Source organism: Solanum verrucosum, unplaced genomic scaffold (assembly GCF_900185275.1).
Source record: "Solanum verrucosum unplaced genomic scaffold, falcon-dt-bn FXZP01000032.1, whole genome shotgun sequence".
In the NCBI taxonomy this organism is placed as follows: Eukaryota; Viridiplantae; Streptophyta; class Magnoliopsida; order Solanales; family Solanaceae; genus Solanum; species Solanum verrucosum.
The window spans coordinates 469265-590123 of NW_026020569.1; the positions used below are offsets into that span (position 1 = coordinate 469265).

Sequence of the window (120859 nt, forward strand, 5' to 3'; positions counted from 1 at the left end):
TCTACTAACCATTTGTTTCATATGTAAATAAAATTTATAATCACATCATTACTTTTTAAAATTTATTATTCTCACCAATATAAAATTTATTATCACTTTAAATTTGATGAATATAAATGATAAATTAGAAATTCATTTGGTGAATATAAATGAGAACGAAGGGAGAAATACTTTTTTGATTTTTCATAATTAAAAAAAACGTCTTAATCTTATGACTAAGCATAATATTGATAAAAGACAATTTTCATTGGCGGTGCCACACTTTCTTAATCTTAGTATTTGCAAAACGTTCGTTCACATGACTGAAGGATATCAAGTCCAATTGATTGAGGACCTGGGAAAATTTGATCAATTAGTTATTAATATTTAGTCAAGTGGACTAGTTATAATTTTTTTGATTAAATTTTATTAGAAGTGTTTTTGACTCAAACTTGTGGTAACTTTTTAAAATTTCGTTATTCAATAATATTTAATTATTGATTTTTCTTGTAAATAGTTAGAAGTTAGTGATGTTTGTTAATTTTTATCTTAGTGCATTTAACTTCTAAGTTAATATTTACTCACTAATGTATGCTTTTTTTCTACTTTATAGGTTATTTGTAAGAGTAGTTGAGAGATATGAGCATATCAAGTACAATTTATGTTCAATTTTTTAAATTAAATTAAAGTTAGATGAAACAATTACTTAAGTGGATAACAAATAACTTTGTAATAATTTATTATACGATTATAATTTTTTGTTTATTTGATAAGATTGAATAAACAATTGGGGCTATTTTAATAGTTTTACAACTTATGGAATTTTTATGTTTATGAGAAAATATACAACACAAAAATTTCATATCGCATGTCCAAACAAACCTTCAATTTCATCTCATGATTCCATATCATGATACCATATTGCATGGCCAAACGGGCCCTTAGATTATATATAAATATATTTGAGATTATATTTGTTGCTTACTTATAACAAAGGTAAATTTAAGAGAAAAAATTGGAGCACGTGAACTTGTGATCTCTTCGTAAAATAAAGTATTTTATGTATAGATTTTTTTTAAAAGTGGTGTAATATTATTTATTGACACTTATAGTACTACTAAGTACACTGGTTGAAGATTTAGATATGTACCTAAAGAAACTAGTGTTCAATTTCCCTTGAATACAGTTTTTTTTTTTTTTTTTAATGATTATTCTAAAAATCTTGGATTCGTCACGGACACCATAAAAGAAATCACTTAGTTTTTATTTTGTACCAACCAGACCCTAATTAAGTCCAACATGAACATACATTGTCTTTAATTTAGAGCATCACCAGAAAATGAAAACCTGTGGTTCTAGTTATATTATTATGAATTACTCTAAAAATGAAAATAAAGAGAGAAGGAAAGAAAACTGAAACTTCTATTTTATCTTATTGTCCATTTTTATATGAACTGATTCGGATTGGGCATCTCCCAATGTGCAGGGTAGGCAGAAGATAGTTAAAAAGTGTTCTTCTATACATTAAATTAAAATATAAAAATACTTATGATTTAGTCGAGCAAGTGAAGCAACTATTTTCAAATGAATCTGACAGACATCCCTTGTGATTCCATGAATAATTGAGTTGTTTATTGATATTCTGTAAATTGTGTATTACAAAAACCAACATGCCTAGTATTATTATGCTACCAATTACATATTTTTAATTTGGTTTCCCAGGCACTAAATTAAGTTAGATTCCCCTGTATCTCCTTGATTTTTCAAAAATATGTACTTCTCAAGAAACTCTCATCAGCATAATTCTAGTTGAAATGGTCAAACAAAGATTAAACTAAACAAAAATCTAGTGTTTCACTGTTACAGTCACAGAAGTAAATAGACAGTTGCTGAAATTAACAGTGTGGAAAAGTTGAGAACTAATTTTTTCACCAAATTCAATCTAAATGTTAGAATCAGACAAATTAGAAGAACTTACGCTTAATTTTCTTGTATAACATAGGCTTAATTTTCTTGTCGCCATCAATGTTAATCAATTGTCTGTATACTTATAAATATATACATGTCCATGAGTTTTAAAATTAAGATGTTAGAAAATTAGTTTCCCAACTGCTAGTCTACTACTAAGTGAGCTTTGTCATGCTCCTGTATGAGTGAAAAAATGTACTGTGAAACACTATTTCAAGTTATTCACAGGATAAAAGTTACTTATATATAAACGGATACTACTGTCAAAAAGAAATTCTTCTAACTTATTTAAGAGACCTGATTGTGTAGATATTTTTTCCATATCAGTGCATATATGATGTGAAGAGGAGATGCGCGGTTACACAAATCATGAGGAGTGGTGAGAGGTTGGCTATAATGGGTGTTAGGATAGAGGTAACTAGGTAAAAAAAAGGTTTGGAGATCGAAAATTAAGATAGAAGATTAGTATGTAATCAAAGTGGTATAGTACCTTTAAGAGGGATCAGAGTAGTATTACTACTATTTAGTATGTCAGTAATTTTTACTTCGTTTTATTACTACCTATTTGCTTCATTGCTTATGTCTATCTTACCTTCTTGATAGCGGTATTTTTTTTCAACTGCTTTGTTATTGTTATTTTGTTATCATATTATTATGTTTCGATAATTATTCTTCTAATTCTAGGGTGGTCTATTGAAAACAACCTTTTTACCTCAAAAAGGTAGAGTAAGATTTGAGCAAATCTTACCCTCCATAGACACGGATTAAACCGAGTATGTTGGTGTTGGTGTTAGTGCTTATCATAGCAGTGGCTCTTTTTAAGTTTCCATGCAGAAGGCTGTCCGTAAAGCAATATATGTGACAAAAGTCATTTATGATTACAGAGTAGAGTACAATCGATTTTTGAAAATAGAGGAACAGTTAGGGTTCTTTTGATGTGCCCATATTGTACTCATTTAGATTCAAAACTAAAAAACGAATCAGATATTCTTGTTTTCACTTCATTTTCTTTATCAGTTGCTGTTTATGAATCATGATGTGAATATCTCACGAGCCCTCTGGCATAGAGTCATTGTTAATAAACTTGACATCAACATTTGAGAGAAAAAGTTAAGGCTTTTTTGTGGGGCTGAGAAGAGGGGCAGGCCGTGATTAGAGAAAGGTGTTAGAATCCCCATAAAGAAAAAAGACATTAAAAAAAGGGAACTTTCCAAGAGGATTTGGACAAGGGAGTCAATGCCAATGATATAAGGGTGCAAAAGGCATCTCTTTCTCCCAAAAAAAGAGATATGATGTTATTTAGTACTTATAATATGTGGTTCCTATAATTTATAAATAAAAAAAAGTAATTGTCCTTTATAATGGGCTTTTCAGCCCATTTATCTGCTCATTCCAGGCCCAACAACGCTTACATCTATTTACCTTCTAGCATTTGTGTTCTACAGTGTAAAATTTCCCTTATATGAGGGGGGGAAGATTCCAATTAAGGAAAGTGGTGCCATAAAATACTCTCTTATTTTAATTTGTTTATTTTATTTTATTTTTTAATAAAGAATTTTGGCTTCTTCGATAATTTTCAATTTTTTTAAAATATAAAATTTGACTCATAAGTTTATATTTTATAAAAAAAAGACCTCCTATTTTGAAATTTGCAAAAGAAAACCAACAACTTGTGGTTGGCATGAAGGGATTGTCTATCATTTAAAAATATTATATTAAAAAATAGCTAGTTATTACGGTTGATTATTGTTGATTAGTGAATCTTTGTAAAATTATGTGTACTTGAAAGTTTCTAATTGCATGTATTTATTTATAAAATGAACATAAATTTGTGATTTATTAATGCGGCTCCTTAAAATATCTCGATTGCTTATTTGTGAATTATGATTTACTCAATTGGTAAAGATTGTATGAGAATTGAGGACAATTTGATAGTTTTTATGATTTGTGAGGCTTTCATATTACGAGGAAAAATAGAACTTAATGAAACCAAATTGCCTCTCCAAACAAATCTTCAAATTAGTTTGATTTCAAATCATGTCAAAACCAACCTAACAGATTAGAAAAAGGTGTGACAAGTAGATATAATGGGGTACCAAGAAAGGTTGAGATAGGCTGAAAAATATTGAGATATAGTGATTAGACAAAATATGATGCAACTCAAGAATAATAGGAGGTTACATATTAGGGTTGAAGGTTAGTAGGTATGGGGTGTTGTCTTACTTTTTGAAGGGGTTAGTCATAATTCTTATACTGTATTTCTTTTGATTCCGTTATCATATGTTGTTTATTTTATTAACGTTATTACACTATTTTATGGTTGTTAGTGTTTTCTTATTACTTTCTTTGTTTTATTCATTATTCTTTTTTATATCTATTTTTTGATATTTTGTACTCGATATCTTAAGAGTCTTTCAAAAACGACCTTTCTACCTCCACAAAGTAGGGGTATGTGTACGTTGTTGTTGGATGATAAGAAAAAGACTCGAGGAGTATATTAACAGAATAACAATTTCCAAGATTTTCAAAGATCATATTAGGGTGGTAAGTATCTTTCCATTCTTAATTAAAAAAATAGGTTCTAATTTTGAACAAGACCAAAATTTTCAGGCTCGAATTCACGTATTACTTTTGATAAAAAGTGTTTTACTCACAAGTGAGATTTTTCTGCTCAAATCCAAATTAATTGACCCCAATGGTTTTAATGATCCTTTTTATCTATTACCATTTATAGCAATACATAAAAATACTATGACAAATTTGCTATGTGTTAAAAGGGAATTATGCATGCAATATAAATGTATTATAAGATTTAAAGATATTTTATATTTGTTTGGTAAGAAATTGACACATTATATTGTGTGATAAATGTATTATCCATGAATAAAATTTGAATTATATGTGTTTTAGAATTTTTTTTCTCTATAATATATATTAAAACTATATTATAAATATTTTATAAGTGTTCAGTGATTTTTTTACTGCTATAGATAGTAAATATTTTCTAAAATTTCTCTAAGCCCATAGCGGTCCATCAAACGGCCCATCTAAAATTTCATGATTTTGGAATCCCTATTTTAACCTTCTTCGAAATTAGTCCATCTCCTCGGTGTACTTTACTGCACAACTACCAATCAATCGTTCAACAATCTCGATGTACGCATTCTCATTGTTAAATAATAAAATATCATAAAGGCCCCTAACTTAACCCATTTATTCCAAATCTAGACCCACTTCACGTTACGGAATTCTCATGCCTTAAATCTCCTTCACCTACACCCGAAAACAAACTCCATTAATATTCTACTTAGGTCTTTTCTTCTTCCGTTATTATTATTTTTTTTTATATCAAATTTTCTCATCATCTTGCCCCCTCTTTTCTTTCATCCCTAATTTACCCACTTCGATTTTATAATATTTTTGGACCCTTATACGTGCCCATTCAACCATTATTTCTAAGCTTAAAAATCTGGTCACCACGCATTTATTATATCTTTCCTTTTTTCCCTAACACTCCAACAATATAACTTAGTCAAAAAATAAAAAAATAAAATTGTTATACCCCTCTCTCCAAATCTGCACCCACTGGAAAAATATTCTTAGAATTTCTTGATCTCTGCTGTAAAGGTACATTTTCTATCATCTCTTTTATGCCTCTAATTTAGCTTAGACAATATTAGTCTTGATATATATATATATATATATATATGTCACATATTTTTTTTAAAATTTATATGTGTGTTGCCATGTCTGTCTACCTAGGTCTCTTCATACCCAAATACGACAACCAACATGCACCAGTAAACCCTTGCACGAAAGCAACAAAACCCACTTCCCTTTTGATTTTATTTTATTTCATTAAAGATTTCTAGGGCGATACATACATTTGGGGTAGGTCAATTGAATTTGGTACTTTTTTTTTTGATTTGGACCCACCTTTGGTTCCTAGGATTGTCGTGGTACATTCTTGATCTGTGTTACAATTTCAATTTTGATATAGTTAGGGTTTTAATTCTATTGATGTTAATTGATAATTAAGATAATGTAGGTTTATGTTTAATTGTGTTTGATTTGGTAATTTATAATTTCATATACATGGGTGTGAAGCGGTGTCTTTGATTATTCGTAACGGTTTCATACCAGTATCGCATGACTTGTTTAAAGATAATTATTTGTAACAGTTATTTGATGTAACTTCCTAGCTTAATGTACATAATTGACATGGAATTCTGCTCGTGTATCGGTAGATGTCATTGGTTACAGTTGAAATTGGATTGAAACTTTAGCAGTCAATTAAAGGTGGACTGCGAAGCGAATGCTGAGATAGACAGCTGAGGTTTTTCGGTTCAAACAGTTGAATTATTAGTTTCCAGAGAGGGATTTCTATATGGATTAGGACTTGAATCTGTAGCAATACTTTACCGATTTGACTTGTATAATTGGGCATTGTTTACTTATATATTTTCTGCACATTAATATTTTCTAGTTTTGGTTCAGAAATTCTCTTCTTCTTGGTAGCATCACTATTACTATTGTTGTTTTACCTCATCTAATAACATACTCCATTGTTTGTTAATCTTTGGGGAGGTCATTAGTCTAACTTACTAGAAAGTAAAACAAATACTCCCTCCGTCCATTTTTACCTGTTGTCATACCTCTTAAGGAATGACAATTTTACTATATTACCCTTTGAATATAATAAATCCAATATTTTGAGAAATGACTATAGTTAATAATAACGGTGAATTAGGAACTAAGCGATAAATTATCTTTTGATTATCTAAATTGGACACGTAAAAGTGGGCATGTATTTTTAGTACAGTAGACAAGTAAAAGTGGATAGATGTAGTAATTAAGAAGGAAAGTATGGATTTCTGTGAGATAAGTTATGCTGCATTTTTCCTCTCAAATCTTTGGATAAAAAAGATAATTCTCTCTTTTTCATCCTGATGTGTTCTCGGGATCTGTTTTTTGGAAATAAGCAAGGATAATATTTTAGAACATTTTTTTTACAATTTTATGAATAGTTTTGGATTTAAAATCTGCTCATATTATGTTCCTTTTTGTTACATCCAGTAAACATAAATCAATGTCCTTTTCATGAAGAAAATTATTTATATGCATCTCTGTGTGTTTGTGCATAGTTTCTTCCCTCTTTTAACAATAACTTTTCATTTTCAGTTTGTGGAACACTTATAATAGGCCGAGTGACCTGATTGTCTAAATGAAGTACAATTATAGTACTAATCATTCCTTACAGAGTTTAGAGTATATGCTCAAGTTTCCACTCAAATGCTTTGCAATTTCAAAATTTATTTTTTTCTTAAACGACATTTGATCAGTAGGATAAACATATAAATAACATGATGGGACCAAAATAAGTTGCAGATTTTGAAAGACATTCATCTACAGTACTAAATATTAGAAGCATCATGAGAATGATACACATGTTTGGAGGTGGTAAAATTCTTCATGCAACCTTAAATAAAGTAAATTTTAACACTAGTCACTAGCAAATACACTGGCGAAAGTTACCTTTGTATATATTATTTTTACCAAGATAGGATCCATGGTAAGAAGTCTTGAATAAGAAAGATTCTGTTGGTTTCCTATTTGCCATGGTTTGTTAATAGCAAGCTAAATGTATTTTTAAGAGTTCAATTAAATGGGAGGAGTTAGTCCACATCGGTTTAACTCTGTGTGGCATGTAATTTAAGATTTGAGTCCTGCTGGCTGATATGATTATAGAGATTGTCAGAAAATACTCTGCCTGCTATTTCAAAAGAGTATCATTGCTGCTGTATGCAAGCAGTTGAAAAAGGTGCTTTTTTTGGTTTATCATAACCTTTTGTATTTGGCGCTTGAAAAAGTAACTTCTTTTTATTCTGCTTATTGCTAAGAAAATAAACTGCATGCATGTAGTTTATCTCAGAGGTTTTGTATGTTTGTTTATTCTTAGAATTTTCAGATTACTTGTTTAACCAGGATACTAGTCAGGTTAGCATATAATAGAGAGGTTGAATTCATCGCCAAACTCGTTCAGTCATCGTATGGCAGTGAAGATTTTCTTCTGCAATCATGGAAGTGCTCCCATGTTCCAATATACATTATGTCCCGGAGTCTGATTGCCCTCAACAGGGCTCTGGAACTACTCTTATGTATGGTGGAAAACCAAACCACCTTGAACATGCAGAACAAGTTCAAGCCGGTGATGTGAAAGTCGATGATGTCCTTCTTAATATGAAGGAGTTTCAGGAAGAGAAAGCAGATGGACGTCAATTCTCTGTCGAGGGATTACCAACTGCAGATGTGATTCCTACTAAAGATGCATATTATGATTTTGGGGGAGATGGCCAAATGCTGTCCAGTGATTTCCATGATTCTGGAGATGACAATGTTGTGGAACATGATCATGTTACAAGATCTGATCTAGTGCCAGAGTGCCTGCGACCAGTTGTTGACACTATTGAAAGTGGACTCCCTTATAGTAACCAGGTTGTGGGATCCTCTTCCTGTGAGTCCAAGTGGCTGGATGAAGATGGACCTCTAGCAGTATGGGTCAAGGTATTTATTAGTATTTGGTCATTTTATCTCGGTATATATTTCTATAACCTACATGCTTAACTTTTCCTATTTGGATAAAGATATTTTTGGAGTCCTGTACCCTTTAATTCTTGTGTTTACTTAAATCACCTTTAAAAGTGGATATCAACACAACATGTTCCTGATTGGCGGAGCAAGTGGTTCTCGGTGAGAGGTAGTCAAACTGAAAATGACACATCGTAAGTCTTAGACATAAGTTCATGACATTAAGCCATTGAGCTGCATGGAATGAAATTTTTCTTAAAAAGTATGTTCTGCATATCGATTACCCAAGTTTAGTGAGTGTAGGACATATTTTCTTTCAATTCAACAGATTGAAATGTTGCATCAAGGTTTCTTTTGGATTGGTGTGATCATGATCATACTTGCTACTCCTATTACATACAGATTTTGGCTGATTACACGGATTCTCTTTCATTCCTTTATTCATGTACTGAGAGGGATCTTGCAATTTCTCATTTTGTACATAATAATTGAATCACTGGAATTACTAAGAAAGGACCTTTGACATTGCTTCCTTTTCTTTCGGTAAAGTCAAGCACACCAAGATGGTGTCAAAAGTATGTAGATGTATGTTTCAAGACTCTCAACCACAATATTCCATCAAACTATTCTAAATATCTATACAAAAGGGGATCCTCTATTTAGTACAAGATATAAATGAGAAAAATAGAAGTAAAGAGTTACCTAGTACCTGTTGTTGGTGGGAGGTGGCAGGTATCCCGTGGAATTAGTCGAGGTGAGTGAAAGCTGGCCTGGACACCACGGTCATTAAAAAAAATAAAATATAGAAGTAAAGAGTGATATCAAGGAAGGGATGAGATGAGGCGAAGTCAACTTATAAAACTGATGTTGGACATAATTGGCTGGTAGTCATTTGTCCATCTTTAGTAGCAAATTTGCGTTCCCTTTCCATACTCGAAAATATTGAGGAATAGTTTTAATGTACAATCTGATGCTCTTTGTAAAGTATAATTTTATGGAAGCACATTGCATTTTGCCTTTGTTACCCAACTAATACTAACCCTCCTTGACCCCCCCCCCCCGCCCGACCCCCGCCCGAAAAAAAGAAACAAGATTGCTTACTGATGACTCTTTATTGATTTTGCATATTCTGTAGTGGAGGGGGTTGTGGCAAGCAGGAATTAGATGTGCAAGAGCTGATTGGCCGCTATCGACTCTCAAAGCTAAGCCTACGCATGAGAGGAAAAAATATCTTGTGATATTCTTTCCTCGCACCAGAAATTATTCTTGGGCCGATGTGCTTCTTGTTCGCCCAATTAGTGAATTTCCGCATCCCATTGCATATAAAACCCATAAAGTTGGGGTGAAAACGGTGAAAGACTTGACTCTTGGTCACCGTTTTATCATGCAAAGACTTGCTATCAGCATACTGAATATTATTGATCAATTACATGCCGAGGTTTGCTTTTGAAGCTCATATTACATATAGAGACACACATTCACATTTAATTCATGCTTGTTTTTAACTTTTTTATTATCTTTTTAAAGTTGAGATGCTACTTGACTCATGTAGGCACTAGAAGAGACTGCTCGCAGTGTGATGGTATGGAAGGAATTTGCAATGGAGGTTTCCCGCTGCAAGGGCTATCCTGATCTTGGAAGGATGCTTTTGAAATTTAATGATGTAAAATCTCCTGTCTTTGAAGCTACGCAAAGATGCATACTCTCCCCTCTTTTGTGTTTCCTTTCTCCAGCACTCTCCTTTGATGTGGTTCACGACACTAAAATCTGGTTCCTGAACTGCATTGTTGTTTTTGACACTGCAATTTTCCAGTGCCATTCTTTTGCTTCTTTGTTTTAAAAATGGTAACATATCTTACACGGATTCTTCTTCTTATTGATCTTAAAGTGCCAATTGTTTCTAATCCTCTGTTGTTCTTTAAGCTAAGTAGAACAGCCACTACCCAAAGATTGTTGTGTCCAGGTAGGCCTATGTCGCTGGCAAAACATCTATACTTTGGAATCATCAAACTAGCAAAAATTATGTTGTCAAACTTTAATGTTGACAATTGACTATTGGACGAATGAGTCAACACACGTCCTTAACATGTCTCTAGCATGACTAGAATGGGAGTGCTCTTAGGCTTTAATTCGACTTATCATGAAGATTTTTCCAAATGGATCCCTTGAGTTATTACTTAATACTTTTTGTAAAGATATGACACATGGCCCAAAAGCTAGCTCATGAGGGGAGGATTACCTAAGTCTTTATAAGCAGCCCATTGGTCCATTCCCAACCAATTTGGGACTCTAACCCACTTTAACACTCCTCTTCATGCCTAGACCCTACTAGAGTGTGGACCGGGAGCCCAAATGGGGATGGACCTAGCTATGATACCATGTAAAGATATAACACTTGAGCCTAACTCAACCCCAAAAGCAGCTCATGAGGGGAGGATTTGCCCAAATCCATATAAGTATACCACTAGTCCATTCCCCAATCAATGTGGGACTCTAACCCACTCTAACGCTATCTTTGATAGGTATAGTAATGAATACAACAATGTATATTTGTCGATGCTACTCTGTATATAAGTTTTTCAAGTGGAGGGTAAAATGAGTTCAGTTTACCAAACATCATCTCTAACGAAGAAAAGAAAAGGACAGAAATGTATAGTAAGGTAAAAAACCGAAACAAATAATTGGTATCCGTAATCAAGGTTTGACTTCTCATGGCTTGCACTATACTTATTCTTGCTTGGCCTGGATAATGCTATTCTTGCTTGTGCCTGGATAACACAATCATTTACTTATGCAGATGATACTGCCGTTGTATAAAAAATCATTTTCGATGGAGTCTTGGATTCAGCACTGTCAGAATGCCAACAGTGCTGAGACAATTGAAATGCTGAAGGAGGTAAATCCCTAAATGATGCTCATATATGCATCCATTCTGCTGTATATCTTGGTTGTAAAATTTTTATTGTTTGTTTTGCTGTTCTTTTGTTGTCTTTTTCTTGAGTGAAAATTTATTACTTCTAATAATAATTATGAGTAATTAATTATAATATATGTGTACTTGACTTCTTATGATTGAGTTTCTGTTTCCACACAACTGGAACTTTGGAGTTTTACTGCACCACTGAGGCAGTTATATGGGATGGGTGTTGCTCTTTTAAGAGCTGATTGCTGCCATTGAAAGTGAAGTTTTGCAAGGACTAAAGTATGATTGTTGTTGATGCATAGGAACATGCTTCATTGTCAAGAAGCAGAATCCAACTTCCTGTTGGCACTTTGGGATGTGGGAAGGACGTGTGCGTGTTAGTCCTTGATTATGTCTGCAGTTACTTCACTGATGACAGTTGCTACCTTCTCAATAGCATTTTACCTTATCAGTGAAAACCCATTTGATTGAATAGATGCTGAACTGGTCTTTTGAAATTTCATCATATTAATATCTTGGCGCAGACTAAAGCTTTTATCTTTCTATTCAGGAATTGGCTGATTCTATACTTTGGGATGAGCTGAACTCACTTCCAAATGAAGGATTACATCTTGATCTGAACTCTCAGTGGAAGAATTGCAAATCTGAGGTTATGAAATGGTTTTCAGTTTCACATCCCGTATCTGATAGTGGAGATGTTGAACAGCCGAATAATGATAGCCCATTGAAAATGGAGCTTCAGCAGAGCAGAAAGAGGCCCAAGCTTGAAGTTCGTCGTGCTGAGGCACATGCTTTGCCAGTGGAATTTCAGGTGTCACATCAGGCTGTCCCTGTTGGATTTGATGCTGGTGTTCTTGGTGGCCATGATATCTCCAAAAATGAACTGTTAGAATCTGAACCAACAAAAGATGACATTTCTCTTGGAGAGGTTCCTCCAAGTGGTACTCCTGGTAGTGTGGCAGATAGATGGGAAGAGATTATTGTTCAAGCAGACAGTTCCGACGTCATTCAGATGAAAGATGTGGAACTGACCCCTATAAATGGAGTTGTTTCAAGTAATTCCTTTGATCATGGAAGTAAGAATCGCCAGTGTATGGCTTTTATTGAATCCAAAGGAAGACAATGTGTCAGATGGGCAAATGATGGTGATGTTTATTGTTGTGTGCACTTGGCCGCTCGCTTTGCCAGTAGCTCAATTAAGGTGGATGCATCTCCACTTGTTGATACACCTATGTGTGGAGGGACCACTGTTCTTGGGACTAAATGTAAACATCGCGCCTTATGTGGCTCTCCTTTCTGTAAGAAACACAGGCCCCGAGATGAGAAAGGATTAGGTTCTATTTTGCCTGAGAGTAAACATAAACGAAAGCATGACGACAATGTCCTTAGATTGGATACCTCAAGTTGCAAAGATATTGTTCTCGCTGGAGCATTTGATGCTCCGCTCCAAGTTGATCCTATCTCAGTTCTTCGTGGAGAATCTTGCTATAGGAACAACTTGCTTGAGGTGCCTCGGTATTTGCAGAACAGACCTAGTGGTTCTGAGATGCATTGCATTGGTTTGTGGCCACATGGAAGTGAGCTTTGCGTAGAAAGTCCAAAACGACATTCATTATACTGTGAGAAGCATTTACCAAGCTGGCTTAAACGTGCGAGGAATGGCAGGAGTAGGATAATTTCAAAGGAAGTATTCATAGAACTTTTGAAGGATTGCCAGTCCAGGGATCAAAGACTGTATTTACATCAAGCTTGTGAGCTTTTCTATAGACTTCTCAAAAGTTTACTTTCCTTGAGAAACCCAATTCCAAAAGAAGTGCAATTCCAGTGGGTCATATCTGAAGCTTCTAAAGATCCAATGGTTGGTGAATTCTTAATGAAATTAGTTTGTACTGAAAAAGAGAGGCTGAAAAGTGTTTGGGGCTTTAGCTCTAGTGAAAATGCACAAGCTGCCTCTTACATCGAAGAACCAATTCCATTATTAAGGATTACTGATAATGACCAGGATCATTGTGATGTCATAAAGTGCAAAAATTGCTCAGAGACGTTTCCAGATGAGCAAGTGCTTGGCACGCACTGGATGGACAACCACAAAAAGGAAGCTCAATGGCTGTTCAGGGGTTATGCTTGTGCTATCTGCCTGGATTCTTTTACTAATAAGAAAGTTTTGGAAACTCATGTGCAGGAAAGGCACCATTCACAGTTTGTTGAAAATTGCATGCTTTTCCAGTGTATTCCGTGTACTAGCAATTTTGGGAACTCAGAGGAGTTATGGTCCCATGTGCTCACCGCACATCCTGCCAGTTTTAGATGGTCTCATACTGCTCAAGAGAATCATTTTCCTGCAAGTGAGGTTGCGTCAGAGAAGCCTGATATAGGCTACTCGTTGTCGACACAGAATTTCAATTCAGAGAACCAGTCTGGTTTCCGAAAATTCATCTGCAGATTTTGTGGCCTGAAATTTGACTTGCTACCTGATCTAGGCCGCCATCATCAGGCTGCTCACATGGGTCCTAATCCTGTTGGCTCTCATATCTCCAAGAAGGGCATCCGTTTATATGCTCATAAATTGAAGTCAGGAGGACTTAGCCGTCCGAAATTCAAGAAGGGTCTCAGCTCTGTAGCATATAGGATTAGGAACAGAAATGCTCAGAATATGAAGAGACACATCCTGTCATCAAACTCCATTATTAGTGGAAAATCTACGATTCAACCTAGTGCAACCGAGGCAGCTGGTCTAGGTAGACTGGCAGATCCCCACTGCTTAGATATTGCAAAGATATTGTTTGCTGAGATTAAGAGAACAAAGCCACGGCCAAGTAACTCAGACATCTTATCAATAGCTCGGATTACTTGCTGCAAAGTAAGCCTCCAAGCATCACTTGAAGCAACATATGGAATTTTGCCAGAGCGCATGTATCTCAAAGCAGCAAAATTGTGTAGTGAGCACAATATCCTTGTAAGCTGGCACCAAGATGGTTTCATTTGCCCTAAAGGATGTAGACCTGTTCATGATCCTTTCATAGTATCTTCAGTACTTCCCCATCCTGGTCAAGCGAATAGAACTGGAAGTATTCCACCAAATTCTGCTATTAGTGAGTGGACTATGGATGAATGTCACTATGTCATTGATTCTCAACAGTTCAAGCATGAACCATCCGACAAAACTATTCTCTTGTGTGATGACATAAGCTTTGGACAGGAGTCAGTTCCGATAACTTGTGTGGTAGAAGAAAATCTTTTTGCCTCCCTCCACATTCTTGCTGATGGCTCCAATGGCCAAATTACCACAAGTTCTCTACCTTGGGAGAGCTTTACCTATGCAACAAAATCATTGATTGATCAATCCGTGGATCTTGCAATAGGGGTAACTTGTTTTGACTTCTAGTATTCCTTGCAACTTCCATTTCATCTGGCAAAGCACCGGAACAAATGGTTTTCATAGCCTTTAGTTGTTTTTTTCCCTCAGTCACTGTCTCCCCTCCTCTCTAAATCATCTTTCCCTTTTATGGCAGAGTTCCCAATTGGGGTGTGCTTGTCCAAATTCATCATGCTCTTCTCAAACTTGTGATCATATTTACCTTTTTGATAATGATTACGAGGATGCAAAAGATATTTATGGGAAGCCTATGCGTGGAAGGTTCCCATATGATGAGAGAGGTCGGATTATGTTGGAGGTAAAAATACATTCCTTCGATTTTTCTTTCGTAATTTTGTGATTTGCAGTCCGTAGTTTTTTTGGCTGATAATTATGCACTCTAGGATGCCTTGTGTACTCTTGTCATTAAAAAGATAAGGAATCCCTGTGTACTATCTTCTGCTCAATAATCTGGATTTGTCTGATAACTGTGTTGGCTGAGAGAGCATTACAGTATGATCATCATACATGATGCTTGAAATTTTGTAGGGTTTGTTCTATTTGATTAGCATTTTGCGCCTGATTGTCTAACTTGATTTTCAGGAGGGCTACCTTGTCTATGAATGCAATCAATGGTGCTCGTGCAGTAAATCTTGTCAGAATAGGGTTTTACAGAGTGGAGTGCGTGTGAAGCTAGAAATATACAAAACCGAGACAAGGGTAATGCTTTGATCTGAAATTATTAAGGCGTTAGTTTCTCTAGCTATTTACTATTTTATCTTACAGGGATGGGCAGTCAGGGCAAGAGAAGCAATCCTTTGTGGTACATTTGTGTGTGAATATGTAGGAGAGGTACTTGATGAGCAGGAAGCAAATAAAAGACGCAATAGGTTATAAGTTTATAACACATTCTACTTGGTAGCTAAAATTTCTTTGTTGTATGTCATTGCACCTTATTTATATCTGGATCCACCTATTTGAGTAGGTATGCCACAGAAGGTTGTGGGTACTTCTTGGAGATAGATGCTCACATCAATGATATGAGCAGACTGATTGAAGGGCAGTCTCCATATGTAATCGATGCTACTAACTATGGAAACATTTCCCGTTATATCAACCACAGGTACTGTTACAGCTCTCTTCTTGATTTACTTTAATCGCAATGTGGTTATAATTGCCTCAATTTGCATTATATTGAGACCATCAGCTCCAATAGAAGTGTATAAGTAAAGGCAATGTGGAAATACCACGTCTCAAAGTTCCTTTATAATGCCAAACAAAGCTTATAATGGTCAGTTCATTAACTGAAGATTGACAAACCAACAAATCTATTATTACAATACCAGCATGCAATTCCTGTACTAGGCAAAAATTCAATTGAGTTCTACTCCAACTTGCTATAAAGATAAAAGGTCTTCTTTTACGTAAAAAACACTGTTAAGTAGTCTGCAAGAATACCATCTTTTTGCTCCACCCGTGCATGGCACTCCTTACCCACGGAGCAGCATACTGAAAAAAAGTCACAATCAAGATACGACTGATTTACTATCTTTTTCTGTTCTTTTTTTTTTTACTTGGCCAGTACACTCTAGTGATCAATTTGCTTAACTCAACTGCATACAAAGCATAATTCCTGTTTTCAATTCCACCAAATCTGTTCTAAAATATGTAGGTTATTGACTGATCATTAAGGGCTTCTTCAACTTGTTCTCACTTCTGCCATTCAGTGCTTCTACCTCACCTACCTGGGTGTTGCTGAGAGATTTAAATAGATATAACTATGTGGGATTAAATTGGGGTACACTGTTGTTGTATAACTATGTGAAAGTTTGTCCTGTGTCTTACATCTTTTATTTTTTTGATGATTGTGTAGAGTTTCTACATATGATTTACACCTTGGTTTCCTATAAAGTAGTTTCCCATAAACACTGCTAGAAAGTTCTCGCCGCTTGTTTTTGTCAAGCAAGATAGCTTATTGGGTGGGCCCTTTCTTATAGAATGTAGAGCAATTATGCTGGTGTAGTACTAATTGCATAGGACATAATGAGTACTACAACCATGCTGCCTACATGAAAATCTTAATAGATGAAATATTCCTACTTAGAATGCATATGCAATTAGGATGGCTTCCAGTGGCCTGTAGATTGCTGCTTGTCAATGGAATGATCCTTCACTTAACAAATGTCTTATTTGTAACTCAAGAGGAGTTTAAGTTCTCTTCTGCTGTAAAAGTAGCATACACACAAACACAGAAAATAAAAAAAAACAATATTGATAAGTGAAACAGTAGCTGTTTTTTTTTTTTTTTTGGATTTCCTGCTGCTGATCATGAGTTGATGTGTAATATTATTTCAGATTGCTTTCAGTTAAGTTCTTACGAAAATGTTTTGGTTTCTCTTTTGTTGCAATTTTAGTTGCTCACCAAATCTCGTGAATTACCAAGTTCTCGTGGAAAGCATGGAACATCAGCTTGCACATGTTGGTTTTTATGCAAGGCGAGATGTATGTTCTCTCTCCTCTTTGGTAAATATTGGTCAAGTGACGATGCACAATTGTATCAGTCAGATCATGAAAAAAAAACAGATTGCTGCTTGTTCTTATTTTTTTTTTACTGGATTTTTTTTGGGTAACTTTATTTGATCTCAGCTAGGACTGGTTTATCCCCTGATGTCTGAAGTTTTTGTCTGATACATTATGCCCCCTCCTTCTCTTTGCCTTTCGTGACTCTGACATAGTGTACCCCCTCGACTTCCTTGAGCAGATACTTGCAGGTGAAGAACTGACCTATGATTATAGATACAAACTATTGCCCGGAGAAGGGTCTCCATGCCTGTGTGGCTCCTCCAATTGCAGGGGACGTCTTTACTAAATCCTCTACTTAATATATTGTGCATTCAGAGGTTTATGAATTCAGATCTGTAGAGATTTGGAATCCCGAGGCAGGCCTGGTGTGTTAGCAGGAAGCAAAAAGTTTGTAATTGTCCTTAGTTTATAGTTTGTGTGACCTAGTTTTGTCACACGTCTTCTGGTGATGTAATGAAATTTACCATCACAGATTTGTAGCTTTACCAGTTTGCTTTTTCTTTCTCTATAGTTTCTGGGGTCACTCACTCTTCAATTTCAATCAGAAATGCATGGCCAAATTTCCACTCATAAATGTAGAGACAAGAATTTGAGTCTAGACACTGCTGCTAGTAATATTATTTTTTTTCCCAATAAATTTATTACACTGGGGATCGATTTAAAGGAAGGATAAACAGAATAGTGAGAATTAAACTCGCACCCAACTTATGAAATACTCATACTGATACCACTAGACTATAAACTGTTGTAAGATTAGAACTTCATTTCTGGCTTTGAGAACAAAAAGAACGCGAAGGACAGGCCATAACCTATTGCAACCAAGATTGACTGACCTGCAAGCAAAAAACAGATGCATGACATAGTGGACAAACAGTAATACAAAAAGCTAAAAACATTCAACACACATAAGAGAATCAAACCAAAGGAAGAGGTGTAGAAAAATTACCAAGTTCAACATGGTTTGGAAGTGTTGTATTGTTGGGGTTTTCTTTTTGCAGTAGTAAAGACATGGAGAGAATAACAAGTCCACTTCCAATCTTTTCCCTCACTACTCTCTCCCTCATATCAAATGACCAAATTCCAGATATTCCTTGATGAAACCAAATATCTTCAATGACAACTTTAAGGAATAAGATGGTCCCCATCAAGAGAGTAATTTTGGCTATTTTTGTGAATCCATTGACCATGTTGACAAGGCAAGCCAGTGCATATAGAGGAAACCAGAAATACCAATCTGAAAACCAAAAACAGAAAGAAATGAAATCACTTAGGAATCCCAAAGATAGCTAAATGAAGAAAGGGTAATTAATTACCAGGGTCATTGAATTGGAAAGATGCAGAGAGAGCAAAAAGGAAAGCCATTAATAGTGAAGAACATCTTGATGATGTCATGTGCATCTGAGGTTCTTGAGAAGATGATTCTGCTTTCATGTTGTGTAGAGATTTGACTCTTCCTTTGAAATTGTGCCAGGGGTGAAAGATGATCTAAGCCAACTACTTTCATTGATAAACAAGTACAGACACACTAGTATATTTTATTGTGAAATAATGTTGACCAGGACTTTTGCATCACCTTCACCAAAATTTTCATGGCTATGAGGAGAACTAAACTTGATAAATTTCACGATTACTTGTTAACTCCCATTATCTCAGGTATAGAGTAAATCTATCTATCAACTTAAGGCTTGACTAGAGGGGAAGAAATCACTTTAGGCCTTATTTGTTGGCACTTAATGAAAGTCTAAATGTAAATGGTTAAGTGTATTTGTTTACATTAAGATTTAAGTACTTATTTAGCCTGAGATAAGTTTAGTCATTAAGATCTTGAACAAGTCTTAATATCATTAAAAGGTATTTTTGTGTGGATAATTTTTACCATCACTCTTAGAGTCGTCAAAATGGGCTCAGCCCATGGGGCCGGCCCAACCCTACCCATTATTAGGGTAGGGTTAGGATAAAAATTTTCAAACCCATTTAAAACTAGGGCTTATAAGCCCGACCTATGGGCCAAAACTTTTTATTTAAGAGTAATTTACAAATCTCACTAGTATATAATCTAATTATTTGAATACACGCTATGTTGTAATATTATAAATTTTCGTACCCAGATAGTATCTCGAAATATATGGACTCAAAATTGGGTTAATTTGTTCTAGATACACTTTATCCAAGTAGATTCGCATGTATCTAGGATACATATACAAATCTCGCACCCTCGCCTCCCTCCTATCTTGCTTGTCACTCTCTTATCTCACTCGCATATCCAGTATGCGAGATACATGCTAATTACACTAGATTTTTGTTAGTGTTATTGAAACAACATCATTGTTTGCACTGACAACCATCACCATTGCTAACCACTTGTATTAATCGCTACCACACGTATTACCTTTCCAACATTATAATTATGTTCACTATCACCAACGTCACCACATCCACTATTACTTTCAACCAATACCACCACTGTAGCCAATTCCTATTACAAACAACCTCCACCAGCAACACATCATCAATCACCACACATTCTTCAGTTATCACTATTAGCACTGACAACCAATTTCACCATCACAACCACCACCACTGACAATCACCATCACTGTCAACCACTACTGTCAATCACTACCACATCTACTACTCCATCATTATAATTATATCCATTGACATTGCCATCACCATCTACATCACCATTATCGGTACAATGTGACCAACCCCTATTACCAACCATTTCCACTACCAACACATCATCAACCACCACTTCAATTGATGAAAACAAATAAGGACATATAGCTCTTTATGTACTTCTTGGGCTCTCAACAATTGAGAAAATCAATGAAAAAATAAATGAGCCAAATTTTCAACGGGGTTATAAGGTCTCCAAGAAATGGATACTATTCCCTTCATTTTTTAACCAAACTTTCATTCCGACTAGACTTTCTCTCATCTATATTGCTAAAACTTAAACTTATAACCTACTTTTTTTCGAAAAAAAAGTCCAGCTTTCCTTTTAATTTTTCTGTTTTTTTTTGTAACAACTGTGAAATATTATTACCAGCACTCATCAACAAAACTACAAAATAAAGAGCGCCCAATTCCCTGACCACCTTCAGACTGGTGCCAGGAGGTTAAGCCTCAAACTACAGCATAATTTTTTTTTTCTTTCTGTTAACAGGTAGTATAATTTACATTTTTTCACTACTTCAATTGTCAAAATTTTCTTTAATTCCTTTTTGTTTACTTATTTATCGAATATATAAAATTAGAACAACATATATTTGTTCCAAAAATAAAATAAAATATAAAGAACCTCGAGATTTTTAAATTGGGTGAACAGATACTCAAACGGAAAATATTTTAAAACTGTGTAGGATAATATTGAGGCATATTTAGGCCTTTTCTATTTGTTTCTTTTGTTTTCCATCCGAATTCGCACCGAAAAGGATAAAGTGCTCCCTAACAAAAACGATTTTGTATCCAAGAGAATATGAATCCGAGACCTTTTGATTAAGAATGTCCGGGAAAACAGGAATATATGATCAGATTCTTAAACAAAGTCCCATTCCCATATATTTTACAACGATGAAGGCTGTTTTATATTAGAGGGGCACATATATTATTTTTTAAAATACCACATTAATTCCCACCCCACATGGAGGAGCATATAGGAATTAGAAGAATGATAGGAAATGCCAATATATAATAAAATGGGGTGTGACAAGGAGAGGTAGCTAATTACTATAATGGACTTCTTTTTGTACACTACTTATAACTACTCATGACAAGAACGTGTTTCTTTTCTTCTTATAATTCTAATAATAATAATTACACACATAGTGTCATCATCACTTTGCACATCCTATAATTGCACTTGCAACAATGAGCCTAAAACATTACTTTGGTCCCCATTTCCCCTCTATTCTATCTTCCTATTCTATGGAAACAAAAGTCTATTGTATTAATGTACCTTCTTTTACTTTGATATCAGTAATTGCACCTAAATTCGGGTTGAATAAAGATGTAGACTTGATTTTCTCTTTAATTTACACATAATCAAGATATCCCAAGAAAGTAGGAACGAATCAACTCTCAAAGTAAGGGTCCTAATAACTTCTTCCTTTCAATCCAAATCAATGTAATAGTTTTTATATATATGGTAGAACTAATTAACGAGATCATTTTCCTTAAGGTTAGGCATATTGATATGTTTCTGAATCTCGAGATTAGTTTAATTTTTGGTTAGGAATAATAAACCCTTTTTAAGTAATAGCTAATTCTAGATCAATATCAATAAAAAGCAGGTTCTAGGGCAGGATATCCGAACATTATATACCTACTAATTCGATGTCCACATATTGTGCCAGAATGTTATTTCCTTCTAATCCATGCTATTCTTTGTAGTATGCTTGACAAATGGGAAAGCGTAACCTAATGTCTTATTTAATGAGAGGTACACATTTAAAAAAAAAAAAGTTATTACGATTTATACTATGGCCTTCTAACTATTAAATTGTGTTGAAAGGAAACTTAAATCTAATTGAGAAGCAAATATCAGATCTTGTCGCAAAGTATGGTATTAGCTGTCACATGGAGTAAAAGAAAAGGTCGCATAAATATATCATCATGTTTCAAAGATGTTCATAACATGTGAAATGGATTAGTGCCAGTTAAACACCAATTAGTCACAATCCATTATGATAATAATATAAAGAATTGACATTAAACAGTAAGTGATGTTTAATGTCAATAATTTGTCAACTAGTAATGAGTTTTGTTGGCTAAATCCCAATCATGACAAAAATCATCTTTATGCAAATTATTCTTCACACTTTTGTAGTTAGTGAGCGGAAATGGAAATAGAAAAGATTTGAAAGAGAAATATGTACTATACATATTTTAAATATTGTCAAATGTCAATAATTATATAACCATCTTAAGTTCCTTTTTATTTGATCAAAACTTACTCGATACAAATACTGGAATTATCAAAACCACTAAAGTTATTATCAACAAATTTCCACTAGAAGTGCCAAATTTTGGAAACATGCAAATTTTAATAGTCAAGAATGAAAGATGCCTTTAATAAAAGGAAAAATTAATGGTAAGTCCACTTCTTGGAGTTCCATCCATTAATTTCTTCCTTTATCCCTACGGCAAAGTTGTCGTACCATTTTCATTTTTTATTTCTTAACTTCGATCCCCACACTCATATATAGCAAATAAAAAATCTATATTATTTGCTGTTTTTATCTTTTTATTTTGATTTTTTATATAATGAATAAGATTTAATTTCAATTTTTTTCAAATTTAATTTTCCCTCCAATCTATAGATGAGTACTTTTTATTTTATGCAATAATTAAAAAAATATTATTAGATTGATTTTAAATTTACTATTTTGTCCTTTATTCATACTTCCTTCATTTCAAATTAATTGAATTGTTGAGACATTTTTCATTTTTCAAATTAACTTAATTGTTCAGTTTTCAAGACTACTTTTAGAACGTTCTTCCAATTTTACCTTTCATTAGTTATTATTGAAATTAGTTATTAATAAGGGTAAAAGTGAAAAGTTATGTCTAATTTATGTCTTAATCTTCTTTTTTTAAAGGGTGTGAAATACCTCAACAATTCAATTAATTTGAAATGGAGGGAGTATTAATTAGCCTCTTGAATAAAATTTTCTTATATCTTCAAAATGTGTTTGAATTTTCAAAGATCATATTAATTGTAGAGGTAAAAAAATTGTATCTTAGATTCAATCCGTTATCAAATATTATGAGACTAGTGCCTAACAGATAAATTAAATTAAATTTGGATTATTACATTCTCTTATACCTTTATTTTTGGTGATTCTTTGAGGGTAGTCTTGTCATTCAATGAACTTTGTTTGGTTTGAAAATGATGGTGATTTCCTTATCTTGAATTGATGAATTCTTCTTCTTTTTTGTAAATAATTTAAGGAGAATCAATTCTGCAAAGACCCAGAAAAGCAACAGGAACAATTTTTTTTATTAAATATATTAAAAACCAAATAAAGCAAAAGCAAGATAGGGACTTTGAGAAGACAACCCAAATGCATGCCTTGTTAGAGTTTTTTTTAAGGGAGTATGAGAGAAAAAGATGAAATAAAATTGTGAGACCCACAAAAGCAGATTCAAAACAGAATAAAGAAAGTAAACATCATCAGTGAGACAAAGTGATAAAGTTGCAAAAGACACAGCGCAAAAGCCATAGCTCTCATTTCTTTTTATTTATTATTATTGAAATTCATTTGGACCCCAATTTTTCAATTCCTAAAAAAAAAACATATAGGAGGGAGCTCATCATTCCACTCTGTTAAATCTCTGATTTGGTGGTTCCCTTCATGCTTGACATCAAACCTTACATTCAATCATTTTCAATGGCTCTTCTTGGACTTTTAAATTAAAGATTTGGGGGTTTCAAGAAAATCTCAGATAGCTCTCTCTGTTTGTAGGTGAGTATTTGTTGTTTTCTCCATTTCAAGAATCCCTTTTGTCATGCTATTTAACTTCTTTGGGAGTGGTGAGTTTCAACTCTTCTTTCTTTGTTTCTTGACAACTATACTGTTAAAGGTTTGATCTTTTGTTTTGTTTGCTGGCCTTTTGGAGAAAGAAAGAAAGAAAGAAGTTTTTTTTTTTTTTTTCTCTTTATTGTTAAGTGTTGGGAGTACAATCTATTTAGCTATCCTTTTATCAGAGGGGAAGAAAAATTAGCTCTTTGATGTTTTGTCCTAATTAGGATATGTGATCCAAGAGTTCCTTAGTTCTGTGTTGTCAACCTGATTTCAATTTCATCATCCCTTAAGTAAAAAAAATTCAGAACTTCCCCATGATAACGTATAGCGAATGCCATATATTGAATTAGTTAGTCATTTGAGTCTTTTCAAGAATGGCTGAAATTAGACTGACAAAGGTAGAACAAGGCCAAACCAAAATTAGGAATGTTCCAATTGCTGTGACCCCAGAGGGTTTCTGGTGTTGTCCCTCTCCCAATGTGTTTCAGAAGAGCCTTAAAACACCGAATCCTTTAAGCAAGCCCAAATCTCCTCTTCCTACAACTCAAACCCCGGCTCACAAGAAACAAACTTCAGTAACTGAGAAAAGACCGGTTAGTGCTGCACCTAAGTCGGGTGCTGTTTCTGATGAAAAACGAGGTGTTAGTGCTGATACACCCACTGTTACTGCAGAGAGAACTTCTCGGTCCAAGACTGAAAATGTACCAAGGAAAGTGTCGATTGAGTTTGGTGAACCTGGAACTAGTGATCTTAGGGTGATCTTGCTAGGAACGCAGGGGTTCACTGTGAAGTTGAATGTTCACAAGAATATTCTGGTAGAAAATAGCAGTTTTTTTGCTAATAAAATATCCGTACAGCAGCCAGTTTTTCCTTGCATTGAAATTGATGATTGTGAGGATGTTGAGATATGTGTTGAAACCATCGGCCTCATGTATTGCAAAGAAATGAAGCAGCGGTTGATCAAGCAAAGTGTTTCTCGTGTTTTGCGTATTATCAAGGTAATTTGGAAATCATGGGATGGACTTCCCTTTATATATATCTTTGAAAGTTTCCACTAGAACTACTGCTTATATGTTACTCCTACTTAATGTTTTGTTGATGCAAGTAGTTAACTTAAATCATCAGTTCCCCATAAAGTTCCATTCTTCCATTTTGTAAATGTAATTCAAATATGCTAGGTTGCTGTATATCTGCTGTAGCTCTGTGCTTCCATATGCTTAGAATGATTAATAAATGTATTGAAAGATGCTTAAAGATGAACATAAACTGTTCAAAGCAATTTCTGTGTTCCGTGGCTTGTTTCAGTTCAAACTATAGCTGTCACATATATATTAATGGAAACATCAACTCTAGCTCGCTTATCAGTATATTCCATATACACTGTAGATTTGATTATGTTAGGTAGTAGATGATACTGATACGAGTTTTAGCATGCTGATGATTTTTAGAAGAATCCTTTTCAGTTACCAGCATAATGAAGCCCTAAAGAAAATTGTAATAGTCAGAATATCTGGAGGACAAGTTAAACTTTGATGGATAATTCAATGCTTAAGTTTGTTACATGTGTGAAAAAAATAAATACTGAAAGAAAAACTTTTAGACAAGTTCTCTCTCCCTCTCGCTTTCTTGCACTGTGTGATCATCCTGCAGGTGTGAGAGAGATTTAGACTGCCCCACGCTCTCACAACTCCATCAGATGCATGATACTCTGATCCTGTTTACTGATGCAGGACACCAATTCTTGTTTTGTAAGTGTGACATGGTTGCAGATTACAGCCAGATTCACTTATGAAGTTTATATGAAAACCTTCTCTTTGGGTAAACAGATCAATGTTTTGCAGTTTGACGAAGGGTGAACTATTAAAACCTTTTTCTGTGTGTGTGTGGTGGGGGGGTGGGGGGGGGGGGGTGTCCCTAATGCAAGCATGGGGTTCTTGCTTGTATTTGTGGTTAAAAATTCAGTGATGGTTTTAATAGGAAGGTCCTAAATAGTGTAGAGAACTCTTTTAAGCACCCTCAGAAAGTTTGCACAGAGATGTCCGAGAGTTAAGAAATATGGTTGACTATTCTCAGATGTTTGATTGAGGTGAAGTTGCTGTATGAACTAACATCAGGCAATTTGAACTGGACTCAAATTACTATGATAGGCTATTTGATTATGGATAGGTATATATATCTAGAAATCCAATTATCAACTACAATAGGTTTATCAAAAGCTGGGCTATTAAGTATATATTAGATACAATAGAAGGTCTTAATTAGCGTTAAAAACTCTCTTAAGCTTCCTCATAAAGCTCCCACAGAGATATGACTGAGTTAGCGTATATGGTTGGTTTTTGTGCACTATAGACTAACATACATTTAATTGAGAATTTGTAGTTTTTGCATAAATCACTTCGGATAACTTGAATGTCTTGTTTTTCTGTGATAGACTAATCGATTAGGAGGATGTGTATATATGCTTTGACATTCAATTATAAACTGCAGTAGGGGTCATTTATTCATCCAATGCTGCACTGATCTTAATGTCATAAAAGGAATAATTTCTTTGCCTGTTACTGCATTACTATTAATTTTCTCGTTTTAAATGGAGTTTAATTGAACCAATTCCTTATCCAGTGTTTGTGAACTTCTTTACAACACAATCCTTGAAGCTTCAATATTTTAGTTTCGTGAATATTCCCCTCTGAATTTGTTGGTTGTCAAATTTATTTTGCATGCAAATCATTCTTATATCCTCGTTGATCATGGTAATTGAATATTCCAATGATGTTTTATCTTCGAAATAGTAAACAATTCCTAACTCAGACCCACACTGTAGGTAGCGGAACAACTTGGATTTAAATCATGCACGAAGTCATGTTTAGAGTATTTGGAAGCAGTACCGTGGGTTGGGGAAGAAGAAGAGGAGAAAGTTGTTTCTTCAGTCCTACGGCTGCAGAGTGAGGGAATTGGGGTGACCCCTGTGTTAAAGAGGGTGTCATCTGATATTTCTAAGCCTCACAAGGACACATTCTCGCATATCCTAGAGCTGGTGCTCAAAAGTAATGAAGAGAGAGGCCGCCGGGAAATGAAATCTGTTGTACTGAAGCTTCTCAGGGAAAATAACTGTCTTCCAAGTTCCTCTGGCTCAGTTGACAGTTACAATGAAATAATATATGGCTCATGTAGAAGTTGCCTGGATTCAATATTGATTCTGTTCAAACAAGCAGCCGAACCCGAGTTTAGCAGCAACTCTACTGATTGCAGAGAACTAGTAGTGAAGCAGATATATCTAGAGGCTGATAACCTCTCTTGGATGCTTGAAATTTTAACTGACAGGCAAGCAGCAGATGAATTTGCGGTGATGTGGGCTAGCCAGCAGGAATTGGCTTCTCTGCATACTAAGCTACCTATTGTGTCTCGCCACCACGTCAGCTGCATCACAGCAAAGCTTTTTGTAGGAATAGGAAAAGGGGAGCTTCTGCCATCAAAGGACACACGTAACCTCTTGTTACAGACGTGGTTACAGCCATTGATCAATGACTACAGCTGGTTGCAGCATGGATCCAGGTCGTTTGACCGAAAGGTTGTGGAGGAAGGCATTGGCAGGACAATCCTAACACTACCTCTGGAGGAACAGCAGAGCATTTTGCTTTCTTGGTTAGGCAGTTTCCTCAAGTCTGGTGATAATTGTCCAAATCTTCAGAGAGCATTTGAAGTCTGGTGGCGTCGTACATTTGTCAGACCCTATGCAGAGTCAGGAAATACCCGCCCATTAAACCATGTTACGACTCCAAAGGTAACGGAGCATTAGAAGTTTATACGGTATCATGTAAAAGGAAATTGTTGAAGATCAGTGTTTAGTTGGATTGAAGGAGGCTTCTGTTGTATGCAATGAAGAAAGCTTGGGGGCTCTGTCAAATCAAGGGATAAATTACTCATCTATATAAGTTGTCTAGCTGATTCCTTGTGTAAATTTCGAGTATCATTTGAATTGTCCAATTTGGTGTGTTAGTGATTTGTAAGAGGTATGTAATACAAGTTGGTTGTGTGAAATTATAGTTGGATCAAATTTTCTAACAGGACCATGGCTAATGTAACATATTGTTATAGCTGTAACTCATTTAGAGATGAAACTGTTAAAAGTTTTATGCAACTTCTGGTAACTTTCTTTTATAAACAATGGGGTCTGGTGTAGTAGTGACAGTTAAATAAATGGAAATCTTAAGGGTAGCCTTTCACTGCGTTTTGAAGCAACTGATATATCGATCTGGAATTTCCCAAATTTATGTGAATTTTAAGGATGGGCTGCAAAATTGACTCAAACCTATGCAATCCGTCCAATTCAATCAAGTTTTAATGGGCTTGGATTAGAGTAGTTTTGATGATGGGCTGATTTGGGTCATTGCCCAAGTTAACCTATCAAAAATCAGCAGCCCAAATATGTGTGTGGTGTTGCCCAATCTTAACCCATGAAAAAAATATTTTTGATCTCGATGTCTAACAAACACAAATCTCATAGTGCTAAGAGTTAATTATATCATAACCCTACTCTTTTGTACTTAATATTTTCAGTAATGGGTGATTTTAGAGAATATGATAAAATACATTGTGTATTTAGGTAATTTTTCCAACAAATAACGCATTCGAATCACCATTTTATTATGGTATATTCTTTCTTACAGTAGTACTCATGATGTGTAGGTTAGGAACTGTAAAAATAATGGGTACTCAAAGTTGGACAAGTTCGGTTATGATTTATGTTGCTCAAATTCTTTCAAAATGTTATCATATCTATATCAAAACTTTTTAAAAAGTAAGAGCACTATAAGTTATGACCTATATTAAGTCTATCATTATACATAGGGGTGTTCATGGTTCGGTTTGGATCAGTTATTAGTTAAAACCAAAACCAAATCAATTTAAATCGGTTTTTAAATTTCTAAAACCAAACCAAACCAAACCAAATAAAAAAAATAACCATCGATTTGGTTATCCTTGGTTTGGTTAGGTTTTTTTCATTTTTTTCGGTTTGAAAGTAATAAGTTTGTCGAGGACATAAGCATCTCGATAGACACAAACACTTAATATATGAATAATTCACAAATAAGCTATTACACGACTAAAGTGATTCATCCAATGCACCAAGTTTCAAAAACTAAAAAAACTCATTGTCAATAGCATAAAGTTGGTTCAATATTTTGATCTCAGCATCTTATCAATAGACTTTTCAATAAAATTACACCTTAAAATATAGAGAAAAACAACCAATATTTCATAGTCAAAACTAATCAATTACCATCTTCTTTGGCTTGAGCTTTAAATCATTCAATGTTGCGTTAGAAATTTTTATAAAGAACATAGAAAGTGTGATCTTTAAAATAATGAATATTGAGGGATTTAGACTTAAGGTTTTTAATAGTTGAACTAAAATTTAAGTGTTGGGCTTTAGAAAATAGTAAAATTAAAGACTTAAGTTAATTAAAATTTATCAAAATACTTACATTTTATTTATAAATAATTATTAAATTTATATATATCTTCTCAGTTCGTTTTGGTTATTTTTGCGGTTAATTTTTAGTAAAACCAAAACCAAACCAAATAATATCGGTTTTTCAAAATTTAAAACCAAACCTAACCAAATCAAACCAAATATCGGTTTTTTTAATCGGTTTGGTTCAAATTGCGGTTTGATTTGATTTGATTTTATAACCATAACCATGAACAACCCCAATTACACATATAAATTTAGAATAGGATTTGACCATAACTCATTTATTGATTCATCCAATTTTAATTCGCCCAAATTCAATCCTAATTTAAAGGGACCAGCAGAAGTAGTCAAGTGGATATTGATAAAAAATATAATTAATGCGCACTAGGAGTAAGAGTGAATGTGGTCCTTGCTAATAATTATACCTATTGGTCGATTGAAATCATGAAAGTTCTCATTCATTGATTGCTTTAGTAATGTTGGTTCAGAACTATAGTGGTCCTTATAACATACTCATATAGCTAGCTGCTACAAAATTAAGTAGCTGTGTGAGTCTGTGTCTCTTGTCACAATCAATATGCATGAGTAAGTTTTTTTCAAAACATGAGTGTTTTTACCAGAGAACTCTTGCATGGTGAAAATGATCGATCGATTCATTATCATTTTCTTATAGTCATTCACCTATAGGAATTCCAGGACAATGACATCCTTTTCTCCTATAGCTCGTGTGGCGGATGGACAAATATAATATTAAATCTAGCTAGCATTTTTTATTACCCAATATTGTACTAAAATTTTACTAGTGACTCAGAAATCAAAATTCTAGATCCGCCTTTACTAGCTTGTCCACACATTGTTTGAACGTAGAAGGTGAAATCCAAATATTGCTTATCTGAAACAAGATAGACCAGCTGAACTAACATTTCAGTGACTTGTGTTTAGAGATGATCAAAATGGGCAACCACTCAAAAGGAGGAAGAAATTGAAGTAAGTTTGTGTGTGATTTTGTTAAAACTTAAAAAGGCCAAACAACATCTTGTGTCACATGATCCAAAGTCCCTTGAGCCTAATCTGATTAGTGGGGGGCCATGAATAGGACATGCATCTTTATTGTTTGCTCTTCCATTCAATCAGAATAGGGGGCCACCTTAGCCAAACTTCAAGTCACGTACTGCTATATTGCTAAAAAAAAAAAGTAGCCTTTGCTTTATTTATTTGAAGACAAATTTTTATTTCCCAAACACTATAGATGAAATTTGTACGATTGACATTAGTATTGATTATATTGGTCAACCACAAGCAGTGAGAATAGTAAATTAACAGAGAGAGAAAGACAAAGAAACCATTCGGAGGGGTCACTCCATTAATTCATGACATATATCCTAATTACAGCATACTTGGGCACCATTTGGTTTTCAAAATTAACAAAGAAGTGTGTTATGAGGGATTCTTCGGGTCGAAAAAAACAATATTAATACATCATTATCAAATCGACTACAATCATTTTTTTATTCATAAAGTTATCCATGAGCTAGATCAGATCAGAATCATACTCAATGAATCCATAAGAAGCGATAACATTTATTTATCAGGTCCAGATAAAGTATGCAAATGACATTTTTATATTTTGAAAGTAACTTTTTAATTTCAACGATTCACATAACATTCTTATAAATACCCAGATTCAAAGATATCTTGATACATTACATACATATTTAGCTAGCGTTTGGCCATAGATTTCCAAATATTCTTGGCAAATATTATTTGGGTGAAAATTCACCATGTGTTTGGCCATAGTATTTGGGAAACATATTTAACTTTTTAGAAAAATATGATTTATACCCATTAGTTTTAAAAACTATTAAAACTAACCATAAGTTTGTATTACAAGTCAATTGGATCTTCGTTGCAACAAATAACAAGTAGTGTCCATGACGCGGGAGCAATGTGGTAGTTTGGAGTGAGTGCAACCAGTGGCGAATTTAGGTGCAAAAATAAGGGCACCCGAACCCGTGGTCTCTTCGAAAAAATTAGATATTTTATGTATATATTTTTTAATATTTGTATAATATTATATTCTTGCACCCGTTACTATAAAAAATCTAGTTGGTCCACATGGTTAAATGTTGAGCTTTTGACTTTGAGGACTGAGGATCAATTCCCACTTAATACATTTTTCTTGGTGCACTCATATTCGGATCAATTTCTACTTAATACATTTTTCTTGGTGCACCCATATTCGAAAAATCCTAGATTCGCCTCTGAGTGCAACAAGCATCATTCCATACGTCGTGAAGTAAACAAAGCACATGACTTTGTTACCTTGAGCCGATTGTTCATCATTTTCATCAATAACCATATCATCACTTTCATATTCATTGAATATTTCATCACTACTTTGGTGTTCACGTAAAAAAATATGTAATACAACACAAACAACTACTATAGAGGGTGTTTTTGTAAAAGATAATAGTATGATGTAAAATTTCAATTTTTAAAAGATTCCAAATAATGAGATTTGACCCAAATACTATAAAAAACTTGTATTTGGAATTTGGGATTTGCCAAAAATATTTGCCAAATAATGACAGATTGTATGGACAAACAATATATGCCAAGTTTTTCTCCAAATATTACTTGAAAAATCTATGGCCAAACGGGTCCTTAATTTAGTTAATTCCCTTACTTCTTATCTGCTAAACGTTCTCTTTCCTTTCTTGAATTATGAGTTTAATTAGTAAAATTAAATGATAATGGAGGGAGAGCTAATTAAATTTCAGTGGGGTGTTTTAAAATTTGGAGATGATAATTGATAATGAATGCACGGTGGAGTAGTAAGATCCTTTGGATTTGCTTAAACATCCGTACAATAATTATAGGAGACAAATTTGAAGTAGGTAAATTTAAATCCTTAAAGATTTATGAATGAGAATTAATTATGTGGAAAGAATTCAGATCTGAAGACTGAGGTGAGTTGTGTGTGAAGTACTAGCAGCTAAATAAGAGAGGCTCATAATAAGTCGTATATATCTTCCAACCAAACATGTACAATAAATGTAGCAAGTTAAGTGTAGATGCCAATTGCATTTTATTACTCGAAAATGACATCTCCTCATATAGTCAGTAGATGGGGACACTCTTAGCATAAATAGACAAAATCTACTCCCAAGCATTTTGAGTTTTACTTGCTACTTCATACTAATGAGTCTGACATATCACCTTACCATTCAGAACTTCTCTGCAAATATAAAAATAGAAAGACATCACAAGGAAATGATATTAGGTGAAAGGTGATTGTAACTGTGCATCTAATTGTATGTTTGAATTTTAAGAAAAGAAGTTGGATAAAATAGGTAACATAACCAACTCACCAGAACAACGAGTTTCTACTTGTTTTCCTTACCAACATTATTGCACATATTTTATTTTTCTTTGGTTTTTGCACATTCAATCTGACTCTGTATTGATTATTACGTATGAAATAAAACGATCTACTTTAATATATTACGTACTGTGGCAGTTGGATTGTATTGACGATGTTACTCACAGCAAGAAAATGCCTTCTAATAATAATAGAGATGGAAATTTAATCAGATGGATTGTTGCTTTCTATCACCATACATGGTTTAAATAATAAATAATTGAGGAATAAATCTTTTGCATGAAAAAGTTTTGTAGCTACCTTATGATTGCATTCACATTACACATAATTAGTTCCCTCATTTGTCCCCATTGTAGGTCTGGACATATATAGGGATACTTTGATTGACATATTCCCTAGCTAGCTCTTCCACCCCACAAAGAAACAAAGCCTTAGCTTCTTGGGACTAGGTGCTAAGCTAGTAGGCCTTTAAGTAAAAGAAAATTTAGATAAAATTAAAGGAAGAAACAAAGAGATACTAGTATATAAGAACAAAGCAATGAGACTATTACTATTACTGTGTATGAATAATTTTGTACACTTTTATAAAGATTCCAAACCCAATAAATAAGGTAATTAGAACATATGAAAACACAGTCTCATTTTATTGTCCAAAAGCAGCTTTCATGAGGTACAAGACACTATAAGTACAATGAAACAAAAAGCTGGTGGAAAAAATTAATAATGTACTACTACTACTATACAATTACAGTAAAAATAAATATCTCATAGCGCTTGCTCGCTCAATGCTAACACAAAGCTAATTTATGGAATTTCTTATAACAAAAAGCAAGGCATAAATTATGATGAGCTCAAGCAAATTCAGTTTTAATTAACCAAAGAAATGAGTATTCTCTGGTAAATTTCCTGCATGTCGTAACCCTAAGGTGAGTGACACATCACCAGCAGTGGTCCCAAACCTTATCATGGTGGACCCCATATGATCATGTGTGGTGGTCCCATCGTCACCGGATAAGTTGCCGCGACGGCAAGCGTCGGGATCATGAATGTTGGTCGGAAAAGTAGCTTGGTTTTCCGAGAAGGAATTGATTGCTACAAGTGAAGGGTCACTATCTGTGGCATTGATTTGGGATCTTTTGCTTGAGGTAACAGTTATGGGAGTGGCAGCTGTTCCTGTCTCTGCAGCAGCTAGTGCTGTCGTAGTTGTAGGGGCTGTTGTCGTCGTCATATTAGTAGATGAAGAGTTAGTCAGGCTATTAGGCGTTGGTGTTTGTGCAATTATATTATTGCCACTGTTTTGGCTTTGGCTCTTCTCATCTCCATCTCCATCTCCATCTTCATCTTTGGCTTCTTGTTGATACATATCTTCTACCATGGGTTTCCACAACCGAACCCTAGCATTAATGAACCAATTTGATACCTGAATAATTACCACATTCATATACACAACATTAATTAACTTTCATTTATTAAAACACTTATTTTTGATAATAAGAGATTAACTTTCATGTACTATCCGACTTTAAGAAAATCAGTCTTTTGAATCTTTCTAGTTTTAAATTATAGATACATACAGTAAAATGTATCAAAATATCTTTTAATCTTGTGTGCTTAGACATATCATACGAAAAATAGAATTAAAAAATTGTTTAGAATAGGTAAGAAATATTTTTTTGAATTACTCTGGAAATTCGAAAAATACCATATAAATTGAGACATAGGTTTAATTCTTGTTAAATAGGATTCAATTAAACTAAATACACAACATAGAGTAAGAGTAGATTTTTTTAAAAAAAATATCTGGAGGAGAATGAAATGATAGATGATGTGAAAGGGGGTTAAGAATGGAAATGTAGAAACGTTCAAAAGAGTAAATATATACTACCCCACAAGTGTTAATTATATTTCATCTTTCAGTGAATAAGATCCAATCATGTCAATTAATTGAAAACATGTATGACCAACATTGCATTTTTCAGTTTCTTGAAATAAATTTTTGTCTTAAAGAGGAAGAAAAAACCCATGACATTTCAACCTATGACATATTATTTAATTAATAGGGATTGACAAGTGTGGCAAGGTTCAACATTCACCAGACAAAAGAAGGAATGGATGGAGTATGGACAAACAGAGCTGTAAACTTTAATGGGTCGTGGAAAAATGTATACTTTGCCTCTGCACTTACTATTCCTTAATATTTTCATTCACAAACCTAGAATTTGTCTTTGTAGAAGTAATATAAACAGAAAAAAAATTGTTCATTCTCTGCCCTTAGGGGAAGAAAAAGAAAGTCATGTACCACACAAATTACTTCTTTTGTTTTAAATACGAGTAATTTTTATTAGTAATAAGTAATAAATTCAATATCTATTTAGCTAAATTAACTATACATTTTCTTGAAACTAAAACTAAAATAAAAAAATTACTACACCCTCTATGGTTAAGAAGATTGCATTATATTTCTATTTTTCGAATACTCAATTTGCAACGACTCATATATGTATTTCTCTTCAAACTATAGGAATGAAAAAAAATAAACCTACTTGTTTAATTTCATAGGGGAAAAAAAGTGTAACATATGCATAATGTGAGTAAGAAAGCTTGAAAGAGAAAGAACAGAGGATTCAGAATAGAAATAAAGCGAACCTGATTTCTGGAGAGACCAGTCTGTCTTGCCAACAGATGTTTATCAGCATCACTTGGATACCTGAGAAAAACCAACCACACAAACACAAACCAAAAAAATAAAATCATATTCCTTACCAAAACTGTATAAAGAGATGACTAACTTTCTTTATCACTAGATCTGAATTAACATTATTTTTTCTCTCTGCATGGGCGTGACAATCCAAGAACCAACAGCAGCAATTACAGTACCTCTCTGCCACTATTCACACAAGCAAACCCAAAAAAAAAAAAACTGCATGCACTTATCTTTTTCATAACATATACTTTACTACATAGATTCTATTTTATTTTACCATTTCTTTTGTGCCGTACTCTCTCCGTCCCAATTCATGTGGTTGTTCTCGTTTTCTCTTATAATCAAACTATGTAAATTTTCATCAACATTTTATAAGTACATATTTTCATCATACTGGCATGAAAAAAATGAGAATCTATTAGAAATACTTTTCATATAATTAATTAATATCCAAGTTTTAAAATTTCAAAAAATATTACATTATTCTGATTCAAATTAGTCAAATTGATTCTTAAAAAGAACGAGAGGATGGAAGGAGCAGCTCGCAAGTTGCTTTTATCATCATTATTGTTACTTTGCATAATGCAATGTCAGCATAATGAATAAGTTGGTTTTCTTTTCGTTATTGTTCAAATTCATGCCAATGTCAGCAGTAGTAGGGCATTGGATCCAGGAGAAAAGAGCTTGTACTAGAGGAAAAGAAAAATAAAGTAAAGAACGTAAATTATACTTTATACATCAAAGGACACTGAATTGGAATTCCTTTAAACTCAGAGACACTGCAAGGGAAAGAAAAAAAGAAAAAGGAAAAGCTAAAAAAGAGATGTTGGAAATGTGTCTTAGACTAATAAAAAAAAGTTGATTGATGTGTTTGAAGCTTCATTTTGTCTCTTCATATTTCCATAATAATGGGGCTTTAGACTTTTGTTTATACAGTAAAAAATATAAAAAAGATTCAGATTCCATCGGTATTAGGAGTTAACACTTCTTGAGAAAAAGGTTAGACTTTAGAACAGTCAATGGAAGAATGTACGGGTTTAACTTATATATACACACTAATAGTTTACAAGATCCTCCTATTAACCTACTCCTATAAAAGTGAAGTAGTAACTTGAAGATTAAGAAAAACAATAAGGAAAATTGATTGCTATAACATATAAAATACATTGACAGTGAAAGACTTAACTTAGCCACAATTTACCTGACACTTTTTCTCGAGAATCAATTTAACTCAACTTTGAAGCTAAATTAGATTAAATAAATTTTATATTCAAAAATTAAAATTTAGATATTAAAAAAAATTATTTTGACCTATCAATGATATTTAACTTGTTGTAGCAGATATTTTGTCTCATTTTCCGTTGTTATATTTTAAATAACTACTACTAATATAAAAAAAAAATGTATATATTGCAAAACATAGATAGATATACGTACGGGTGTAGAAAATGCTCAAAAAGCCAAGCTCTTAATATGTTGACAGAACGTTCAGGTAAGCCTCTTTGTGGTCTCCAAGCTTCTTGTTCCATCATTCCCATTTGGTGAAACGCCCTTTGTTGCCTCAAGCTTTGTTCAAGCATCTTAAGCCTCGGAGTTTCTCCTTTAGTCAATCCCGAATTTCCTGCATCTTTCTCTCCTAATAACTCACAACTCTGCTTCAATTGTGCTCCTATTGCATCCTTTAAACACCTGAAATGTCTCGACATTGCCTTCTGTGCAAGTGCTGTGTAGGGAACTGCTGTGCCGAAACCCATCACTAAATCAAACGAATTTACAACCATCTGCATTTGTTCACAGTAATGATTGTACCTCCTATCTACCTGCTTATAACATAATTTACTGTTAGTACCATTGAAATCATTATTGATGTAAAATGAAAATATATGACTATTAATTTAGTGTTTGGCTTTCTATCATTACACTGCCAAGACGTAAATGTTAGTGTATTACTTACTACTCCCTTTGTCCCTAATTATTTGTTCACTTATGAATTGACACACATATTAAGAAAACAATTAATGATATAGTAAATTTACCATTATACTCCTATTAATTATGAAGTGGATGAAAAGTTTTACATTTTTCAAAGTAATTAGTCATTTAATTGAGGATATAATAGGTAAAAAAAATTGTCCTTTCTTGATTTGTCAAAATTGACAACTAATTATGGACAACTATAAAAGGAAAAGTGGACAAGTAATTAGGAACAGAGAGAGCACTTTGTAGTATTTGAATAAGGAAATGTGAGTAAGGATTAAGATTAAGGTCAAACTTTAACCAAACATGATTGACATTAACGGGCTTTGTTTGAATTATTAGTCCCATGGTAGCTTACTTGCTAATATAATTATCATGACAATAATTGGATTACATATCTCCGTCTACTCGTTGGAAATCTAAAACCGTCGAAATACTCTTTATTTAGTATAAAAATACGGATTTCTTAATTAGAATGTAATCAAACACAACAAACAAAATCTATGGAAATGACGAAATCTAATCCCCTAGCCGGCCTTTTCTAGCTGGTCTGGTCCTCGTTTATATAATATTAATTTCACAAAAAATGCCGTAACTTTCTGTAAGATTTTTTTTGTTTGTTTAATTAAGAGATTAAACAAACAACAATGATTGGTCATTGACCCCGTAATAAGATAGAGAGATAAGAGAGAGATTAGGATACATGCCTCATCAAGCATAGATAAAAGTTTGACCTTCCTTCTCTGATGCTCAATTCTATCAGCAGCGGACAAAGTAGGAACATCTTTTGAAGAAGCGTCATTGTTAGCGCCACTAGGGTTCGTATTAGGGTTATTGGCTGCTGCTTTGTTGTTAGTCTTCTTCAATTTACCTCTTCCAACACTGCAGAATTCTTCCAGTAGTTCTTGGGCAGCTTTCGCGTATTTGGAATTCCTCAACACATTGACCACTCCTAATGATGACCCATACCCAACATGGACTTGATGAATGTTTGGGCTTACTCCTGATCCACCCATATTCAAATTCTTGTATCGATACTGCCCGGAAGTACTAGACCCTCCTTGATTGAAGAACATCATTCCTCCAGCTTCTCCGCTCATTTGTAATTCCTCCGCCTTGTGCTGTAACGAAGAAGACAAGGATAGAGATAGACCTTGACTTTCTACGACGCTTACTCCTCCGATTTCATTCTGGGCATTGAGATGATGGGTGGCTGTGGCAGCACTTACTCCTCCATTCCCCCATGTCATGAATTGACCGAAAGATCCTTCGGCCGGATTAGGAAACCCTTGAAGTGTTGAAGTAGTTGATGGGTTTGGTAACAACATGTGAAGCGTAGAAGAAGTTGTATTAGGAGGAGATGGAGAAGGTGACCTTGGTTGTGGATTCATTAGAAAAAGTTGCATGGACTCCGCCGCATTAGGAGTATGATTTTTTGCATATCCCAATTGTTGACTACTTGCACCTCCACCCACTACCATACCTTGTCGGTGGTTCCCGAACCACTCGTTCCCCATGGCCGCAGCATGAATCTGCTGCGGCCGTGGATTTGGCTGTCTAAAATTCGGATTGAATTGAGTTTCTAATAATTCTGCTGCGTTGGTTGCGGTGGTTCCAGGAGGGAAATTAAACATCTCAGATAACATTCCAGCGGTCTCATAAACTGTTGGTAGGCCACTTGTTTCTTCTTCAAACGGTTCGAATCCTTGCACTCGCAATTTATCTCGGCGGATCTGTTGAGCAGCCATGTGTTGCTGGTGCTGCTGCTGTTGTTGCTGGTGCTGTTGTTCAGCTTGTGATCTCTCGAACCCATTAGGGAAACTGAAGAGACTGTGGTGATGATAATCTTGGGACATAGAATTGAGATTTTCTGCGACTTGATGAATTACTGGATATTTGTGATAAGGACGAGATGTAATTGGTTGTGTTGCTATTCCCATGGCAGCGTTGTCTTCTTCTTCATCATCTCTTTTCTTCTCATATATCTACTATAGATCGGGCATGAAATAGTTAAAATCGGTTTATAATCATTAAAATATTTCAAAAAATACATCATGGGATACAATTATTGTCAGGAGATTGAAAAAGATAACAAGTGTGACAAAGAGTAAGAGGTGAGGAAGGGAGAGAAAAAGACTCTTTCTTATTTATTAATTTTTTTATAAAAATAAAAAAGAAAGAGAAGTCATCAGCTTTATTCATGGAGACACAAACCTCATAAGAGTTTTTTGCAGGTCGGAAAAAGGGTTTCTCAGATATCGTTTTCTCTTCGTGGGATTTGAAAGGCAAAGCTGTTGTGAGTGTCTCTCTCTATTTCTCTTCTGTCTGCTGTCGTTTCTCTATCTCTCTTCTTTTATATTTCTCTTTTACAGTACTGAGTGCTCTATGCTGCAATCGCCTTCTGGAAAGATAATCGAACTAAGCTTCCAACAAATATTTTTTAAATAAGAAGATGAACTTTGACATATGTATTCTGGTTTTCTTTGTATTGTGTTTGTCTCTCTCTCTGTGTGAGAGAGACATAATTTTAAGGGAAGAAAATAGAGAAGAGGTCGCTGTTCTCTTTTTTCACTCAACTAATTTTTATATTCCATTAAGTGTGTACCAGTACTAGTTTCCTATTTAATTTCCTTGCTTGACAAATAAACTTTAAAACTAACTCAACCAAAATATAAAATACTACCTGAATTATTTAGTCATTTTTTTAAATTGACTCATATAACCTCCTAGCTAGTATTAGGACAAGATGTTGATGGGATGGGTGACTATAATATATGCTCACCAAACTTTGAGGAATAAATGTAAAGAGAATAGTAAAAAATAATTAAACAAAGTGTAAAAAATATATATTTTACAGTACCGTAAACTGAAGGTTTCTCATAGTTTACTCGTCATTTTTGGAAGTTATCAATCTACCATACCAACTTGATTTAACATAAGAAACTGTACTAACTATTTTTGCAGAAAAGATAAACTTAAATTATGTGCTTTCATCATTTTCTTTTTTTCATTCATTATTTGATATCGAGTCCGACTTACTCATTTGGGAAAAGCGCGAAGGAATTTTCCATATCCAAACTTTCTTTCATTTTGTTTTTGCTAATGATTGCAACATAACGTTCGTGAGGAGATTAATGATTCATTAAGAATTAAACTCTTACAATTTAAGTAAGTGAACTTTAATTTGCTGAAGGTACAATTTTCTCTTAAAAGTTTAAAATTAAGGTAGGCTAAATAGACATTTCAACGTCATTTTATTAAACGTTAATCTATCATTATCACAACTTTTCTCAATTTTCAGGGAACCTACGGTGTAATTGTCATAGAAACCAAATGCTATATTTTGAATTTGAGTTTATAATTAAAAGGATAAGGTGAGCAATGAGTCATCCCAATGACATTTTCTTATTGCAGTAAAAGAATTTAAAAAAAATTATTCATATTTTATTTCAGATTAGATGACAATTATACCCTTATAACATTGCCTGCATGACAGTAGTGGTATACTGGTATTGTTGATAGGGTCATGCCAGTCACTTTCTAGACTACTAGCTATTTAATTGCTTTCTTTTCTTTTTTTTTCCTCCCTATTATAATTTATCTCATCTCCATTAAACTATATATTGAACACCCCAAATTCAAAAAGAGGAGAAAAGATAATTCATTAAAGTTTTTGAACATAATAATAATGTGGAATAATTATTTTCTAATATGCTGATGACAGAAACAAAAAAGATGACTTATAAGTTAATTTATTGCTACTTGTTATAAAAATTTATGACATTACTACTCCGTCCATATAAATTGTCATTTTCCTTCCACACGCCCATTTAAAAATCAATAACTAAATTATTCTCAACTCTTTCAATGAAATTAATATTATTTTAATGAAAAATGAAAAAAAATAACTAAGTCTATAATCTTATTTTTATAAATTGACAAATATTTTGGGATAATAAAACATTTTATTAAATAATGTTACAATTAATATGAAACAAAGAGTAGTTATTACTATGATAAAAGTGGTACTTCAATTAACTTGATATTATGGATTAGACATATAATAATAATAATGGATTGAGAGTATAAGAAAAATAGTATAATTAAATAGGAAGAAAATTAGAGAAACGTTAAAGAATTAAAGGTAACACGTGTTCGAGGGGTTTTGTGTATAAATGGTGTGGAGAGCTGGTGAAAGGCACTGATAACTGACTCATGTTTGGCACTGAGGAAGACTTGTACAACTATCACTATATATATATATATACATACATGTCTATCTATGATTTAGTCACTTTCTTCATTTCTCCCAAAGTTTTTTTAAAATATATTATTGGCTTACTCCTCTCTGGATATTGTATTTTAAACTCTGATTGTAACCTACGCATTATAGTACATGATTTCCCTTTCAAGGGTACGTACCTATACAACATCTACACGTTGCACCTCCCTAATATGCATATATAGGGTGGTAAATGGTATAATATCAAACTCTAACTTGTTCAATTCATCAAATTCGTTTTAAGTTTGGACGAGTTATAATTGGTTCACAATTTATTAGCTCAGTTTTTATTTTATGACTAATTAATGAATGTATTTTATTTATCATCACAAGTTTCTTCCTTTATTGTCTTATACCCAATGCCACATAAATTAAAGTTGGAGAGTAATTAATAAAAATGAACTTTGGGCTATCTCAACAAAAAAATAATATCAAAATGATATACTAGTAACTAGCTAGTAATATTTTATTTTGTACGTCAACTAATTAACATGAGACATTTTAACAGTTCACTTTAAACCTCATATTCTAACATAGTAGATGATGCAAGCAAAATATGTTTACTATTGAATAATGTCTCTTGTCGGAAGGAAGCTACAATCAAATGTTGATAGCATAAAAAATGAAAAACTTAAAAAATGACAAATGTAACAAAATTAATATGTGAAATCAAAGTTAGTCATGTCCTAATATAAATATTGAACATCGAGTTAAAAATCTAAAAAAAAATAAAAATCAGGTAAAACTTAGGAGGATTTATGGTAGAAGACTAACTTTCAGCTGTCTTTGGTGAACTTTAGGGTGATGTCACGTGAATCTCACACTTCACACGCTTCAACTTAATTGACAGGACCACTTCAACTTAACCATTCAAAATCACTTATCTCATCCACACGTGCCACCTTCCAATTAATATATTTTAATGAAACCCAAAAGGCAAAATATTTAAATGAATCATGAAAATAATAATTTAAAATTTTGAAGGAAAAGTTATGAAAAATGTTGTACCAAATTTCAAACATTATCAACTGAGGAGTTTAATTTTACGCTGTTATTTGGATAAGACCAAGTTTTACGGATCTATAAGCACAATTTAGCACCTTAATTAGTCTTGTTTCCATATTTGTAATTGAGTCTACCGGAATTCACGTGTTAAAGTAGAGGACTTTATGGATTTAAGAAGCATCACATATTTGTTATTTTATGTGGGCATGCAAAAAGCTAAAAAGGGTTTATATGTCGGTTGGTTTTATTTAATTAGCTTATTTATGAAAAAATAGCAGGTCGTCTAACAGACCCTTAAATTCAATTTAATACGACCTAAATTGTTTGCAGATGATGGACTAACATGTATAATCAGTTAATTGTCATTTACATGGTCATAAAAGCTTGATAACAAGTTTGCACTGAATCATTCAGATTCTTTAAAAAAAGAAATTGTATCTTTTTTTTTACTTTAATTTCTTACCCACACCCTCAATATTTACTGAAGAGAAAGAGTGTTTATCATTCGAGCAACCTCTCCTGTATTGTGTAAGACGACATTTCTTTATCATTGAAATCCGTTGATACGCTAATCAATTTAAAAAGAGTTCAAGGTTTACGTAAATACACTTTCAAGGTAGATGCACTGTTGATTTTTAGATAAGAAAAGATTAAGTAAATAGAATAGGTAAATATAATCTGATGGTTAGTCTGATTTAGGAAGCTAAAACAATGATGTTTTTCTTTACAATAATTGGCGATAGTGGAGTTTGGAAGCTATAATTATCATTGACAAGCGCTTTGCAACTTCCTTTTCCATCATTAATGATGTTTTAGTGTCCAATTCTTCAGTTGATCCATGGTATCATAGTAACTTAATTCTCAATGTCAAAATATCTTTGTGCTTAAAACTTTATATTTTCTATTTCGATTATATTTACAAAATCGAAAGATGTATAACAAGTGATTGTATAAAGCTAAACAATGGGCAAGGAATGAAAAGAAAGAAGATGAAAGTGAGTTTTTCGTACGAGGAAGCGTCAACTCCATTTCCTATAACTGTCTCTTTGCCTAATGGAGAAATGATAAAAGAGAATGATGCAAAGCAACAGAATCAAAAAAGGACCATCATCACAACTCTCCCACTCAATTACAACCCCCCCAATCCCACTCCACGTCGCAACGCTTCGTTATAATTCCTTTAAAAAAAAATTAAAAAAAATAAATAAATATATATATATATATATATATATATATATATTGTGTAAAAAATGATCCGACCACTTATTTTACCTAAATTCTAAATATGAAGACAAAGGGTTGAAAGTGGGAGGCTTCTTTATTTTTTTTCCTTTTGGCGTCACTGAAATCCTCCTTTACCTTTTAGTGATGCTCTTTCTTTTCATTCCCCCTTTTGAGAATATAATTATACGAAAACTTTATTATTAGTAGCAGTGACCACAATTCCACTGGAGGAAAGCTTCCTTGATAATTTTAAGTGGACTTAGTATTAAAAGTCACCTTCATGATATTGACATTGTGCGTTCAACTTCCCCTTTCTATCTTCAAAACCTAAACAATATTAAAAGCAACAAAATTTTGTAAATCTTTGAATTTATGTCACACTATATCTTCTTTTTTTTTTTAAATTTTCTGTGGCATTGAGTATTTTGATGCCATTCACTGATCGGAGCCTTTTGATAGATCAAAACTTGACCAACTTTTGTTGAGGTAGCATGCCTCATTAAATATACATTGCGGTCCATAATTTTATGACTTTAATGTACTCCTTTTTCTTTTGAGTAGGAGACGTTGTAATCGAAAGATGAATTTTGGACCTGAAAATTGAAATTGGTCGTGGATCCACACTTTTCTTTACTTAACTTTGTTTAAGTGCTTAGATGTGAAATTCATGTAAGCGACCTCTCCAAATTAAAGCGGAGATATATCGGACATCATATGAAAAATTAAATCAGACTCTTTTTTAGATATATGTTATGAAACTTAAGAAGGTTTCATCAAATAGTACCTTTTTAAAAAGTTTGGAATAATCATGATAATTTAGTTTTATTTCCATTTACAAACAAGAACAGAGACTGAAAAATGAAGGGAGATTCTTGAGTGAAAGTGACTGTGAGTTGCATATACCTAGGATGATAAGATCAATATTGTCATGTCACTAGCAATAAAAATGTTTTTGTCGTAGCTCTGAATTTTATCTTGAGTGTGAATGGTACTCTTAAGAAGTCACCTCACTTTCCCCAAAGGTAATTTTAGACCTTTACAAATTCAAGAACCATACAATAATAGTATATGGCACCTAGCAAATAGTAACGATGTCCATTTTTAAAACTGACAATGTGTTATCTGTCAAAGTTGGATTTGAAAATTGTATAATCTAAGTGCTGATTTTCAAATAAAGTGAAAAAATATTCGCAATTTTTGTCCCAGTTGCAAGATTATATTAATCCATAACCACCTAGGTCATAAAGAAGAAATTTATCCCGTAAACTAGTAGGAGTATTTGGAGTTTCTCTGATATTTTGTTCCAGTAATTACAGCTACAAATCGGATATGCCCAATTTGCAAATTGTTTTTTGAGAGTTTGAAATTTGAACTTAGATACACCCTCTATCTGGCACATGACATAAAGAGTCGAGAGAAATGCTGGAAATATCCCTAAACTTGGCGAGAATTTAGGGGTGTATTTCTCTCATGTTACAATATTTGGGGGTGTATTTAAATTCAATTAGTCAAGTAAGTTAAAATTGTGTTTTTAAGGCTGTCAGTAGTTCGAAATGAAACTAATAATTCAAGCTAAGTTTAGGAGTGTTTTCAAAATATATATATATATATATCCTTGAAATTTGAATAGTCACAAAAACAAATAAGCGAATATAAAATAAGATCACATGAAAAACGAAATTCTAATTTTTTAATCTTCTTATTAAGAGAAAGAAAAAGAAGTACAGTACACAAATATGTTAATTAAAGAACATAACCTTTTACCTAATGATGTAAAACAACCTAACTAACAAAATTTTCAATTGGGATCTCTGTTGATTCTATAATATGTATGCTCTTCTAAGCAAACTAGAGAGAGAAACCAATTAAATCTATAAAAGGCATATGATCAGTAATATATTTTACTTAAACTCAAAGGTTATTATGATAACAGCCCCACCAAACATCTATTTAGATAGGTGTTTTTATTTATTCAGCTTCTTCTTCTATTGGTCCAAAAAGTTAGAAATCTATCCCTCTTTTGACAACTTTGTAATATGAGGAAAATCATTACAATTACGTCACACATAAATATATGTTGTTTATTTCGAAGGTGTCATTCATGTCGTATATATATAACCATTACATAAAACCAATCACCTTTGGTAGCCCAACAAGTAGACAAGTATTACATTTTTATATGTTGGTAATAATGTTGGACCAAGTAAAACGTCTAAGAATTACCAATTAAAATAATGCAACTTGGGTACCACTATGTCTTCCTAAGCTTCATTAATTAGCCAGTCGATGAAAAAAAAGAATAAATTAATTAGTGGTCTTCTTTTGTAACTTTCTATCATCAATCTTGAGCAGTAGATTTGTCCTTACAAATGTAGCATTTTGTTTTTTTAGAGGTTGGTGAAGGGGGATGATATTGAAAATTTAAAAGGGACAGAAAAGCAGGAAAGACTGATATCAGTAATAATTGGACAGTTAAAATTAAAAAAAAAAAAAGAAAAAAAAGAAGGGGCATGATACTATAAAAGATAAGTCTGGAATAAAATTACAAGATAACTTATGACAAAAATAATTATCTTGAAATTATAGTTTTTTTTTTTTCCCTCCGTAGAGCTTCCATCCCTTTTGCTCCCTTGGTGACTCAAACTCGCAACCTTCAGGTTGAAAGTGAGGGGTGCTTACCATCCGAGCAACTCCCTCTCGTCTGAAATTATAGTATTACAATCTTGAAATAACTAATTTCGAGATTACTCATTTCTAACCGATTGAACCCTATGAAAAGAGAGAAGAGCTATAAAGGATACGTCTGAAATAAAATTACGAGATAACTTATGACAGAAATAGTTATCTCAAAAATATAGTATTACAATCTTGAAATAACTAATTTCGAGATTACTTATTTCTAACCGATCGAACCCTATGAAAAGAGATAAAAGCTAAAAAGGATACGTCTGAAATAAAATTACGAGTTAACTTATGACAAAAATAGTTATCTCGAAAATATAATATTACAATCTTGAAATAACTAATTTCGAGATTACTTATTTCTAACCTATCGAACCCTATGAAAAGAGACAAGAGGGAGTAGCTAGCTAGGGTCTTTCTCAATATGAGTCACTTTCTCATCTGATGATTACATTTAATAAAGGACAAACATTCTCATGGTATGCCTCCCTCTGTCTTCTCCATTAAATTAATTTTCACCTTTTTAATTCCTTTGCTCCCACCCTAGTCTTACTTTTCATTGCTAGTTACTACTACTATATATATTCACCTCAGAAAATTAATGGGGTAGATAAAATGAAAGATATACACAAGAAAAAGAGGAAAACGATGAAGTAAAAATAGGAGTTATGGACCCCACTATGGAAAAGGACATGAAATTATTGAAAGTAGGAAAAAGCCGAAGGAAAAAAAAGGAAGAGTGGGAGTGACAGATTCACTTCTTTTTTCCATTGCTTTTCTTAACTTTTCCTTTTCAATTTCCAAATTTCACACCATTAATGAACGAGAAAAAATAATTGAAATTCCTTCGCTCTTAATCAAACATCTCAATTCTAATTTTATATATAAAAATATAATACGTTTCTCCATTGATAAAGGCAATGTAATATCATGTTCAAAATTCATCAAATCAGTAAATTTTGGTTATTACTTCTTATCCTAATTACTTTTCCAATTTTGAATTGATATATCTATTAAGAAAAATAATAATTGACATAAATAAGATTATCATTTTATTCCTATTAAAATTTTCAAGATGTTCTATCTTTTTCATCGTAAAAAGCGATAAGTATACAAACGAAAAATTGGATAGGAGAGAAGGAGTATTATATATTAGGAATAGGTATGAGAAAAGATTTGAGAGATGTCGTATTGGGAGCCTATAATACAGGCGGGTATCCAACAACATGTAAATGGTGGTCCTGAAGGGGGTCCACGTGGCCAGGCCGGCAGAGTGGTGGGCCCAGCCACGTGGGAGATGTGGTCCAAGTGGGATATGAGTTGTCAACTATTTGACACGTATACTGTAGAAAACGTGACAGACTGTTGGCTTCGGAAGGTTGAGTATGGAGGTTGCCATATATTAGCGGCCACACACTGAAAACAACACCTAACACCCATTTTTCTTTTTGAAAACCAAATTTTTAACATACAATTTTTCTATTACGTTAGTATAATTCTTCTTCAGACTTCATAATATTATACTAAATTATTATCGTAAATTATCATGATATGATCATCACAAAGATGAAAAGCATGAAACCACACCTAACAATCATGCATATTCTTTTGCAATGAGATATGGCAGCCTCAGAAGAGGAGCTATGAGCTCCACTAGAACCATCATTCTCAAGAAATTTGGTGCATAAGAATAAACGATTTTCATGGGAAAATTTCCTTCACATAGGGGTCGAAAAATTAATCTATAAAAATATGACCTACTCAATTCGTCTAATTAGTTTATCAACTCGGTTCATTTTGATTTGTTTAAAATTATGCTAATCTAAAAATTGAGTTGATTTGAGCTAAATATAAAGTTAAATTTCGCACATAGCCTTTAAAATAAACTTAATTAAGCTCCATAGCTATAATTTACTTATTACAATTCACAACGAGAAGCGAGCAAGAGCGAGAGAGGCGAAAGATATTTGTTGTTTCATACTTTTCTATCGTAGCTCCATATAATATTTGGTATGCATCGTACCTGTCCACCCTTAAATAGAGGAAGCTCTAAATATGAACCTTCTCTTGTATAACCACCGAGAGGCGGAAGACCCGATATTTTGTTGACCGTTGGACCGCCGCAGTGGCGGAATCAGGATTTTTAATAAGGGGATTTAAAATTTTTAGAAGTAAACACATAAACTAGTGGAAGGGGATTCAACATCTATTATACATATCTAAAAATTAATTTTAACCATGCATAAATAGTATTCCCTCCGTTTCAAAAAGAGTGACTTGGTTTGACTTGACACGGAGTTTTAGAAAATAAAGAAGACTTTTGAATCTTGTGGTCCTAAATTTAAGTTATGTCAAATGTACTAAATTGCCCTTCAATCTTATGGCTTTAAACATGCCACGTGGAAAGCTGAAATTAAAATGTTACCAAAAAAGGAAAGAGATCATTCTTTTTGAAACAGACTAAAAAGAAAGTGAGGTCATTCTTTTTTAAACGGAGAGAGTAATATTTTCTGTCGAAGGGGTTCGGATTAACCTCTAAGTATATGCTGCCTCCACCCACTTGGACGAGAATCCATAGGCTTGCAGACGTAGTCCGGCCCAACGAAGGATTGCCGAATTACTGCTGATGGGCTCATGGGCCATATAATAAAGTGCAAGTATACACATCTCGGGCCTTTAATTTATGTCTCTCGTAATAAATAACTTTTTTATTGAGTACAAATTTATATGGACAAATTTCTTAACTACACTCCTTTACTTACCTTAATATCCATTTATCCCTACTTATTTCAAAAATTTCAAAAATCCCTTATTTACCTATGTATCCCGCATGTATCCCGTGCACAACGCTATGTATCCCGCTATGTGGAATGTATCAAACGCTATGTATCCAGTGCACAACGCTATGTATCCCGTGCACAACGCTATGTATCCCGCTATGTGGAATGTATCAAACGCTATGTATCCCGTGCACAACAATATGTATCCCGCTATGTGGAATGTATCAAACCTAATGTATCCCGTGCACAATGTTATGTATCCCGCAAACATCATTTTTAAGGGATTTTATTTAAATAGAAAACTAGAAAGGATAGGATGTTATTTAGTACTTATAATATGTGGTTCCTATAATTTATACAATTTATATTTTGATATTACGAGATTTCAATAATTATATATAAACATGATTTCAGTTTCTAAAGAATTTATGTTACGTTAAGTTAAAGATTAACCAATTTGAAGGATAAACGTGCAATTTTATGGTAAACATGCGATGGAAAATATCACCATCATTACTCTTTCTTAAAAGTAGTTGTCTTCCTTTGGTTTTACCTGCCAAACTTTTCTTCAATAGCTCGTGAAATATAATTGATAACAATCAAACAAAATATTCAACAATAAAAATAGCATAATCCTTGTAGTCCCACAGGTAGAGTATGAAGAGGGTAAGATGTACGCAGAATTTACATACCATAAACAAGTTCTTAAGGTGTGCTCCTAAATGGAAAGAAAAACACTTACGTGGCCAAGGTAAGAGCTAACAAGAAACTCAAATGAATTAAAACAAAGTGGATTCTACTGGACAGGAGCATGACTGGGCCATGGAAAATCCACAAGCATAGATTTCTAACATGGCCTGAATCAACTATGCGGGCTTGATCAACCGGCCCAATAAGCACAAGTGTTTCACAAAATTTCTATGTTATAACTTTCAACTTTTATTTTCTGAGATAACAGAAATTCTAACATACTGTAACTATAATTATCACGTTGTTGCATATGAAACCTTTTCTTGGGTGTTAATAATGTTTTTGTAATGTTTATTGCATAAAACTGCGTTTGTCTCTTGTTTTATTGAGAAAATTTCATAAATAGCTAAGAGATGAAACTCAATAACCCTCCTTAGCTACAATTTACCTAATTACATTTCATAGTTATAAATCCATATGTGCTATGCTAATTTTCGTTGAAATTTATAAATTGTACTAATTGAGTTTGTAATGTTTGCCAATTTGCATAATTTTTCCTTTTATGTACAGGGCCGGCTCTTGCCTATAAAATTTTAGGCATTGGCCTTAGGCCCCCAATTTTTGGGGGCCTCAAATTTTTATAAATAAAAAATTATGTATTTTAACTGCATTCAAATAGAAGAAATTAAGGAAACATTGTTTTGGGTTCTTACATTTTCTTCGTTAACCACTCACATTATTTATCCTTTGTAACTCTTTTTGCACTCTATTTCTTCAAATCTTTGATAGTTAGAGTAATACACTCTCAAAAATATGAATCAATAGTCGAAAAGTGTTGAACAAAGTGCATTACAATTTATTTTTTTTAATTTATTTGTTAATTTTCATATTAAAGTAGGTATACCAAGTTATCAACTTTTTGAATCAAATTCTATGATTCTAACTCTTATCTTTAAAGTTTATCAACTTATTACTTATAAAATTGTGTTAATAGTTCATATAATAATTGTCTCAATAAAAGGATGTTTTTCAATGTTGAATTGATAAAATCTTACTTAAAACTAATAATTAAAAAAAAAGTGTTTGAAAAATCATTTATATAAAAGATATTAAGTAGTAATTTACGTCTAGAAATTTAGAAAAATAAATAGATATAGATAAAATTTATATAGATTTTAGGCCTCTAATAAAAATTTCGCTTTAGGCCACAAATTATGTTGAGCCGCCCCTGTTTATGTATACCTAAAATGTCTATTACGGAGAAGGAATCTACATAGAAAAATAAATTCATAAATAACGTGCATGAATATTTGCATAAAAAACAACCAATATGATTATTTTACCATTTTTAAATGATTAAAGGCCAGATGTACACCAATTTCCAAGTTGTGATGAACGTATGATAAACTTAGTTAGAGAAGATAGTGTTTTAAGAGGGTGGTTATTTAAATTAATTTTCCTTATTATACTATAATTTTCCTTTTACATTTACCAACGTCTCTTTTTTTTTTTTTTTGACTAAATTAGTGCGGAAATCATATCTATAGACATGTAGAATTAATGTGTCTTAATCATCCATTTCATATTATTCAAGCTAAAAAAGTTTTCTTTTTCAAATTGTATATCAAGTATAAAAATTCATCAGCAAGGAGTCACCATCAGCAAAAGCCCCTTATCTAATGCTAACAAAATATGATTGATCATGAATTATATAGTAAACAATAAAGTTTGAAAAATATTTGTGGTTGTTAGGCTCATCAAAATTAATGGTTCTAAAGAAAGTGCATTATTTAGCGTTAGGTATCGATGTGTAGGTAATGAAAAGGACTCCTTTTTTTTTTCTTGTAACATAATGAGTTACGTACGCACATAGTAAGGAACAATTAATTAAGTTATTTAGATCAATATTATAGCAACCCATATGGTTGTGCTTATTTTATTTGGATTCGTTAATTGAGTATCATCTTTGACCTTTAGGAAACTTGATCTACTTTCCTATTACTTTCTTTTTCCTTTTGGCCAACTACTTCCTCTATAGAAGTCGGGCATTTCCACCTATACAATAATATATTAATATATCTTTTGACTCGTTTTTTAGGATATAATTACCTGATAACGTTATATAATCAAATAATTTCATATTAATAAATAAGTTCGAGATTTAGAATATTTTTTTCTCTCTCAACTCTTTTTTCACTATATTACGCTCACTTTTATCATGCATCGTACAATATAACATTTTTCTTTCACATATTTTTAATATATAATATTTCTCATACCACAACTCATGAAAGAAATTTCTCTCTTTATATATAGGTATAGGAATCTTTCCATAGAGTGAATTAGAGAGTAGAGTGAGATAATGAGATATACCACCACTTTTCTTGTCAATTTATGTCCACTTATAACATGAAAAGATATATTGAATTTTAATATTAAAATGCACATAAACTCCAACGTGATAAACCACTATTTTTTATAGTTATGACAGGATATGAGGAATGCGATATATCCCTTTGCCCTTAAATAGATATTCTAAATTCAAATTTTGAAAATGAAGAAATTTATAATGGTGAGTATTCTCTCTTTAATAAATTATTAAAGTGTGAATGTGCATTAGTCTAGCATGTAAATATCGAATGTCACATAGTTTTTTTTTATAAAAAAACACTAAGCGCACAATGGTCAATGGGCAAGGCGCATCCTATTTGGGGGCTAAAATTCATTTCCTTGCTATGATAATAGATACCTAAAATTTTGACTAATAATAATGGATAATTTCTGCTAAATTTTTTTAATTGAAACATAAATTTATTATATAATCATTCAAGTCTCTATCTAGATTAACAAGATTAAATCATGACAGTACAGGTTTACAAGTGTCTATTTAAGATACAATTACAGTTTTTCACATAGAGGTAATGCGTTGATATTAAAGGAGCAAGAAAAATTTAGTTGATTAATTAATTTCAGTGCAAATTTTGTACTTATGTTGAGATAACCCGTTGAAAAGCCAACCCTTTAATATAGGTTTGAAATTTCAACGTCACTATGTTTTCGCTCAACAAATTTGAGATAATTGACAAAAAGTAATGGCGCCATGGCCCTGGCCCTAGCCCTACAAAAAAAGGGCCTAAATCGTGGGGTTTCAAAGCGGAGGTTAGCTGCAACCCCTGCTAATGGTACCAGCAGTTGCCCAGAAATCCCGTGATTTAATTGTGACACACCTAATTGCATGAGTTTATTCAATATTAAATTGCGGAGGTTATTGACCATCACAATAAGTAATTAAAACCCCCAGAATTTGAGCTTTTTTTGTAGTGTAGCCTCGAAGTGAGTGGCCGCTTGCCCGAAAGGATTAAAGAGTCTGTTTGATCAAACGATTTAAATTAGTTTATTTGAAAATATTTTTTATATTTAAAATAGAGAGAGAGAAAAAAAGAAAATGAGAGTATATATTATGTGGTGTACAACATGATTATCTTTGAAAAAACAAAGGGATTTGGTGGAATGATAATGATGTTTTTGGGTTGATAATCCTAATACGCTGTCGGTGAATGAGTCCAGAAAATTAAATGAATGGTAGGCGTATAAGGTTGACTCAAATTACATAGTATAAATTAGTTGTTAGAAAAAATTTCAATGCTGCTATTAATATGTCTAGAGTAATTAACTTAGCATCTTATTGTCTAAACTTTGAGAGTCATCCAATTTTTTAATATGTTTTTAGATATTTTAAGTTGTTAATTGTTATGTACTCTCTCAATTTCAACTTATGTTGTACATGTGAAATTTCGAGAATTTATCAAATTTTAATATATATTTTTTAAATATTTTTAAGTTGTGAATTGTTGTGATTTATAGTACTCTTAACGTAATTTTCAAATAATATATGTTATTCCTATTTCGAGAATTGATCAATTTTTTTATAGTATATTTTTTAAATATTATAATTTTTTAATTATTATAATTTATAATATTATTTTTTAGTAATTTAGAAATATATAATATATTAAAAAATAAAATAAAAAAATAAACTAAATATAAATAGAGGAGAAGGGCAAATCGGTCAATCGATCGACTGACCCTATGCTCCTCTATTAGCTTCTATATTATAGAGTAAAATAAGTCGCAGTAATAGTGAAAATTCACATTTATCTACTCGCTGGGTGGCTTTATCATTGACGTTGAATTTCATGACACAAACTAAATTTAATCATACTTTAATATAAATATCATAATAAATTAGAAGGAAAAAAAAGAGTAGTAGTATTTGCAACAAATTTTAGTTTGAGAAAATAAAATATAATCACAAATAAAATATGAAAAAATATAATTTAATTGATAAACATTGTGAGTTTTCAAATTAGGATGATTTAAATTTGATTTTTTTTATGAATATTCCCTGAATTTGCAGAATATTTGTGATTATCTCTTTACGAAATATTTGAGATGTCTTTTATGGGAATGGACATGAACTAGGGTTTAGGATTGAGAAGCTTTCAAAAATTCTAATTTAAATTGAACACTTTTTATAGAGTCTCAATTTAAATTGAACACATACATCTCTTGTAGAGTCCTTTAAAATTTTAATGTCTACGCGTGTAGATATTCATTTCTACTTGGGTGGCTTTAAAGCTTAAATAGTACTATGTAATTAAGATTTATTTTTTAAAAAGCGCAAATTGAGTTGGATTTACTCTTCCACCTATACAAAGAGGAGACATTGCCAATAAGACATGCATCATTGATTTCGCGAGATCCAAAATTATTTATCTGCAACTTCACTCAATATATATATGTTGTAAAAAATTAAAATTAATTATTGGATTTAAATTAGTTAAATGATTTAGATAGTATTAAATTTAAAAATATTAGTTTCATATAAATATTATGAGCTTGATATAATTGAATTAGTTATTTGAGTTTAATAATTATGAATTTAATTGATGGTATAATTTGTTGAGTTATAAATGACGAACTCACTTTGTTAAGTCCATGATCACATGCTCTTATTCAAGACGTCTAATTTAATATCACGTGTCAAATGACGTGACACTCAATTAGTCAAATAAAGAAGTTAATGAAATTGTCAGTTGCCAAACTGACATAGTATATGTCTAGTTAAATCAAAGGTTAGTGAAAATGTGTCACGTATACAAATGACATGTTCCGTTCAATCGAATATGATCATGTCACTTCAATCTAAGTGGTAAAAAAAAATTAATCTTTTATTACAATTCTCCGCAGGGTCTCATAATTTAGACAAAATATCTGAATATTCAAACAAGAAATCAGAGTGGGCTCGTGGATCAAATGTCGCAAATTTCTCTATAAGCTACGAGGTTCAAACAAACAAGTATTCATCTACAAGTTCTAGAGATTAAAAAGAAGATCCGATATCAAACTTCAAGCCATTGAATTCAAGTACAAGTCAAGATCAAGTCCACCAAATCCAAAATCAATCGCAAAAGCCTTTGAATGTTGTCGGAAAGAAGAATCAAATGATTTTCATAGAAATTGCAACACTCATTACACTTGAAATAAGATATCGTGATTATTGTAATAATTTATCTTTAAAATTATTTTCTCAATCCAAATTTTATCATCTAGTACATATGCATACATTATATGACTTTGTAATATTGAGAAAGTACAATGAATAAATTAAAAGTGTCAGTTGATGATTGAAATAGTACCATATTGCTTAATTTATATGCTTGATATTGTTGGTGGAAAATTGGAAGAAGTAAAAAGTTAAAGCAAGTCTATTAAAATGGAACTGAGAGAGGACCACTTGACTTTATTTATGGTTATTATTATTCATAATTTAAGCTGAAACATTGTTTTCATCCCTAACTCCCAACAAACAAATAAATGAAGTGTAATACAATTAGCAAAATATTTCCTTAAATAGAATTTCATTTTCCGATAATTCAAACTAATATAAAAAGGAAACTAAAAAACATCCATAAATGAAAGTTACACGAATACAAAGCACTCTTTTCCGAAAATAGTAAATAGGAGTATTGTAAGGCAGAGTAACAGAACGAACAATACTTTGACATCACTGAAACATAAGTCGGTTCCCTATATAAGGCTATCGATAAATAAAAGGATAGTTTGGTTAGTGAGATAAATTATCTTGAGATTATAATTATTAAACAATTTTTTAGGTCGATAGAATAAGGTGAAATATTCATAATTAATTTTGAATACCTTTAACTAAATAAAGTATTATTATAAATTTGAATTTAATTTCATTTTTTGATCTTAAAATGTCTTATTTTATCTGAATTAAATGTTAAAATAAAATAAATAAACACGGGAAGCATTTAAAGTGAATATCAATCTTGAATGAAATTCGTCAGTAATTTAATTTATTGATTAATATATGTAATCTTAACTTACATAAGCGTTTAATGAAATTTTTTGAAATATAATTAATAAAGTGCAATTATGAATTTACTAGTGGAATGATTTGCAATTTGTTAGGGTATGAATAATTCAAATTAATTATTTGAAAATATTTCAATGAAGCCTCAGTAATTAATTCAGTGCTACTAATCCATATTTAGCTAGAATTCAAAATCCTATTTTAAGGGAAAAAGGGATGGAGTGGGTTTCTTGGTTTTCAAGAATAACGTGAGTTTTCTTCTTGCTTTTGGACTTGGAAGAAATCTTAGCGGGTTTCTTCTTACCTAGAAAGATAATAAGTTTTGTATATGATCCAAGTATTGAGAGAGTTACATGTGAACTTGGGATTAGAAGACATAGAATTGATGTCTAACTTGTGGATTCACTTAAAGGTCAGTTTAACTTGTGGATTCGATTGAAGGTATCTATCTGCTCACGCTTCAAGAGGTAATTCATGAATTAAATTTCAGAAAGTTTATGTTTTCTAGCATGATTGTATGTATTCTAGGATAAACATATATGTTGTCTATTATTTATATAAGTAATATGATTTTAATATATTGTGCATATAATTTTCCAACACTTTTAACGTAGTTAATAATCCATAAAAGGAAATATAAGTCGAATTTGAAGATTAACATTTTTAATTATAACCTTCTGATCGACAGTTGAGGGTGTGGCCGCTGTTCAATAAAATAGGTGAAAATCATTAGGGAACAAAATTCAAATTTCAATAAAAAAAAGTGATTTTTACAAAAAATCTAGGTTTCACCGATTAGTTTACCTAATAGGAATAGTAGACCATAATAAGGGGCATAATTGAATTTCCTTCCCTAGAAAATTATGAATTGGATAATAATCAAAAGTTTAAAATCATCTCACTAGGTAAAGATAATTCAAAAAAATTGGTTTACATTGAAAGTTCAGAAAATTTTACCAAAATAACTCAAGTGTAGGTAATTCAACTTGGTTCGGTTATTATTACGTGCAACATGGAGAAGTAATAAAGTAACTGAATGTTTTTAAAGTAATGATGAAAACAGAGCAGGTGAAATGTTTTTTTCTAAAGTTTGGAAAAGGGAAAATTGATTTTTATAGGACAATACAAAGTAGACAGTCACTTGGTGTCAGAAGTTTAAGCAAAGATAGATGAGATTTTTATTTGGCCACTTGTCAATTTTCTCAGCTCGGATTTGTACTTCCCACCTGCCACACATCCTTAAACTCCCATTCAAAATACGATTAAGTAATTTCATTCTTTTTACCAGAAAACACACAGCAAATAATAAAAATTGCAACACTTACTAATCAAGTTCACTGTTGAGTTCCCACTTGGAGAAAAAGGCCAAAAGATTCAACAGTGACCCCTCAAAAATGGTCTTCTCTTTCTCTGCTGACGCATTTTTTTTGAAAAAGTTTAGCAGTTAAGTTAATGGGGTTTTGACATATTGTGGACTGATGATACCAAATCAATGGTACAAAGTTCCCACCTTCCAAGAAAAGCACCAAAACTTTTTCCAATTTTTGAAATAATGAAACTTTTCTCATAACCCCTTTCATTCAATTTTCGCCGATCTAATTACTCTTCTTTGACAAAAACTTTGGGCTTATATTTTGGGTGGAATTCAATTCCTTTCATTTGGTTTCTCCTTTTCTGGCTTACCTTTTTTTTTTTTAACTTATTCACACTTCCACTAGAATGTTCCTCTGAACCTCTGTTTTGTAATTTTGCCAAGTTTTAATTCTTGTGTGGAATGATGATGGTGGGGATATGGGTATCTTTCGTGTCATCTCCAGTTCTTGGGGCATGACCTACCTTCAAACTGAAATTTGATGCTTTGTACTTCAACTTGTGCTGATTCATTTGGAAGTGAGACTCCAAACATATAATCACTTTTTTACTGTTTCTTTAACTTGGATCATAGTAATTCAAATGTTTTTCTATGGTCTGGTAATTAGACCCCAAATGAATAGTCGGTTGTCTTTGTGACGGTTGGTGGGTGGTCATTATTTTGTACTGATGAGTTTCCATGGGGCAACTTGTTTATTACAATTTTCCAGAAGATTGTCGTTTTCCTCAGCTGATTATCTGTTCTGTTAGTAGTCATGTTGAATTAACTGTAGTATTCAGATGCTACCTTATCTTTTTTTTGTGATTTTCTTGATCATTCATTCGACTAATTTTTGTTCATGTTAGTTTTGTTATTTATAGGATCAGTTTGAGTTTGCTAGCAGATACAGATGATCCAGTCCACAAGCAGTACCTAATAAATATCCTTATTTGGCTTTGCAGGTGTTTATTGCCTACACACCACTGTTGGATTCATATAGCCAACTCCAACTTGTTTGGGATTGAGGTATAGTTGTTGTTGTTGTTGTACACCAGGGACAGGCAATCGTGTGTTATGGGTTGGTTAGAAAAGATATTTGGAGGTTCCACACACAGGATCTCTGGTGGACAATACCATGGGGGTTATGAGGGTGGGCAATATCATGGGGGCTACGATGGAGGGCAATATCATTCGGGGCATGAAGGAGGACAATATCATGGAGGGTATGAGGACAGTACTACTTGGGATGGACCAACTACATCAGTGGTAATCAGTGATTCTATTGCTAATTGCTTTTAAGTTGTTCTGTGTTTTCTAACAGTTGCTTGGTGCATTACAAAATGAGCATTTTCCCAGGCTATGTTGCTGAGAAAATGCTCTCAAAGTTCTAGCTTTTAATTAAGTCTTTCCCTTGCTAACTGAATATGATAATACGGACTGAGTGTAGGATGAATTGTCAGATTTTGATAAAGAAGAAATTGATCGGGCCATTGCACTTTCTCTAGCAGAAGAGGATCAGAAAGGGAAAAAAGTAATCGGTAAGTAGCATTACTAGGATTTAATATGAATGTCTTCCATTTTATAAAGATTGATTTCTAGTCTAGATCATCTGATGAATAAATAATAAGGTAAACAATGACGAAGTTTTCTGTTTTTCTTCACTCGACAAGTTTTTCACTGACTTCATTATAGAATTGTATGCTATATATGAAGTATTTGTCCAACACTCGCCTTATTGAGATTGTTGTGTTTGCATAAATCTGCAACTCTTGTCCTAATTTTTTTCTTTCTTTTTGAGAATTTGTGTGGTTATAAATGCAGAATCAATCAGAAAAAAATGATGTTTTTGTCAAGCATGGTTTGATGTAATAGGACTTATTTACTGTTGCGTCTTTGGCCAGGGTAATTGTGGATTTAGGGGTTATAGTATCTAGGTTAGTCTGTAATGTTTTATAGAGCTCTAGTATATTGGTGCTTAATTGCTAATCAATGTGTATCCTAATCTTCTGCTGCTACCTAATAGAGAGTGAACCCCATTTGGAGGAAGACGAGGCTCTCGCCAAGGCCCTTCAGGAAAGTTTGAATGTGGAGTCGTCTCCACCACCACCACCACCACCTCGATATGATTATGGAAGTCCCTTTCCACCAGTATCATACTCGTTTCCGTATGGGTATAGGTAACACCTCTTTTATTCTTCTGTAACAGAAGAATTTTGACTATTTTCTCTCTTAATTGAGTTGTAATTTTTTTTTTCTTATCATATCCTTGTACTGATGTGTCTGAGTGTAGGGTTTGTGCCGGTTGCAATGCCGAAATTGGACAGGGAAGATATTTAAGTTGCATGGGAGCTGTTTGGCATCCAGAATGTTTCCGTTGCCATGGTTGCAATCAACCAATTTCTGACTATGAGGTCTAAATGTAGTCAAATTTACTTGAATAGATTTTTATCCCATGGTGCTTTCAGTAATTACCTTGACTTATTGAATATAAAAGCAATTCATTTCTTGTCTTTTACAGTTTTCAATGTTAGATAACCGTCCATACCATAAATCATGCTACAAGGAACAACATCACCCAAAATGTGATGTTTGCAAGAACTTTGTAAGTGTTCATTCATTTTTGTTTAGATCGACATTTTGTTATCGTGGTATTGCACTGTGAACTTTACTGCATCCAACAGCTTCATCGTCTGGTAAAATATGACTAACCATATTTTTTGTATTTTGCCTTTACTTCTATGTGCTTAGATTCCAACAAATCCGGCTGGTCTAATTGAATATAGGGCTCATCCTTTCTGGCTTCAGAAGTATTGCCCATCACATGAAACTGATGGGACGCCTCGTTGTTGCAGTTGTGAGAGAATGGAGGTTAGCTGCTGCTACTAACTATTGTTACATTTCTTTTAAGTGCATATATGTCTTTAAAGATTAGCAGAACAAATAGGATTATTATAAAACCTGAATATATGTCACAACCTGAGACATTTTTTTCTTTCTTTCTTGTTCTTGTTGAATAATGTTAGGATTTCTTGTTTTTTTAGCCCGTAGATGCCAGATATCTGATACTTGAAGATGGTAGGAAGCTGTGTCTAGAGTGCTTGGACTCTTCAATAATGGACACTCATGAATGTCAACCCCTTTATCTTGAGATACAAGAATTTTATGAAGGTTTAAATATGAAAGTAGAGCAGCAAATTCCTTTGCTTCTAGTTGAAAGACAAGCATTAAATGAAGCGATGGAAGGAGAAAAGAATGTGAGAGTTCTGTTCAGAATTATCCATTTCTTAAGACACTACACAATCACAGGCCCAGAAAGCTGTTACCTTACATCCAACTTCCATTTTTTTTTTTGTCTTGATAGGGTCATCATCACATGCCTGAGACTCGAGGACTATGCCTGTCGGAAGAACAGACCATTAGCAGTGTATGAGTCTTCCCTTTTTCTGCACTTTCCTTAATGGCCATATACTGTTCAAAATGAAATATGTCTTGATTCAAACAAACATTTCAGATTTCAAAGCGACCACGGATTGGTGGTTATCGGATTTTGGATATGTTTACGGAGCCTCACAGGTTAATTCGACAATGTGAAGTGACAGCTATTCTAATCTTGTATGGTCTTCCTAGGTAATAAATGTCACACTTCTTTCATGCTTAATAGAATGGTCTAAAAGTCATACCTCATAAAAAAATTCTTGCTTCACTCTTTCTGAAGACAAATTTACTCATAACTAAGACTTTTCCAGGTTATTGACTGGTTCAATTCTGGCTCATGAAATGATGCATGCATGGCTGCGGCTTAAAGGTGGATCTTTTATTTTGATAACACTTGAATGAGATATCTGTTTATATGTTAAGATTCTGAAGATATGTTCTCTATTTAAATGATTATTAGGTTATCCGAGTTTAAGTCCAGAAGTGGAAGAAGGTATCTGCCAAGTTTTAGCTCACATGTGGTTGGACTCAGAAATTATAGCTGGTTCTGGTAGTACTTCAACTTCTGCATCTACATCTGCATCCTCATCATCATCTTCATCACCATCTACTTCATCAAAGAAAGGGAAACGCTCCGACTTTGAGAAGAAACTGGGTGATTTTTTTAAGCACCAGATTGAATCAGATACATCAGCAGCTTATGGGGATGGATTCAGAGAAGGTAATAAGGCAGTGCTCAAGTATGGCCTCAAGACGACACTTGATCACATCCGGCTTACAGGAACCTACCCGTGTTAAAATATTCAGTCATTCCGAGTGTTTCCACTTCAATGCGGATGTTCTAAACAAACCTTCTATACTAGTTTTGTTAGGACCACATAGCACATACAATTATAATCATTACACAATAATCAAAATATAAAGAGTAAATGCAGCAATAAGATGCAGATACGTTTAATACACTTGTGTCTGCTTCAAGTTGTATACTTATTCATATAAAGGAAATCCAAACATATTGATGCACAAGTATCTACCTTTCTTATTGTCCACCAAAAGGTGTTTCATTTTTGTCGTGGAGAAGAGGAAGATTGATCATATAGGCCTAATTGACTCCATGTAATGTATGAAGCAGCACCAATTATATCTTATTTGCATGCTCCTGCAATTATATGGCGTTGTATTGTGTTTGCCTGCTCCTGTAATTATATGGTGGTATTCTCTTATTTTTCATCTTATTCAGAGAACATTTTTGGTTGATTTACTTCTTCAGCTTACTTCAACTGTGTTAGTTTCACATAGCTTGTTCTAAGTTAGAAGATAAGAGGAGGATTGCACTAGGATGGCGGGTCATTGTAAAAATAGTTTTAACTATAATGAATCACTAAATTCATTAGATTGAGCTAAGCGGACAGAGAGGATTCATATATGACAATAGAGAATCATACAAACAAAGCTATAGTAACATAATAGATGCATGGAACGATGAGCTCTCTCCACAATTTACTGCATATTGCAGTCCTCGTGTCTGGTTATTCTCTGCATGTGTTTTGCAGCTGAAACAGTTGATGTTGTATATTTTGTTGAATGGCATCCATCAAGAATTAATATTTTGGGAGTCAGAGCCCATTGAGAGAAAACTAAGAAAAGAGAAAAGGAAGGAAAGGGGGACTAAATGAACAGTAGTACAGAAGCCACAACTAAGTCTTAACTTTACATTTAAGAAACAAAAGTTTACTGTTGGGACAATATGTATGAACGTAACATATAAACACTTATTCATTTTGTTCACAAGTTCTCTAGTTTTGTATATCTGTCTGGATTTTGATTAAGGTAGATATTATTTCAGTTGCACTTGGTCTTCTTTCAGGTTCCATCGTCAAGCATGCTGCAGATAATTTCACCAATCGAAGAACGAGATCAGTTTGTTGAATTATGTAACCAAGCGGGTGCTTAATTTGTAGCCTTGGATCTTCGAGTTCTTGAATTTTAGATTCTTTATCCATACTTTCAAGCACTGTCTCTGACAAGAGTACTTCTTTTCCATCCTGCTCAAAAGCAGCCCCTTTTCCTGTAATAATCTCCAACAAAACGATTCCAAATGCATAGATATCTACCTTGGGAGTAACCTGGCCAGTTTCAATGTACTCTGGTGCCAAGTAGCCATTGTTTCCCTTGACGAACTTCATAGATGAACTTTCCTTTCCCTCATTGTTTGCTGACCGCGCCAGGCTAAAATTTGAAATCTTGGCCCTTAGATGTCTGTTAAGTAAGATACTGTTACTACTAATGTTATTATGCACATAAGCTGGAGCTGTGAAGTTATGAATATAATCTAGACCATCAGCGATATCTAAGGCAATACGAATTCTGCAGTTCCAGCTCTGAGCCTCGGGGTTATCATCCTTGAAAAGCCATTCATTTAAAGATCCATTTTCCATGAACTCAAAAACAAGATAGGATAGTTGGTGATGCTTACAGACACCAGTGAGGCTAATTAAATTGAAATGGTTGATCTTTGCAAGGAATTTAACCTCCTTTGATATGTCTGTCCGCGTCTCCTTGATGGCCATCAGTTTTCCTCGAAGGACCCCTTTATAAACACAATTACCAATTTTTTTTCGCGAGCTGAAGTTTTCAGTTGCAGCCACCAGTTCTTCGAATTCATACACTTTAATCATTTGACCTTCACCAACAATACTTTCCAGGACATGTTCTGGCAAATTCCTTGTTTGTTTCCCTTGTCTTCGGTTCCCAAGTATTTCACCTCTTTTGTTTTCCTTCTTATATTTTAAGACAATGAACAAGATAAAACAGAGGACTGCAAGGGATACACCAGTTCCTACCCCAATGAAAAGACTGCGGTATGATATTTTGTGCCTTGAAGGGTAAAATATTTCAGTGTGTGCTGTCTTAATAGTCCTTGTTTGGGAGCTTGAAGGTTCTTTTGGCAGAGGAATCAGTATTGTTGTGAAAGGATAAAGAACTGAATTTTCAGATAATCCATTTGCATATGCTATACTTTGACTACTGACACTGAACTGCGCGCTAATGCTAGAAACGTTGTCCCCCCATGTAACCAAATGAGTCACCAGATATTTCACTCCATTTCTTGACTGATCCCTTGTAGGACAGGCACATCTGAGTGGTACCCGCAAATTTAGACCTGGAAACAGATCCAGTGCAATGTAGACATTTTCATGCATAAGAGCACTGCAAGTAGATAACCCCTGATACGTGCTGTTTGCGATGCGAAAATAGGTATCAAATTTGCTTCGTATAACATAAGAGGTGTCAGCCTGATAGTATTGACCTGAACATGAACAATTTACTGGAACTATAACTTCTTGATTCTGATCCAATATTTTAGACCTTGAGATATTGTTGATGTGGACAATATCATCAGGGTTCGAAGATAGGAGTTTTGAGATGGAAGAAACAGAATTATAAGGAGAATCTGATCTAAAAATCAGGAATGATGGACAGGAGAACTTTTCACCATTGCAAGAATAGAGAAAAGAAGCAGTAGTTCCTGTTTCATTGGTTCCTTTACAACTCATGACAGTATTGCCTGAATAATTTTGTTGGGCATAGACCTTTGAAGCTAAAACGATGAAACTTATGAAAAAGATAAGCGGAAAATCACCCATGGTATGCTATTGTCTCAGAGTTACCCAATGGCAGCTGAGAAAGTTGAGGTACATGCCCTTATGGCCAGTGTAATTCAAATGAACACAAAATATTCTTCAATGTAAAGTCAAACATCATATGTCATTGACAATATGAAGCCACCACATTGATGCAGACCACTTATGAAATGAAACAATATTCTAGTTAAACGACATTTTCTTCTAACAACCATTGGAGCTTTCCACATTTAACTATTAAACAATTAGCATAAACGTGAAGTTTCAAAACGGCGATTCATGTCATTCTCTAAGGCAGTATGTATTGTATCATCAACTATTGACCTTGCTTGATGAGCAGGTCTAGCGTGTAATTTCTGTTTTATACAGTCTTGCAAGAAACTCAGATGCAACTGCTTATTAAGATGCCGTCCATAATAATTCATAGTTTATCCTGAAAATTGAAATCTCTAGATGCCACAAGGAATTATTTTACTAAAGCAAACTAAGATAGCAGACTCTAACTTGATCACAACTTAATATAAACAGTAACAACTCCTACTATGCTCAATTCTATGCAAGTTTGATCGGCTATTTGAATCCTTTTTTTTTAAATAGTGATTGGCTATTTGAATCCTCATTATCCATATTGCTGCAGTTAACCGGATCTTAGTCCAAAATGATCACAACTTAATATACCAGTCATAAATCATTCAATTACAAGAAGCTCGAATATACATTAATCACGTTATCCCACAGGTATTTGCTTTCTATTCGAGGGCCCAAAAAATAATAACAATAATAACAACCACTAGCCTGTTGTCCTTTTTGAACAAAGTCAAGTCAGATTAAATTAAATAAATAACCAGCCGGCCCTGCCTTCATTTTGCCCCAGATATGTATTCAATCATTGGATTTGAATGCTACAAGTCAATGTTTCCACTTTCATCTTGTTGATCACATACCTATGCCATCATCATCATGTGCAAAAGCCTTCTAATACTTCATGGTTCTTGACCAACGAATTCCAGAACTCAAAGATGATGTTATTAATAATTAGTTTTCAGACGGCTAGACTAGTTCAATATTGTGGCATCAGTGGGAACATACAGGTATATTCCTTCAATCAGTCAGCTTTTTTTTTATACTTAATTGGCGTTCAGTTGATTCTACAGCTTCAACATGGCTTTATAAACCAGCTTAACCTGTTGTGTTCACAAGTTGTATAGCTACCAACAATACGAGATGCAAAAACAAAAGACAGGCCCAGTGATCCATTGTCACTATTAGGTAAAACCAGCAAGTTGCTGCCTTGATCTATGATTCAAGGTAGGTTTAGTTCTGTTGTTTACCAGTTATCAGGATCTTTATTATGATGAAGCCACTCTCTTTTGCTAGGTTAAAGCCAGGACCTGTTTGCGCTTGGAACATATATGGAACACGAGGAGGACTACATGCATTACTCAGAGCAAGAAAGAACACAAGTAAGAGAGCACAAGGTGGCTTGATTGAAATATTTAACTGATTTTTATGTAGGATAAATGGTGTCATAGCTCTTCGAAATTCATAAACAAGGTTATAACATTATGCACATAACAAATCATGCTAGACGTGGAAGAAGGAAAAACCAAAAAGAAAAAACACAAAAAGAAAACCTTACAATCATTGATCTAGGGCAATCTATGTGGTGACACTGAAGTTCTAAATGACATTTCCCATGAGTGTGTGGCTGTCATAATTCTTGAAACAGATTGCACAATCTCATCCGTACTAGGGCGATGCGAAGGATCTTTCATTATGCAGTTATCGATCAATCTGACCATGGCAAAGGCAAGTTCTGCAGGGTACTTCCCTTGCAGAGAAGGGTCAATGAAGTTGCTCAAATTCTCCTTTGCATCCTCATCATGAAGCACCGGGATCAACACCTCAGACAAGTTTGTATTTGAGCCTTCATATAGAGCAGAAACTTCTTTCCCAGTGAGAATCTCCAGCAACAGAACTCCCAATGCATAGACATCCAGCTTTGGAGAGACTAGCCCATTCTCCAAATACTCAGGTGCCATGTAACCTTGGGTCCCAACTATATGCCTTGTCAACGCAAACTCACCTTCTTGTCCATCCGCTGACCTTGCTAGACCAAAGTTAGCAATCTTGGCTCTTAAATCACCATCAAGAAGAATATTATCACCGTTTAAATCCTTGTGAACATGAGGAGGGGATGTGTAGCTATGAAGATAGTTAAGCCCTGTGGCCACATCAAAAGAAATTTGTACTCTTTGAGCCCAACTTAGTGACTTCTGATCACCATTATGGTGACATATCCAATCGCTTAATGGTCCATTGGCAGCATATTCATATACAAGATACCAGTGACCATCATGAAAACAAATTCCCGATAGACTAATGAGATTAAAATGATTGATTTTGCTCAACAAATTAATTTCCTTTGATACATCACCACTCATTTTCTTTATAGCAGCAAAATCCCCATTGATCGTGCCCCGATAAACAGATCCCTTAATCAAACATGTAGGACTGAAATTTTCTGTGGCTGCTTTAACCTCTTCAAACTTGTAAACCTTAACAGATTGAGCTATGCTGGATAAACTTTCCAAAAACTCCTCTGATTCTTCTTCAACTTTCTTATTCGACGGTTTCTCAACAGCTTCAAAGCTTTCAGAAACAAACTGTGGATCAGCTTTCTTTTCCTTTTTCCTGAAAAACAAAAAGAAAACAACAACCCCCAGAATACACAAAGCAACAAGTCCTCCAACAACACCAGCCACAACATATATCCAAGTTTTCTTCGAGCTACTCTCCGATACAGGGACAGCAGGTGGTGGTGTTGATGTTGTCGCAGGAGGCGGTGGTGGAGATGGTCCAGCAACTTGGGAACTCAAAGGTGGGGTCGATAAAGGAACTAATAGAGTAGTATTTGGTAAGACAGTAGGAGCATCTTCTGGTATACTATTAGCAGCAAGAGTTGCCCTAAAATCCAGCCCAAATTTATCACTAATGAAGGAAACAAATTCCCCAGAAGCAATCAAATAAGTAAGGAGATAATTTGTACCATTATCAGTTTGGTTTTGCGTAGGACAAGCACATCGCAGAGGAACATTAATTCTTGAACCAACAACCAGATTATTAGCTTGTTCACTGTTCTCCGCGTTGATAGCATGACAAGTTGACAATCCTTGTAAGGTATTAATTGCAATATTCAAGAAAGTATCACCCCTTCTGATAACATAAGATGCATTTGATTGATAAAACTGACCTGAACAAGAACAAGTGACAGGAACAAGAACCATTTGGTTGGTGTTAAAAGTAGCATTTTGAGAAACTGAATTGAGCTGAGAGAGCTGTGAAGGGTTAGCACCCAATAGAGATGAGATTGAGGGCACGGTGTTGAAAGGGGGTTGAGATCTGAAGGTCAAATAGGATTGGCAAGTACGGTTAGCGCCATTGCATAAATACCCAAAAGCAGAAGTGGAGGTATCTTGGGCGTTGCAGTCATTTGTTCCTGCTCCAAAGTAAGGCTGTTGTGCAAGAATTGAAACAGAGGAATACGCAAGAATGATGGTAAAAACAAAGACGAGATGAGAATAATTCATTTTCACCTCAGAGGAATCAAGAGATTGTTGTTTTGTTATATAAGCAAAGCAGAAATTTTAATTTTTTTAGACAATAATCAAACACCAACGCGGCATAATAATGTCTCAAAAGAAAAAGTCAACGTAAATGCGTGTAGGAATTTTATGTAAGAAAAGAATAATTGATGAGGCACAGAGATATATAGGAGTAATATTTAATCACAAATAATTTGATGGGTTGACCTTTGAAGATTAAATATTGATTTCTAGACCCATCGCTATTAGAGCTGTACTGTTACATAGACTAATAGTATATCTAGGCTGTGCATTTGGACATTGTGATCTCTGTTTGTCATCCAAAAAAGGTGGACGTTCAAGTCACGTCTCATAGATATTTTGAATTATTAATTATTGTGATTTATAGTATTTTATATGTAATTTATAAATATATAAATTTAATTTTAAAAAAATTAAAGATTTCATGCACAAATTCTTGATCAAATTTAAATTATTTGATTCTCAAAAAATAAAAAGTATCACATAAATTGAAACAGAATAAGTAAAAAGAAATAAGGAGGGAAAATTGAAGAGTTAGGCTAGAATGAAAAGAAATGGAGCAATTGGCCCACCTGAAAATTATTTGTAGGCAAGAAAGCGTGTGGATTCATTGTGGAGAGCTTTTAAGCAGCTGAACAAAATTGACTTAAAGCATCAACTATTCAAGTGGAGATATTGTCTTACTTGTGCTACTAATTTGACTCCTTCAAATCTTTTGGTCAACTTTTAGAAATAAGTTTTGAAGAAGTTCCTTGGGGGTGGGGGAATTTCACAAATATACTCATTTCGTCGTAAATTATGTGATGATATTTGATTCAATACACAGTTTTAAGAATGAAATAAAAATGTTTAAAACTCGTTATTTAATACAAGTCTTTTAAATATTTATGTAATTATAAATTATTTCATTAAAAAATATTTAAAAATAAATTATTATTAAATATAGAAATATGTCCTTCTAAGAATGTCACAATTAAACCTATTTGGTTGGTTGGTAATGGTTGTTTGAAGAAGAGAAAAACTGAAACCATTATACTTGGGCTTTCTATTGAGGCCTATTAGCACTAAGTCACCGATACGGCCCATATATTATTAGCCCAAAGCGCATTGGGATGGGCTTACGAGCTTTCTGTTTGACCAGCACTTCTGCTCTTCTGTTTTAAGTTTTAACCACTACCTGAAAGTTTCAGAGTATAGAGTTATCTGGAATGGAGATTTGCCGGCTGCCAAGTCAACCGGCCGTTATTCATCTCCGGCAGGGTCAAACAGCCGGAATATACTCTATTAAAATGCCACAGTTTCCCCCCTATATTAAATGCAGTCTAGGTGACGAATCGAGCACTAAAAACCCGGATTCGAAAAATCGAATGTTCATTCTGGGAATGGGTTTCATAGGAAAATTCTTGGCTGCAGATTTGAAAAGCAATGGATGGTGAATAAGACTTATCCTTGATCTCCTTTTCCTCTTTTCGTACTAGTTGAAGTTGTGAAAAGAAGCTAGCTGTTAACATTTGTTTATTGCGTAGGGAAGTTACAGGAACTTGTACTAGTACTTCCGGGAAAACGAAATTAGAGGAAATGGGGTTCCATGCTCACATATTTGACGCCAATGAACCACAGTGAGTTTTCCAGTCATCTCTCTTATTCATATATGTTCTTTGGTCAGAACATAACTCTACTGTTGTGGGAAGCAGGAAGCTTCGTCCTCAACTCTCTTAACATAGCAAATTACTTCGTTGCTGCAAATTTTGTCTAAAGTTGAATATGGATCAACCCTTTCGGATGCAACTAGTCATTTTCCGAATGCCTCCTAAAATAACACAACAGGGATAAGTGACTGCCTTGGGGTTTTGCTGTACATGACAAAATTACTACCGGAGATTAAGCAATGGCTAAAATGGCCAGAAAGTGATATAGTAAAAAGACATAGTATAATGAAAACAACAGGAGGATAATTGAATTCTTAAAATCTAAAGGAGAAGAGGCAAAGCATGTGTTTGTTTAACTAGGTAAGTGACTTCAAATGATAAATGGATAATGTTTAAACTTCGAATTGGTAGAGAATTAGAATATGTCAAGCAAAGACTTTAATGGCCAAGAACTCCTAAGCTGTTGTTGGTTTTCCCTTTTGTGTTTACTGCTTTTTCAAACAAAATATACAGTACACAGTACTTACATGAATGAAGTGAATGATAAATTTTCTTTGTTAAGTAGCAATTAAGTCTCTTTGATTTATAGTTCTTTTCTCACTGTTGCTGTAATTGTTACTTCATCCAAATAAAGTCAAAGTTGGGTTGTGTTTCTTATATCCAAACTAATGTGTTCATTGATTTCTGATCTAGGGTGTAAATGTAGGGTCACATATCTCAACCTCCATACTTGTAGGCGGTTTTATAGAAGAAACACTCTTTCTATCTCCCCCCTGTTCTGATAAGTGTTTCTACTCTATCTTTCAGACAGGATGTCCTCGATATCTTGAAATTCCACTCACATCTTCTTATCTCCGTCCCCCCAGTTTTGGGTGTTGGTGATCCGGTAAATTTACTCAGTATTATGCTGCTGTTATAGTAAGCAATATGACAAACATAGTCGTGCTAATTGTAGAGACCTTCCATGTGAACATGTTTATTGATGATGTTAATTGTAGACGTTCCTAACGACCTTTTCTTTGTCACGATATGGAAATGAACTATGATAAAAAAGAATAGAAGATAATTTTGTTTCTTCTTATTGTTAATCTTAAAATTCTTTTGTGTTTCTTTAGGTGTTAGAATTCTTCTTCTTAGCTACGTTTTGCTATTATACTCAATAGTTAGCAATATCATTTATTTGAAGATTCTTTACTTTTGAATCTAAAAAATAAGGTAAAATCATGCACCAAAGCCATAAAACTTACTTTCGCTGTAACTGTAGAATCTGGAATGGAGCTATATGATATCATGAAAAACTGTAGGAGAAGTTTTTTAACTTACCTTTCCACTAGCTTGAATGTCTAGTAATAGTTGTGTGTACTGCAGATGCTTCGGCATAAAGAATTGCTAAAAGAAAGACTAAAGGATGGTAACCTCCAGTGGCTTGGTTACTTGTCATCAACAGGTATGTCTTTTTTAACTATTGCAGGAAGAAATTTTGCATTTGTATTGTTAAATCACATTGCTACATGGTAAAACTATTTCTTTGGACAGACTGTATTCACGAAGTATGTTATTGATTACTGATCCTGAGAAATGTGTTTCCCTTTTGGACTATTAGGTGTTTATGGAGACTCTGGTGGTGCATTGGTTGATGAAGAGTAATTCTATGTTAACCAAGCACTTGAATCTCTTTGGTGCATTCGAAGTAGTCATCCTAGATTTATATGTTACCATATTTCAGGTTTCCACCAAACCCGACAACTGAATTGGCAAAAGCAAGGATAGCAGCGGAGGAAGGATGGTTACATCTGGCTTGTGATGGAAGGGTCACTGCCCAAATATTTAGATTGGGTGGCATATATGGTCCTGGTAGAAGGTTGTGATGAGGACATGTTTACTCTAATTGGACATTACTATTGTTTTTCTCCGGATATGTTGCATCCAGCAGTTAGTCTAATGAAGCACTCTTTGATTTAGTTGCAATCTGACTAACTTTTACTAATGTTTTATTGCAGTGCTGTTGACACTATTCTCAAGCAAGAGCCTCTGTCTAAAGGTCAGAAGATGAGATTTTCCAGGCATTATACATCCCGTATTCACGTTGCTGACATCTGCCAGGCTCTTAAGGCCAGCATTCAGAGGCCATCTCCTGGGTACCCATTCAATAACACTACTCTTTGTTCATCCAATTTGATTGTCTTAAATGTACGATTTATGTTTCTTCCTTTATTTCCAAGATAATATTAAATCATTCCTCTGAAGTTGGTAATACCTTGTCTGCATAAAACTGGATTAGAAGCTTTTAGCACACTTTTGTATTTGCTTCTACTCCAGTGGTTTCTATGTGCAATAACTTCCAGGTCATTTTGATGGGGGTACTTTTCAGCTTTCTATTTAATGATCTTCTTAGTTTCATCTTAATCAATTAATTGTCTGGTTTGGCATTTCAGGAAGATATACAATGTAGTTGATGACGATCCTGCTCCTAGAGAGCAGGTATTTAAGTTTGCTAGGAACTTGGTTGAGGAGAAATGGCCAGGTCACATAAGCCCCAACAACTCTGCTGAAGAGGCAAAGTCTTTAATTCCGCAGGGCGTTTCAAGGGGAGAGAAGCGAGTCTCCAATAAACGCATTAAAACGGAACTAGGAGTGAGGCTGCTTTACCCTACATATGAATCTGGACTGCGGAGCATTATTGAACGCATGGAAAATCCATTTCGCGGAAAGTGATTACATCCCCGTGTGCAATTGCTCCATCTTTAGACTGGAATGGAAGGTTTCCAGTGTATGTGGTGTTTAGGATGAAAAGATTGAGCTTTTAGGATGACTACAAACATGAAGAAGTAATATTGTAGACGTGATGAAGCTCAGAATCCAGATATTCATCAAAAAGAATATTTGTCCAGGACAACTTGTATCCATCCTTGTTACTCCCTCCATTTAAAAAAGAGTGGTCTGGTTTGATTTGGCACGGAGTTTAAGAAATTAAAAAAGACTTTTATATTTTGTGATCTTAAATTAAAGTTATGTCAAATGTATGAAATTGTCCTTAATCTTGTGGTCTTAAACATGCCACGTGGAAAGTTAAAAATAAAATGTTACCAAAAAAGAAAAGAGGTCATTTTTTTTAAATTGACTAAAAAGAAAAGGAGGTCATTATTTGTGAAACGGAGGGAGTATTATTTTCAAATACAAATAATAAGATAGTGATATGACATGGTTGGACAATCTCAACCGCATAATACAACCTGTAAATTTAAATTGACTAAAAAAAAAAGGAGGTCATTCTTTGTGAAACAAAGGGAGTATTATTTTCAAATACAAATAATAAGATAGTGATATGACATGGTTGGACAATCTCATCCGCATAATACAACCTGTAAATTAGTAAGACAAATGTGACATACACCATGGAGTCTTTTCTTTCTAAATGTGGACGGTTTATATTTTGGAGTTGAGAAATTTAAGATGACAATGGATAATCTTTTGTTTCATCTATTTTGTTTTAACATATGTATGATCAAAGTAAAAAATATTTTTATTTTTTAAGAGTCAAACAATTTTAGTTTGATCGAAAATTTGTAAGTGGAATCTTCAATTGTTTTGAAATGAAATTATATATTTGTAAACTACACAAAAGTACTATAAGTTTAAAAAATTGATAATCTAAAATAATTAAAGGATATATAAAAAATTTACTGTTAATAATAGATTTTTTTGAATCTCAAAATTTGAAAAGTGTTACATAAATTAAAATGTGTAGAAGTGTTAAAATAGTTTGCCTAAAAAAAATAGTGAACAAGAAGTATAGAGTGAGAATAAGAAGAGGAGGTGGAGTCGGGCAACAATGGACACGTGTGAAGTGTGGAGGAGTAAAAAGTTATTTAATATTGATGCATTAACTACCCCTACTTATCATTTTATTTACAAGAAGAAGAGACGTGGAGGTTTTTAATATTTTTTTCTTTTTCTGTGTTTTGGAGGTTTTTAATTGATTTGGTAATACTGTACATACATATAACTTCTGTATCAATGCAATAGAGATGGTTATGTAGCAGCCAATTTAAATGAAAAGGGAAAAGGGCTTTTGGTCGGCAAGCAGCACGACCCTAAGCTCCTCTCGTTAGCCTCTTATTATTATATAAGATAAGAGAATGCAACGAATACAGCGACGTTAAAACATTAAATAAGAGGACAAAGAGAATTTCCAAATCCATTCTGGGATATTACGTAGTAATGAGATATACTTTCCTGAGAAAATGTTTCAATTTTTTTCTTGAGTTATTGGAATTAAATTAGATCTAAATTTTATTTTTATTTTTTTTATGATATATGATTCAATTTCTGGGATATCCATGTCAGAAATTAAAGGTAGTTGAGGATAAACAACATTGTTATTGTGAATTGTTACAATAAAGTAGTTATGTAGATAGGGATTGGGAACAAAGTGTAAAATGCGGGTGGATACGTGTCAAAGTCATCTGATCCAGGTAGCGCATGTTCGCCGCATATATGAAACCTCTTTTGTCGTTAGTTATACTATACTATCCTGAGATGTTTTTATTTATTTATTTAGCAGGTGAATTAATATGTTTGAACGATAATGATGAATTGCCCCATTCCATCGACTCTTCTGTCGCTACTCTCCCATACTGCGCTGCTCATCAAGTGGTCTGTGTCAAAGGGGATGGCAAGTTGAGAGTAATAAATAAAAAAATATAGACACATACTATTTCTGTCTGCCTGCCTGCGTGCACTACTTCTGTATAATTAAAAAACGTTTATGATATGTACTAGATACACGATCCCGTGTCAATACGAGGCCCAATATATATTACTAATTTTTTTTCTCAATGTGATATCATGAAACTTGACAATTTATCAAAAAATTTATATGATTTTATAAATATTTTAAGTTGTTAATTATTGTAATTTATAGTACTTTTTTTTTACATAATTTTAAAATAATAGTATATATTATTCTCTTTGTTTTAATTTATGTGGCATATATAGGATTTCAAAAAAATTAACTTTTTTTTGTCTTTTAAATATATTAAATTATTTATTATTGTAATTTATAATACCTTTTTAATGTAATTTTCAAATAATATATGTTACTTTTCATGTCTAAAGTTATGTGACATTGATAGATTTTTTGGAGTCAAGTGATTTTTATATATATTTTAATTCTTTTAAAATTATTAATTATTGTGATAGGACATATAAGTGTTTGTTTTGATTGACCTATTTTAGGTATTTTTAAGTCAAAATAGCTTTTAAGTAATTTTGAAGTGTTTGAATAAAGTTAAAAAGTGCTTATTATTTAAAGTCAAAATAACAAAAATAAGTCAAAAGTCATAAGTTAAAAATTCTAACGTATGGCTTTTAACTTATAAGTCATAAGCCAAAAGTCAATTCAAACAAGCCCAAGCCATTAGGTAAAGGGCTAATTACTTGAGTGGATCCCTTTTAAAAAATAATTACTTATTTTAAATATACTATTTAATTATTACCATTTATAGCAATATATAACAATACTATATATTTTATTAGATTTGTCTCTCTCTTGCCTCTTTCTCCCTTTTCTCTCTCGCTCTTTCTCCCTTTTTTTTCTTTATGTTGTTCTTTCTCTTTTGTTTTTCTTTTTGCTGGTTTTTTTTTTGTTGCTCTTTCTCTTACTTTTTTTCCCTTTCTCTCTCTCTATTTTCTTTTGTAGAGTAGTTAATGATTCGTAGACTAAATAAAATTTGTATCAATAATTAATTAATTAGGCAAGTAATCTAATCGTAACAAATGAAGAGACATAATAAATTGCAAAATGAATTAAATTTACATTAAAAATGTATTCCACAAATATTAAAGTTGAATTAGTAGAGAATTAAATATGAATGCAAAATGTAGCAAACCAAATAGCATTCTATGTAAACTGAATGAATTTGTATCAACAATGAATTTCACAAGTAATTCAATCGTAACAAATCAATAAATTACAAAATGAATTAAAATTGTATTTAAAAGTGTATTACACAAATATTAAACAAGTAAATAAATTAAATTTGCTTTAAAATTGTATTACACGATATTAAAGTTGAATTAGAAGAGAAAATTAAGAATGAATGAAAAACATAACTAACGAAAGACAAGACACCGACCTATAAACTGAATTAAATTTGTAGTATTCATGAATAAAACATGTATTATATGTGTCTAATAAATTATTTTGGATTTGTATTACTAAGAACGTAAGTGATGTTTGCAATATGTATTAAAGATGTATTGTGCATATATTATAAGTGTGTTACCTAAATTGTTTTAGTTGATATCATTAAAAAGGGAGTGAAATTTGCAATATGTATTATAAATGTAGGATGTATTGTTCATGAATTTTATACAATTTTAATACAATTATGAAACATATCTAATACAACTTTAATACAAACCCGATATAGTTCCATAAACTTCATCCTTTTCGTGCTTCAATCTAGTATTTCTCCTAAAATCAATTCTAAACTTAATCAAACCCTCTTAAAATTGAGATATAAACTCCAAAAAGATATTTTCAATTATTTGTAGGAACAACCTATCCTAACTAATCGCAAACGAAAGAGCAGACAAGTAATCTAATCATAACAAATGAAGAAACATAATAAACTGCCGAATGAATTAAAGTTGAATTAAAAATGTATTACACACATATTAAAGTTGAATTAGAAGCGAATTAAACATGAATGCAAAATGTAGCAAACTAAAAAGCATTATGTGATTTGTAAACTAAATAAAACTTGTATCAATAATGAAATAATCAAGTAATTCAATCGTAACAAATCAACCAATAAACTGCAAAATGAATTAACTTGTATTAAAAGTGTATTACACAAATATTAAAATTGAATTAGAAGAGAGAATTAAGCACGAATAAAAAATTTAACTAATGAAAGAGCAGCCAATGATCTACAAAGTGAATTAAGCTTATATAAAAAATGAATTAAACAAGTAATCTAATAGTAACACATAATAAACTACAAAATGAATTAAATTTGCATTAAAAGTGTACACAATATTAAAGTTGAATTAGAAGAGAAAATTAAAAATAAATGAAAAACGTAATTAACGAAAGACAAGACAATAATCTATAGACTGAATTAAACTTGTATTATTCATGAATAAAACATGTATTATATGTGTTATAAATTATTTTGGTTTGTATCACTAAGAACATGAGTGATGTTTGCAATATATATTAAAAATGTAGTGTGCATGTATTATAAATGTATTATTAAGTGTGTTACCTAAATCATTTGGTTGGTCTCACTAAGAAGAGAGTAAAGTTTGCAATATGAATTATAAATATACTGTTCATTATTTTAATACAATTATAAAACATATCTAATTCAACTTTAATACAATTGCGATATAGTTTCATAAACTTTACCTTTTTTGAGTTTCAATCTTATATTTCTCCTAAAATCAATTATAAACTTAACTGAACCCTCTTAAAATTGAGATATAAACTTTAAACTGCATTTTCAATTATTTGTAGGATCAACCAATCCAAACTAATCACGAGTTCGTAAGATTCATAAAATGAATTCAAAATTTGAAGCTTTATAGTGACCATCAATGGTGAATTCTTGTTGTTGTAATTTTAGAGATTTGAAATTTTTGTTTGAGAATATGATATTGTAAAAAAAAATTATTTTTTTATTTCTCTTCTCGTCGTGTTTTTGGATAAAAATTGATTTGAGAATAATTATTTAAATGAAAATTTTAAAAGAAGAAGAAGAAGAATAAAAAAAGAAGAGGAGGAAGAGAGAATAACACAGAAAGAGACGAAAAGAAGAAAAATAAAAAGAAGAAGATGAGGAAGAGAAAAAGGACAGAGAAAGAGGTGAAGCGGTACAATTTTTTAATCCAAAAAATTGTTATATTAAGTTAGAAAAATTATATTGCCATAGATGGTAAATATTTTCTTAATATATCATATTTATGTGATTTTCCCTTAGGTAAATACTGATTCGTTTTTGGGTCCAATAAAAAAAAGAAACAATCTTAAAGCAAGAGGATACAAAGGCTTAAGGAAAAAAAAAAGTAGAAAGTTACGAAAATGTCCTTGTCATACAAGCAGGCATGTTGACGAAGACATGCCTGCTTGTAGACTCTTCTACTAAGTATAAATAAATAAATAAATATAAAATATACTTTGTATTCTTTAAAATCTAACTCATGAAGAAACCCCAAAACAAATTGTACGCGAGTGATGGAAAATAGATCATTTAAGATATTATGTGAATCAGTACATGGAAACTTATATAAATTTCACTAGTTTAGAAGTTAATTATTTAGATGTATTCTAATTTAAAATATTACGTATCTTAAAAGATTTTGGTACTTCTGAATATGTCCAAATAGCAATAAAAAGTTTTATAAGACAATCATTCACTTTAAAATCGAAAATGAATACGATACAATTCACCAAATGATCAAGTTAGAAAATGATTTCTATTTTGATTCTATAAAAAAACAATTTTTCTTTTTGAATGAAGTTAGTATAGTATCAGGCTTATTTTTCAATAAAATAATAGGTGGCAACTTAACTAGGCCTACATACCCTGGTACGATCAAGGAGTACTTGATTTTGATTGATAGTGAAAATTAGGAGTAGTTGTACCTGGCCAATATAGTATACCTAATTCAACATGATGTTTCCTTTTACAAGAATGGTTCGTATAATCAGAAGGCAGTCCATATATTAGTTAAGGTCCCACTTTTCAATTACTGAAGAGTTACTGACATTAATGTCAAATGCTACAAAAACAAAAAATACCAAATGCTATCTTGTCTTTTAATGTGTGCTGCATTCGAGCCACATAGTTTCTGCCTAATATATCATGTTTAGTTTCTGCCGCGTATATCATATTGACATAAAATATACTTCTATATTTCAATCATGTCATTAATCGAAAGGTACGATTAATATATAAAATTAAAAATTAAGAAGAGTAGCATATATAAGACTAATAATCATTGAATTTAATGAAATCAATATACATTAGCATTATGATTGTCATGTTACAGGTAGTATGTCAACAATTGATTAGTACCTACAATTTTGACCGAAAAATTATCGAAAATAAGCTTTGATTCGATAATATTCAAACAAATTACGTAGTAAATATTCATATAGCATTGTCGAAAGCACCATATATAATTACAAACCATCAGCATCTCTTTTAGTTTAATGTGTCAATCAATAAAATTATTAAAAAGCAATAATTTACGTTAAAATGAATATTACAGCTATCTAAATAATAAAAGGTTAAAAAATTATTCAACTAAATAATAATTTTATCTATCGCATAATTGTATGAAGAAGAGAAAAAAAATTCAATCGATTTCTTTTCCGGGACGCCCAGCAGTTAAAGGCCACAAGAATAGGCGGTGTCGTTTAAGCCTACTTGCCCCATAGTTTTTGAGGGGCAGAAACGTAAAAGCAACGCAACAAGGTTACAAACTCCGAACCGTTGAGAATGTTTTTGTTTCACTCTTATTTGTCTTCTTACTTTTGCGTACTTACTGTTCGACCTCGGAGGGGTTAATGCTATACCCTATATATATATGTATTATCCCTCAGTTTAGTACACTCTTCGATTCATCATTTGTAGAAGAAATCAAAAATGAAGGTGCTTATGTTGTTACGACAGCAGCAAAATTCAATAGCGTATTGTGTGAAAGAGAATAAACCATGTGTTGTTGGTTGGGTGAATTTGTATTTCAAAGATTGCCTTTGCAATGTCCGCGATGAATTCTCTTTCGGTTTTGGTTTTGTAAGCCTCATCTGTTGGGCTGTTGCCGAAATCCCACAAATTGTCACCAACTTTCGAACCAAATCTAGCCATGGCGTTTCACTTGTTTTCCTTCTTGGTTGGGTTATCGGGTAATTAATTTTATCGGTCATTACTCCATTTTCTTCAATTTCACAATGTTTAATTTATTTTTTTCTGAACTATAAATCTCATTATTTTATTCGATGCAGTGACGTATTCAATCTAACAGGCTGCCTTCTGGAGCCTGCAACGGTGAGTAGCTTAAAATATCATTAAATTAATTAGGTTTAATTAATGTTTCTCATCTTTTGGTATTCTTTTCTCTTCATGCAGTTGCCAACCCAATTGTACACAGCTGTGGTAATGCAATCTTTTTATTTACCAATTAATCATATGAGTGGTATTTTTTTTTTCTATTTAATGATCTGTTATGGAACAGCTTTACACAGCGACTACTATCATACTAGTGCTGCAAATCTTATACTATGATTATTTCTATAAGTGCTGGAAGCGCAGTGAAAATGAGACTGGACAATTAGAGGTACAGATTAAACATTCTTAAGCTTGTAATTTACTGATCAATTAATTTAATGACACAATAATCGTTGAAGAAAGATGATTTATGATTAACTTTAATTAGGTTGAAGAGATACTGAAGAAGCCATTGAGACCTCAAAAAACAACAGATTCGGGAATTCCAATACCCAGCAGATCTGCATCACGCCCCATGGACTACTATTTCACGTGAGTGTTTTTTTCTCAATTTTTCCCGTGTCTTTTATATACAAGTAGTTAATTGATATGTTTGTATGTTAATTTATTACTCAAATATGGTAAATTAACATGATTTGTTTTACGCTATCCGTGTTTATGAAACTAAGGAAGTAGTCAGTTTTTCGCGTGGATTAATTAGATTAATTTATTGCTAAGTATGGAACAGGTCTGCAAGATCATTGGCTGGTAGTTCAACCCCGCCATTCAGGTCGAATCTGAGGCCTATAGCAAGTGATCCATCAGCAGTGGGGCTTAATAACCATGATTACTCTTCAGATGATGATACAGTTGATGCACCATTAAATATTTCTGTTAGCCAACCTAAGCCTATCCCTCGATCTGTAAGTGAATTAGTTCTATTAATTCTTGTATTGATTTGTTAGTGTTGGTGTTTAGTTTAGTGCAAGTTGAAAATTTTCTGCTGTCGCTACTTGTTTATAATATTGTGCACTTACTATATGTACTGTGAAATATTGCTGGTCCCAATATATGAGACAAGTAACCAATATTCCCATAGGCATAATGCCCAAAAGCCAAGTCGAGAGGGTTTCTCTACTTTGTCCACTTCCTAAATATATGTAATGTGAAATATTGATGGTCAGAGATTCAGAGTATATGCCCAAAGCATCATTTATTTATATAATTCCCAGAGTCCTTATGCCCAAAGGCAAGTTGAGAGGGGTTTCTCCTCTCCTTGGCGGAGCCTCAAGGGATCTGAAAAAAATGCAAGTATATCACACCTAAAATTCGAATATATGACCTCAAATGATTTTGAGTTAAATTTACCGCTGTCCTCTACACCAGAATTTCCTTATGTCAAAGGGATTTGACAATTTATATACTCCATAATAAAGAATCATTTTTCCATAATTTTTTCGATGAATTAAGAAATTTAAAATTTAATTGAATCCACTTTGGACCATGTAGCTTCATTTTTAAACCTAAAAGTAATTTTATTTATTTTTCTTGGTCTGGGATGATAATATTTTCATAGTAGACGATTTTCAGGCAGGTTATGGAGCGTTCTTTGCAACAGTGTCTGGAATGCCTCACCAGACAAAAGCTTTACTTGTTGGATTTGGTGGAAGAAAACTATTACAAGTATGTTTCTTCAGTAATTGCATCTTAATATCATGAAACTTTCAGGGGTGATTCCGGACATATTTCTTTTCTGGCAGGAGCATGGGACGGAGCATAGTGCACTTGGCCAATGTTTGGGGTGGATGATGGCTGCTGTCTACATGGGCGGTCGGATACCTCAAATATGGTTAAATGTAAGTCATGATTCTTCACTTTATAATTTTAACAACATGCTAACAGTTAATGTTGCAGTCCCTATTTTGTCTAATGCAAAGCCATTGAACATATTTCTTTGTTTGACAGATTAAACGAGGGAGTGTCGAGGTAAATATTCTACAGAATTCTCTTCTGGACTTTCTTAAACTTTCATTTTGGGCATCAAGCAAAAGGCTAATGTGGATTCTTTTATCACCATGAACAGGGCTTAAATCCATTCATGTTCGTGTTTGCACTCATCGCCAATGTCACTTACGTAGGGAGGTAGTTTCCCCTTTATTTAACTCAGTATAGTTAGCATTTCTTACTATTTTGTTCTGCTTAAGTATATAAGTTAAATCGTACTGAATACATGAAAATTAATCTGTCATTAAAATGCATTCGGTAGCCTTCTACTAATTTATTTGCTTGTTATTATGTTTACATGATGCAGTATACTACTTAGATCAACAGAATGGAGTAAGATTAAAGCCAATATGCCTTGGTTGTTGGATGCTGTTGTCTGCGTTGTGCTAGACTTATTTGTATCCTCACATTTCTCCATTAATTTTGTCTTAGCAATTGCTCAAACAACACATATATCTGTTCTTTTCTTATACTACATACTAGTTTATTCATTTTTCCAAACTGTGGGGCCTTAACACAAGTATAGATCATATTACAGTATGTCTACTACAAATACTTGCGAAAGAATCCTTCCACTTCCAAAGGCAGAGAAGACGAAGGAGCCTACAAGAAAGCAAATAAAAATTGAGGACAAATTTCTACAGTATATGGCTAGATGGTGGCTACTTTACTGTAAAGCCTTGGGATCCCACTGCTAGATCTGCTACTAATTCGGAAGACTGTTGCAGCTAATCTCCTAGTAATCGGCTCTTACATCCCTTCTAAAGTTATCTAATTTATTTGACTTGACCTGTGTTATGTAATTAGTGATGAACTTACTTGCTTGTGATCAGAATCTTATTCTGCAGTGAGGAAAATTTTTGGAGAGGTTCTTTTAACTCGTATGCCTCTAGTTTAATATAGCTCTCGCGTACCTGATTACACATCTTCTTTAGTTTGAAATGTTTCATGTTTTTACATCTATACATCATAGAGCTGTATCTTAATCTATAAGGGGTATATTTCGTAAGCTTCTTTTATCGTCATGGACCGGTTTTTCAAGCATCGTATGTTCAACTTTTTCAATGTAATAGATAAAGAATATGGCCTGCAAATGATACGTGAAGCTTATGGGCCTCTTTCTTGGTCCAGAAAAGCTACGTACGTAATTTTGTATGACAAGGAGAAAATTTGCAGTCATTGATTTTTATCCTTGACTGCTTGTAAACAACTAGGACAATGAATTAATGTTTGTCAATTGGTTCCTTGTGACGAAGTTATATCAAGAATGTACACACTAAAATGCGGAGTGCAATTAAAAATCAACGTTGAAAGTAGCATGACTTGTTCGTATCTGCATTTAACAATGTACTCTATTTACGCAAGCCACATGATTGTATGAATGTGGACCGTGGTGCTGTGAACAAATTGTTGACGTTTCAATTAATAATGTGTGGCTGCTTGATCATTCAAAAGCTTTAGTTGATAGAGATTGACATATTTTTATTAGTTACTTCGATATATTTTCAACACATCACTTTATACGTGGGCTTGATACATTTTCACAATTTATAATCTAAAAAGTTAAAAAGTGCACCCTACAGTATTTTTTTTTCCAATAACCATTTATAATCCAATATTCACTTTCTCACTAATCATCTATTTATACTGCGTCGTTCACATCCTTATCGGAGGGGCATGGGGGTTCAATTACTCAAACTCGAGACATTAAGGGAGAAGGAATTTCATTCAAACTTGTTGATGGTAACTTGCACAGTTTTATTCATTTAATTATATAATAATGACATGAATCTCAAGAAAGCATCAACAAGTTTCTATTGAAATAATGAGTCACTATCAATAAAGACAGGACTCTTTCTATTGGGCTTCATAGCAATCCATTTGCGTATTCAGGGGCATAACTTATGGCTTAATAAGTTGCTCTACTCAGGAAGTTTACCGACAAAATCTTGACTACAGTTTCTCAATTAAAGCATGCTCTTGAAATTTATTTGACTTGTAAAAGGGCATATAATTAGAGCCTTTGACTAACTCTTAAACTTTGCTTCCTACATTGTTGTCTTTACATGTTTTACTAATTACAAACTTACTATACCAACTTTTGAAAAAGACAGAATTCGCACTAGAGTATATAATTCTTTATGTGCAGTGGCTCAGGTTCACTCAACTCCTTACTTTATTTTTGATTTAAAGATGAAAAATATTTCTTACTTGCTATATGTCCGGTGACAAGATTTAATATGAAACGCGTAAAATGCGGAATGACTTTGGTAGAATCTGTACATGTTTCATCCATGTGGTTTTGTTTTAAAATCTACCTGACTTGTCCCGCCAACACACACACAAACAAATCCCTCTCACTGCCGACACTTCTCCTCCTCCTCTCTTTTCCTCATCAAACTCTTGTGTGTGGTCGAGCCCAAATGACTTTCCATAAGTTTTTTTTTTTTTGTATGCCACAAATTATTTTTAAGGAAAATATTTTTCTACCACCAACAAAACATACACGGATGTCACCTTTTTTTTTACTTCCACCAATCTGACGTATATAAAAGATGACAAGGAAATCATAGAACGAGATTCACTTTAATCGCAAAAAGAAAAAGAGGAAAGTATGCTTGGTGAATTGAACAGGAGCTTAGACGTGAAGAAATGGATACTTCTATATTTAGATGAAATGAACAAACAGTACTCCTTTTTTTTCAATATTGTTTAGAAAAGCCTAAAATGGTGAGAGTGAGAAGATTGCAACTTAAAAAGATTCGCTGAATAGTAAGTACGTTAAATTTAGCATATCTCAAGAATACCATGAAATATTTAGCAGACAAGGAAGGCTGCGTTCTATAATAAACTTAATTGATCACAAATATATGATTTCATATCATACGTTGAAAAATAATACTCTAGCAAAGTACCAATGTAAAATTCTTGGCTAGCTACTGTATACTACTTATAATCTATGAAAATAGTAGACCTCACCTAGCCCTTCTGGGGTGACTAGCTCCACCAAAAGAAACAAATAAGTAGTAGTAGTAGTACCTTTACATAACACAATCGAAGAGGATCTCAAGACACAGATCTCTACTCTCGATGTCTTCTACTATAATTTCTAATACACCTGAAATCAAAGAAGCAAGTACACGAAATTTCAAAATTTACATGAAATTGAAAATTAAATCGCATTCAGAGTAAATCAAGTACCTTAAGATTCAATAGTATAAGGTGTTTGCAGCAGGTCATAAGGTGACCATAGGCCATCTAATGGACAAGGGCGATTGGCGTCGAGTCTCGCCCATGGTTTCCCCTTTCCACTCCAATGCAATAGACTAACTGGACCAGGGTGCAAATCCCGACAGAGTCCATGAAAGTTATCTCCACCAAGACCATGTTGGTTCCAGCTGTGATCAACCGGAGCTATATTTCCAGCAAAAACAAGCAGAAAAGGGGGTAAAGATCCCAATTCATAAATCCTCATTCTCTTTTGCAACTCCATCCACTCCACAATCTTAGTAGTATAACCCCCTGCTCTCCATCTCTCTAAATCAATTACCATCACTCCAGTATTAAAATAACAAGGCCTTCGATTTCGATTCGCAAAAGTTAAGGAAAGAGAAGGATTAGACCAAAAAGTTGGCGTGAAGTAAGTAGTAAAATTAGCGTTGCAGTATTCAGGAGCTGCTAAAACAGAGTCCCCTGTTAGAGGCGTTGCTGCTAATTCAGCAATGTCGTCTACTAAAACAAGGTCCGAATCAAGATAAACAACTTTTTGAAGGTGTTGAGGAAGTAGATCAGCAAGATAATTGCGAGCATAATTTAAAGGACAATCTAAAGCAGAGCGAATTGAGGTCGAAATTAGTCCTGCTACAGCTGCAACATCTTGAATTGGATAAATTGTGAAATGAAGATACGGAAATGATTTCGTAATAGTAAGGTTCAAATGCGTGGATTCAGCAGACGAAGAAGCGACAAAATGGAATACAATGTTTTCTGGGCAAGAAGAGTGCTGCAGTACCGAAAGAATAGCAGCCATAGATCCCCGGAGATAAGCTATATCAAGAGTCATAGCGACATGTACTGCATTCACTGAATAATTAATTGAAGAACAACTCGGGGAATTATAGAACTGCGGCGCTTCTTTAAAATGGAGATTGAATTTAGTGCCAGTGATTGCGGTAGTAGTAACATTTTGTTTTGATAAAGAGAAGAAGATGAACAACAAGAGCGGAGGCAGGGTGCTGCCCCCAGATCTCCTAAGTTTAGGCATAATGAAGCAGGGAGACAAATTATAAAACATGGCACACAAATTTACTTATATATATTGTATCACAACTTTCCTTTGCCCCGCATTAATTGTATAAGTATTTAGTTATAACTACAGTAAGAATATAAGATATTTTACTAACCAAGTGCTTAAATAGTATGAATTCAATTAGTCAAATTATGCGTTTTAGACCAACTTATTTATTACTCAGATTCTATTTTCCATTTGGAAATTAACTTCGTAGGTGTGTTTGGATTGACTGTTCAGTTTTGACTTATTTTTATAATTTATTTTGTTATTCTAGCTCTAAATTAAATGCTCATAATGATTGTTTTAAATTTATACAAACATTACAAAACTATTTTAATTCAAAAATACTAAAAATAAGTCAATTCAAATAGGTTAATGATCCGACGATAGTTCAAGCGAGTCCCTTTATTTTATTGGGGCCAGGTGTCCTTTTCTTCCTTAATTTTTGGGATACTCCCGCTAATTGAAAAAATATTTTGTATAAAAAAAAGTTTAAAATAGATGTCGAATTAGATTAACATTTTGTGAGTTTGTTTTTTTATATATATTTTTAAGTTTTTTAAATAAAATACATGATTTTGTCAATATAGCGATAAGATGCAATATTCTTCAATCCAAAATAAGTGAATTTGATGAAAGTTAATTAATTACACTAACTAAAGAGTTATTTGAAATTATTGCCCTTTTACTTTTTCCAAACTTTTGTTAAAAGTAGACATATTGAGACTTGAAAAACTCATTAGAGAGAAGGTTAATTTTTGAAAAAGAATTAATATTCTCTTTGACTTTGAGAAAATCATTTATTTTGAACCTAATAATTAAGTACTAGAAATTCACTTAACTTAAAGTTTATGAATTCTAAATTTTAGGATGGCGACAAAATTAGAATTTAAAGTTTATAAATTCTAATTTTAGAACAACGATATTAAATCTTAGTAATTGAGTTGTGAATAACTTTTATATATGTTTAGTGATTTTTTCAGATAACCTTCCAATTTATCTATAGAGATGTATTAACAAAAATATATTCAATAAAATTTTACGAGTGACGTTGAAAGAGACAATGGAAAATAAACAGAAACTAAGAGGTAAAGATATGCTGTGAAAGTTGAATATGGAAGTGTCACCAATTTGTTAGCTCTTTAGCTGGTCGGTAGTATAGAAGTCCTTAAGGAGAATAACTCCAATGAAATTAATTTCAACGTTGGCTTCTACTCTCTGTCCACTTTTGTTTGTTATGTTAGGTTTTTTTGAAAGTTATTTTGATTAATTTTCTAAGTTAAATTAGATAATATTAATTGTATATTTTAAATAAAAAATTTAGATATGCAAAAACTATATGAAAAATAATATAAATTATAATTTTTGACATATAAATATGTTGAAAAAATACATCATAAAATATTATTCAAAATTCTTATAATTTTTTTTAAAAAAATCAGGATAATTAAATGTGGACGGAGAGGAGAGTAAGTTGGGAAGGTTTCATTGGACTTGTACTATTCTGCAATTTCTATAAATATCGGCATCTCCCATTTAATTGGAAACCTACTCCTAACTTTAGCTATTAAAGCATTAGTCAAATACTCTCTCCGTGTTAATTGTCCATCATATTACAAATAATTATCTCAAATTATTTATTAATTTATAAAATTAAGATATAATTAATTAAATTTTTTCTTTTTTTTAAGTATCCTTTCAATTAATTTAATTTTTGAAGTGTAAACAAATTTGTAAAATTCCAAAAAACAATCATAAGGGGTGAATAAGTAAAATAATTCTTATCTATGATATCTCAAAGGATGTAAAAAAGAAAGTGGACAACTAAAATGGAAACAAAGGGAGTAGTTTATAGTTTATACCTATACTGAAATTTGCCTTATACATGGGCGAATTGAAGAGATGGTAGATAATAAGATAGTCGCCTTTGTTAGGGAGCGTTTTACCCTCAATGTGGAACTTTTCGGCACAAATCCAAATTTAATTGAGCTCCAATGTGAATACCAGACACCGAATGGAAAACCAAAAAAAAAAAAAATCATAAATGGAAATGGAAGTGGAATCTACTATCTAGTCGTAGCAACAAAGTAACAAGTAATAGGGACTTATCGTCTTTATAGCATTAGCTGCATGTCCCATGTGATCCATTACTGAAATATACTATGCTCTTTATTTATTAGTATCCCTAAACGACCTAAGTGCTCTAACCTAAGCTTAAACACAATGCCTTTTTTTATTTCTAGATTATTATTATTTTTCCCTTTACATTTTGGCATATGTTCCTCATTCATTAGTAATTAGTTGATAACAATTAACAACTGTCACAACTCACACGGCAACTTCCTAAGATGTCTTAGAAGGACGACATGAGGTAAAGGAATAAACTTTCATGTGATTATTTTCATTAACGCTAGATTAGACTATCAGTGTCGGTACGAAAAAATTAAATCAATATCAACATCACAATATGTGAAGAGAGCATTGAATGAAAGCTTACTTGTATTATAAGAACAACAATTACAAAAAATAAAACAATAACGTGATGTTGAGTAGTAATTATTAGATCCGTATTAGTAGTGTAGATAGGGTTAATTAAAGGAATAAATAATGCAGTGAAATTGCCATTTAATTTCCCTAATGATGAATAAATGTACTGGAGTATATATTAAATGCCTTTAGATGTTCCAACAGAACTGAAGGGAACTGACATTGATTATTTAGTTTAGCTATCGATCTATCCATTAAACACTTCCAGCTCATTATTAGGAATTAAAATCTTGTCTCTTAAATATAACTATATATCACATCAACTTTCTTTGCTATGCTTTATATTATAACTAGTGAATTTGGTTGCGCGGTTATATAAAGTTATTTAAATTTATTATACCATCTTTTTATGAAAATAAAATTACTTTTAAGCAATATATATTTGAGTAATTGACAAATGCAAATTATATAAAAAATGGTCTCAAATTAAAAAAAAAATGTAAGTTACAAAAATAAAAATAAAAATGAAAAGAACGAATTGAAGATAAAATTACCAATAAAATAAAATAATCAATTTTCTTTTGCCTATAGAAGGTACTACATCGTCACTCCTCCACAAATCAATTTTATACAAATTATAAAAATCAATGAGTTTACCAAATAAAATTCATACGATATCAAAATGAATTCATTCATCAAATTATCTAAGGATCACAAATAAAAGTATTTTTATTTATAATTTCTTTGTTATATGATATACCAACACATAGTTGATAAAGTTGTGAAGTATAATGTCTACAAATTTTAGTCTTTTAAGTGCTTACTAATATTTTTAATGTATATTAACACATAGTATTGATAAATTTGTGAAGTATAATGTCTACAAATTTTAGTCTTTAAGTGTTTACTAATAATTTTAAGTATTCAATTAAATATTTTAATTATATAATATTGTATACAAAGTACTTATCAAGTTTGTGAAGTATACTTTTTGAAAATTTAATCGTCATTAATATATTTATATGCATCTAACCCTAGGTTCTTTTATTTGAGTTTTATATTATAAAACATGAAATAAACTAAAAAAAAATAAAAAATGATACAATCTAGTTTCTTTTTTATTTTAGTTTTTTTTTTCTTTTTCCTAACACGTTAATTATGCGCCTTTCTTATTTATAACTTTTTTTTTTCAAAGTTCTCTCAAAATAGAAGTCATTTTCTTTCATATTCTACTTTATTTCTTATTATTTTTATACAAAAATGATTGTGTCAATTACTACTCCTTCATTTATTTATATACTTCAATATAAAAATTAAATTATTTTTATTTCATAACTCTCATGACTTTTGATAATTATAACTCCTAAATTATATATATATATATATATATATATATATATATATATATATATAAAAGCATTACAAAATTTATTTACAATATATTTTTTAAATTATTTTTATCATTATATTATTATTGTTATTTTATTTTGTTACAGTATATATATACTCCAACATAATTTTTCTTTTTTTCTCCATTCCTTTGGTACTTTTTTTTTATTTCTCCTCTTTATGTACTAACTAATTAAATTAATAAATGTTTTATTCTTTGTAAAAACCAATCCACGTATATTAGAGAAGTGATCTTCTAATTCTGCCCATGACTATGAATTGAATTTGTATGACAACTTAGAAGTCATTTCCTTTCTTATTCTACTTATAATGAATTAAAATTAAAATACCCTCTTTTTTTATTTTAAATAATATTTCATGTCATTTAAATAATTTATTATTATTCTCTATAAATTTAGGGATAATATATATGGAACATAGTAAGATTTATATATGGAATAAAATAAATGGATCATTCTTTAAATATCAAATTTTAATTTGGTAATATTATATATATGGAACAAAATAAATGAATCATTCTTTGGATTTAAATTTTAGTTTGACAATATTATATATATGGAACAATGTAAGACATATATGGAACAAAATAAGACTTATATATGGAACAATATAAATGAATCATTCTTTGTATATTAAATTTTAATTTGACAATATTATATATATGGAGCCTTTTCTTTTTCTTGACATCTTTATTTTTCTTATCCCTCTTTATTTGTTTTCATTTTTCTTTCTCTCCCGTAGTACTTTATATATTTCCTTTTTGTCTTCTCTTAATGTTAATCAAAATCCTTCAATATTAATTTTTTCTTGAAATATTGTCACTTATTTGTCATACAAATTCAAAATATTCCAATGAAAAAAGAAGAAGAGGACAAAAGAAGAAAAATAACAATATTCATATAAGGGTTTGAGTTGAAAATTATACCTATCAAATTAGTCGTAGATTCAGACTAAAACTTCTTCAAAAGTTCAATTCTCGCATCTTCTCTTCTTCTTGCTTTACTCCCGGCAAATTTCAAATGCTTAGTAGTAGCCCGGTGATGCCTTTTGTTTATATCACATAAATGATGTTTGATATCTTAAAAGGTGATCAATGAAGAGTTATTTTGATCCAACAATACTACAAAAATGCAAGATAGTAGTAGTGATCATGCATTGAGATTATAAAATAATCTTGACTCACTATGGTCTTTTCTCTTGAATCCATTTCTTCTATTCTACCTACCTTTGCAAATTTATGCAAAAATTCATATTGATTTATGAAAAAACTAAGATGATGAAAGTATTTTGTTTATAACTTTATATAGTTGTTTTCTCATTTTAATGGTACATAAACCTTTTCAAATTCTATAATCAAATAATGCGAAATTATTATATTGTCACTGAAAAAATAAAAATAAAGTGTTTTTTCTTATTATAAATGGTAAGGATTGATTTTAACATTGATATCTTTTTGTAAAAGTTTTTAATAAGTAAAAACGTTTGGACAATTGTCTACAAGAATGTTCTTTTATTATTTAGTCTTTATTGATGAATTAAGAGAGGTCATAAATCATTCTTGATTACTACATGACTTGATTATGTATTTATTGTATGAGTCTTTTATTAGTCTATTTTATTAATAAATTGGGTATAAAAATGAATTAAAAAATGTTTAAAAAAGAAAAAGAAAAAAAGATAAGTAAGAATGGTGGTCATTGAGGCATGCCACATAAGCGGGCTAAAGATCCTCCTTATATATATATATTGACTGATTGATTAATAAAAGATATTTAATATAGGAAATGTTGAAACAAATTTGACATCAATTTTAGTCAAAATAAAAGGTTAATTTGATTACCTAAACATAGTGAGTAGGAAATAGTAAATGTTACGATATGTTTTGTTTTCACTTTGGCACGTAGTTCGTTACTTTTTTCCTTTGCTTCCTTAATTTTCGGGTTCTGCAAATGTCACTGTTCAGATATTTTAAGTGCTTTTTAATTCAGCTATGAATCCCCAATATTGTTAAAGAAAGAAAATCACAGTGAAACCAGAAACTCAAAAGGTAAATGATAGATGTATTGTTTAGAAACTATGGATCACTTGTCATTTACTTATTGGTTTGCATGTTCCTTAAAAATTTATGTGTTCTCATTATCATTCTCGTAGTTATTATCTTTTAACATATTTAATGTTAATTTTCTTCAATAAATAAAAAAGAGCGTTAATCTAACCCATCACAATAGGTATTTCTCACTTAGATTCTTTATGCTAATTAATTAGTAGTAATGCTTATCACTTTCAAGAATAATAAAATAGGAAGAATGTACTCAACAATATGTTGATTTTCTAAGATAAACCATTATGGATCATTTATTTTTTAATCTATGGTCGGCCCTAAGGGAGGGAGTATCTTTGGCAGATAAAAATGTCATAATTTCTTAGTTATAGAGCTTTTTTAGTTGGTTGGTAAAGTAAAAGTGGAGAATCACTTCCTACCAAACATTCAAACTTTAGCTTGTAAATGGAGAGGGCCTCATTTAATTTGAAACCTACTCGTACTGAAGCATTAGTCAACAAAATATTAAAAGCATTAGTCAAATATATATGTGAATTCCCTGTTGCATTTTAATGCAGATGGACCTACTTGTGATCCCAAATTCCCTTTCAAAAATCTTTCATCGTCCAATTTCTTGTCTTATTTACTTTTTCTCCGACAGCAATGCAATATTTGAAAAGTAACTAATCTATGATCCTATTAAGTATTAACTGAGAAAAGCACTCAAAGACTAGAGATTATTAATAATAGAAGACCTCAGAGTCATTAAAATGGGGAAGTGGACTTAGATAAGAATGATTGACTTAATACAATTTAGATCTGTGTTAACTAAGCTATAGTGAACACATAAGAAAAGAATGATTGAATAGCATGTTACCAATCAAAGGAGCCAAATAACTAGACTAGCAACATCACATTTAACAATCAATGAGCTAAATAACTATACCTCCCAACGTGAAAACATCCACTGGAATGATTTAGAAGCAACCACAACCTACATATTCTGATGTCCTAACAATCTTCACCATTATAACTACTACCTTACAGTAAACAGTTTAATAAAAGGGATCCAACAATGAGACGTGACGGACAAAGTCATGACGATACCTTTCAACCACGGAAATTCTCCTCATCACAGGACTGTGAGACTGATCGGATCTACTGTAGACACTGTTCACAAGGTAGGCTAAAATACAAGATAGGCGCTGTAAACGAGCAAAGAACATTTCAAAGAGGTAATAGAATAGTTCCTCCAAACTGTCATACAGAACTCACTAAAGATGACACAGGACAAGGACTTGCCACCTGATCATATTAGTCCAACTATATTTTCTGAAGGCTTAGCCTTTTCTGAACTTCTCATGGAATGCTTTATCATTACATTTGTCATACATTCACCCTAAGCTATTTTGTACATTCACCAACCAAACGTGAAGCCCTAGCAATTTTTTCATCATTCAAAGACAATGCAATATCAATCAAATTCAAATCAAAACTCAAAGTAACCACACTGCTATTCCACTATGTCACTATTGTAAATCCTCTTTTTTCTATAGGGTAAAGTGGTATTGGAGAATGAACTATGATTAATAGTAATAAAATCATGAGTATACCTTCACCGTAAATCCAGTTTTCAAACTAGTATGATCTGTCAAACATCACAAACAAAAGAGGTTATAACCACCCAACTAAGCAGATAACTGAAAAGCCTTACAAGCCATCAAGACCATGTGTTACATTGGTATCCTTACCCAACAGAAGGTGCAAAAACAACAAGCCAGAACCACTTTAAGTATTCAAAATATACACATTACACAGATATATAAACTGGTTACATTAATGTAACAGAGTTCCCGCATCTATAAATCGCCAAAGTTAGTAGTAACTTCAAGGTGAGTGCAGAATTGACATATCCACATGCACAAAATCTGACAGCCAACATTAGCAACAGGGATAGACTGAATCCATTCTTAGCCTAACAAATAAATGAGCACAAGAAAACCAACAAGTAAGAACATTAACTTGAGATTGCTATCTGATTGTCCTTGGGCTGTGTCTTGAGCATTGCGAACATGTGGCCCATGATATGCAGGAGTATATCCAAAAGGGTGATTTGATGTGGTAGGATATGCTGTCGGACCAGGAATTCCATGAAACTGGAAGCTAAGTAATGAAGGGAGCAATCCACCAAAACCAGCAGACATTGTAAAGTTACCAAATCTTGCAGTTGCTGTTGGAAACAATCCTCCCATGTGCCCAAATCCATGATTAGGAAAATGATTTGGTTCAGGTCGTTGAGCAGTTTCAGGTCGTTGTCCTGCAGGTCTATTAGGAATTTCAAGGCCGGGGATTGGTTTTGATCTGGGATCAGTAGAAGTCCTTCCTCTTCCATAAAGTGGAACTAATTTCTCCTCTTGAATAAGTGCCTTACAGACAGGACATTCATGGCACTGTGAGTGAAGACGTAACCATCTATACAGGCATGGCCAACAGTAAAGGTGACCACAGAGTGTCACAATGGGATCTTGGGCCAATTCAAAACATATGTTGCATTCAAAATCACCAGCATCATTGTTCCCATCTCCGGAGGAAGAAGAAGAGCTTTCAAATGCCCTGGTAGTTGAGTCCTGCATCTCACTCAGTTTTATTTGAATTGGAAACTTCAAAAGTTTGCAAAAACCCAAAACCTGACAAATACAAGTATTAAGGGTTGGTCAAAATGAATGAAAGCAGATGCGAGAGACATACCAACTGTCCATTTAAATACACCTCAAACAGTGTGTTTGGTATGGCAGGAAATGATTTCGCATGAATACGTCAAATAATTGAAAAGGTTCATACCAAGTATACATTATTTCGACTACAAGGACGGAATGACTTCCATCACGACATTTTCCTCTACGAATATATTTTTACTTAGATTCTTACATAGTATCTTTTCTTTCAACTAAAACAAGCTAAACGTTCATTCTAAAACCCTTAGATTAAAAAAATCAACAAGACACTCTCCTAATAAGCTACATTCCACCTTGTATTGCCATATTTCACAAGTATATATAGAAACAAAAGACAAGAAAATGATATCTCAACCACAGGACAAAAAGTTTAATGCTATAACCTCTTGCTCATATAGTAGATCTAACTGATTTTGCATAAGCAAAACATCTTTCCAAAAGGAAAACTACGCACAAAATATAATATAAGATGAAAACCATCACGAAACGAAAATCTCAAATCTGATCAAACCCTATGTCACGACAACACAACCAATAACTAATTCCGAATACCAAACTTGTTGTAACCGTCTATATCAATCTTATGTTTATTTCACAAATTGGGGCCCAAATCATGCAAATTATTAGCCTTTAACGCCTCAATTATTACATATACAACAACAAGGTAAAAACTAAAATCTCCACAATCTTGATTCTGAGAATTCAAGATTTCTATCAAGAAGGTTTTCGATTTACATAAAAACAGAATAGATCAGAAAAAATAAAATTACATGCAAATTGAAAAAATTAAAACGAAGAAGCATCTAGGATGTATGAACGTACCGATTCAAAAGAAAAGCAATGGGATTCAAAGGCAATTAATGGATCGAAGCTAAAAGGCGGTAATTGAGCCTTCAATTATTAGTATTGAAGAAGTATTGACTCAAAGAATCTAGGGCTTTTCACCCTGTCTCCCAGAGTTGTTACCTAAATTCATCTCTAATTTCAGTTATACCCGGGACACGGTCAAGTCATTGCCTTTTTATTGGGCTGTTTATGTTTTATGAAGAGGATGTTGGAAAAAAAGGAAAAGAGGCCCAACCTTAACATTCTGTGGATAGGGCATGTTTTTGGGTTGATTTGATTTGGTACATCATAAGGTTGGTCAAAATTGATGTAATTTGAAGAGAAAATTTACTAAATTATGTATTTAAAAGTTTTTATTACTTATTACTAGTCTTAATCAGATTTTCTAGTTTTTATAAGTAACCGCAGATTTCTATCAAAATCTAATAAATTAATTTTAAAAAACGAAAAAATGTAATTAATAATTTTTTAACTCATTAATAAATCAATTTTGTTTTTCATAAATAAAGAGTTTTAAATTGATAGAATATCAAACTCATAATTTTCTCTTAATTAGTCAGTATTCTTTTTATAAATTTCTCCTACATTTTTGCCTCCTCATTATCTCTTCTTTTAAAATTCATAAATCTTATTATACATACCTTTATTCTCTAGTTTATTTTCTAAAATTCCATTACTTGATTGAATTCACTCCATTAAGTAAATCAATTAGTATTTATCATATTTTCTACACAAATTGTATACTAAAACATGTTTGTATAAATTTTGTTTTTAAAAAAAAACAATTTATATATCGCATTTTATACACAAATCATACACTGATATATGTTTGTATATAAGGTGGTTATAAAATTTTTATCCCATCATTATTTATTTTAATATCTCACACCAAATGACCCCTAAGTACACACATCTTAACTTGATGGAGAATTGAGGAAGACTGGATTGAAAAAAATCACATTCCAGTCCTTGCGTCATTTATCTAAATAAGAACTTGAGAAATGGAAATAATAAAAAATGGAGAGAAAAGAAATCTATCAATATTGCGTATTAGAATCATGAGGAATTCGATGAAATGGAGCCGCCTTCAAAGAAGTAGATATAAAAGTAAGATCAGAACCTGATTCTCCTATATGATTGAAAATAATGGTAGTCTAATGGAGCCACTGCCGGATTCAGGATTTAGAATATGTGGGTGTCAAATAGACTTATCAATTAAATTAATTTTATATTTGATTAAATTATTCGTCTTTTCGATATATATCATAAATCAATCAATAAAATATAAATAATAAGATATTACACTTTTATTGAGTAAATAAAAGAAAAGTCAAAGGAGTAATAATGTAATTAATTTAATTTAAGTCAATAACAATTATAAAAAAAAATAAAAAATGTGCCAGCTGTTTTTCCTTAAAAAAAGGTTCTTGGAGCCTTTTTTTTTTCTTAAAAAACTTCTGCAGCAAATTTCTCAAAAAAATAGGTACAAATAGGATTCAAATCCGCAACATCAGTCTTCTAAAGTTGCCCTCCTACCGTGACACCACAAGCCAATTTTATTTTTTAGGTGGCACGCTTTATATTTATATAAATATTATATATATATATAGAGAGAGAGTTTCCGTCGAAGTTCGAGGATGGTACCCTACCCCTTCATAGATCCACCCCTGATTATGGAGCATAACAACAAGAGAGTTTAGTAGAAATTGTCAAAAGTAAACATTTTGAGTTGAGGATCATTGAGGAAAAGAAATTGTGAGGCATCAAAGGTTTAAAACGTGTCCTAATGAACCCCTGGGCCATTAAAAATTGAAGATTAATATAATATATAAAAGTTCAACTGATCTCGTGTGTTTGAAGTAAAAATATTTACATAATGGAGTCACTTATAAGGTAATATACTAGGACGTAAAAACTTTCTATGGTATAGTAACCAACTTGGCATAATATATAGGGAAAATTAGGTAGAATAGCAAACATATAGTTTAAGAAAATTATAAGTCGCGGCTAAAGTTTTTTAAATTATTACTATTCATCTAAGTTATATAAATTTAGAATTTGTATAATTTGGTTTCTGATTAATTGTATAAATTTTGAATTTTGTATATGCTTACCCTAGCTATTTGTATACGATTTATGAAAAATTCATACTAATAAATTATCATGTTTGTATATTGGCAAGCGAAATATATAAACGGAGTTCTGAAAAATTACTAAATATATAAATACAAAATTTATATATACTTACTCTATTTGTATATTTGCAAGCGAAATATACAAACTGTAGTCTTCATATCAAACAAAACTATAGTTATGAAGCGCAATTATTGAAACTATAGCTATAAAGCCTTATTATACCTATTATATTTGTTATTTATGAAATTTTCTCTAATATATACCCACCAGAAAAATAAAGTCTTTGAAAAGACTAAAGTACTCATGGTTATGATATTCGACAAATCAATTAGGGGTCCGATAACCAAAAAAATAATTAAGTATTCCTGTAAGATGTAAAAACCATATCTTAAAAGAGAAATATTTAAAACATATTTAAATTCAACGCAAATTATTAGTTTTGTCTTTAAACTATTAACAGCCTTAAAACATTTTTTTACTTGATTAACTAAACTTAAATACAACCTTGATCTTATAACATGAGTGAAATACACCCCTAAATTTTCGCCAAGTTTAAAAATTTGAAACCATTTATTATGTCATGTGACAGATCAAAGTGAATCTAAGTTTAATTAATCAATAAAATAATTTTTTTTTAAGACCGTCAACTATTGTAAAATAAAATTAATAATTTGCCTCACAAAATGTTTTCAAATACTTCTTCTTATCGTAAATTAATTAAAAATAGTCATAATATAAAAAGTGGCAAAAAGGGACTTTGATATCCAACCTATATAGATGAGTCCTAGGCCTAGTACTATATATAATAGCACAAAATTTTATAAAAAGCAGTCATTTTCCACCGAACATTTTCATAAAAGGAGCTATACTGGTGTACTAGAAAGTCTAGCAGTGGAACTACGCAGTGTTTTGTGCAAAGCACATTAATTCATTTCTGATATATCAACTTTCTGGCCTTTCACTTTGCATATAATTTCAAATCATTTCTCAAGCTCATATATTGCTATTTGTTCGATGATTCACATTGTGCGTTATTATCTCTCTGAGCACCCTTGTGTTGTAAATTTCCGTTGGAGTCACAGCCAATCATGGGGTAACACGTGGTTCTTCCTCTTCACCTCTATTGCAGCCTATGTTATCTTCTCCCTCTTCCTCCACCTTTTTCTTTGCCTCCTCTTCCGCAACCGCCGTCCTCTCCCTCTCGGTCCCATCCCCGCCGTTCACTCCCTCTCTATGGTCCTAATTTCCCTCACCATCTTCACCGGAATACTCCTCTCCGCCGCCGCTGAAATCCGTGAAACTCGCTGGTTCTGGCGCCGTAACAAAACCACCACTTTCCAATGGCTCCTCTGTTTCCCTCTCGGCACGCGCCCTTCCGGACGCGTCTTCTTTTGGTCCTACATTTTCTATCTCTCTCGCTTCCTCCACACGCTACGTACTTTCTTCTCCATTCTCCGGCGTCGAAGACTCTCCTTCTTTCAACTCTTCAACCACTCCATACTCATATTTATGTCCTTCTTGTGGCTAGAATTCTCGCAATCGTTTCAAATACTAGCAATACTATTTACAACGTTTTTATATTCTGTTGTTTACGGTTACAGATTCTGGACCGCGATTGGATTGCCAAGCGCCTGCTTCCCGTTTGTTGTAAGCTGTCGGATTCTGTTACTGGGATGTAACGTTGTGTGCCATGTTGGGGTGCTTTTGCTCCATTTCATGAAAGGTGGGTGTAACGGAATTGGGGCATGGGTTTTCAATTCAGTGCTCAATGCTGCTATTCTATTTTTATTCCTCAATTTTTATGTGAAGGTGCACTTGAAGAATAGAAATGGTGTAAAAGATACTGAAATTTTGGACTCTCTGAAGAATAAGGATAGTTGAAGTACATCCAACAGCTTGTCTACTTTTTTTTGCTTTTTACAAAATTTTGTATTGAAGTTATGTCAGTTGGGTTGTAAATTATGTTAAAGGAAATCGACGGAGAGTTCGATCTTTACAGTTCTGAGTATATGTATGTATATTACTAATTGATAGAATCTGTAGCCAATGATGAAGTAGTGAAATTCAGCCGCAATTATGGCAAAGTCATTTCACGCATGCTCAATTGCTTTCCTTTTGAATTTTGATTCTATCCTTTAATTTGACTAAGTTTTTGGAAACACCAATTTCAAAAGCAATTTTTCAAAAATCTCTTATCACCAAAAAAAAAAAAAAAAAAACTTTGCTCAGTGGGTTACTCATTAACTTGCTAGATATTTTTTGTGATAATATATACTAGTACTATTATATATATATATATATATTACTATATAAGAAGAGTGAATAAAATTCACTCTTCTTTCGACACGTGGCACCATGGCCCACCTACTTTTATTTTATTTAAATCATATATCATATATATTACTATATATAATATAATTAATATATATTACTATATAAGAAGAGTGAATAAAATTCACTCTTCTTTCGACACGTGGCACCAAGATGGCCCACCTACTTTTACATTTGGTTTTTGAAGATGGCCCACCTATCACAAATATGGGCCACCTACTTTTATACACTCCTCTTTCATTATATTTTAATTTTTTCCTTTTTAAATAGTACTAAAAAATAAATTTAAAATATCACAAATTCGATTAACTCTCAAAATTTTACACGAATTGTATAATTAAGATGAAGGGAATAACATATATTATTTGAAAAATTACTATATAATTACTACTCTTCTTATATAGTAATATTTTAATTTTTTCCTTTTTAAATAGTACTAAAAAATAAATTTAAAATATTACAAATTCGATTAACTCTCAAAATTTTACGCGAATTGTATAATTAAGACGAAGGGAATAACATATATTATTTGAAAAATTACATTAAGAATACCATAAACCACAATACTTAACAACTTACAATATTTGAAAAACATATTAACTCTCAAAATTTCACATGTGTCACATAAATTGGGACAAATGGAGTAACATATATTATTTGAAATTACGTTAAGAATATTATTAATCACAACTTAAAGTATTTAAAAATACATAACATATATTATTTGAAAATAATGTAAAAAATATTATAAATCATAATAATTAACAATTTAACAGATATTGTGCCCGTGCTTCCATTTAGAAGTGAGAATGTTTAGGAGCTTAGGGTTAGTCAGTCAATTGACCGATTTGCCCTTCTTCTTGAACTTCCTCTATTTACTACAAAAATAGTTCTAAAAATCAATTTAAAATATTGAAATTTTGGTTAATTCTTGAAATTTCATATGTATTGCATAATATAATAGAGTGAGTAACATATATTATTTGAAAATTATATAAATAGTACTAAAATATAGTTTAAAATAGTACTAAGAATTTGATTAACTCTCCAAATTTCATATGTACTGCGTAATTGAGATTGAGTGAGAAATATATATTATTTGAAAAATAGAATAAATATGTGATATTATTAGAAAGAGCTTTAATATATATTTTAAAAATTATTTTGTCTTCCGTATATGATTTTCTGCATATATGTGGAGTTTTTAAAGTTTTTAACATTTTAATATAGAAATATGATTATTTGAAAATTTTAGTACTTTCTTCATTTAAATTTTTCCTTGTTTTTCTTTTAATTTGTTCTAGATTTAAAAATTACATAAAAAGTACTTAAAATCACAATGTAATAATATAAGATATTAAAAAAACATAATTAAAAATCATAAAAGAAATTTTATTGACTCTTTAATTCCATATTGAAACAAAAGAAGTTTGTTTGAAAATAACATAAAAAGTAACGTAAATTAAAGTAAAATAACAACTAAAAATATTTAAGAATCATATAAGAAATTTAGTTGAGTTTCGTAAAAGTACCTACGTCACATAAAATGGAATAGAAAGAGTAATATATATTATTTGAAAATGATATAAGAAGTGCTATAAATCACAATAAATTAACAACTTCAAAATATATTGAACAAAATCACATACAAAAAATTATATAACTCTCCAAATTTCATCGGTGTCACATAAATTGAAACAAAGAACTACTCCCAATTTATGTTATTTACTTTCCTTTTTAGTCAGTCCTAAAAGAATGTCACATTTCTATATTAAGTAACAATTTGATTATAAAATATTTATTTTACCCTTAATGAAATAATTTACAGTCATACAAATTTATATCATTCATTTTGAACCACAAATTTTAAAAGTCTTCATTTCTTTTTTAAACTCCGTGGCGAATCAAACTACCTCACATAAAATGAGACGGAGGAAGTAATATACATTGGGCCCGCGTTGGCGCGGGAACCTAATAACTAGTATATATAATAAGTGGGAATATGTACTACTTAGCACATGACAAGTGTTGGATGATATGTGCTTGATAGTGTTGTACATTCTTCTTTTATGGTTGTACCTTTAAAATTTATATTATTGGACAATTTAACATCATTAATTACCTACTACTTTATTAGCCAAAAAGTTTGACCTCATTTGGGCCCATTTATTATTTATATGTTTTCAATTTTCAATATATGTTGTCTATCTAATTCTTTTTTCCAACCTTTTATTTTAAACTTCTTGAAATTTAATTACCTATTTATTACTCTCTCTATGCACTTTTAATTGTTACGATTTCCTTTTTAGAGTCAAACTATAAGAATTTTAACTAATATTTTACACTGTGTTTTTTGAGACAACAAAAATAACATATATTGGGTCCATTTTAATTTATTTGTCTTATTTTTTATTTTTTTATATTTAAAAATTGCGTAAAAATACTATAAATCATGATAATTGACAACATAAAATATTTCAAAAATGTTGTATGTGGTAGTCTTATTATGCCTTAAATAGCGTCAAAGAAAGTACAAATCTGTGATAAAAAAAACTTATTCCTTTATCCACACAAACAATTGCTTCAAAAACTCGATTAGTAGCCCCAAAACATACCATTTATATTATAGCACGGGCCACATTATCTAGTTATTTTAGAAGGGGTAACTTGAGAGTCTTTCTTTTTTTATGGTTAAAAATTGAAATGTAGAGGACGTGTATACCTTAGATTCTTAGTTGTGCGCCCATCGAACATGCACGCATGACTTTTGATGAAAAGGTTATCATTATTAATTAAATTATAAATATATATGTGAGAGTATCTTGAGCTTCGAGCTATATAGAGAGCTAATTAAAATTCTCCTGCGGGTTTATTAAGATGGAGTATTAATAATGTACGTTATATAATTCTGGAAAAATAGAAAAGCAATTAGATGGCATATCTACTTTAAGGCCAAGTGGCCGTAATAAGGCAATATACTTTATAAAGATTTAATATTTAAATATAATATTACGCTTCTGCTTCTGTCGCTAGCAAGTACCAAGATTATCCATTTATCTTTATGTTTTTGAAGTCTAGTAAATTATTTGAAAGTTTCAGTGCACTGCATCCTCCAATGGTATAACATATTACTCCTTTCGGTGGCGGATCCAGGAATTAAGCTCAGGGAGTTCAAAATTTAAAGAAGAAGCTCATGTGGAAATGTAAATGCACAGTAAGCGTAGTAACCCCAACATACTTTTTGTACAAGGTATCTCATTGGTTGATAAAAGTTAACATCAAACTAATCAAAGATATTGAGAACAAAGCTACGTTGATAAAAAAAAATTAGTGGATTAGTTGTATTACATAAGTTAATTCCTAAAATATGTGACAATTAAAGGATGAAAAAGAAAGTGAGACGGAGAAGAAAAATATTTACCTTAACCCGCTAAATTTATATTACCTTATCGTACCGCATTAAGCATCTTCCTACTTTTACCTTGCTCCATTGAACATTCTTAAAATTTCTTGTACTTTTATACTTTTATTTTGTAATGTTTTACTTTATTTTGCATTTTTTTTTTTTTAAATTAGTATCCATTCGAACACATATTACTAGGAAAATTTTCAAGATTCTCTAAAAGTGTGTAAGTATAGATTTACTGATATTATAATGCATATTCAGATGATAAATAGATGGCATCGTCAATTTTTTAGTTCATGTAGTTTAATTTACTAGGTTAGTCATCACTTGTTGAAAAAAAAAATGACGAATAAATCAAATAAGTTTAGTTTCCATCTCTCTAAAATAGAATTGAAAAAATAGAAAAGAATTTTCATGAATTCTATTAAATATATATTATTAAAAGGATATTGACGATTTTTAGTTTCTTCATGCAACTACATCTAATTTATCTTTATATATACAATTCATCATTTTTAAAGAGTTGTACATAAAATTATGTTGAAATAAAATGAAAAATAGATATAAGAAGAATAAAAAAAATGTGTCTAATAAATTTAAACAAAAATAAATTTAAAAAATGACATAAAAGAGAAAAAATAATGAAAAAGAGAAGATGATCCAAGCCCAAAAGTTGAACCCAATTCCATGCATTAAAAAGGGTAAAAAATAAGAGAAAAGCATAAAAGCCACTGTTGAACCCCTTATCCATTGAGCCAAAGCTTCTCAATTGTTTTCAAGGAATTCATTTTAATATATGTACACATAAAATCAGAATTTGGCCCTATATATATAACGTAATTTTTCGACCGGTGAACCCCCTCGATACAAGCTAGGTCCGCCCCTGCTTCCGTCTCTATTTACTCATTCATTTTTACTTAACATACTTATTAAAAAAATAAACTAAAATAGTAAATTTATTATATTACTCCTATTGACAAATAGAATTTCAAAAATAATTTACTCATTAAAAAGGTTCTATCTTTTCTTGATTTCTAAGAAAATGACAAGTAAAAAGTTGGGACAAATAAAAAGGGACAAAAGGAGTATCTCATTATTTCAGATCTTTTTTATTAGTAACATGTTTAAAAGACTTGAAAATAGTTATCACTTTAAGCAATTTATAACTACTCCCTCAGTTCACTTTTACTTGTCACTGTTTGAATTGACACACCGATTATGAAATTAATTAATGATATAAATATTTTACCAAACAATCCCCTATTAATTGATATCTGATAATTTGATTTGGAAAATATGTATTTAATACTAAGGGTAAAATATGGAAAATAAATATTAAAATAACTAAACATTAATTAATAACTAGCCTAATTCCAATACTAACTAATGAATGCTAAATGGCCAGAAAATTTGGCCAGCATTTGACTAGAAAAATAAAAAAGTCTATAGTATTCTTTTTAGAGCAACTTTATATAGCAAACACAAAATTCATATTTGTATGCTATAACAAAGTCTGCATAATTGCGCTCTATAGCCAACATATATATGTATAATTCGCTATACATATACAAAAAAAACAGTTGTATAATTCGCTATACATATACAAAGAAAGCAGTTGTATAATTCGCTATACATATACAAAAGAAAACAATTGTATACAAAAGATCAATTGTATAATTTGTGTATGTATAAAACGACAGAGCGAGAAAGGCAAAAGAAAACTGGGTAGAGAAATATTTGTATTGTATAATTATAAGTTTATAGGACGAAGATATATGTATTTGCATGTGTATATACAATTTTCTCTCGCTTTATACAAACAGAAGCACAATTTATACATTTCGTTTCTGTTTGTATAAGCGAGAGAGGCGAGGGTGGCGAGTGAGATTTGGGAGAGGGGAGAGAGGGGAACGAAAATAAATGTATATATACAATTTCATCTCGCTTTATACAAACACAAACACATTTTATACATTTGTGTTTGTATAAAAGCGAGAGAGGGGAGCGAGACTGCCACCAAACGAGAGTGGCAAGCAAGATTCCACCAGGGAGAGTGGCGAAAATAGCAATAGTTTGCTATAGGGTACAATTAAATCAAAGTATATTTATAGCATTTAATTTGAATTAATAGTTTGCTATTATATATAATTTTCTCTTCTTTTTATTTAAAGTTAAACTGATTTGTTTTTCATTTTTAATTAAATGTATTAAAGTTAAAAGGGTAAAAATGTTTAAAAAGGTAAAATAACATATTTTTTAAAATTTTCTGGCCAAAGGGATTTTTCCTTAAAAGAAGTCTTGAAAATTGAACAATTAAGTTAAGGAAAGTGCTAAATGGCCAGAAAATTTGGTCAAAATTTGGCCAGAATGATATTTTATTTATGTTATTTTACCTTTTAAAACATGTGTACCCTTTTAACTTTAATAATTTCTAACTAAAAAAATGAAAAAAAGATCTGTTTGTTTTAAAATTAAAAAAATATTATAGTTTTTAAAATTTTCTGGCCAGAAAATTAAAAAAATAAAAAATATCTCGTATAAATATGCATTGAGCGTGCCCCCTCTAGTATTTCGAATGCGTGTGGTCTCTTTTTTATATACGTTAGTAACTTAGTTGTTATCAAAAGGCAAAAGTTGTACTCTTAAGCATTCATACTAACAATATTTGAACTAGTTTTGGGGTTGATTAAATTTCTTTTTAATATTTATTTTGCTCTATTTTAGACGATTCATGATGTTATTACACAATTTTTATAATGACAAACGATCACAAGTCACAACTGATCTTATCTTTTATTTGAATTTTGTGTGTGCTATGTGAAACTCATAATTACATTGGAGGACCACCGGTGTTTTGGTAGGATGCCATGTCAGATTCTCTGATATTTAATTAGAAATCTCAAATTTAAGTTTAATTTTTTTAAATGTCACTCATAATCAAATTAGTATGAGCTTCAAATCAGATATCAAATGAAAAAAAAAAACAAAAAGAAACATCCAATAAGTATGAAGGGGTTACATTTTTTAATGTCATTATTTCAATAACTCTACTTTGTCCATCTCTAGCTATTATTTCCACATATCAACCATTGTGTAGAAGTCATTGAATTGGAGTCTTATCCCAATCTTATGGGGCAAAGTATGTACCGACACAGCTCTCAATTAATAACTTGAATACCAGAGGAGTTATTTCTTGTCAGTTCCCTAATGTTCCTAGATGCTGTGCAATAACCATTTTTTGTGGAGAGTTTTCCAATGAACTTATAATATCAATGGCACTCAGATTTATGTTAGACAAATATTTATTCATATAAACTGTTTACATCGAACTAAGAATATTGTGATATATACATGCAAGACAAATATTTATTCGTATAATAAGGTGTGCACATCGAATTATAAGAATATAGTTTCAATGTAGTTAAAAATTAAAGGATATTATACTTGTAAATGGTAATAAGTAGAGTGAAAAAATTCGGTGGAGTTGAAAAAGTGTGATATGGCACTGGCAGCATAATTATTGGAGTTGTACTTTAACGTGCTAGCTAGGAGGAGGTAAGTTTTTAGCGTGCTACCATTCACTGTTGAGAAAAAGAGCAGTCAAATCTATAATTATTTGGTTTCTACTTACTAGGAATATTTTGGAGATTTAGATACTATATAATATCATGGTAAAGAGACACATGGCTACTTGCAACTTTAGGTCATTATCAGATCGATCCACTAAGATATTTTGGATGTGTTCACAAGAAAAAAAAGTTTGTAAGGAAATTAAATGAATGAGTTTTTACTCTTTTTTTTTTTGTGTTTGTGGAGTAAGTAAAATTTTGTTAAGAACTCTCACATCGATAGAGGGTTGAAATTTGGTCTTCTTATATGGACTTGAACAAACCTCCCCTTATGAGCTAGCTTTTGGGGTTGAGTTAGACCCAAATGTCATATATATACATAGTATCAGAGCAGGACCCATCTCACCCAATGTTGGGGCTCCTCAAAATCAAATTTGTCCACGCACCAGATGCTAAGCACTGGGCATGATGTTAGGTGTCAAAGAATGACAAAAAAAAGTCTCACATTGATGATTAATGAGATGGGTGAACTCCTTATAAGGCTTGGGCAATCCTCCTCCTTTTGAACTAGCTTTTAGGGTGTGAGTTAGGTCTAAGACCTAATTTAACAAATTTGTTATGCTAAAAATATTTTATATATAATCTTGACAAATGATGGGGGAAGGGTGCAGGGTGATCGGGATGGGGTCTAACTAGGGTGTGGAGTGAATATAAGGTGAACATTAGAGCTATGGAGAATACATATCAATGTAAAATGTCACTTGAGTATCTTGTTTTTCATACTTTGACAAGTCATTTTTCTCATTTTTAATAAACTTATTTTATGATAAAAAATATTTTCCAAAGAGAAATATGTATAATCACTCTCCTCTTTTATATAAGACATTCCTCTCTTTCCCTATTCATTACCCAGCTCTATCCTTTCATTGAAAAAGAAAATATATTTGGAAATGATATATATTTAGGTGTAATGCTATGACGTCAAATTTGTTGTTAGATATGGATCAAGAATTTGTCTCATCGAGTCCAGTGGGCTTTGTACTCAAGTTCATTCTATCTGGGCCTCTGCTATATCTGGTCTTCACATTACCAGGACCATTTCAATCTTAAATGGGTCATACTTCTAAGAAAAACTATATAAATTGACCATAAAATTCAAAGTAATTACATGTTTATATCTTAATCCAAAGTAATTCAAGAAATACTCATTTCTAAAAAAAAAATTACAGTCCATAACGTTCATTAATTTTCGCTTAATTGATTCTAAATAAGTATCATATACTATATTGATATCATTAAGGCTGACAATTTCGCTTAACTGATATTAAATCTATATATATATATATATACTGTATTATATCAATAAGGTTTCTTGTTCAGAAATTATTCATTAGTCAATGATATTATAAGAGTATATGTATATTGTTGTGGTATCTTTAAGATTTTTTGTTCAGAAATTACTCAATTAGTCAATGATACTTTTAAGAGTATATATATACTTTCAGAACAAATTTTTTTAATAATACCAAGATAGTATCAATTAAGCGAAAATAGTTAGAAACATATAGTTTAATTATTTAATGGGTATAAATGTAAAGAGGTATATATTTATAGTTATTTTACTTTTATGGGGTACTTACATAATTTCCCCATAATTCTACCGCCAAATTTTGTCAATTCAAATTTAAAAATAGTAAAATTCACTTGTTTGTTATGGCTTAAGAGCTAAGAGAACGAAAAAATAAGCAAGCAATTGAAAAGAGGATAATTGAACATTGGTGTTGGGCATAGTGGAAGAACAAATAAAGTAGGAAAATTAAGTGGTTAAGCAAACATATACTACTAGTTAATTAGTTATTATAGCTATAATTTTGATTAATTACCACTCGCGACCAACATTCAATGATAATTGTGTGAGCTGGGGTTTCAAGTTTGTATAATTCACACGTTTATATAATTCGGAATTTGTATATATAATTTGTATAATGTTTTTTGTATAATATAATTTGTATAACTGTTTAAAGGTCTGATGTTTGTGTTTGTATATATTGGTTATTTCGAATTTATATAAAATAAGCTCAATTATACAAAAGTACCCGCGAATTATGAAAACACGCGAGTTATACAAATCCGTAAATTATACAAACGATGCAACTTAAAATGTAGCTACATGCCGTAAATATGCAAATTATAACTTTGAAACATAATTAAGTTTATTATAGTAGCTACTTGTGAAAATTTTCAAGAAAGTATTAGATCTTTGCTCGCCTTCAGTAAATTCAGCAGGAGAAAAACCTACTAGATTCTTCAATTTTAAGTAAATCAACAAAAAGGAAATTAATATTTCATGCATATAGTGTCTTTTATTGCATGTATCAATTTGTACCACATCCAAGACAAGATTGATCTTGATTCCTTCGTGCAATATTCCTCACTTAAAAATTTCCATTGAGCTAGCTCTAACAATTAATTAAGTTTAATGATTTCATTAATTAAATTGCATAAATAATTTGTTTTTATTTAATGTAAGTCATAATCAGGATCGTACTAATTGACAAACATGCTGAGTGGCATTCTTATCAGACACATACTAATGTATGATAATTTGTCGGTGTATTAATAATTAAAATTATTTAGATTCTTCGTAATTCACTTGTCATGTCTCTAATTTCTGTACAATGATAGAAACATGCTCAATCTTAATTTGTGAAATTAAAGAGAGAGGTTATTATATGTTTTAATCAAAGTATCTTAGATAATTTCAGACATATAATGCTAATATCACATGGCATGCATGATTGACCTGAACCTTTGTAAAGCTATCACACGTATTATGATTTATGAATATTTTGTTGTTAAAGAGTTCAATTAATGCACAACATGTTATACAAATATATAAAGACATTTTAATTTTCAGCTTTGTGTTTCGCAAGAGTAGTCTCTTCGATATAACTAATCTTGTATGATGTATGAATGATTTATTTTCGTAGTTTTCGATGAAACAAATGAATTAAGTATATATATATATATATATATATATATATATTAAATCTGTGGATGCATATGAAAAGTGTCACATAATATAAAAGATAACACTAGCTTTGATGGACAAAATTTTCTTGTATGTATTGTTGGTGGAAGGTGGCTGATATCCCGTGAAGGGCAAAGTGATTTAAAAAAAAAGAGAAGATAACACGAAGTTGATTGTAAAAGAAAGCTTTCCTTAGGAGGTGAATCATGCTAGGGGTGACAATTGGACGGGTTGAATTAAATTTGGGTAGGTCAAAATGGATTAAGACAATAAACGGGTCAAGACCTAACCCAACTCAAATTTGTTTGGGTTAAAACGGGTTAGGTAACGGGTCATAACCAACCCACCCAATTTTTACTTAGTTTTAATAGCTTTATTTGTTATTTTATAAGCTTTTAATACCTAATAAAATTATTTTTTTTCTTTATTATAATCATATATAACATATAAAATCAAAAACAAGTTTTTTAAAAATATTTTAACAAGATTTCTCAAAAATCAATTTGGGTTACGTATCAACCCGATTTTTAATGCGTTGAAATGAATTGGATTGAGATGGGTTGAGCAAACAAATGGGCGGATCAATAACCAATTCAAACCTAAATGGGTTGGATCGGATTGGATTTGATTTTGCCAATTATGCAGGCATATGAAAAGAAGTATTGTTTGGTTATGCATGTTGATTGTAAATTTGTACCGTCCCTTTCCATAAGTTTGTAAGGTAGTAGTGATATTGCATTCGGTAAAAGTGAATTCAAAGAGTTATATAGCATCAATCGATATTTTAATGGAGGGATAGGACAAGTAACAAATACTTGTTTAGTTAGTTTTGGCATGGGAAAGGCTGTTACAGGTTTCTGGCTGTTAGTTTTTTTTTCTTTTCTAGTTCTTCTTCTATTACTGCAATATATTTACTCCAATTACGCAGTCTATATATTGATTTTTCGCTCAGTATTCATATTTGTGTTGAAATTCCGATTAATTTAACTTTAAGCAGCATAAAACTCATTAAAAGGAAAACTTTCCCTTGATTTTTTTTTTCAACTATAGGGCTCAAGGCTCCACCCCACCCACACCCCCTATCTTATTCATTTCACTCCAACCTTTGAGAATTTAACTAGAAGTAAGAGGTCTTTTCGGCCTAATAAAAATCTTGATTTAATGTGAATCAGCCTGCCTAGAAAACACCCCTCCCCTGTTCCTCTTCCTTATCACCCTGTAAAAATTCTCATTTTAGGCAGATAGGCCAACCCCACCACCACCATTGGAGTAGGGCCTAGCCTCCAGCTTACTAGGAAGTAGAGTCAAGTTGCAGTAGCCAGCCACTTTTGTAAATGTAATTCAAACATTACTTGGTGTCTCATTTTTTTCAACCAAACATTAGGTGCTCTTTGACTAAGGTGAATTACATTCATTAGTATATTAGGAATCTGAAAATGTGGTGCATCTAGCCATCTAGTAAGTATTGTGGTGCAATTTGATACTTGTCCTATTCTTATATCATCAGATTAGATTCCCCAACAAAATCCGGGGAGATGAATGGGTAAACAATGACTCTGTTTGTGAAATAATATTATTTAATCTTTGCTTCGAAAATACACAGAACATGAATCAGTGGACATTAACTTTATCTAATCTAGTATTTTAATCAGATTGTTAGTTGAATGCACCATGATTCTCGGGTCCCTAATGTGCAAATCATGATATGTGAGCAAACCAAGTTTGAATTTTCTATAAATTTTCTGTGCCCTCTTCGCTTAATATTATACATTAGCCGTGACATAGATAAACTCAAAGTTAGTCTAGGTCCAAAGTAATAGTAAACAACAACAACGACGCCTCAGTCCCACAGGGATCAGCTCGAAGTATCCATTCGACACTAACTTAAAAGTAAAACAAGTAAAAGAAAAAAAAATTAGCAAAGTATATCATCTGTCCTTTCCAATTTTAGGTTCCTCTTTCTTGCAGTATTCCTAAAAAATATCCATCTTAAGCACAACATGTTCATGTAAAATCACCACATTCTATGTTGTGGACATCATGGGTGTTGAATGAAGTGTTAAAATCTTTCCAGTAGGTATGGACGAGTGAGGATCACAAGCTTTGCGGAGTTCATTGTACCTCTGAAGATCAAAATTGTGAAGCTTCATGAGCTTCTTTTGTTTTGCGCTAAAGCGGCTGTGGAAGAAGCCTTCATAAGTAGGCTCTTTGGAGGTCCTAAGGAAGAAAGCATAACCAGCCATGCAGTAAAAGGATGTAACATAGAAGCAAATTGGCTCCATTACATCCCATGTTAGCTCCCAGAAAGTGAGCCTCATGAAAGCTGCAGTCTGAATCACAAAGAATCCTAGCCCACACCACAACTCCCTTTGCACCAACGATTCTGCCTTCTTGTCAATAGCTGATTTCTTCTCATCCATTTGTTGAAACTCCTTCATCATTTGTGGGTCATTTGGCTGAGCCAAAGGCATTGGCATTAAGCCTTCCATGGCTTTCACCACCTGTAGCAACAAAACAAGGGACCAAAATGCTTGTGTAAAACAATAGAACTCCACTTCACACGCCTTATCACATAATGAGAAACATCTTCCCATTTGCAAGCATTCATCTAAATTGGATTCACTAATCTATATTATTACTCCTATAAATACTTCTTTTTCGAGAATGTTAAAATACAATCACCCACGTACTTAGACACAAACTTAAAATTCTGAATCTGTTTAACTAAAACAGTGTCTATTCCTATGACAAGGAAGGCAAATTGTCACTTGCGTCAAGTATTAGAAAAGACAACTAGAGGAGCTAAGGGAATAACTGTATTTCGTTTCTTTCTGGGGTAGGATTTACTAATTTTTGGACTCTACAGAACCTGAATGTTCTTTTTCCTTTCTCTTATCCCATCCCCACCAAATTATTAGCTTACGTTTGGTTCAATTTTTTTTGCAGTAAATAACAATTTCAGTTTTTGCAAATTTAAAAATATTGCAAAAAAACACTTTTTAAGCCAAACATTATCTTCTTCCCAAATGTTTGGAATTAAGTTTATAAGAGGAAAGGGTGTTCAATGGTGTAAATTTGGGTGTTTGGAAATGGTCCAACTGGTGCAGTCCCTTATAAAAGTCACCATCTCGTTTTAGAGATCTGGAATAACTTTGTTGGCTTTCCTGTTGAAAAACATAGAGAATAGATGAAATTCTATCAGTTTTCGGTAGACTTGTAATGCACAAGGTAAAAAAAAAACTAATGTAGTAATATTTGTTAGAACTTATCAATACTTCTCAGCAGTACAGTAATGCACATACACATCTTGTAAAATCTGTATCATGGCAAGTTATGGAAATCCACATTGATAATTTTATAAGGGGAAAAAGCATGAAAGGGAAAAAAATAATAGAAAACCAACCTTATCAGGCTTAAGGAATACGACGTTTCCCAAAACAATTACAATTCCCGATTGATCGAGCATCTTCGCGAATTCTAGGGCTTGATCGGGGTTTGAAGAAGCGCCATTGCAGATCTGAAAAAATTCCGGATACGAAATCCAGTCATTCTCCATCTGCCTTAGCCTCGATTTCACCACCTCAAGCTGTGCCAATCTCATAACCTTCTTTGCATCGGCCACCGTAAATTTCTCCTCCTCGGCTAATTCTGACTCCATCTCCGACAACGATTTCTGCTGCGGCGGTGAGATGAGTCCATCGAGTCTGATCCTATCTCTACCAATGTCCATCCCTCTCAATTCCTGACGGAGCTTTTCACCGATGGGAAACGACCGGAGCTCCGACGAGGTTGCTAGTGACTGGAACAAAGAACTTCGGTGGAGAGACCGACGGAAAAAAGCACCCTCGCCGGGATCTGGAGCTATCCTTTCAGGATTAGGAGAAGCCATCGATTTGGTCATGGTTGAGGAACAAATACGGCATGTTGTTAGGGAAGGACGAGAAATTTTATATGAATCGAAAAGGCGTTGAGCTACAATTTTTTTGAACGCCATTGATAGACGAAGAAGCTTTCTGAGATAAAGAGAATTGATTAAAATTGCAGGTTATTGTATTGTAATCGCCATCAATTTATAGGTCCTTTTGCCGTTGAAGAAACGCTAGTAGTTTTTTTTGTTTATTTGGGGTTAACAAACGGCGTTAGGGTTATTTTATCCTTCCTCACGAGTTTAATTACTCGTTGCGATATATCGCGAGAAAGATAACACAAAGCCGAGAAAATGAATATTTCCCAATATATAAGCCACGTAAAGTAGCGATGAAAGTATCATATCGTGAGTGGTTTAACTTTGATTACCATAAATAGTTCAAACGGTGTTTAAGGATAAAACAAATTTGAAAAAAAGGAGTTTGGATAAAAAACAAGGTATGACGTAGCAACTGTGTCGTTTTGTTTTATCGTTTACAAGAATTTTATTATTACAATAAAATCTAACTAAATTAATACTCGATTAATTAATAATCTTTTTAAGATAATAGTTTTCTCTGATCCCGACTTAGATCAATGGATAAAAACACTTTTTCAATAAGATAATATATTTTCAGAAGGCACTTATATAAATATATGGTTCAATTAAAATTATAAATTAATAATTCTTTAAACGTATAAATATATCTAAGACAATTTAGTAAAATATGATTCTATTATGTTCTGCTTTTTGTTAAAATTAAAATCTAGTTGAAGCTCATCTCTAACTTTTTTTTTTATTGCATCCAAAAGTTTTGGTGTTATCTTTTCGAACTACACCATAAAATTGTGAAGAGTTCTATATGCGATAAGTGTTTCTTTATGTGTAATTGTTTCGATTTTATATCATCTTTAACTTTATCATCAACATTATTTTTTCCAATGATATCCACAATTTGTTTTAAACTCTGAACCTTTGAACATATATCATTTTCACCCATTCAAAAGATTATTAACATCAATTTTATTGCGGTAATCGAGATTATTAATCATAAGTGAGTTTATCCAAATTCATTTAGATTTCATCCCGAATGAATTTGTGGTATCGAAACAGTCTTTCGATTAAATAATGCCCCTACAAAATAATAATATTTCATGGTCCACCCATAAATTTAGTGAGGTTTTACTGTACTAGAAAATCTAAAAATTACTACTCCTTCTGTTCACTTTTTAATTGTCATTGTTTCACTTGGCATATCTATTAAAAAATAATCTTAAATATATATATTATCAAACTATCCATATAAAAAGATAATTAGTACTCTATTAAGTCTTAAAAAATGATTTAGAAAAGAAATAATTTAAAAATAAGTGACAAGTAAAAGTAAACGTTAAAAGTACCATATTACTAGCAATTCAGCAAGGTTATTTTTATCCTATTTAATTTGAATTATATATAAAGGACTATGCTCACTTATTTCTTTCACAGTCTTTCCTTCATAGGTCAGGTTTTTATGTTCGAGTTGGATCGAATATCTATTTTTTATCTTCTTTATCTATATTTTCTAAGCAACGGATTATATGCAATTTAATCATTCAATTCGAACATATTTACAAGTAATTTCATATATAGAGTTTTAGAAGACTAAGATATATACATATTTTAGTACGTAATATAAAAATAATTTTTGATAAGATTTCCATTCACATTTAAAATTGAAACTACCCCTAATTAATTATAATCAAACAACAATTTCACGAGGGCAAATATCAAATTGGTGATGTATTCACCATACATGTGGCTGGCTAGCGACGCTCATACAATTGTTAAAGTAATGAGTAATGCTAATTGCCAAGTGGGCGGTGACTTGAAATGACGATTTTAGGAGAAGACAGTTTATTGTTAACAGGTATTATTGGTTTTGGCAAAATTGCAAAACAGTCAATCTAAAGTCTAAACATTCACATAATAGTTTGGCAATGATGTGTCATCAATATTACCCAAAATAGTATACAAATAAATTGCTTGTATAAAATAGTTTATGAATTTCATTTTTAAAAAATTAATTATCACATAAATTAAGACGAAGAAAATAAAACAGTTAAGGTCATGATAAACGCATCAATGTTTTGCCGCATATATTCCGAGGTGGCAGGTCGCATGGGGTCCGTTAAGTGGGGGTTTTTTGTTTTCGAAAAGTCGGGAAGGATAGGATGAAAATAAAAAGTTGCCATGTAAGTTATTGTAAAATGAAAAAACTAAGTGTAACCTCCACCAAGTCGAGCCGATTCATAAGGTAAACCAATGTACTTTAAATGCTTAATTATCCACAAATGACGATACAACCTAGCCTTGTTTTTCTCCTAACTTTTTCTTTTTTTAGACTGAGACACGTGAATTAAGAAATTTACTTATATTTAAAAAATTTAAAATATTTTTATTTAAATACTAGTATTAGTTATCATTTTGTTTTATCTTTGGGTTGATGTACTTATCATTGTAATATGATGATGTGTCGAGGGCAAATATGATAAAAAGAATTAAATTCCTTTTTAATTTTTTAGTATATGAATTATTTTACCTATTTTTAGAAATCCAAACGTCAATTGTTTTAGACACGAAAAAATAATAATTTTCTATAATCCTTTTTCAATTATTAACCTCAACATTTTTACACACGTTTTTTCTATTTTGGTTAGACATCGTGAAAGATGGAGTGATGGACTATATTCATTGCCGAATCCTAAATATAGATGTGCATTAACATTTTTTCTTTTGACTAATTTTCTCTCGATCATCGCGTTTTCATAAGTCGTAAATGAATCAAAATACACATGTGGAGACTAAAAATATATATATATATATATATATATATATATCAATGTAAGAACCATTGTAAATGAAAAATTATACTTCCGTCCAGTTTTACTAAAATTAAATATCTATTTTTACTTGATTAGTTTAGAAATTCAATAGACAATTTGTCCTTATTATTAACTTTAGTTCTTTCATAAGTATCTCTCAAAGCATTGAATTTATTATACTCAGAAGATGAGTAAAAGTCATTCTATTTATGATTTTTTTTAATGGTGCATACCATCATTATGTGGTTGATTGTCAACTTATTATACATTTATTATTTATTTATTCGTATCTCGACAAATACAACGTATAAAGCTATATTTGAATAATAGGCTCATTGCTTTGAAAAACTTTCTAAAAAGAAGTGAATTAATGATCCAAATAATTGATATATATAGTGATACTTGACATGCATCGTCAGCCATGGAAGACACATCCTCAATAAGTATAAAGGATACAGTATACTATATAACTAACTAGGCAGCTATTTAGAGATAATGCAGATTTAAGTAATTAAAGATGGGGAGATTAGCGGCTGTTAGAAATAGTTAAAGGATGAGATCGACACGCCATTTCTTGCCAAGAGAAAATTCATAGATCGAGAATATATTATAAATGATGGTGGGAGAGGAATGACGCAGAACTTGTTCCACATATAGATTGATTGATATGGAATATTCTTTTTAATTGATCACTGCTCCATTTTCTCCAAAAAAAAATGAAACTAAAACAAAGTTGAAAATATTGTTGGATTGCAAAAAATATTTAAGAAGCAAATATATGAAAGTAAATAAATAATTATGGTTAGGACTTTGTTTTAATTAATTAGATCTCAATCATTAATTTTAAACTATGACATGTGTCTTCAATCTAAGCTGGAACTTGGAGGAGCCGGATCCCTTTACACATAACTGGTTCCAAAGGTATTGTATCATCTTCAACTTTATCATTAACATTATTTTTCTAATGATATCCACAATCTGTTCTAAGCTCTGGACCACTGAACATGTATTATTTTCACTCATTCAATAAGTTATTAATGTCCATTTTATTGCGGTAACCAAAATTATTAATCATGACCTCAATTTCATGAATGATGTTTTCACAAGTGAATTCTTTCAATTAAATAATATCTCTACAAAATAATAATATTTTAATATTCCCACCTATATTAATTTAGAGAGATTTTACTATATCTTCCACCTTATTTAGTACTTTATCCGTTCTATAAAAATGTGGTGTTTTAACCTCTTTATTTTGTTTCCAATTAAGTGATGTTTTGGGGTTTCAAATTCTTTCAAAATTATACTTATTTACTTTACTTAACTAAGAACCATTAATTAGCTTTTCTTTGATTAGGATGAGTTATGAAAAATACTCATTATTTTCTAGGAATAAGTAATTTCTTAAGGGGTGTGTCCAAACAAAAAAACCCACTTATTTTGAAATTGAGAAAAATAGAAAAGAGGTTTGATAGATCTCAGATTTTTTTTTTGTTGTTTTCATTATTTTATCCAAGGATGACTAATTATACGATACTATTATTTCACAAGCAGGCAAGGATAACTAGTCTTGGTGTTTAAGTTATACTAAAACTAGGAATTAAAGTAACAAATAAAACAGTACTAATTATACGATACTATTCTTTCCCAAATATTCCTTAATTTTTTTTATTTGTATCACTGTATTTGAGATATGGACAATCTCTTTTAATAACTTGCCTCAAACTAATTAGGATTGAAAGTTGAAACTATTTTAAAACTACCAATATTAATTATTCCCCACGTGATTTATTTTATTTTTAAATTTAAATTGTACCTCTGTTGAAGTTTCAATCTTTTTATATTAGTACTCTCTAATAAATTATTTTCCCAAATATCCCTTAATTTTTTTATATATGTATCACTGTATTTGAGATATGCACAATCCCTTTTACTAACTTGTTTCAAATTAATTAGGATTGAAACTATTATAATCTTAACCAATATTAACTTATTACAAAATATTATTTTAGCTTTATTACTTTTCATAGAAGATCAATAAAAATTAACACAAAAATTTTACTACTAAAATATATGAGATTTTAATAAGATCATTTTATTCCATCCAAATTATAAATAGACATGAGAATAATTTCAACGTGCACTTAATTGTAGGCTGACTAGTCATACGGACACAACAAAAATTCCAATGCTAATTTTATTTAGCTATCATTAATATTGATTATAAGAAAATCTAATTAGTTAGGAAATTTCTAGCGACGAATTAGTTGAAAATTATCGATAATATTTTTAGCTAATGCTTTTTTTTAGCAACTTTCACATATAGCAAATATAAAAATCATATTTGTATGTTATAGCTATAGTTTGCATAATTGCGCTCCATAGCAAATTTTATGTTTGCTATGGAGCTTTTGATTTGTATAATTCGCTAGAAACATCCAATTTTATACAAATTGTTTGATTTTGTATAAATTCATTTATGCATTGTAATTTGTATAATAAGATCTGCATTTGTATAATTATAAGTGTATAGGACGAAAATATATGTATTTGTATTTGTATATATACTTTTCTCTCGCTTTATACAAACACAAACACATCTTATACATTTTATACCGAAATGTATAAAATGGCTAATTGTATACCGAATTAGATGGCAAAAAAATGGGATGTTTGCTGCGAATTACAATTAAAATAATCTATGGCTATAGCATTTAATTTGAATTAATAGTTTGTTATTTCATACAATTTTTCCTTTTTTTTTAATGAGAGTTGGGTGAAGACGTATCACTATTGCCTAAAGTAGGAGTGTACAAAACCGAATCGAAAATCGAACCAAATGCAAATCGAGTCAAATCAGAAAAAAAAACCCGACTAGTGGTTGGTTTGACTTGGTTTGGTATTGAAAAAAAAACTCGACTATATTTGGGTTGGTTTGGTTTTAACTAAAAAAAAACAACCCGAGACCAAACCAACCCGACATTATATATATAATTTTAAATTTTTTTTTATACATAAAATATTTACTTTGATGTAATTTTTAAATATTTCTTATTCTTTTTCATAGTTTTTTATCTTTTAATGTATTATTTCAAGTTTGAAACTTAGAATTCTGAATGGTTCAATAAAGATTATAGTCTACAGATGCTGGTAATTATAATAAAGCTTAAATCAAAATCAAATTAATACTAATGCAAAAAGAAAATCAATTCAACACTAAGAATGACAATAATATTGAATATTTGTTCTTTGGTTTTACATTGGTTTAGACAATTCAAATACATAATCTAATTTTAATTTCCTTTAATATTTAGTCATGTCACAAATACTTATTAAACTTATTTTAGCATGATTTAGTACTTTTAAATTATGATCATTTTCATTATAACTTGTTAATTTGCAATATTTGTTTTACGTGATTTCATTATTATTATTTTTTTGTTGGATATTTTAGTGTCATTACTCTATCATATTTTGTGTTATTTCTTAAGAAACACCTTAGATAGTTATATTTTGGTAGGACTAAAGAAATATTTGAAGTACAAGTAAATTATATGTTTGTATGAATAC

At 32.0% G+C, this 120859-nt stretch overlaps 13 protein-coding genes across 17 annotated transcripts; 6 read left to right on the forward strand and 7 right to left on the reverse strand.

Annotated features, from left to right (window-relative positions):
* The first annotated feature begins 5307 nt into the window (after positions 1-5307).
* LOC125810758 (histone-lysine N-methyltransferase SUVR5) lies at positions 5308-17919 on the forward strand. 3 transcript variants are annotated; one of them, XM_049490244.1, is made up of 12 exons: positions 5308-5574; positions 7916-8511; positions 9671-9973; positions 10088-10198; positions 11333-11431; positions 12009-14822; positions 14971-15132; positions 15417-15533; positions 15600-15703; positions 15799-15936; positions 17228-17315; positions 17575-17919. In XM_049490244.1, exons 2-12 carry the CDS (start codon positions 8026-8028, stop codon positions 17680-17682), a joined length of 4530 nt encoding a protein of 1509 aa, XP_049346201.1. In that variant the 5' UTR covers positions 5308-5574; positions 7916-8025; the 3' UTR covers positions 17683-17919. The 3 variants fall into 3 exon arrangements, with proteins under 3 accessions (XP_049346201.1, XP_049346200.1, XP_049346202.1); XM_049490243.1 differs by having other exon boundaries at positions 5309-5574; positions 7933-8511; XM_049490245.1 differs by lacking the exon at positions 5308-5574 and adding an exon at positions 5822-5838 and having other exon boundaries at positions 7933-8511.
* A 222-nt stretch (positions 17920-18141) lies between these two features.
* Positions 18142-19126, reverse strand: LOC125810815 (uncharacterized). Its single transcript, XM_049490304.1, has 3 exons — positions 18710-19126; positions 18343-18630; positions 18142-18229 (listed from the first exon to the last, which is right to left on the reverse strand). Exons 1-3 carry the CDS (start codon positions 18825-18827, stop codon positions 18150-18152), a joined length of 486 nt encoding a protein of 161 aa, XP_049346261.1. The 5' UTR covers positions 18828-19126; the 3' UTR covers positions 18142-18149.
* A 4576-nt stretch (positions 19127-23702) lies between these two features.
* LOC125810776 (BTB/POZ domain-containing protein At3g50780) lies at positions 23703-28023 on the forward strand. The gene is made up of 2 exons (XM_049490265.1): positions 23703-24924; positions 26748-28023. The coding sequence occupies exons 1-2, from the start codon at positions 24301-24303 to the stop codon at positions 27720-27722; spliced, it is 1599 nt and encodes a 532-aa protein (XP_049346222.1). The 5' UTR covers positions 23703-24300; the 3' UTR covers positions 27723-28023.
* A 5393-nt stretch (positions 28024-33416) lies between these two features.
* On the reverse strand, positions 33417-39991 carry LOC125810763 (BEL1-like homeodomain protein 2). Of its 3 annotated transcripts, none has more exons than XM_049490251.1 (5): positions 39680-39991; positions 38173-39450; positions 36926-37308; positions 35431-35491; positions 33417-34204 (listed from the first exon to the last, which is right to left on the reverse strand). In XM_049490251.1, exons 2-5 carry the CDS (start codon positions 39403-39405, stop codon positions 33656-33658), a joined length of 2226 nt encoding a protein of 741 aa, XP_049346208.1. In that variant the 5' UTR covers positions 39406-39450; positions 39680-39991; the 3' UTR covers positions 33417-33655. The 3 variants fall into 3 exon arrangements, with proteins under 3 accessions (XP_049346208.1, XP_049346207.1, XP_049346209.1); XM_049490250.1 differs by having other exon boundaries at positions 38173-39453; positions 39680-39822; XM_049490252.1 differs by having other exon boundaries at positions 36926-37304; positions 38169-39453; positions 39680-39822.
* Positions 39992-58845: 18854 nt separating this feature from the next.
* Positions 58846-62273, forward strand: LOC125810779 (protein DA1-related 1-like). Its single transcript, XM_049490267.1, has 11 exons — positions 58846-59142; positions 59324-59414; positions 59900-60053; positions 60167-60287; positions 60395-60478; positions 60625-60744; positions 60918-61130; positions 61238-61300; positions 61388-61503; positions 61623-61681; positions 61772-62273. The coding sequence occupies exons 1-11, from the start codon at positions 58951-58953 to the stop codon at positions 62107-62109; spliced, it is 1551 nt and encodes a 516-aa protein (XP_049346224.1). The 5' UTR covers positions 58846-58950; the 3' UTR covers positions 62110-62273.
* Positions 62274-63107: 834 nt separating this feature from the next.
* On the reverse strand, positions 63108-65001 carry LOC125810771 (protein LYK5-like). The gene has a single exon (XM_049490260.1). It carries the CDS (start codon positions 64956-64958, stop codon positions 63108-63110), a length of 1851 nt encoding a protein of 616 aa, XP_049346217.1. The 5' UTR covers positions 64959-65001.
* Positions 65002-66438: 1437 nt separating this feature from the next.
* Positions 66439-68741, reverse strand: LOC125810768 (lysM domain receptor-like kinase 4). The gene has a single exon (XM_049490258.1). The coding sequence runs from the start codon at positions 68543-68545 to the stop codon at positions 66605-66607; it is 1941 nt and encodes a 646-aa protein (XP_049346215.1). The 5' UTR covers positions 68546-68741; the 3' UTR covers positions 66439-66604.
* Positions 68742-69789: 1048 nt separating this feature from the next.
* On the forward strand, positions 69790-73008 carry LOC125810797 (uncharacterized). The gene is made up of 8 exons (XM_049490287.1): positions 69790-70013; positions 70108-70200; positions 71038-71116; positions 71599-71677; positions 71834-71873; positions 71957-72091; positions 72231-72368; positions 72666-73008. Exons 1-8 carry the CDS (start codon positions 69790-69792, stop codon positions 72943-72945), a joined length of 1068 nt encoding a protein of 355 aa, XP_049346244.1. The 3' UTR covers positions 72946-73008.
* Positions 73009-79886: 6878 nt separating this feature from the next.
* Positions 79887-82910, forward strand: LOC125810819 (probable vacuolar amino acid transporter YPQ2). The gene is made up of 12 exons (XM_049490307.1): positions 79887-80149; positions 80249-80291; positions 80373-80399; positions 80479-80580; positions 80680-80783; positions 80980-81154; positions 81822-81914; positions 81992-82087; positions 82197-82217; positions 82315-82373; positions 82543-82633; positions 82762-82910. Exons 1-12 carry the CDS (start codon positions 79890-79892, stop codon positions 82861-82863), a joined length of 1173 nt encoding a protein of 390 aa, XP_049346264.1. The 5' UTR covers positions 79887-79889; the 3' UTR covers positions 82864-82910.
* Positions 82911-85102: 2192 nt separating this feature from the next.
* LOC125810795 (probable galacturonosyltransferase-like 1) lies at positions 85103-86529 on the reverse strand. The gene is made up of 2 exons (XM_049490285.1): positions 85437-86529; positions 85103-85353 (listed from the first exon to the last, which is right to left on the reverse strand). Exon 1 carries the CDS (start codon positions 86527-86529, stop codon positions 85438-85440), a length of 1092 nt encoding a protein of 363 aa, XP_049346242.1. The 3' UTR covers positions 85103-85353; position 85437.
* A 7798-nt stretch (positions 86530-94327) lies between these two features.
* On the reverse strand, positions 94328-96208 carry LOC125810810 (uncharacterized). Its single transcript, XM_049490298.1, has 2 exons — positions 96022-96208; positions 94328-95151 (listed from the first exon to the last, which is right to left on the reverse strand). Exon 2 carries the CDS (start codon positions 95095-95097, stop codon positions 94435-94437), a length of 663 nt encoding a protein of 220 aa, XP_049346255.1. The 5' UTR covers positions 95098-95151; positions 96022-96208; the 3' UTR covers positions 94328-94434.
* Positions 96209-99186: 2978 nt separating this feature from the next.
* Positions 99187-100062, forward strand: LOC125810962 (elongation of fatty acids protein 3-like). The gene has a single exon (XM_049490461.1). The coding sequence runs from the start codon at positions 99196-99198 to the stop codon at positions 100060-100062; it is 867 nt and encodes a 288-aa protein (XP_049346418.1). The 5' UTR covers positions 99187-99195.
* A 12164-nt stretch (positions 100063-112226) lies between these two features.
* LOC125810798 (calcium uniporter protein 2, mitochondrial-like) lies at positions 112227-114553 on the reverse strand. The gene is made up of 2 exons (XM_049490288.1): positions 113922-114553; positions 112227-113019 (listed from the first exon to the last, which is right to left on the reverse strand). Exons 1-2 carry the CDS (start codon positions 114510-114512, stop codon positions 112543-112545), a joined length of 1068 nt encoding a protein of 355 aa, XP_049346245.1. The 5' UTR covers positions 114513-114553; the 3' UTR covers positions 112227-112542.
* Between the last annotated feature and the right edge of the window lie 6306 nt (positions 114554-120859).

Coding starts and splice junctions, on each gene's coding strand:
- LOC125810758 (XM_049490244.1), top strand. CDS start 8,026: ATGGAAGTGCTCCCATGTTCCAATATACATTATGTCCCGGAGTCTGAT. Junction 15,133..15,416: donor GAGGTCGGATTATGTTGGAG/GTAAAAATACAT, acceptor CTTGATTTTCAG/GAGGGCTACCTTGTCTATGA. Junction 17,316..17,574: donor GTTTTTATGCAAGGCGAGAT/GTATGTTCTCTC, acceptor TTCCTTGAGCAG/ATACTTGCAGGTGAAGAACT.
- LOC125810815 (XM_049490304.1), bottom strand. CDS start 18,827: ATGAAAGCAGAATCATCTTCTCAAGAACCTCAGATGCACATGACATCA. Junction 18,631..18,709: donor TTTCCAATTCAATGACCCTG/GTAATTAATTAC, acceptor TTTGGTTTTCAG/ATTGGTATTTCTGGTTTCCT. Junction 18,230..18,342: donor TCCAAACCATGTTGAACTTG/GTAATTTTTCTA, acceptor TTTTGCTTGCAG/GTCAGTCAATCTTGGTTGCA.
- LOC125810776 (XM_049490265.1), top strand. CDS start 24,301: ATGGCTGAAATTAGACTGACAAAGGTAGAACAAGGCCAAACCAAAATT. Junction 24,925..26,747: donor GTGTTTTGCGTATTATCAAG/GTAATTTGGAAA, acceptor CCCACACTGTAG/GTAGCGGAACAACTTGGATT.
- LOC125810763 (XM_049490251.1), bottom strand. CDS start 39,405: ATGGGAATAGCAACACAACCAATTACATCTCGTCCTTATCACAAATAT. Junction 37,309..38,172: donor TTTTATCTATGCTTGATGAG/GCATGTATCCTA, acceptor TGTTATAAGCAG/GTAGATAGGAGGTACAATCA. Junction 34,205..35,430: donor CTGGTCTCTCCAGAAATCAG/GTTCGCTTTATT, acceptor GTAATTATTCAG/GTATCAAATTGGTTCATTAA.
- LOC125810779 (XM_049490267.1), top strand. CDS start 58,951: ATGGGTTGGTTAGAAAAGATATTTGGAGGTTCCACACACAGGATCTCT. Junction 61,131..61,237: donor CGATGGAAGGAGAAAAGAAT/GTGAGAGTTCTG, acceptor TTGTCTTGATAG/GGTCATCATCACATGCCTGA. Junction 61,301..61,387: donor AAGAACAGACCATTAGCAGT/GTATGAGTCTTC, acceptor CAAACATTTCAG/ATTTCAAAGCGACCACGGAT.
- LOC125810771 (XM_049490260.1), bottom strand. CDS start 64,958: ATGGGTGATTTTCCGCTTATCTTTTTCATAAGTTTCATCGTTTTAGCT.
- LOC125810768 (XM_049490258.1), bottom strand. CDS start 68,545: ATGAATTATTCTCATCTCGTCTTTGTTTTTACCATCATTCTTGCGTAT.
- LOC125810797 (XM_049490287.1), top strand. CDS start 69,790: ATGGAGATTTGCCGGCTGCCAAGTCAACCGGCCGTTATTCATCTCCGG. Junction 71,117..71,598: donor TTTTGGGTGTTGGTGATCCG/GTAAATTTACTC, acceptor TGTGTACTGCAG/ATGCTTCGGCATAAAGAATT. Junction 72,092..72,230: donor ATATATGGTCCTGGTAGAAG/GTTGTGATGAGG, acceptor GTTTTATTGCAG/TGCTGTTGACACTATTCTCA.
- LOC125810819 (XM_049490307.1), top strand. CDS start 79,890: ATGAAGGTGCTTATGTTGTTACGACAGCAGCAAAATTCAATAGCGTAT. Junction 82,218..82,314: donor TTAAACGAGGGAGTGTCGAG/GTAAATATTCTA, acceptor CACCATGAACAG/GGCTTAAATCCATTCATGTT. Junction 82,374..82,542: donor AATGTCACTTACGTAGGGAG/GTAGTTTCCCCT, acceptor TACATGATGCAG/TATACTACTTAGATCAACAG.
- LOC125810795 (XM_049490285.1), bottom strand. CDS start 86,529: ATGTTTTATAATTTGTCTCCCTGCTTCATTATGCCTAAACTTAGGAGA.
- LOC125810810 (XM_049490298.1), bottom strand. CDS start 95,097: ATGCAGGACTCAACTACCAGGGCATTTGAAAGCTCTTCTTCTTCCTCC.
- LOC125810962 (XM_049490461.1), top strand. CDS start 99,196: ATGATTCACATTGTGCGTTATTATCTCTCTGAGCACCCTTGTGTTGTA.
- LOC125810798 (XM_049490288.1), bottom strand. CDS start 114,512: ATGGCGTTCAAAAAAATTGTAGCTCAACGCCTTTTCGATTCATATAAA. Junction 113,020..113,921: donor TATTCCTTAAGCCTGATAAG/GTTGGTTTTCTA, acceptor TTGTTGCTACAG/GTGGTGAAAGCCATGGAAGG.